This window comes from Lactuca virosa, chromosome 1 (genome assembly GCF_052849685.1).
Source record: "Lactuca virosa cultivar CGN04683 chromosome 1, Lactuca_virosa_CGN04683_v6, whole genome shotgun sequence".
Classification (NCBI taxonomy): Eukaryota; Viridiplantae; Streptophyta; class Magnoliopsida; order Asterales; family Asteraceae; genus Lactuca; species Lactuca virosa.
Window position 1 is genome coordinate 78,336,604 of NC_136426.1, and position 144,179 is coordinate 78,480,782.

General features: G+C 39.0%; 3 protein-coding genes, 2 long non-coding RNA genes, 3 other non-coding genes and 1 pseudogene across 12 annotated transcripts; 4 read left to right on the plus strand and 5 right to left on the minus strand.

Annotated features, from left to right (window-relative positions):
• Nucleotides 1–8,932: 8,932 nt before the first annotated feature.
• Nucleotides 8,933–17,042, minus strand: LOC145147897 (uncharacterized). Of its 4 annotated transcripts, none has more exons than XR_013728812.1 (5): nucleotides 16,822–17,039; nucleotides 16,028–16,585; nucleotides 10,375–10,464; nucleotides 9,450–9,514; nucleotides 8,933–9,055 (listed from the first exon to the last, which is right to left on the minus strand). It is a non-coding gene; the product is annotated as an uncharacterized LOC145147897 (long non-coding RNA). The 4 variants fall into 4 exon arrangements; XR_013728806.1 differs by having other exon boundaries at nucleotides 8,933–9,067; XR_013728818.1 differs by lacking the exons at nucleotides 8,933–9,055; nucleotides 9,450–9,514; nucleotides 10,375–10,464 and having other exon boundaries at nucleotides 15,856–16,099; nucleotides 16,300–16,585; nucleotides 16,822–17,026.
• A 6,997-nt stretch (nucleotides 17,043–24,039) lies between these two features.
• Nucleotides 24,040–25,341, plus strand: LOC145115594 (pentatricopeptide repeat-containing protein At3g18970-like). The gene is made up of 2 exons (XM_079051918.1): nucleotides 24,040–24,095; nucleotides 24,510–25,341. Exons 1-2 carry the CDS (start codon nucleotides 24,040–24,042, stop codon nucleotides 25,339–25,341), a joined length of 888 nt encoding a protein of 295 aa, XP_078908044.1.
• A 1,455-nt stretch (nucleotides 25,342–26,796) lies between these two features.
• On the plus strand, nucleotides 26,797–32,421 carry LOC145115603 (guanine nucleotide exchange factor SPIKE 1-like; annotated as a pseudogene). The gene is made up of 12 exons (XR_013711629.1): nucleotides 26,797–26,814; nucleotides 26,858–27,121; nucleotides 27,240–28,019; nucleotides 28,091–28,252; nucleotides 28,603–28,748; nucleotides 28,843–28,910; nucleotides 28,993–29,119; nucleotides 29,183–29,574; nucleotides 29,657–30,004; nucleotides 30,079–30,411; nucleotides 30,490–30,675; nucleotides 30,765–32,421. The product of XR_013711629.1 is annotated as a guanine nucleotide exchange factor SPIKE 1-like (transcript).
• Nucleotides 32,422–49,865: 17,444 nt separating this feature from the next.
• Nucleotides 49,866–51,913, minus strand: LOC145105308 (uncharacterized). The gene is made up of 3 exons (XR_013707268.1): nucleotides 51,826–51,913; nucleotides 50,542–50,978; nucleotides 49,866–50,118 (listed from the first exon to the last, which is right to left on the minus strand). It is a non-coding gene; the product is annotated as an uncharacterized LOC145105308 (long non-coding RNA).
• A 7,683-nt stretch (nucleotides 51,914–59,596) lies between these two features.
• Nucleotides 59,597–59,668, minus strand: TRNAQ-CUG (transfer RNA glutamine (anticodon CUG)). The gene has a single exon. It is a non-coding gene; the product is annotated as a tRNA-Gln (tRNA).
• Nucleotides 59,669–74,020: 14,352 nt separating this feature from the next.
• On the minus strand, nucleotides 74,021–74,500 carry LOC145115619 (uncharacterized). The gene has a single exon (XM_079051963.1). The coding sequence runs from the start codon at nucleotides 74,498–74,500 to the stop codon at nucleotides 74,021–74,023; it is 480 nt and encodes a 159-aa protein (XP_078908089.1).
• A 666-nt stretch (nucleotides 74,501–75,166) lies between these two features.
• On the minus strand, nucleotides 75,167–77,786 carry LOC145115630 (uncharacterized). Its single transcript, XM_079051974.1, has 3 exons — nucleotides 76,613–77,786; nucleotides 75,924–76,163; nucleotides 75,167–75,618 (listed from the first exon to the last, which is right to left on the minus strand). Exons 1-3 carry the CDS (start codon nucleotides 77,784–77,786, stop codon nucleotides 75,167–75,169), a joined length of 1,866 nt encoding a protein of 621 aa, XP_078908100.1.
• Nucleotides 77,787–84,426: 6,640 nt separating this feature from the next.
• LOC145151855 (small nucleolar RNA R11/Z151) lies at nucleotides 84,427–84,522 on the plus strand. Its single transcript, XR_013732406.1, has one exon. It is a non-coding gene; the product is annotated as a small nucleolar RNA R11/Z151 (small nucleolar RNA).
• Nucleotides 84,523–84,663: 141 nt separating this feature from the next.
• On the plus strand, nucleotides 84,664–84,731 carry LOC145151866 (small nucleolar RNA snoR80). The gene has a single exon (XR_013732416.1). It is a non-coding gene; the product is annotated as a small nucleolar RNA snoR80 (small nucleolar RNA).
• Nucleotides 84,732–144,179: the final 59,448 nt, after the last annotated feature.

Below are 144,179 nucleotides of genomic sequence, written 5' to 3' on the forward strand. Positions count from 1 at the left end.
CAATTACATTTAATTATAGAATCTTTAAAATCAATAATTATGTTATCGATTAAAACATATCATTATATTTATATATGAAATATCAGTTTCTCCATAAATCTGACCAAAAAACATGAATAGCCACCCCATCTTTCTCCTTTATTTTTCTTTCTTAAACCATAATTCCCTAATACTCTTTGTCCTCATGTTAATGGTTGTGCTTCGATTGATGCTTTGTGTGTTCATAACAGAATGTAGCACCATAAGGTGGTTCCTTTTTGCTCATGTATTCTAAGAATTTGCGTATTGCCTCTTCCTTGCATCTCCAATTATCACACCTTTGTTTTGGCTTCACACAAATCTCTACAAACTGAAACATGCATTTCCTTCAAGACATCTTTTGACGATCTATGTCATCATTAACCGTAATTAATATTGTTCATAATTTAACTCCCTTATTTATTAGCTTTTTGCTTCAAAATTCAAACCCGTTTAGTTTTTTTTTATTAAAGTTATTAAATAATCATATTAATAATTATGTTCTCTTTTGTATATATTAAAACAAAAATCTTATGACATCATATTAAACAATCTGGGCCCTTGATTGTATTTCAATCCTATGTTTTCCACTCTTAGATCAAATTGCTGACATCATCCTCCCAAAATGGAATGTATTTAATTCCAATAAGAGCTTTCCACAAAGTTAACTTAAATCCATTGAAATGGATTGTATTTAATTCTAATAAAAGATTCCCAAATTTTAAATCTAGAATTTTCCGTTATCAAGGTTTTAAAATGGTCAACTTTAAAAACATATTACTAAAAACCATTTCAATTAAGGCATTAAATATCAACCATTAATATAAATTCGTTTATATTAGTAAATCATTAATATAAAATTTATTTTTATTAGGAAACCATTAATACCAAAAACCATATTCAAATTATCACATACATATACGATTCATCTGTGAATCCGCGACCCACACTTATTTTCAATTGTTGCTTTTCTTCAAACCTTCTCCTACAACATCATTCTTACTGCTTATAAGTTTCATTATCATTCTCTGCTTCAAACATTCGTTGTTATGCACTAGAAGGTCAGTACCTTCTTTCGGTTTTTTATATATATTTTTTTCAATTATTTTTTTGTTTCTATATCAAATATATGTATTCATATATTTTGATTTTCTTTGTCACAAATTACATGAAATCGGCTAACTACTTTTTTGAAACTTTTCAAATAAATAGGAAAAGATATTACATACCTCTAGTCCAGAAAAAATAATAATGTACTTTGATGGAAACCAGTTAAAACACAATATAGCAAAGTACTTTGATGGAATGTCAAATACACCCCACCCACTTTCCTATTAATTGTAATCAATTTTTTTGTGTATTCGTTTAGCATGATACTTCCATTTTTTTATCCAAAGGGTAAATCATTAATTTAGTATGTACAATGTTCATCATAATGGTAAATCAGTAATTTAATTTAGACATTGATTAAATGATGAGCTGCTACTATTTCTGTTTGTTTGATTATCTCAACATGGTTACTGTTTTTGAATGTATATAATATCTTAAATTGTTGGCTGAATTACAGGGATTACAATCTTGATATAGAACTCAAATAATCTATTAAGATAAATATATGGTACTATCGAATGGAAAATGGAGGATAAGGATATAATAAGAATAAAGAGATATTTTTTTAGTGTTTGAATGTAAATTAATATCCTAATATGATGGTTGAATTACAACATTTCTAACATTAAATTGAAATCATAACTAAAGGTGTAACATCCCAAAAATACCGGCTAAAAATTTCATTTTTAAATTAGGTTAATACATAAAAACATTGTTATAAAACATTCATAATAATACTTCATGTCTGAAAACCAGTAATATCATAGTAAAATATTCAGAGTGCATCCCAGAAAATCCATAGTGCGGAAAAACAAGAGTGTGTATGATATGCCGCTACCGCGCCGGCTCCTTTCCCCTAGCTGAAGAGGTACCTGAAAACAAAACTATAAAACGTACGCACGAAGCTTAGTGAGTTCCCCCAACGAACCTCATACCATACAATCACATAGCATACATGTCTGCCGGGCATTTCTGGGTGCCCGACCTTCCCCTTCTGTCCTGTCGACCGGATACTGCCTAGCATATCTGGGTGCTGGCCTACCCCTTCGGTCCTGTCGACCGGATCGGGGACTGTTTCACCCCCTACTACTACTACCACATAATAACATATCACATAACCCATACATCATAATCTGCTAACACATAAAGCATATCAGGTAGTAGCAAACCTAGATGATTATCACACAGACAGTCATCTATCATACGACTCCTACTAGTGGGCCGGCATTGTGGCCTTAGACCCACTTCTACTGGAAGGTAACTCACCTCGAGAGTAACTGCTGAAAACCCGCTCAACCTACGCCTGGCTGCCGCACCGGTAATCTCTCCGGCTATAAATCCGTAAACATGGATTAGGCACTCATAAATACCCATTAGGTCAAATGACTGGTCAAAGTCAACTTCTTGGTCAAAGTCAACTCTCTGATTGACTGGACTCGCCGAGTCCATATAGCGACTCGCCGAGTCCTTCTACGTCTAGTCCGACTCCGACTCATCGGGTCCCTGTTCCAACTCACTGAGTCATCCTGACTCGCTAAACGGGGACAACTAGCAAACTCGCGACTGGACTCGCCGAGTCCAAAGGAGACTCGCCGAGTCCGACGAACAGATCTCACAATCGCTCCAATCTTCCATTAAAACATCAACATTGGAGATTTGGAGATCTGGGCCTATAGCTACACGTTAAATTGCTAATTCCGCGGGCGGCTACGAAGGGTTGGACCTCCTACACTTAAACCCTACTGAAACCGAGGAAAGTTCATACGACTCGCCAAGTTGGAAGAACAACTCGTCGAGTTCAAGGCTATATTCAAGGGACTCGCCGAGTTTGAAGAACAGCTCGCCGAGTACCAAGCAATCTTCATAGGACTCGCCGAGTTTGAAGAACAACTCGTCGAGTACCAGGCAATCGTCATAGGACTCGCCGAGTTGTTCATCCAACTCGTCGAGTCTAAGGCCATCTTCATGGAACTCGCCGAGTGCACTTTAGCACTCGCCGAGTCCCTTCGAACCTTCTTCCTGTACAGGCCAAATCTGAGACATGCAACATATCCAACTCATGGGTCTCAGTTCCTAGGGTCTGGCTATCACATATGCACACGAAATCTGGGGGTTTTAAGGCTTGCAAACCACATATTTGGGGACAAAAAGGGAATCTATTGACTAAAGATCAAGGTAGGAGGTTTCTTACCTGAATAGAAGCTTCTCCCAGGGTAGATTTCGGATCTACTGCCCCTCCTAGCACTCTTCCACCTCCTTCTTCTTCTCTTAAACTTCAAACTTCCTTCACAAGGCCAAAATCACTCACAAGGGCAAAAAGGGGCTAGGGTTTCGCTCTACAGCTCTTCTGGAAGTGTTAGGGACAAGGGAGGCCGAGTTAGAGTGACTAAATGGGGTGCAACACCCGGATTTGAGTTTTATGTCCAAACAGGGCCTACTCGCCGAGTCCATGACCCGACTCGGCGAGTCCACGACTTAGAATCCGCGTCTCGTCCCGCTCCTACTCGGCGAGTCGATCCCTTGACTCGCCGAGTCCAAGGCAAAACGCAAAATGCACAAGGAATTAAAATAAAAGAATACGTACCGAGAACCAGGTGTTACAATCTCCCCCACTTATTTTAGACTTCGTCCTCGAAGTCTGCTGCTCGATCCTGGAACAACTCTGGGTAATGCTCCATCATCTCATCCGTCGGCTCCCATGTCCATTCCGAGCCCTTCCTGTGCTGCCATTGCACCTTTACCAGCTCGACCTTCTTGTTCCTTAGATCCTTCGACTTCCGGTCGAGGATCGCTACAGGCCGCTCGATATAATTCAGGCCGTCATCAACCTGGATGTCCTCCAAAGGTACCACCGCTGAGTCGTCCACCAGGCACTTCCGCAGCTGGGAGACGTGGAAAGTGTTGTGGATCTGACTGAGTTCGGCTGGTAGATCCAGCCGGTATGCCACCTTGCCCACTCGGGCTGCAACCCTAAACGGTCCAATATACCTGGGACCCAACTTGCCCCGTTTCCTGAATCGGATGACACCCTTCCAAGGCGACACTTTCAGGAGAACCATATGCCCGACCTGGAACTCCAGGTCTGATCGGCGCTTATCGGCATAACTTTTCTGCCGACTCTAAGCAGTCTGAAGCCTGCTCCGGACCTGCTGAATCTTCTCTGTCGTCTTGAGCACTACTTCGGTGCTCCCCATGACCCTCTGGCCAACCTCGCCCCAGCATATCGGGGTCCTGCACCTCCTCCCGTACAACATCTCGAAGGGAGGACGGTCAATACTCGCGTGATAGCTGTTGTTGTATGGAAACTCGGCTAAAGTAAGATAGGTATCCCAGCTACCACCGAAGTCTAAAACACACGTCCGCAACATGTCCTCCAGAGTCTGGATGGTCCGCTCGCTCTGACCATCTGTCTGCGGGTGAAAGGCTGTACTAAAATGCAGACGAGTACCCAGCTCGTCATGAAACTTCTTCCAGAACCTGGAAGTGAACCGCACATCCCTATCCGAAATCACTGAAACTGGCACCCCGTGCCATGCCACCACCTCTCTGATGTAGATATCGGCCAATTTCTCGGCCGATATGCTCTCCTGAATCGGGATAAAGTGGGCGCTCTTGGTCAATCGATCGACGATGACCCATATCGAATCCACTCCCCGCGCGGTCCTGGGAAGCTTGGTGATGAAATCCATCGTGATGTCTTCCCATTTCCACAGCGGGATATCCAACGGCTGCATCTTTCCGTGCGGTCTCTGGTGTTCGGCCTTGACCTTCCGGCAGGTCAGGCACCGCTCCACATACCATGCTACGTCCCGCTTCATGCAGGGCCACCAATAATCGGGACGAATATCCCTATACATCTTCGTCGCTCCGGGATGGATGGAAAATCGAGATTTGTGCGCCTCCTCCATCAGGACCTGGCGCACGCCTCCATGATAAGGGACCCACACCCTACGGTGAAGGGTCAATAACCCTCGGCTATCATAATCGAAGGAGGAAACCTGTCCCACAATCCGCTCACTCTTCCGATGTTCCTCCTTCATAGCCTCCTGCTGAGCCTCCCGGATCCGCTCCAGAAGCGGAGTCACCACCGTCATCCTTAAACAGATATCCCTGCTCGGTGCTGCCTTGCGGCTAAGCGCATCGGCCACGACATTGGCCTTCCCTGGGTGGTAGAGGATCTCACAATCGTAATCCTTTACCACATCTAGCCACCGACGCTGCCTCATATTCAGATTTGGCTGGTCCATGAGGTACCTCAAACTCTTGTGGTCCGTGTAAATCGTACAGCGAACCCCATAGAGGTAATGACGCCAAATCTTGAGGGCGAACACAACAGCCCCCAATTCCAAATCATGCGTCGGGTAGTTCGCCTCGTGAGGCTTCAGCTGCCTCGACGCGTAGGCGATGACATGCCCTCTCTGCATCAATACCGCGCCCAAAGCCTGCGATGGATGCATCGCAATACACAACAAAGTCCTCCATTCCCTCTGGCAGGGCTAGGATCGGCGCCTCACACAATCTCTGTCTCAGCGTCTCGAATGCGGCCTGCTGCTCAGGCCCCCAGCGATACACCACCGACTTCTTAGTCAGTCGGGTGAGCGGAACTGCTATCTTGGAGAAGTCCTGAATAAATCTCCGATAGTAGCCTGCTAATCCTAGAAAGCTCCGAATCTCAGATGGAGACCTCGGAACCTCCCAACTCATCACAGCCTCCACTTTGGCCGGGTCTACCGAAATCTCGTTCTGGTTGACAAGGTGCCCAAGAAACTGTACCTCGCGCAACCAGAACTCACACTTGGAGAACTTAGCATACAAGTTCTCCCTTCTCAAAGTCTCTAAAACCTCCCGCAAATGCTCCTCATGCTGCTCTCGCGTCTTGGAGTAAACCAAGATATCATCAATAAATATTATCACCGATCGGTCTAACATCGGTCTACACACGCGGTTCATGAGGTCCATGAACGCGGCAGGAGCATTGGTGAGCCCGAATGGCATCACCACAAACTCATAATGGCCATAACGCGTCCGAAACGCAGTCTTCTGCACATCCTCCTCTCTGACCCTCATCTGGTGGTACCCTGAACGCAAATCAATCTTGGAGAACCAAGATGCTCCTTGTAGTTGGTCAAAGAGATCATCAATCCTCGGGAGTGGGTAGCGGTTCTTCACCGTTACCTTATTCAGCTCCCTATAATCGATACACATCCGATGCGACCGTCCTTCTTCTTCACAAATAGAATCGGGGCTCCCCAGGGTGAACTACTCGGTCTAATGAATCCCTTGTCTAACAGCTCTTGTAGCTGTGTAGACAACTCCTGCATCTCGGGAGGAGCCAACCGATATGGTGCCTTGGCTATCGGAGCCACACCAGGGACTAGGTTGATCCTGAACTCCACCTGTCGCTCCGGAGGTATCCCAGGCAACTCCTCGGGGAATACATCCGCAAATTCCCGAACCACGGGCACATCGCCCACTGTCGCCTTACCCGCCTCCCGGGTGTCCATGACATAAGCGACATATCCTGCGCAGCCCCGCTGAAGGTAACACCTTGCCCTCGCTGCCGAACAGAAGGCTGGCCCTCGCTGTGATCTCTCACCCTGAATTACCAACTCTCCCCCACTTGGGGCTCTGACTCGTACTAACTGCTGCGCGCAATCTATCACTGCCCCGTTGGGACTCAGCCAATCCATACCAATAATGACCTTGTTTCCCCACAATGGAATGAGAACTAGGTCAACCAAATACCGCTCTTCGAACAACCTCAATACACAATCTCGGAAGACCTCTGATGCTCGCACCGACCGGTCTTGCCGGAGTAGGAGCAGTACAATCCCTGCTAAAGTGCCCCGTCTTGCCGCACTTATAGCAGCCTGACGATCCTAACCTGCATGGTCCCTCATGCGACTTGTCGCATTTCCTGCAGCGGCTACGACTCGGTGGGCCTCTTGGGCCCGAATCTGATCCCTTGGGCTTCTTCCCCGAAGCCCCAGTCGTCTGTCCCTCCTCAGCCTTCCTCTTCAGAATGTGACTCAGATCAATCTCCATCTCCCTTGCCCTGGCAATCATGGACTCCAGGGTAGGGCAAGCTGAAAAACTGACATGCTCCTGGATGTCGGCTCGGAGCATGTCGTGGTAGCGGGTCCTCCTCATGTCCTCATCACCCGCGTACTGAGGTACCAGTAACGCCCTCTCCCGGAACTTGGCAGTGATCTCCGCCACTGTCTCTGTCGTCTGTCTCATATCCAAGAACTCCCGTGCCAACTGTTGGAGCTCCACCGCAGGCGCGAACTCCGTCCTGAATCGTGTCACAAAGTCCGGCCATGTCATAGCCTCAATGGCCGCGGCTCCCAAAGAGTCACAAACCGACTCCCACCAATCTCTAGCTCTGTCACGTAGACACCATGCTGCAAATCGTACCTTCGACCCCTCGGGGCAGAAGCTGATCAGCTGTGCAGACTCAATGTCTGCAATCCATCGTCTGGCAGCAATGGGGTCCTTCATCCCATGGAAATCCGGTGCACCACTGCCCCTAAAATCCTTAAAGGACAGTGTGCGTGGTCCTGACTGGCTAGCCGCCATATCACTCCTGAACGCCCTGAGACGATCCTCCATCAGCTCAACAATACCCTCCTTGATCGACCCGAAGATGATGGGAGTCGACTCAAGGATGCCCCTGGTAATCTCTGACGCGATGAACTCGCGTAGACCCTCATCAACTGGTTCGGACCCTGAACCCGAACCCGATCCCGATCCCGATCCCGATCCTGAGCCTCCCGCTCCATGTCGTGTGGTCACCATACTGCAAAACAAAGCATAACCACCATCAAACTATATTCCACTAACGAGGCTCACATACATACCACAAGTCCCCGGTTTCGTCTTGGCCCTTTTTGAATCGAGTACGGATCCTCCGCTTTCAGTAGTACGGGCCCATACTACCTTCCACGTCTATCCGTACTTTCCTCAAGAATTGCCTCAACTCAACCAAGTCCTTTATACTAATACTGCGGTTCTCGTGCTACTCTCGCCCTAGGCTTGCCCTAAGTAATCGCCATCCCACTCTCTGCCATCAGCTGCACAAGAAGTCCCTGCTTTCTTTCCCTAACTAGCTCGCAAATACTATTACATATTACTCAGACTAGATAGTTCTTCGAATGAGAGGTCCTACCCTACAACGGTTGGACTCAGACAAGAGCTGCGAAGTAGGGCTAGACCCAACCTTCTGAAATTATTTAATCCTTGCAATATGTAACGTAACATATTCGTTTACTAGTTAGTGAGAGGCAACTAGAACTCCTAAAAGCACATAGCAAGCAGCATTCGGGCATTGAGTACACATAATCAAGTATATACTACCCTGGCTATCTTACTGACTGATCTGTACTAGCATGCAATTCTCATAAAGCCGGAACACATAAAGCAGGCACATAAGGCATCATTCTTAGATCCTTAGTCCCATTCTAGCATGTTGTTCTACTGAAACTGAAACTGATAATCATAGCAATAACTTGTATGGGTACTTTGGGGAAAACTTACTTGAGCTCGGCCGGTCGCGCACATCACACACCTTGTTCTTTTTCGAAACCCTTTTACTTAGTCTTTAGAAAATCATTTCTTTATAAAAATCTTTTAATCCCTCGATTTGAGTCCAGACACCCCCGACGGTGTGTCCGAATCCCTCAAACCAGGGCTCTGATACCAACTTGTAACATCCCAAAAATACCGGCTAAAAATTTCATTTTTAAATTAGGTTAATACATAAAAACATCGTTATAAAACATTCATAATAATACTTCATGTCTGAAAACCAGTAATATCATAGTAAAATATTCAGAGTGCATCCCAGAAAATCCATAGTGCGGAAAAACAAGAGTGTGTATGATATGCCGCTACCGCGCCGGCTCCTTTCCCCTAGCTGAAGAGGTACCTGAAAACAAAACTATAAAACGTAAGCACGAAGCTTAGTGAGTTCCCCCAACGAACCTCATACCATACAATCACATAGCATACATGTCTGCCGGGCATTTCTGGGTGCCCGACCTTCCCCTTCGGTCCTGTCGACCGGATACTGCCTAGCATATCTGGGTGCTGGCCTACCCCTTCGGTCCTGTCGACCGGATCGGGGACTGTTTCACCCCCTACTACTACTACCACATAATAACATATCACATAACCCATACATCATAATCTGCTAACACATAAAGCATATCAGGTAGTAGCAAACCTAGATGATTAACACACAGACAGTCATCTATCATACGACTCCTACTAGTGGGCCGGCATTGTGGCCTTAGACCCACTTCTACTGGAAGGTAACTCACCTCGAGAGTAAATGCTGAAAACCCGCTCAACCTACGCCTGGCTGCCGCACCGGTAATTTCTCCGGCTATAAATCCGTAAACATGGATTAGGCACTCATAAATACCCCTTAGGTCAAATGACTGGTCAAAGTCAACTTCTTGGTCAAAGTCAACTCTCTGATTGATTGGACTCGCCGAGTCCATATAGCGACTCGCCGAGTCCTTCTACGTCTAGTCCGACTCCGACTCATCGGGTCCCTGTTCCCACTCACTGAGTCAGCCTGACTCGCTAAACGGGGACAACTAGCAAACTCGCGACTGGACTCGCCGAGTCCAAGGGAGACTCGCCGAGTCCGACGAACAGATCTCACAATCGCTCCAATCTTCCATTAAAACATCAACATTGGAGATTTGGAGATCTGGGCCTATAGCTACACGTTAAATTGCTAATTCCGCGTGCGGCTACGAAGGGTTGGACCTCCTACACTTAAACCCTACTGAAATCGGGGAAAGTTCATACGACTCGCCGAGTTGGAAGAACAACTCGTCGAGTTCAAGGCTATATTCAAGGGACTCGCCGAGTTTGAAGAACAGCTCGCCGAGTACCAAGCAATCTTCATAGGACTCGCCGAGTTTGAAGAACAACTCGTCGAGTACCAGGCAATCGTCATAGGACTCGCCGAGTTGTTCATCCAACTCGTCGAGTCTAAGGCCATCTTCATGGAACTCGCCGAGTGCACTTTAGCACTCGCCGAGTCCCTTCGAACCTTCTTCCTGTACAGGCCAAATCTGAGACATGCAACGGATCCAACTCATGGGTCTCAGTTCCTAGGGTCTGGCTATCACATATGCACACGAAATCTGGGGGTTTTAAGGCTTGCAAACCACATATTTGGGGACAAAAAGGGAATCTATTGACTAAAGATCAAGGTAGGAGCTTTCTTACCTGAATAGAAGCTTCTCCCAGGGTAGATTTCAGATCTACTGCCCCTCCTAGCACTCTTCCACCTCCTTCTTCTCTTAAACTTCAAACTTCCTTCACAAGGCCAAAATCACTCACAAGGGCAAAAAGGGGCTAGGGTTTCGCTCTACAACTCTTCTGGAAGTGTTGGGGACAAGGGAGGCCGAGTTAGAGTGACTAAATGGGGTGCAACACCCAGATTTGAGTTTTATGTCCAAACAGGGCCTACTCGCCGAGTCCATGACCCGACTCGGCGAGTCCACGACTTAGAATCCGCGTCTCGTCCCGCTCCTACTCGGCGAGTCGATCCCTTGACTCGCCGAGTCCAAGGCAAAACGCAAAATGCACAAGGAATTAAAATAAAAGAATACGTACCGAGAACCAGGTGTTACAAAAGGTTATTGATATTCTTGGATAGATTTAAAAAAAAATGCTAAGTATGATTTTAAGGTTTAAGGACATAAAGGTAATTTTATTTGGGATAGAATAAAGAAGAAAGATTCGAATTTACCTTTTGAATGTATCAATAAACTCCTAAATTTATGTGATTTATTTTAATTAATTGCAATTAATTGCAAATTAGATGCAGGAAACCTTTAAGTAAGGAAATATAAGGGCAAAAGGGTAATTCGACTTAGAAAACTAGAAAAGCATTGGGTTGAAAAAGCAATTCAAAAATAGATATTGAGATGACACGTGTGCTAAAATGATTCTTTTTGTATGATACTTCCATTTTTTATCTAAAGGCTAATTCATTAATTTAGTATGGACAATGTTCATCAGAAGGGTAAATCGGTAATTTAATTTAAAAATAGATCAAATCATATGTTGCTACTATTTATGTTTGTTTGATTATCTCAACTTGGTTCCTATTTCTATCTTAACTTGGTTACTATTTCTGACTTTATTGTCGAATATAATAACTTCATTGTATACCATTTTTAGGAATGTACTTTTAAAGTATAATGTTATACCATTTTTAATAGTAACCTGTTGTGATTTTTTCATGTTTTAAATGTCTCTTTTAATTTATCTTTTATTCACTATTAAGTGGATGAATTTTATAAACAATTTAATCTATAAAGGGTTAAACTATAATTATTCTAATTTGTATATATTTCTGTACAGTAAATACAACCATTTAAAGATTGATTTCTATGACTAACAAAATTATGTTTATATTTTTGAAATCTCATAAAACATTACATAAGGTTTTTTGGCTTAACATATTACATCATTCAGTCTAGATTAAGTCAAACAAAACAACAATGTATAACTTTTCATATTAAATGCTTAACCTATTAACTTGGACTCGATCATCAACAACCTCTACAAACTGCAATAGTTATGTGATTTCTTGTTACAAATTATAGCAACATACTTACCATAAAAATGTTTAATTTTAAAATAAAACTTAGTTTTTTACCGGTAACAACAATATACAACACTTAATATCAACATCTTTGCCTACCGGTTTCTCTAAATATTATTACATAAACCATATCAAAGTATGCTAAGAAGTTAGAATCTAAATTATGAATGATCTTATTTCCTTGAATATCATATTTACGGTATTATAGACAAATTTTTTATTTGATTCTTAAATTTTCTATGTGCTCGTATTTATATGGTAGAATCAAATTGTATAATTATAATTAAATTTTTTTATTAAACTTTGTATGTAGATATGAAACAATAATAAATATATTTTTGAAGGAACATTGTTCAAAATAATTTGCATAATCTAAATACATGTTAATTTAGTTCATTTCTTATACTTTCCTGTAGACCTATCAATTCGTGTATTCGTGTCATGAAAACGTGTCAGCCACAAATTTGACACGATAGGATTACACAATGTGAAATAAGCTTTATCTTAATTTTCAAAATGTATTCGTGTCGTGTCTCTCACAGATTCGTGTATTCGTGTCTGGAATTGCCAGGTCTACTTTCCTGTAACATTGGATTTTTTTGTCATGTTACATTAAAAATATGGGTTATTAGAACACAAGTTCTCTATGCTCACCTCACAACCTGGTATAACGAAATGTCTCAAAGAATCTGACACAAGTTCTCTATGCTCACCTCACAACCTGGTATAAATTTTAGGTTTTTTTTTCTAGATTTTTAGCATCATGTGTTTTTGTTGTATGCAACTTTGTAGTGTTACATGCTTCTTTTTTGTTTTGTCCTCAAGTTTTTTATCTTTAATAGAGCTTCATTTTTTATATTTATTGTAAACTATCGATTCAATCTATTGCACTTTGTAATGACTTTTATCAACATGATAAGATTCTAATAAATTGTTCATTTCTTGATCTTTTAGAAAAAGATGTTCTAACTGTATTACCATCTACACTGTGGTATTTTATTTTTTTGGTTAAGCAATCTATGATTTGGCTAGGATGGTTTTTACGGATTATGTTTGCCTGATAATTGTTCATGTCATCAAAAAATACATCTAATAAAAAGTGAAAGACGATTTTTTAAATTAATACCCCCATCTAACTATAAATGATCTTTTTTCAACTTTGATGGCATGTAACATAGTTTTGGCTGAAATTTTCAAATTTTTGGCATATAGCAGCTTATGACTTAAATAATGATATTAGATATTTGGGCAATCAAGGTTTCTTCGGTTATTAATTTATTTTGCAGAAATTTGTCCGATTTGGTATTATTGATCTCACAAAAGGTAAGTCTCATGTCTCTTTTAGCGTATCCATTAAGTTTAAAAATTTCTTGTCTATATTTGTTTTTAAAAAATGTTAAATCTTGATTTATTGAATGTAAGTCAGCAGATAGTAAAGATGCAAGAAGAGCAAAGTATTAAATATGAGATGATCGTGACTATGTCAAGCCAAAATAAAATTCTAAAGTTACAAATACTAAATTCAAAAGGTAAGCACATGTAATGTAGAATACATATTATGCTTCCCACATAAATAAACAAAAACTAACATCCTGCATAAATAAATTACATTTTAACTAACATCAATAAATTATGGTTACGTTGTCTTGATTTTTAATTATACATTATAGAAAGCCAGTTAATATAGAGTCAATATTTTTGTGTTCGTATCGGTTTTGAACTACAAAAACTATATTCAAATAATAAAAATGAAATGGAACATATACGATGATAATAATACGAAAATAACCTTCAAATTTGGTTTGATACAAAAAAATTGTCTAAAACTTATTTCTAAAAGCAACAAGAAATAACAACGAACTTTCAAAAAGAATTGAGAAATTGCAACGAACTTTTCAAACCTATCAAGAACGAATAATATAGGATGATAATAATGCTAAAAAACACCGAGTTTGGTCTGATACGCAAAAAATAATTTTATATGAAAGTAGGATTGCAGTTATACTAAAAGAACCTATATGTTTTTTATATGATGCAAAAATGGTCGAAACATACTTCTAAACTGGCAAGAAATAGAAATGAACTTTTAATTCATCTTGAATAACCATTTAATAGCTATATGTAAAAGTTATGTATACTTAACAGTTAAGACCCCAGACCTTACTCAAACGTCCGCAATTGTCTTGAAGTAAGCATTTTTTTTTCTATTATTTTATCATTATTGTAAAATTAAAAAAAAAAGACATCTTCATGTGTTTAAATTGTTTAATTCGTATCATAATAACAAGTAAGTTGTATGCCAATTATGTATTTTGACATTTTCAATGAGTCACGGGCAATATCTAAATCGAGCAAACATAACTATTTTTATATTTATTGGTTAGAGTTTCTTTATATTTAATATTGTGGGGGGTTTATGTGGTTCATTTCGAATGAACATAAGTAGGTTGCTATTTTTTGACATGAAAAATTAGATTTCGCAATATAACCATAAAATAACAATGTATTTTGAAAGTACATTGTCAAATGTTGGACTATATTTGCGAAGACCCGTTTTCGCGCATGGTCAGCTATATGTAATTGTTTTCTGTGTTACAAGTAAAAAAGGTTTGAAGTTACTTTGTAACGAGGAATGTCGTTCAACTAATAAAAAAAATTATTGTCTACAAAGAGGTACTCCAACGACTATATATATATATATATATATATATATATATATATATATATATATATATATATATATATTCCGCTTTCAGTGTATTTTCCATACATTTCAATAATACCAATAACCCTGTTTTTTGTTTTTGTTTTTTTTTATTATTATTCTGCAATATCTATATATATTTATATTTTATCTATGTGTTCACTGCGTTTAACGCGAGTCATAATCTAGTTTAAGAATAAACAAAAAAGGATCCTAAGTCCTAAGTCCTAACACCTAAAAATGATGAGGAAATAACTATGACCAAGAAAGCATATGAAAAATCCTGAGGAATGATGAAGGATTCCATTATTCTTGTTTAAAAGTAAATATATGGTGTTTTTTCAAATAAATTACTTCACTTAAAGATGCAATACAAAAGAAACATCCATCACATATATAATATATTCAGCTTACCATAAGAAGTTTATCATTCCAAGTCACTTTTAACTGTACAACGAAATATGTTAGCACACTTCGCGTTTCTAAATAAAATATTGGTAATTTCAGTTAGAAGATAGGTGTATTTATCGACATTCATCATTTTATGTAATTCATACTGAAGATGTGAAGTCAAACGTATTATTATTTAGAAAAAAAAAATACTCATCTGGTTTCTTTTTCCATCGGTTGGTTTTTTTTATCAATGTATTTTAAATACTAAAAGATCTTTAATTGTCACTTTTTAAGAACCTAACCAATTTTTTTCTCATTTACATGATTGAAATGACTAAAATGATAAAAATATACTTACATAGTAAAAATGACCAAATCGATCAAAATACATTCTTTTGTATGATAAAGCTGGCTTTAAAATGACCAAAATAGAAAGTGGATCTATTTTACCTTTATTGAAATGATAAGAACGATCAAAATAATCATTTTACAGAAAAGACAAAAATAGACTTAATTTGTTAAAATGACCAAAACGCTCCAAATGCGTTATTTTGTACTTGTAATAGAAGTTTAAAATGACAAAAACACAAATTTTCTTTTGTTTAATCTGATTGACATGACCAAATTGGCCAAAATGGTAAATTTGACCAAAATAACAAAAATTTACTTAAATGGTCAAAATGAGAAATACTAATTCTTTTAATGTTTTAGCTGCTTGTATTGAGAAAAATGACAAAAATAAACCTAAATGGTCAAAATATCGAAACGATTTAGACTACACTACATCCTTTTTCTAACCTGATAGAAATGACGAAATTGATCAAATCATCATTTGACCCAAATGACAAAATATGCTTTAATGGTCAAACTATATGGGAATCACCTGCACCGTTGACGACATGTTTTGTTTTGTTTTTTTGTTTTGTTTTTTGTTTTTTTGTTTTTTTTTTTTTTTCCAGTTGTAGCAAACAATAGAACATATTATTGCTCAAATATCTGCATGCAAATATCATTATAAAAATCACGTAAAAAGGAAATTACAGTAATCAATTTGTTCATCATTGTTACTGAAACCTTCTTCCTGGGACTCAATTAGGCAAAACAATAAAGAAATGATTCAATGAAAGATATGGTTATGAATGTGTGAATACAAAACTAATCACCTTTACCTTCTCTAAAGCCTTGGGGATTGTTCCAAGCCCTTTCCACCAATAGGTATTTTTGGCTTTTCTTATATGAACCTATTCAATTGAAACATCAAGAACTTAAATATGAAATTTACTTAAATTCCTGTGGCTGTTGCAAAGGTTCTGAATCTGATATTTTCTTCTTATTACATGAGATTAGATTCGTAGGTAGAACAAGAAACAAACTGAAACTCATCCAATTTAAGTCCTAATTTCAAGCAAAGACAAGTTACTGAACTGTATGTATATATTACCTTCACTGCACGGCGATGGCAGGGCCGACCAAAGTAGTTTTTTGAAACACAGTAGGAGAAGGACAAAATAATTTACAATTACAACTTTTGTGTCTTATCAACGGCTTTCGATTTCATGGGAGTTTGGCCTTGCTTCCTTCTCCCTCCGACGAAAACTTCCTGAAGAGCTTTGAGTGAACGAAGATGCTGCAGCAGTGGATGGATGTGACGGGTTCAAGAGTTGAAGAGTAGTAGGCAACCCAGAGGAACAACACCCTGGATCATCACATACGCGTGTTATGTATACCTACAGGCGTGAAGAAGTGGAATTAGCGACGGTGATTCGACTGATTCAACCATATGGTGAACAAACCGATTTCTAGGGTTCAGATTGACTGTTACCTGTTTCTTGAAACCAAATAAGTAAAAGTAGAGGTACAACGAAATTGGAAGAAATTGAAATAGCGAGAAGGAAAGAAGCAAAGAAGAAGGAAGAGTAAAGAACAAACGGGAAAGAAATAAAGAAAGAGAAACAAACCGTACCTAAAGAAGAAACACAGACGCCGAAGAACAGAAGAAGAGAGAAGCGCTTGCAAAACGTAAGTGCACAGAACCAAACAATAACGTATACAGAAAACGCAGACAAAGAGAAATAGATAAGTATGGCGGTGATCTAAGGCGGTTTGTGGTGCGCAAGTGAAAAGGGAAAATTGTTCCGTGGCAAAAATAAGAAAGCAAGAAAAGATATGTGGCAAAAATAATAAAGCAACAAAACACTGTACTAAGGTTTTTAACGATTAATAATAGTATATATAATTGGCCAAAACGATTCACAAGTTTTTTTTGTAATGCAAAGTTTAAAATTAGTTGTAATGCAGAGTTTAAAATGACTAAAATATTAATTTTAAACTGTTTTAAACGATTGTAATGAGAAAAACAACCAACATGGCATTTTTTGAAAAAAAATGACAAAAATAAACTTAAATTATCAAAATGATCAAAACAGTCCACCAATGTTCTTTTGTACTTGTAATGCCACGTTTAAAATTACCCAAAATGATCTTTTTGATTTCGAGAAACATGTAAGGAATTATTAACAATAAAATTATTTAATCATATCTAACATAAACATTATGATTTTCTAATAGGAAAAATGAAGGAAATGACACTATACTTTACTCTTACCATCGGAATTAGCTATTTACTTATTTTTTTTTATCGATAAACTCTCAAAACAACAACCATAATCAACATAAATGGTTAATTCTTAACATAAAAATATCAAAATCTAGATAATTAGACCATTTTTATGATCGTTGGATGGTTAATTCTTATCAAAATCAAAATGGTTAGTGGATGGATAATTCTTATAAAAATCTAAAATATCTAAGATAATATAAGTTTTCTAAGTGATATATAAAATGAGAAATAGACGTGTCAATTAACCGATCAAAATATGTTGGAGTGATATGATGTCCTATTTGTTTGTCAGCAAATAATGTGTTAATTATAATTAGAAACAATAAAATTATTACAAGAGTAATAACTTTTTAAATAGATTAATTAGATAGCTATACAGAGTAACAAGTAATACAGTAACTTACTTGATTTTTGTACAAAAAATAATAAACAAAGTTAGACTTTTTTTCGTTTTGAATCGGAAAAATGAAGACAGAGAAAGTACTTGAACCCGAAAATAGGTGTAACGATATTGACAAAGCGACGACGTTTGGCCATTGTGGGTGGGTTTAAAGATGCGTAAATTCAAATCGGGAAAAAAGAAAGAAATCGCAACGGCAAAGGTTTTAAGAAAAAACTCCCGCCTTTTTGTATTGTAACCCAATCCCACGCATTTCGAGAGTCGGAACGGAGAAGAGATAGGAGCAGTATTACAGCAAGAAGACATCAAACGGTAACTGAGAAACCCTAAACATTAATTCAATTCGATTTCTGATTTCTGTGCTCATGCTCCGTTAAACTCTAAGCGGTAATTTCTGACTCCGTGATTATTCTGAAATTCATTCGATGATGTATGCTAAATTTGATGTAGTTTATGTTAGATCTGGATTTAAGTGAGGCTAAAAATAGTATGAGTGCTACAATACCGGAATTTACCTGCTCCACCGTCTCTGATTTAAAATTTGAGTATCCGATCATGCATATCAACGATATAATAGTAGTTAGAAAAATCGGGATGAGTAATCGGTGCTTACAAGTTCTGGATGTTAAATCACTGATTCAGTACACTAAACCTGTGCTTTTGTGTATGGATTGACACTCCACACTTGCTGTTCTATAAGTGTAGATAAATGTATATGGCGTTGGTTTCATATTGAGTTGTTTTAATGGTTTTTAACATGATCAAATCAGTGATACTGTCTCATACAAACTTTTTCAATATCATTCCTAGAACAGGTTTATTCAATTTGTTACTAGTTTAGCAATCATACATGATACATACGTTGTATCTTTCATTAGAATACAAAAGTTGATTGACTGATCCAGGGTGAGTCTCTTTTGTTTCTGACAGAGCTGTGTTTTTGTGTGTCAACATGATCAAATCACATACAAACTTTTTCAATATCATTCCTAGAACACGTTTATTCAACTTGTTACCAGTTTAGCAATCATACATGATACATACGTTGTTTCTTTCATTAGAATACCACAGTAGATTGACTGATTGAGGTATAGTTCATGCATACTTGAAGGGAACAAAAGGAATTACTAGTTTTTTTTTTGTATGAACCTGCAGGTGTACATCAAAATCCAAGAGTATGAAGTTGATAAGACATCCTCTCTGTAAAAGAGAAGTGCAAAAAATACATGGACACTTGATCACTACAGGCACAAAGTTGGTGACAAAGTGGACATCCCTTTTGGAAAAATACTACAACATCAATGCACCCGAGGAGGGTATCAAGACGTACATTTACAACATGTATATGCTGAAACCGAAAAATGCCCATTTGTTTGAATTGTTGTTGCAGTCTTGTGCAAAAGTTAAGGAAACTCCATCCTTGGGTTATCAACTTCATGCATCAACAATTAAGATGGGATATCATCATGATGTTGTTGAGTGTGAATCCACGTCAAAGTGGTCCACAGAAAAGTTAGTAAAAAAGGTTGATTAAAAAGGAATGGTGATCCGGTTCTTACGGACCATGTTTTATGGCTTTCCTTTTTTCTCCATTCAATCCTATATAAGATTGTATTTGTATCTGTAGTTTCATAACACACAAAAAAGAAGAAGAAATAAAAACTCCTAGTTACCCTCGTGTGGACATAGGTCAGAAATAGACCGAACCACCTTAAATCTTTGTGTTCTCCTTTTTCTATAATTCGTGAGCTGAGAGAGAGAGAGTTTCGTGTTCGTGTCTCGATCCTAACAAGTGGTATCAGAGCGTTGGTTTAGCTCCAGAAGGTGATTTTCAGTTTTTTGGTCGAAATTTGTTTTCGTAAAAAAAAACGATTTTGGTGTATACCGTTGGAAAGGTCTCGTTCCGAAGATTCCGAAAATATTTTTTTCTGAATTTTTCGACCACCGGAAGACGTCCAAATCGCCGGTCAAAGGTTCGCCGGAATAGTGACCAGGAAAACCAGTTCGCCGGAGAAGACGACATTGTAGCGTCGGAGCCTTGCCGGAGAAGACGACACTGTACGCCGGAGACCTGCCGGAGAAGACAACACTGTAGCATCACTGTAGCGACACTGTAGCGTCACTGTATCAGAATTTGAAAAACTCAGATTTGGTCCCTAAAGTTCCAGAAAATTACAAAACAGGTCCCTGTTCTTTCAGAAAATTGCAAAAATGGCAGAAAATGGTAAAATCAAAATTGACAAGTTTGATGGAACCGATTATGGATTTTGGAAGATGCAAATTGAAGATATGTTGTATTAGAAAAGTTTGCATTTGCCTATGTTGGGCGAACAACCGGATGACATGTATGATGAAAAATGGAAGTTGTTGGATCGACAAGCTTTGGGTGTAGTTAGGCTTTCATTGGCAAAGAGTGTTGCGTATAACATTGTTAATGAAACAACTACTTATGGAGTATTTAAGGCTTTGTCCAACATGTACGAGAAGCCGTCCGCTTCCAACAAAGTGTTCCTCATCAAACAATTGGTTAACACCAAAATGAAGGAAGGCATGTCAGTTACCGCTCACATAAACGAGTTTAACTCGATTATCTCTCGTTTAGCCTCAGTTGCAATAAAGTTTGAAGATGAAGTACAAGCGCTCCTCCTTTTATCATCTTTTCCCGATAGTTGGTCAGGCACCGTCACAGCTGTTAGTAGTGCATCCGGCACTATTAAACTCACTTTCGAGAGTATTCGTGACTTGATTGTAAATGAAGATATCAGACGGAGAAGCAATGGTGAGACTTCTAGTTCTAGTTCTTTATTGCATACAGAAAGTAGAGGAAGAAGAAACGAAAGAGGACGTAGTCGAGGCAGATCAAAGTCTAGAAAAAGGGGGCAGTCCAAGAACCGAAAAGATATTGAATGTTGGAATTGCAAAGAAAAAGGTCACTTTAGAAACCAATGTCCAAAACCACAAGCTGAAAAGAAAGAAGTACACAATGTATCCTCTGAAGAATCGGGTGATTTTCTCATATGTTGTGTTGAGAATTCAGTGGAATCCTGGATTATGGATTCGGGTGCCTCTTTCCATGCTGTCTCATGCCCGGATATGGTCAAGAACCTACAAACATGTGACTTTGGCAAAGTTAGTTTGGCCGATGATCAAGTGCTTGATATTACGTGTATAGGAGACGTAGATTTGAAGACCTCCATGGGAACCACCTGGACATTGAAAGATGTCAGGGTTATCCCAAACTTAAGGAGAAAGTTGATTTCAGTTGGTAAGTTGGATGATGAAGGACTTAATGTTCACTTTGGGGGTGGACAATGGAAAGTGATCAAAGGCAACTTGGTGATTGCCAAAGGAAAGAAGAAAGGCACTTTATACATGGTAGAAATACCTGGTGATGGTGTTCATGCCGTAACCACCAATCCGAGTCCATCTAATTTATGGCACCAACGACTCGGACACATGAGCGATAAGGGATTGAAGATGTTGGCTCAGAAAGGGAAGTTTCCAGACTTGAAGAAAGTTGAAACTGAATTTTGTGAATCTTGTGTTCTCGGGAAACAAAAGCGGGTTACTTTTGTAAAGACGGGGAAGACACCGAAAGCTCAGAAGTTGGAGCTTGTTCACTCGGATGTATTTGGACCAACATCAGTTTCATCTCTAGGAGGCAAAAACTACTATGTAACCTTTATCGATGATTCAACACGTAAGGTATGGGTCTATTTTCTTAAAAATAAATCTGATGTATTTGATACTTTTAAGATATGGAAATCTGCTGTTGAAAATGAAACTGATTTGAAGGTAAAATGCCTGAAGTCGGATAATGGTGGTGAATACATAAGCAAGGAGTTTGTTGACTATTGTGCGAAAGAAGGGATAAAGATGATCAAGACGGTCCCAGGAACTCCTCAGCAGAATGGTGTAGCTGAGAGAATGAATAGAACTCTGAATGAAAAGGCTAGAAGCATGAGGTTGAATGCCGGTCTACCCAAGACATTCTGGGCCGATGCAGTTAATACTGCAGCCTACTTGATCAACCGTTCACCGTTTGTTCCCTTGGATTTTAAATTACCAGAAGAAATGTGGCAAGGGAAGGAAGTAAGTCTCAAACACCTGAAAGTCTTTGGTTTTACTGCTTACAGTTTGTTAAAAGATGGTGACGGGGATAAACTTGATTCAAAGACCAAGAAGTGCACATTCATTGGTTATGGGTCAGATGAAATGGGTTACAGGCTTTGGGATAGTGAAAGCAGAAAGATAATCTGAAGCAAGAATGTCACCTTTAACGAAGCCGAGTTATACAAAGACAGAAACAACAAAAGTCCAGAAGATCAGAAGGAATATGTTGAGTTTGAAGGTGTTGAAAAGAAGAAAGAAGCTCCAGTCGAAATCCCTGAATCTGGGGATGATTCAACTAACAGTGGGAGCTCAGTGGATAATTCCAATAATGATTCTGAAGATGAAGAAACCAGTCCTCTAACTCCAGAGTCCCCAGTCACACCTCAAGTTCAACTAAGAAGATCTTCCAGAGTCACCAGACCACCAAACAAATACTCACCATCTGTCAACTACATTCTTTTGACAGAAAACGGTGAACCCCAGTGTTACTCTGAAGCTATAGGGTTGAAAGATTCATTGCCGTGGGAGTTAGCAATGAAAGATGAAATGAAGTCGCTTGAGAAGAACAAGACCTGACACTTAACAAAGCTTCTAGTTGGGAAGAAGGCTCTTCAGAATAAATGGGTTTTCAGGGTCAAAGATGAACATGATGGTACCAACGGTACAAAGCAAGATTAGTAGTCAAGGGCTTTCAACAGAAAGAGGGAATCGATTTCAATGAAATATTCTCTCCAGTAGTGAAGATGACCACTATCAGACTTGTTCTCAGTATTGTAGCAGCAGAAGGTTTGCATCTAGAGCAGCTAGATGTCAAGACAGCTTTTCTACACGGTGACCTAGAAGAAGACATTTACATGACACAACCAGAGGATTTCCAGGTTAAAGGCAAAGGAAACTTGGTGTGTAAATTAAAGAAGAGTTTGTATGGTCTGAAACAAGCACCCAGACAATGGTATTTGAAGTTTGATAACTTCATGAGAAGAGTTGGTTACAAGAGATGTGACAATGATCATTGTTGTTACATCAAGAAGTTTAAGGGTTCTTATATCATTCTACTACTCTATGTAGATGATATGTTGATTGTCGGTTCAGACATGTCAGAGATCAAGAAGTTAAAGAAACAAATGTCTGAAGAATTCGAGATGAAAGACTTGGGAGCTGCAAACCAAATACTCGGGATGAGTATTTCCAGAAAAAAAGAAGATGGCTCTTTGACACTCTCTCAAGAGAAGTACATTGAGAAAGTGTTAGAGAAATTCAGCCTTAAAGAAGCCAAGATCAGAAGCACACCCTTGGGAAGTCACTTTAAGCTTTCTAAAAATCAATCACCCAAATCAGATGAAGACAAAGCAGAAATGGCTAAAGTTCCATATGCATCTACAGTTGGTAGCCTCATGTATGCAATGGTATGCACGAGACCAGATATTGCTCATGCAGTGGGAGTTGTTAGTTGGTTTATGTCCAATCCGGGGAGAGAAAATTGGGAAGCAGTTAAATGGCTGCTAAGATATTTGAAGGGGACTTCAAAAGTGGCATTACATTTTAAGGGGAAAGATGTTATTCTGAAGGGTTTTGCGGATGCAGACCTTGGTGGTTGCAAAGAATCATACAAAAGCACTACCGGGTATGTCTTTATAGTGGGAGACACTGCGGTAAGTTGGATGTCCAAATTACAGAAAAGTGTTGCCCTTTCAACCACAGAAGCAGAGTATATGGCAGTTGCTGAAGCAAACAAAGAACTTATATGGTTGAAGAATTTTCTCATCGAACTTGGCAAAGAACAAGATAATTGTGAACTATTCTGTGACAATCAAAGTGCAATTCATCTTGCAAAGAATCCCGTCTTCCATTCGAAGACAAAGCACATACAGCTGAGATATCACTTCATCAGAGAAAGAATTAATGATGGCACTCTGAAGTTGAATAAGATCAAAGGAACTGAAAATCCAGCTGATATGTTGACTAAGGTTGTCACCTTAGAGAAGTTGAAGCTTTGTATAGCTTCAACTGGCCTTCAGGATAATTGAAGAGAAGGCCGGGTAACTAGGATGGAGTCAAGATCAAAAGTGTTTTACAGAAATACAGATGCACAGTTGAAACACAGGTGAAGATTGTTCCGTGGCTTCAAGTGGGAGATTGTTGAGTGTGAATCCACGTCAAAGTGGTCCACAGAAAAGTTAGTAAAAAAGGTTGATTAAAAAGGAATGGTGATCCGGTTCTTACGGACCATGTTTTATGGCTTTCCTTTTTTCTCCATTCAATCCTATATAAGATTGTATTTGTATCTGTAGTTTCATAACACACAAAAAAGAAGAAGAAATAAAAACTCCTAGTTACCCTCGTGTGGACGTAGGTCAGAAATAGACCGAACCACCTTAAATCTTTGTGTTCTCCTTTTTCTATAATTCATGAGCTGAGAGAGAGAGTTTCGTGTTCGTGTCTCGATCCAAACAGATGTAAAGGTTCATAAATCAACCCTGAACTTTTATATTGCTCATGGCACACTCAAACAATGTAGCAACATCTTTGCTGAGATGCAAACAGAAGATCTTGATACATGGAACATCTATATGTATGTGAATGTACGAGAAATGGATTTTGCAGAGGTAGGGGATCTCTTTAAGAGATTCCTTGCACTTGGACATGCTTATTCAGATGAAAGGATCTTAGGAGCAGCTATTGGATCAGCTAAGCCCTGGGATGATGCAGAAGTTAATCCAATAAGTGAAATGACCTCGATATTTGGAAGGATTGTACAAGGTTATATTTACAAGACCGGTCTTCTCTATACAAGACCGATGAATGCACTAGTTTCGTATTATGGCAAAATTGGGCATCCACTGGATGCCAAAAAGGTTTTTTCTGAAATTCCAGTCTTTGATAGAAACATCTATACTTGGAACTCTCTTTTTAGTAGCTTCTGTAGAAACGGATCAGCATTGGAGGTTGATGAGACCTTAAAACAAATGGAGGAGTCAGGTGTCAAACCAAATGATCTCACTGTTGAAATGGCCATGAATACATATGCTGAGGCTGGTATGATTGAGAAGTGCTTAGAGTTGTATCATAACATGGCGAGGAAGTATCAAATAAAGCCCAATTCAAGGCATCATGCAATTATGATCAAGCTGTATGGGAGAGCTGGACGTGTAAATGATGCCATTAAGCTCTTTTGTGGTTTAGATGGAATTAATAGCAAAGATGCAAAAGTGATGTTGACTACAATTGCTGCGAGTTATCTCCATAATCATAACTTGGAGGCGTCGTCAAGTGTAACAAAAAGCTCAGAGGGGCCGGAGTTTATGAAGGGATTGGGTGGAGAAGAAAGTGGAAAACCCCCCGGGTCGTAGTACAACAGCTGCTTTGCATAAAATGGATTACCAAAGCTTACCACATTCTTAGCTCACTGTAAAAATACTATATTTCCAAAAAAATTGTACACTTTGCAAATTCTGTCGACTTCTATCATTGTAACTCTTTGCAAATATTATTAGAAAATACAAATAACAGTGAAATCTACATATACCTGTCATTTGCATCAGTAATTGAAGTATCTCTTCTGTCTTCCCTTTTTTGTTTGTCTAGTTTCCATTGCAGGTTTGTTCATAATGGCAACATTATTCTCGCATGAGCTGACTTACTACATATCTACATATAATCTTCAATAATGGCTTTTGTGGAGAATGTTATTTTGTAGGCCCAAGGCTACAGGGTGGGACCGGTATATGATGATGTGCTATCAGTGGCTTGTTTTTCCTAGAATTAGTTGTGAGGTCAATGGCATTACTGTTGTATCATAATCTATCTCTAGGTATCTTCTATTGAAACAGGTAACACATGCAAAAAATGTACTTTTAGGATCAGAATATCTTCTTTCTACTAACACAAATTATTCATTATGATGCTTCCTTTGAACACTGCAGAAATGCATCTTGCCAATGCTAGGCAAGATAAGATTGAAGACATTACTGATGATGATGTACCCAGTACCTCTGGTAGACAGCTTACAGAGGTTCGTTTCACCAAATCTTCTTTATATTTAAGTTGCATATGTGGAATCATTTTGCTTGCTTACTTTAATTCTTTATCCAGCACTATGGTGAATCCCCCTTGCCTGCTTATGAACCTGTATTTGACTGGGAAAAGGAGAGGTCAATCATATTTGGACAAAGAATTCTAGAATCTAATATGCCACAGTCTTCGAGGTTTAGACTTATATCATTTGGTTTAATGCATCCAAGTTTTGGCTTTACTTATACCCGTAAACACTTATAACTTATAATATTTTTGCCATGTATTTGGGTTGACGATTTCTGTAAAAGTTCTTTCCCTGTCATTTCAAGCAGGATTAGTTGGTGAGATCATAACCTTTAATTTCACTCATGTTTGTAAGATAACTTCATTTTTATGCTTTTAAATCTGATACCAATGGAATTTCTATTGTAGAGCCGTTTTATGGCACTATATCATCGTATAATAAAGAGAGAAGAGAAAAGCTCTCAGAGGACTTCATTTTTCGTGTTCTGCCTTCTGAAATGCAAGATGTAAGCACCACTAAAATTTCTTTCTCTTTCTAATATAAGTTTAATTAGCAAGAGCTGATATATTTGCTTGTTTTTTATTAACCTCATCAGGCTAGCAGTTCTTCTGAATCACGTGGACTTTGCTATTTAGACCCCCCGCGTCATCATCAATCTGCCTGCTTATACGATTAGAAAAGTTTGCTACTGAAGAAGGCGGAGTCACTCCATCTGTTTATTCACGAAAGGAACCAGTATGTAAAAAGACATTAATGGTCATGATATATGCATCACTTGCTTTTTGTATCATTCTGTTTATCTTCTAACTATGAGTTACCTTTAATAGGTCCATCTTACTGAAAGAGAGAAGCAAAAACTACAAGTTTGGTCTCGAGAGGCCTTTTCATGGGCAATCATCCCACTATTTGATAGCAACACTGGTTCAACATCTAATGGAGACCTGCTTCTCCAAGTAGCCCACTTGCTCATAGTCTTTCAGGAGTTAATTTGCAGGAGGGCTGTCAAGTCGGCTACTCAAGTGGAATTTCTGTTGTGGTTGAAGTTTAACCTAAATAAAGTTAAAGAGAGCTACACTGAAGATTCTCTCCAGGTAAACCAAAACCAACATGCTTTATCTAAATACACATGAATCAACATCCACCTGTCTTCACAATCTACTATTGAGACAAATTGTTCAGACTTATAGATTGGTAACTAATTATTTTCAGGATCCCAAAAGGAAGGTTCATAAGCCTGTGAAAGGTGTCTTAAGGTTGGAAATAGAAAAACTTCAAGCTGCTTATAACACCGAATATGACAACGCTTCAGAGAGTGGCAGTATAGCCAATGAAGTTGACCATGGGGGTCAACTAACTGATTCCACAGTCAACGAATGGCGCAACATACATTCAAATAGACATAAAGAACAAACCTTAAACGGATCAAATTCAACAGGACTTGTGGATTTGACTGTTAATGATGTTCAAGCTTTTGACTTCCATACAACAATAAGATACGAGCCTTTCTTACAGCTTTTCCATTGTCTTTATGTCTACCCATTGACTGTCAGTTTAAGTCGAAGGAACTTGTTCATACGAATTGAACTTCGAAAAGATGATGCGGATGCTCGAAAACAGTCACTAGAGGTTCGTGAAGATATAATTTAGCCTACTGTAACACATACTTTTGAAAATAAAAACTTAATGTATGCAAGGGGGCTGGGGTCAACCCTAAAAAAATGGGCCCACACACAAGTCGACCCTGGAAGTAGGATGGCTTGCTGCCATGATGAAATTAAAGTTTCACTACCCTCGATGTGGACCCCACAACATCACCTTCTGTTCACTTTCTTTCATATTGACCTTCAGACAAAGTTAGAGAGGCTCCAAAGGCACTAATACTTGGATATGCGGCTCTTCCTTTTATCAACACATGCTCAGTTAAGATCCGAGATCTCTCTACCAATTACGAAAGAGTGGGTCCCACACTATCTTCAAGATACTGGCCAGGTATGTGATATTTTACTTATATACTCTTTTATATCATTATTGTTGTTATTTACTTATTTACCCTCGTATAGGAGAGGCTGGATTACCTGGAAGATGGGAAAAATGTGTTCGGATTACGGTTACGCCTTTGTTCATCATTGTACCCTATTAGTGAACGTATTCGCGATTTTTTCCTTGAATATGATAGACATACTCTTCGTACAAGCCCACCTTGGGGTTCTAAACTCCTTGAGGTACTATTCATTTTTCTTTCTAGAGTAAATTACATTTTTGGTCCCTGAATGTAGCAGATTTTTGCAACTTTGGTCCTTGTATGAGGTTGTTAAAACGTTTTTGGTCCCTGTTCCAAAGTAAAATGACTATTTTTGCTCCCCGAGTATAGCTGGTTTATGCAATTTTGGTCCCAAAAGTAGTCATTTTACTTGAAACATGTACCAAAAGCATTACAAAAACCATAATAAGGACCAAATTTGCAAGAGGAAACTTTTGGGGGACAAAGGGACCACAAATGTAATTTGCTCTTCTTTCTAAGTGAATCTACATTATGAAATTGCAATCTAATGTGCATTGAACTCCTTTTCAGGCAATCAACAGTTTGAAAAATGTTGACTCAACTGCTCTGCTACAATTTCTTCATCCAATATTGAATATGCTTCTACATTTTATTGGCAATGGTGGAGAAACCCTCCAGGTTGCTTCTTTCAGAGCTATGGTTAATATTTTGACAAGGTATGTATGTACTTCTGAAAAGTTTCGCACAATAGTGGTATATCATTTTTGTTTATCAACATAAAAAAACTGTCTACCATTGTTAATTCTGTAGAGCGCAGCAAGAGTCTGTTGATGAAGCTGAAAGAAATGTATATCTGGTGAAGTTTGGCTCGTAGCAAGGTAAATGTCCCTTTCATTAGTTTCATATCACTGAAATACATAACCTTCAATAAAGGCTTTCATGGAGAATATTATGTTGTAGGCCAAAGGCTACCGGGTGGGACCAGTGTATGATGATGTGCTATCCATGGCTTGGTTTTTCCTTGAATTGATTGTGAAGTCAATGACACTAGAGCAGACTCGACTGTTGTACCACAATCTGTCACTAGGTATCTTCTATCGAGTAATCATATATAATCAGTTGAAACCCTAATCTCATTGATTTTGAACAGGTGAAGATATCCCACCGATACAGTTGAAAGAAGGTGTGTTTAGATGCATCATGCAATTATATGATTGTCTTCTGACTGAGGTGCATGAACGTTGTAAAAGGGGGTTAAGTTTAGCAAAATCAACCATTGAGCCTCGACAAGTTTTTGAATTGGTGTCCTTATACCTGGATAAGTTCTCTGGGGTATGTCAATCAGTTTTGCATGAGTGCAAGCTTACGTTTCTACAAATCATTTGTGATCATGACCTGGTTGTTGAAATGCCTGGGAGGGATCCTTCTGATAGTTAACCGTTGTCCTTGAGAGAAGCTTTGGCTCAAGCACCATCTTCTAGAATTGGAGCTTCAACACAAGCACTGAGAGAATCTCTGCATCCAGTTTTGAGGCAAAAACTTGTATGTATTCTGAAATACATGTAGTACTTAGAAAAATTGTAGATTTCATTAATTGAAATTGAAGTATTGATTTCTTATTCAGGAACTTTGGGAAGAAAACCTTAGTGCTGCCATTAGTCTCCAAATACTGGAAATAACAGAGAAATTCTCCAAAGCTGCTGCATCACATAGTATTGCAACTGATTATGGAAAGTTGGATTGCATGACATCCATATTCACCAGTATCTTCTCCCGAAGTCAACCACTAGCATTCTGGAAATCCCTATTCCCAGTATTCAACAATGTGTTTCAGCTTCATGGGGAAACACTAATGGCAAGGGAAAACAATCGTTTCTTAAAGCAAATTGCTTTCCATCTTCTCAGGCTTGCTGTTTTCTGCAATGAAAATATCAGAAAAAGAGCTGTCATAGGGTTACAGATCCTTGTGAGGGTACGTGTCATTTACACACTTTTAGCCTAATACTTCTCACACTTTGTCCTAATTGTCTGTTTTCAATTTGGCAGAGCTCTTTCTCACACTTTACACAGACAGCAAGATTGAGGGCCATGCTTACAATCACATTACCAGAACTCACGTCTGATGTCCAAGTGACTCAAATGAAGTCTGATGGGACCCTTGAAGAAAGTGGTGAAGCATGCCGTCTTCGAAAATCACTAGAGGAAATGGCAGATGAAAGCAAGAGTGGAAACTTACTAACCGAATGCGGGCTTCCGGGAACTTCACTTGTTGACATCCCAGAAAAGTCAACAGAAAGTAAATGGTCATGGTCAGAGGTGAAGTTTTTATCTAACAGCCTCCTTCTGGCTCTCAATGCTAGTCTGGAACATGCACTTCTGGTAAGCCTGATCTTTTTTTACCAATATAAGGAAAAAAAAACTTTTTACTAACATTAAAACCTGGTTTTTGTACTATAGGGATCACTTATGAACACAGATAGATATGCTGCTGCTGAAAGCTTTTATAAGCTTGCAATGGCATTTGCTCCAGTGCCAGATCTTCATATAATGTGGTTATTACATCTTTGTGATGCACATCAGGAGATGCAATCATGGGCTGAAGCTGCTCAATGTGCAGTTGCTGTTGCTGGTGTTGTTATGCAGGTAAATCCCTGTTTTTCCCCTTTATGTCTGTCTGAATAAATGAGGGCAAATTTGTAAAAAGTTATATGATATATCATGTTTCCTTGTAGGCTCTTGTGAGCAGAAATGATGGAGTCTGGAGCAACAACCATGTGACTACACTCCGCAAAATCTATCCTTTGGTGAGCACAGAGATCACATCAGAAACCTCAGCAGCAGAAGTGGAAGGATATGGTGCATCAAAACTAACAGTGGATTCAGCTGTGAAATACTTACAGCTGGCAAACAAACTTTTCTCACAAGCCGAACTCTATCACTTCTGTGGAAGCATTCTGGAACTTGTGATTCCAGTTACGGACAGCTGGCAAAATGCCACAGTATGCTCACAAACATCTACGAATCAATCCTTGAACAAGAATCAAGCCCAATCCCATTCACAGACGCCACATATTACCGAGTTGGATTTTACGGGGATAAATTTGGAAAACTTGATAAAAAAGAATATGTCTACAGAGAGCCTCGTGATGTTCGGTTAGGTGACATAATGGAAAAACTTAGTCATATATACGAGTTACGTATGGATGGTAATCACACTCTGCATATAATCCCGGATTCTAGACAAGTAAAAGCAGAGGAGTTACAGCCTGGCATATGTTATCTCCAAATCACAGCTGTTGATCTGATCATGGAAGATGAAGATATAGGAAGCAGAAGGCCAAGGGAGAGGATTTTTTCACTTTCCACTGGTTCTGTACGTGCACGTGTTTTTGACAGGTTTCTGTTTGATACTCCGTTTACTAAAAATGGTAAGACACAAGGTGGATTGGAAGATCAGTGGAAAAGGAGGACAGTGGTTCAAACGCAGGGTTCTCTTCCTGCTTTAGTGAATCGGCTTTTGGTTACGAAATCAGAGTCTCTTGAGTTTCCACCAGTGGAGAATGCGATTGGTATGATTGAAACACAAACTGCTGCTTTGAGAAATGAACCGGAAGAGCCCAGAAGCTCTGATGGTGATCAGCTTCCACGTCTCCAGAGTTTACAGAGAATACTTCAAGGATCCGTTGCAGTTCAAGTGAGCATCCTATCTTCATCATGCAACCTACTTTCATTTCTCTATTGAAACTAGTCAATGAATGTAAGTGTGTTGCTATTATGAGTGAAAATACAAGTCCATTGTCATTATGTGTAAAAAAATAAGTGATAATAGCAGCTTACTTACATTTATTAACCCATAATAGCAGTTTACTTTAATTTCATTACCGATGATATCAATATGTAACCTGAAACTTGTAACAAATGTTATTCTTGGTAAATTAAAGTATGTTGCTATGATAGGTAAAGAAATGCAAGTACAATTGGGTAAGAAAAAAGTATCAATAAATGAATGCAAGTACGTTGCTATTATGAGTAAAAAGTATAAGTACTTAGTCATTATGGGTAGCACGCAAAGTACGTTGCCTGATAGGGTATACCATGATTTATTTCCTGCAATTTTCCTGATTAGCTAAAGATTAGTGTGTAGGTGAAAGGTTAAATTACATCTTGCTATAATTAATAAACAGTCTGTACATTGCTAGTATGGGTAAAAAAATGTAAGTATGTCTCTATCATGGGTAAATAAATACAAGTATCTTTGCTATCACGGATAAGAAATAAAGTGAATGCAAGTACGTTGCTATTCTGAGTAAAAAGTATAAGTGGCTAATGGGTAAAAAGTAAAGTACTTTTTGCCTGATATACTTTTTACCTGATAGAGAGTAAAAAGTAGTGTGTAGGTGAAATGTCAAATTACATATTAACTTTATCAATACCAAAGTAAACGAAATTTAAGTATGTTGCTATTGTGGGTAAAAAAATTCAAGTACATTGCTTTTATGAGTAAGAAATAATGTGCATTTTATTAGCTTCATGTTGCATATTGTTATTACCAGTAGTAAATGAATGTAAGTATGATGCTATTATGGGTATGGGTAAAAATCAAGTACATTGCTACAGGGATAGAGAGAGCTATACGTGTGCATTTTAGTCTTAATTGGGGATGAAGATCAAGATTTCCACACACAATTGGTTAATGGCTTTCACGGCCGAGTTGTCAAATTACATCCCTGCAGCTCTTCGGAGCTCTGATTGATTGTGTATCCATCGTGTTGGTGTTGGTGTTTGTGTTTGGTTTTGTGGTTTGTATGTTTATGTTTTCACTCATTTGTTCAATGGAGTATGGCCGTTGAATGTTGATAATGTTTGAATTGGATTGGGTTCATACGTTTTGATTTTGTTGAACATAATTTCTTGTATTTGTATATTTTTTGCTTAAAAAATCTCCATATTTGGCTTTGAGTTTATTTCTTTTGGAATTCTGAATCATTAGCATGGTGGTACGGCTTTTGTAAGACCATGTTTGTCATTAAAATATTTTTTTTTCATTCCTACACCTACCCAAACGCCGGTACCATTCAATATCAATATTTTTACCATTTATCAACAACCCAACAAAAATATAAAATCTTATTTTCTTTTTCCATTTCAACTTATATATATATATATATATATATATATATATATATATATATATATATATATATATATATAAATTGATCTTTAAAAGTAACAAAATTATGTTTTATATGCATGTTTTTTTGAAAAAGTAATGTTGGACTATAAGAAGGTTATGATATCAAAAATGAAGATTTCAGGATGTGTATGAAAAATGTCGATATTGGACTGTGTGTAGCACCTGGTTCCTGATATGTATGATTTATCTAAGTATTTCACATTTTTAGCCTTGGACTCGGCGAGTTGTAGGCCTGACTCGCCGAGTAGGGATGGGATATTGAGCACGTTTAAGTTGGAGACTCGGCGAGTCCATATTCTGGACTCGGCGAGTCCGCCAGTCTGGAAGAAACCCTAATTTCAAGGGTTTGCACCCTATTTAAACCCCCCTTATGCGCCCCAAGCCAGTCTCCTTCACCCCCAAAGCATCCTATATCAAACCCTAACCCTCTCCTTGTGTTTTGAAGTGTTTATGTGCTTGTTCCTTGAAGATTGAAGAAGAGGAGGAAGGAAAGACCAAAAGAGAAGGTGATGAGCAAGGATCTAAGACCTAGTCCAGAGTTCATTGAGGTACAATTCGGATCTATTCCGTTTATATGCTTGAATCCCCATTAAAGCTATTCTTGAACCATTTCCAAGCTTGATAGTAGTGTAGGGATCATAATGGGTTGAATAGCCACTAGATCTAGCTATGTTTGAGTTCCAGAAGCCTGAATCTAATACCTTTATGGGGCCATATTGCATGAAAGCCCTAGGGCTACCCCTTTTAGTGTGTTTTGAGCCTTAAAACCTCCATTGATGATTATTTACACGTAAAGTTGGAAACTTTACGTGTTAATCAAGCCCTAAGAACCCAGATCTATAAATAGGATGCACTGGATTCAAGCAGAATCGAGTGTATAGAGATTGCATGTATGCGACTCAGCGAGTCGTTCATCGGACTCGGCGAGTCGAGTCGCGAGTCCCCGATTACCCCCTTTCGAGTTATGCCGAGTGGAATCAGTGAGCCATAGGTGGACTCAGTGAGTCGGAGGCCAGACCCAATAATGGAGGGACTCGGCGAGTTAATGCCCTGACTCGGCGAGTCCAAGGCAATCTTCTTGCCTCAAGAACAGACTCGACGAGTTGTTCATACAACTCGGCGAGTCACAGTCTAGAGTGTTCATCAGATGAAGATGAACTCGACGAGTTGTTCATACAACTCGGCGAGTCGGATGAAGGATCATTGGACATCAGTTTAGAAGGAGAACTCGTCGAGTCATCGCCTAACTCGACGAGTAGAGTCGGGTATGAGGACAAATGGGAAGGATAGGGACTCGGCGAGTCAGGTAGTTGACTTTGACTTTGACTTGGTCAGGGGTAAAATGGTCATTTTACCCCAAGGGCAGTTAGCAGTGTTTGATTGAGTGTTTTGTGGGAAATTACATCCGGAGGATTTCCGGAGCAGCAGCAGCAGCAGACAGACAGTTCCCGCGCAGATCAGCAGCTACTACGAGGTGAGTTACCTTCCAGTAGCGGTGGGTCTACGGCCACAATGCCGGCCCATCCGTAGGAGTTGTATGATTAGATGATTGTCTCCGTGATATTCATCTAGGTTTGCTACTACCTGATATGTTTATGTGCTAGTATGATATGATGCTATGTGCTAGTGACAGTAAGGGAGATAGTCCCTAGATTACCGATCGATAGGGCCGAAGGGGTAGCCATGCCCAACCATGCTAGATAGATTATGTGATATGTGTTATGTGGTAGTAGTAGAGGGTGAAATAGTCCCCAGTATCCGGTCGAGAGGACCGAAGGGGAGACCAGCACCCAGATATGCTAGTCAGTATCCAGTCGAGAGGACCGAAGGGGAGGCCAGCACCCAGATATGCTAGCCATTATCCGGTCGAGAGGACCGAAGGGGTAGGTCGGGCACCCAGATATGCCTGACAATATATGTACATTATGTGATTATATGGTATGTGGTATAGTGGGGGAACTCACTTAGCTTCGTGCTTACAGTTTACAGTTTTGGTTTCAGGTACCTCCTCGTCGAAGGGGAAGGAGCTGGCGCGGTAGCGACACATCATACACACACTGTTTTCCGCATTTATGGGATTTACACTCTGACATTTTGATTGATTACATGTTTTGGTTTTCAGATATGGTTTACGTTTATGAAATGTTTTTATTAGACAATGTTTATTTACAAATGATTTTACTAAGTATTGTTTGAAAAATGAAATTTTTGGACGTGAAAAATGGGTCGTTACAAGTTGGTATCAGAGCCCTGGTTTGAGGGATTCGGACACACCTCCGGGAGTGTCTGAACTCAAATCGAGGGATTAAAAGATTTCGAAAAAGAAAAGTTTTCTAAAATTTAAATGAAGAGTCTTAAGAAAGGACGAAGTGTGTGATGTGCGCGACTGGCCGAGCTCAAGTAAGTATTCCCCAAAGTACACATACGAGTTTATGTTATGTTTAACAGTTTCAGTAGAACAACATGCTAGAATAGGACTAAGGTCTAGGAGTGATGCCTTATGTGCCTGCTTTATGTGTTTCAGCTTATGAGAATTGCATGCTAGTATTGAGTAGACAGCGGTAGGATAGCCTGTTTAGGTTATGCCTGATAGTATGAGTTTAGCATTGTATGCTAGTACGGTTTCTCTCCATAAGAACGGATTTGCTTGAGATTGTTCCCTTTTGTCTGAATGTTGCTTGCTTTGTGCGTTGTGGGTTTTTGAGTGATGGGAGTTAGCTTTTAGGTGAATACGTTAAAGTCACATGTGGCCAGGGTTGGATAATCTTAGAGGATTGGATTTGACCCTATTGCGTAGCTCTTGTCTGAGTCCTAACCGTTGTAGGGATGAGTCCCTTACTCGAAGGATTATCCGAGCCTCATTGCATGTGATTGTATTCAGGTAATGGCTAATTGGCATTACAAAGAGACCTTCAGCAGTTGAGGACTGGGTTGGATAGAGTCGGAGGTTCCCTAGGGTAAGCCTAGGATGAGGATGACAGTGATTAGCAGTAGTGAAAGGGATCTGGTGGAGTCGAGGCAGTCCTTGAAGAAAGTACGAATAGATGTGGAAGGTAGTATGGGCCCGTACTACTGAAAGCAGAGGATCCGTACCCGAACTGAGGAAGGCCGAGACAAGACAGGGGAACTTGTTGTGGGTGTGATCCCTCAAGGGGTATCAGTATCACTAACAGTTATTGTTATGTATTGCAGAATGGTGGTACTACGTCCGAGGCCGACAGTTGGCAGTTCAGGAGAGGGATCGGGTTCGGGATCAGGTTCCGAGCCAGTAGATGAGGGGCTACGCGAGTTCATCGCTTCAGAGATCACCAGAGGCATCCTTGAGTCGACTCTCATCATCTTCGGGTCGATCAAGGAAGGGATAGTTGGCTTGATGGAGGATCGCCTCAGGGCGTTCAGGAGCGACATGACATCTGTCCAGTCGGGATCTCGCACACTGTCCTTTAAGGACTTCAGGGGCAGTGGTGTGCCGGATTTTCACGGGGCGAAGGACCCCATAGCTGCCAGACGATGGATTGCAGACATCGAGTCTGCACAGTTGACTAGCTTCTGCCCCGAGGGGTCGAAGGTGAGGTTTGCAGCAGGGTGTTTGAGAGACAGAGCTAGAGACTGGTGGGAGTCGGTTGGTGACTCATTGGGAGCCTCGACTGTTGAGGCTATGACATGGTCAGACTTCGTGACCAGGTTCCGAGCAGAGTTTGCGCCAGCGGTAGAGCTTCAGCAGCTGGCCAGGGAGTTTTTGGATATGAGGCAGACCACGGAGACTGTGGCGGAGATCACCGCCAAGTTCCGGGAGAGGGCGTTGTTGGTGCCCCAGTACGCGGGTGATGAGGATATGAGGAGGACCCGCTATCATGACATGCTACGAGCTGATATTCGGGAGCATGTCAGTTTTATACGTAAAGCTACGAACTTGATGTCCATGCATGGGGTTTTTTACTCAAAAGGCTATTAAATGGGGTTTATAAGATGCATGGGCTTCCCATGGCCATAAAGTTGGCACCTTTATGCCATGGGAACCCTCAATGGTTCCAGATCTGAAGCTAACACTCCACAAAATGATCCAAACCCAAAGGTGGCTTAGAAATGTCCCAAAAATGGCAAGATCCATGTATTAAAGAAGATCTATCAAATGATAAGTCAAGGTTCAAGCTTTTTACCTTGAATAAGCTGGAAATGGGACGAAATCTCTGGATGTACTTGCTTCTTCAAGAACCCCCAAGCTTCCTTCTCCTTCACCAACTTCAATTACACACAAAAAGGCACCACAAAGCTCAAGAACACTCAATAAATGGCTAGGGTTTCGAGTTAGGGTCTTCTGGAAATTAGAGGGATGATGGAGACCGGTTTGAGGCAGAATAAGACGTTTAAATAGGGTGAAAACCCTAAATATTAGGGTTTCATCCAGACAGCTTCTACTCGTCGAGTCGGTCCCCCGACTCGTCGAGTAGATCACTAAAGTTTTCGCGCAAGGTCGAGTCTACTCGACGAGTTGGGCCTCCAACTCGCCGAGTCCCAGAGCAAAACATGAAATTACTAGGATTTAAATATGTACCAGGAACCGGGTGCTACATGTGTCTTATCTTAAATTCCCCAGGAATTTTCGTCCCCACCATTCTATTGAGGGTTCTGGAATATTCCAATTAATCTCAAATAATTAATTAGTATTCTATCATTTTAATTAATTAAAACTATTTGATTAATTCCAATTAATTTATTAATTAATAATAAATTAACAACTTATTTGTCTCCAATTTCCTTATTGCTTATTGTGTCCTCAGATCAACCCAATAGGACCATGTTATTATTAGAAATATCACCAATAGTTAATGACCTTCGACATTACTTCCAACAATAACCTAAATCTAAAACTCGATTTTCAAAAAAAAAAAAGATCAAGAGAGATGATTTCAAAAAATCGATACACCATCAACACCACATAGATAACAAACCTTTAAAGGTTTTGCATCATGAATCTCATTTTTTCGGCAATTAGGTTTTTTGCATCTGGGATTTCAGGTTTATAGTAGCAGAGTGAAAGTTTCAACGTCTCTGATAGAAGTAAAGGAGGTCGGAAGTAGTGTCTCCATGATAGATTTTTTTATTTACTTCTTTTATATAGTTTATTTTAGCATTTTTAGCTTTTTTGTTGTTAATGCATTGCATATTCTATCCCTTTTTTTTATCTTGGGTCGTATCGGGTACTTTCTCTTTTGCATAAGGTGTTTTGTAAGTTTTTGGAGTCTCGTTGCGGTTTCATATTAGCTTGTTGTTGGGCTTGGTGGGCTTACGAGGAGTTTTTGGGCTCTGCAGATCCAATTTTGGAAGAATTGGACTTAATGCATTGAAGACTTGGATGAGTTGGACTTTTGAAGATGGATCATGGACTCTTAAAGATGGGATTGGACTATCTATTTTGAAGCTTGAAGATGATTAGTCCATTTTGAATCATAAGAGGTGTGAAGGGGACCAAAGGAATCTAAGGTAGTGGGGTGGAGTAGTGGAAGAAGGACCCAATAGCATTTCAACATTATTTGCGAGGGTGGTGTACCCACCCGCGCAACCATGCGCGAGTACCAGCTCAACTGCACATTTATGGGTATTTTTGTCATTTGGCTCATCATTTACCTTGGGGGGTTAGGTCTTGCAGCCAATACTTCGAATTTTCCACCATTGGAGCATCTTAGAGGTGATTTTAGAGAGCTAGAGCTATCATCCTCTTATTCTTCTAGTAATTGCTAATTTCTTTATGTTCAAACACTTTTATGATTATTGTCGTGTTGTCATGAGTGGCTAATTTCTTTATTTTGGTTAACTTGGACTAAAACCCTTTAATATTTGTGAGTTTTGAAGGATTCATGTTTGGTTATAATTTATCTCATGTTTATGATTCTTAGTTCATAATTCTTATGCATGTTTAATACTTTGATCATGAGGTTTGTACTTGATAAGCGATTGTTTGTCTCGTTCTTCGATTTAGCAATGAATCATTGAATTTTCTATTTATGATGGTAGAAATCATCCCTAGCTTATGGATCGTGACTCTTTTATGGATGTGTAAGCATTGACATCCTCTAGGAACTGGGAATTCCTTCATTCTTAAGGTTAATCAATTTTCTTGGGTTCATTTGCTTCAATTGAATCCTTGATTTTGATTAAGAAAGTGTGTTGTGGGCTTCCCCAACCTCCATACTACCTTTGAGGAATTTTGGCATATAATGCTTCATGATTGCTATAACCAATTTGGATTGAATGATAATCTTACATATTGAATCCTAATGACAGACAAACTGATATGCATTGTTGCCTTAGTTGACCAATTCTCTCCAATACTTGAGCATCTCACCATCTTGCTTAATTACAAGCATTTTAATTCTTCAAGTCTTTTAGTTTTCAAACAATTCTCAACCACCCCCCCCCCCTTCCATTTTAGTTTAATTGTAGTTAGTTAGCTTTATTTCACTTGTTTAGTTGGATTGTATTGGTGATTGAATACAACCATTTTCCCATGGATCGATCCCCTTTTTACTACTATATAATGTTTTATTTGCAAGCAAAAGGGTGTCACAAAGATTATAGTTTTACATTATTGTTTTTTGTATCTCATTTAATGCAAAATGAGATACGTGAAACAAAAGCTCTCTAAAAATAGGCATGTCACTGCGACACACTTATGAAGAACTTGGATTCTCTTACTTGCAAGTTTCACTTTAATCTTGTTGAATTCATGTTTGATGCAAGACTAAACTTTAATTTACTTCTTTAAAGCCATATGTACTTGTAGATACAGTTTCAGTTTGGCATGGGCACGTTCACCCCTTGAAGATGAATGATTACTAAAATGCAAATAATTTGTTGTTCAAGCACTAACAAACTTTTTTTTCCTAGGCAACCATGTGTTTTTTATATACTCAATCGTAACTTTCTTCGTCTGATAAAATACTCAAATTCACCCCGATTATGCTAAAAGATACTTGTTGTTGAATATGTTACATTATTCCAACTTAGACATAAATATATCAAACTCTTCTCCATGTGCAAAATGCTTCTTTCAATTTACAAACACATTCTTTTCGATATGTCAAATACACAAAAGATTTGTCATGTTCAGAAATACCATTTTTATGACATTCATTAATGCTAACTCTCTATCAGATGTAATCACAGACGGTTCACAGTTTTTAAGTGTTTTTCTTAAACGCATTTAATGCCCAAATATAACTATCTTCATCCTCTTTCTCCATAAAAACAAACCCAACATAAAGAGATGTATTAAAGCATGAAACCCCGATGATATCAAGGAGGTACATGTATATTTGTTTGTTTTGTATGTGGAGTCCATTACAAAGATATTTGAGAAGACTTTAGCCAATTTAATTGACAAAGGATGTGCAATGAAGAAGCGAGTTATATGTCATGTTGTATTATGTAAAATATCATAAGCAAACCCCTCTTTTTCAAACTCTTCAAATAAGAAACTAACCATTGATCGATTTCCAAGTCTTCCTTAGGTTGTATATAGTTCGAGAGACTGCTGGTGAAGGTTTTGGTTTCTTTGATGCAAAAAAGAAAGAATATACCTTTGGGGTATGCTAGAATGTGTCATGTTTTTGACACTTTGTACTTCATCTAGTGCTAATCGCCATTGTTGATCTTTAGCGACGACTAATTAAAGAGCTTTAGTGGTGACACCATAAGTTGAAGGGAAGGAAAACTTTCATGGGCCTTGTTTAGGTGGGTATTAGTGGCAAAAACGTGTAGCCGCAATTGTCGGCACCACTATTGGTTTTGACCGAAACATGTCTTGGCCGTTTGATCACTCTATATCCATATCATGGATGGCTACGATTGACACCTAAAGAATCACATAGATCGCTGAAGAGACCAATAGCGTCGACGCCTTTAGCGGCAACATCAAGAGCGTGAGACTATATGGTCTTATTTATTGTAGTGTTATATATAACAATGAAAAATACATACCAAAAATATGAAAGTGAGTTTATATAATGCTTTGTAGCTCCAATAGGTATCAAGATAAGCATTGGTTATATTTATCAAATATTCCAGAAATAAAGTATAAACTTAAAATTAATTAAAATATTTATATAAGAATATGGAACAAAACATGAAGCATTTATAGCCGAATACATTCATAGTTACCAACACCATCTATATACATGTAAAGATTATGTGAGTGAAAATAGGTTTATTAGCTGGCATGGAGATTTCTTTCCTAAAATAGTCTATATATAATATATTTTTCTTTTTTCTTTTTACGTGTTCTATCCATTTTTGGCACAAGTTCAGCTTCAGCCCATTAAAAGACAATGCCCTGTACGTCCACCATTATCACCTCCTCTGCTTTAAGCTGCTTTTACCCTTCTTTTCCTGTATTTCATTCTCTCGAATTAAATCCCTTTTACATCAGGGAAGCCAACAAGAAGAACCAATTTGGGGAAGATCATCCATCACACAACCAACAATGGTCAACACTCGATCCTCTAAAGAAGTTTCAAAATCGTCTTGTCAGCTGCAAAGAAAGTTGGACCTTGTTAAAACCAAAGAACCAGAACCAATTGATCCCATAAAAATTTCAAGTAAAAGGAGAAGCACAGCTTCATTGTCTCTTGATGGTTTACTAACACCCAAGAACGAAGATACTGATCATACATTGATGATGCAAACGGACATTCACATACCTGAGAAGAGGACACTTGTAGATGATCCGTTGTGGAGAGGGAATGCTGTGGGGAAGGAGGTGAAAGAGCTACTGGAGGCTGTTGAGCACCACTACCCCAACACATTTCAACGGGTCCAAATTCGGGTGAAACCATTTTGGTCGGCCATTTTGGAAGGTTTTCATGCCACCATCAAAAGATTTATGGGAACATCTGTGGATGCACTAACGGTGGATCAGATAGCAAGCCTTCAGGAAGATCTTAATGAATTGGAGGGGTTTAAATTCGATCTCTCGTGGGCCCTCAAGAGACTAGACATTGTTGATAGGCTCAAGTTTGGAAATGAGCCTTTGCAGAAAGAGTTGATGGCCTTAGAAGATTCGTTAGATCCTTTGAAAGCAACTGTTGATATGAGATGGAAACAGTTGATGGAAGCTCGTGATATGTACAAGAGGGAAGTTTTAGAGTATGAAAATGCTATAGATGCTCGAAACAAGAAAACACAGGAGATGGAACAGATGTTTGGAGCTGATTTTGATCGCGTATTAAAGAGTCATCTTGGTTTTGGTTTGCTTCCAGGGTACTAACTCATATTATTCACTATGGTTGTAGTGATTCTTATGCTTGGTTGGTTTTCTGGTAACGTAGGCTAAACCCATATTTGATTCAATAACTTCATGAGTGTTCTTGATCACACCATAGAAGTTTGACTAGTTTGTTGTCCTGATTTGTAACTTTTTGACCATGTATCATTGTATATATTCTCTTTGGGTCAAATAATATTTTGCCCTAATGTTCATCTAATCGACCAATTATTATTATCGATTGTTTTGGTTAAATTTAATATTGTTAATGGTTAGAGCACATTGTTATTTGAAAAAGTTTTCCGTTATTGGAGTAAAAAAAAAAGTAAGAGAGCAAGCTGTGATTAATGAATGCTTGGTTGACATGCATCACTCGGTGATCCTGTTATACATATTGATCATAAATTAACAAGAAGAAACTGGTACACGGTGTTTGTCAAAATGGCAAGCCACATAATTATGGAATTCATCATAACACCACTTGAGATGTTTCAAAATTTTCACTTTCCCAAAGGAAAGTGTGAATGAATTCATGTACACCTTCATATATAAGAACTCTCTCCCTACCACGTGATGCCTACTTTCTCACCATCTGGACTCCAATCCACAGCAAAAGCCTGTGCACAAAGAAAATGATTACTTTTTGTTCAAGTTTGTGGGCTAACATCTTTTTTTCTCCCACAAATCCCATTTAGTTATGTTAACAATTATCTTCAAGCAAAATAAAAATAGTACACAAACTTATCTCCATGACCTGGAAGATCTTCCTTCAACTTGTGTGTCAGCAAATCCCAAGCCTTATTAACATATGGTTTTGTATTATGCAAAGACCCAAGAGTCTTATCATAAGGCTATAGAGAGTGGGAGGTGTTAAGGGAGGTGCTAAGGATGATGTTACACCACTCCCTACCTTGTGCTAAGGAGGAGGGTGCTAAGAAGGAGTTGCTATGGGTGTGGTGAGAGGAGAGAGAAAATATGAAGGGGTGTTGTGATTGGTTGGTTTGTATTTCTTTATATATTTTAATTTTTTTTCTTCAAAATTAAACCTATTAAATTGTCATACTTTCACTCCCTACCTTTTTTATGCTACACATGCTAAACTTATGTGGCATCAAAAAAACTAAAAAATCTTATGTGGCAATGTGCTAAAAGTGTTATCACTCCCTCCAGCCTAACAACAAATGCAAGAGCATGAGGAGTAAACGGACTAAATGACTACTTTTGTATATCTTTCAAAAATAATAATGGACGGTTGTTATAATAAATTTTATTTTATTTATCTTTCTTTTTTGTTGTTTGTATGATTCTTTTTGAATCGTCTATTTCTCTTTATTTGTTGGTGTCTGGTTCGTTCAAACGAATCACATATGATGGCAATGGTCAATTTCATTATTATTATAGGAAAGAGGCAGAATCAAACTTAGATGTAGTACTCCATAAAAGGCTACAAGTTGACAATTTATGTTCTTCAGGTTGTATACTTTCTTTTCACTAATCACATCATTTTATCGGTATTATTAAATATCTCATTTTCTGTTTACTCTTCTCGACGTTGGAAGCTATCACAAATGTTAATGACGCTTTAAAAATACGGTTAAAGTCAAAATTATTCCAACTCTAATAATAAAGAGGGTGAACATATTCTTACATTGTTGTATTATGTTGTCGGTTTGCCATCACTTAAAGTTCTCTTCCTTCTTGGTCTTAGATTTATTATCGGCATGTTATTGTTACGGTGCCATTATTTATTTAAGTGTATATGACCGTTCATACCAAAATATACAAGTCATTGATCAAATGGTTTAGATAGAATGTTGAATCTTACCTTTGTGCTTCACCAGTGAACGAAGAGTTCATCATGAAAATCTCAAATAATAGTAGCTAGACTATTATTTTTTCAAGTTTTGGACAAGTAATATGGAAGGAACATAACTAAAAGTTGGATTAGACTGTGTTTGTTTGTCAATTCTACTATTTCCTAACCAACTTCTGTTAGTATTATTTTCTACCCAACTTCTGAGAACTATAACAAAGCAATTGATAAAGTCAAGTGGGTTGATGATCTCATTAATAGTGTTTGATCCTTGGATTAACTATATAACATGTTTTCATTAATAGTGTTTGATCCTTGGATTTGTTGAGTGTGAAGCCATTGGGCTAGTCAAAAGAAGTGGCAGGAAACAAGGAAAGCCAGAAAGAGAAAGAAAAAGGGGACATCCATGTTTTGAGGTAGTGGATGAAGACCCGGATGTTTTTTTTGTTTAATATACTTTCTCAATTTCAATCTCTATAAATGAGATTGCTCTGTATTTGTAAGTAAGGATCCATCACAAACTTCACAGAAGAAATATATACACTCCTAGTTACCCTCGTGTGGACGTAGGTCAGAAATAGACCGAACCACCTTAAATCTTTGTGTTCTTGTTTTTCTATAATTCGTGAGCTGAGAGAGAGAGTTTCGTGTTCGTGTCTCGATCCTAACAAGTGGTATCAGAGCGTTGGTTTAGCTCCAGAAGGTGATTTTCAGTTTTTTGGTCGAAATTTGTTTTTGTCAAAAACGATTTTGGTGTATACCGTTGGAAATGTCTCGTTCCGAAGATTCCGAAAATATTTTTTTCTGAATTTTTCGACCACCGGAAGACGACACTGTAGCGCCGGAGCCTTGCCGGAGAAGAAGACACTGTACGCCGGAGCCTTGCCGGAGAAGACGACACTGTACGCCGGAGACCTGCCGGAGAAGACGACACTGTAGCGACACTGTAACGACTCTGTAGCATCACTGTAGCAGAATTTTAAAAACTCAGATTTGGTCCCTTAAGTTCCAGAAAATTGCAAGACAGGTCCCTGAAGTTTCAGAAAATTGCAAGACTGGTCCCTGTTCTTTCAGAAAATTGCAAAAATGGCAGAAGATGGTAAAATCAAAATTGACAAGTTTGATGGAACCGATTATGGATTTTGGAAGATGCAAATTGAAGATATGTTGTATCAGAAAAGTTTGCATTTGCCTATGTTGGGCGAACAACCGGATGACATGTATGATGAAGAATGGAAGTTGTTGGATCGACAAGCCTTGGGTGTAGTTAGGCTTTCATTGGCAAAGAGTGTTGCGTATAACATTGTTAATGAAACAACTACTTATGGAGTATTTAAGGCTTTGTCCAACATGTACGAGAAGCCGTCCGCTTCCAACAAAGTGTTCCTCATCAAACAATTGGTTAACACCAAAATGAAGGAAGGCATGTCAGTTACCGCTCACATAAACGAGTTTAACTCGATTATCTCTCGTTTAGCCTCAGTTACAATAAAGTTTGAAGATGAAGTACAAGCGCTCCTCCTTTTATCATCTTTGCCCGATAGTTGGTCAGGCACCGTCACAGCTGTTAGTAGTGCATCCGGCACTATTAAACTCACTTTCGAGAGTATTCGTGACTTGATTGTAAATGAAGATATCAGACGGAGAAGCAATGGTGAGACTTCTAGTTCTAGTTCTTTATTGCATACAGAAAGTAGAGGAAGAAGAAACGAAAGAGGACGTAGTCGAGGCAGATCAAAGTCTAGAAAAAGGGGCAGTCCAAGAACCGAAAAGATATTGAATGTTGGAATTGCAAAGAAAAAGGTCACTTTAGAAACCAATGTCCAAAACCACAAGCTGAAAAGAAAGAAGTACACAATGTATCCTCTGAAGAATCGGGAGATTTTCTCATATGTTGTGTTGAGAATTCAATGGATTCAGGTGCTTCTTTCCATGCCGTCTCATGCCCAGATATGGTCAAGAACCTACAAACAGGTGATCTTGGCAAAGTTCGTTTGGCCGATGATCAAGTGCTTGATATTACGGGTATTGGAGACGTAGATTTGAAGACCTCTTTAGGAACCACCTGGACATTGAAAGATGTCAGGGTTATCCCAAACTTAAGGAGAAAGTTGATTTCAGTTGGTAAGTTGGATGATGAAGGGTTTAATGTTCACTTTGGCGGTGGACAATGGAAAGTGATCAAAGGCAACTTGGTGATTGCCAAAGGAAAGAAGAAAGGCACTTTATACATGGTAGAAATACCTGGTGATGGTGTTCATGCCGTAACCACCAATCCGAGTCCATCTAATTTATGGCACCAACGACTTGGACACATGAGCGATAAGGGATTGAAGATGTTGGCTCAGAAAGGGAAGTTTCCAGACTTGAAGAAAGTTGAAACTGAATTTTGTGAATCTTGTGTTCTCGGGAAACAAAAGCGGGTTACTTTTGTAAAGACGGGGAAGACACCGAAAGCTCAGAAGTTGGAGCTTGTTCACTCGGATGTATTTGGACCAACATCAGTTTCATCTCTAGGAGGCAAAAACTACTATGTAACCTTTATCGATGATTCAACACGTAAGGTATGGGTCTATTTTCTTAAAAATAAATCTGATGTATTTGATACTTTTAAGATATGGAAATCTGCTGTTGAAAATGAAACTGATTTGAAGGTAAAATGCCTGAAGTCGGATAATGGTGGTGAATACATAAGCAAGGAGTTTGTTGACTATTGTGCGAAAGAAGGGATAAAGATGATCAAGACGGTCCCAGGAACTCCTCAGCAGAATGGTGTAGCTGAGAGAATGAATAGAACTCTGAATGAAAAGGCTAGAAGCATGAGGTTGAATGCCGGTCTACCCAAGACATTCTGGGCCGATGCAGTTAATACTGCAGCCTACTTGATCAACCGTTCACCGTTTGTTCCCTTGGATTTTAAATTACCAGAAGAAATGTGGCAAGGGAAGGAAGTAAGTCTCAAACACCTGAAAGTCTTTGGTTTTACTGCTTACAGTTTGTTAAAAGATGGTGACGGGGATAAACTTGATTCAAAGACCAAGAAGTGCACATTCATTGGTTATGGGTCAGATGAAATGGGTTACAGGCTTTGGGATAGTGAAAGCAGAAAGATAATCTGAAGCAAGAATGTCACCTTTAACGAAGCCGAGTTATACAAAGACAGAAACAACAAAAGTCCAGAAGATCAGAAGGAATATGTTGAGTTTGAAGGTGTTGAAAAGAAGAAAGAAGCTCCAGTCGAAATCCCTGAATCTGGGGATGATTCAACTAACAGTGGGAGCTCAGTGGATAATTCCAATAATGATTCTGAAGATGAAGAAACCAGTCCTCTAACTCCAGAGTCCCCAGTCACACCTCAAGTTCAACTAAGAAGATCTTCCAGAGTCACCAGACCACCAAACAAATACTCACCATCTGTCAACTACATTCTTTTGACAGAAAACGGTGAACCCCAGTGTTACTCTGAAGCTATAGGGTTGAAAGATTCATTGCCGTGGGAGTTAGCAATGAAAGATGAAATGAAGTCGCTTGAGAAGAACAAGACCTGACACTTAACAAAGCTTCTAGTTGGGAAGAAGGCTCTTCAGAATAAATGGGTTTTCAGGGTCAAAGATGAACATGATGGTACCAACGGTACAAAGCAAGATTAGTAGTCAAGGGCTTTCAACAGAAAGAGGGAATCGATTTCAATGAAATATTCTCTCCAGTAGTGAATATGACCACTATCAGACTTGTTCTCAGTATTGTAGCAGCAGAAGGTTTGCATCTAGAGCAGCTAGATGTCAAGACAGCTTTTCTACACGGTGACCTAGAAGAAGACATTTACATGACACAACCAGAGGATTTCCAGGTTAAAGGCAAAGGAAACTTGGTGTGTAAATTAAAGAAGAGTTTGTATGGTCTGAAACAAGCACCCAGACAATGGTATTTGAAGTTTGATAACTTCAAGAGAAGAGTTGGTTACAAGAGATGTGACAATGATCATTGTTGTTACATCAAGAAGTTTAAGGGTTCTTATATCAGTCTACTACTCTATGTAGATGATATGTTGATTGCCGGTTCAGACATGTCAGAGATCAAGAAGTTAAAGAAGCAAATGGCTGAAGAATTCGAGATGAAAGACTTGGGAGCTGCAAACCAAATACTCGGGATGAGTATTTCCAGAAACAAAGAAAATGGCTCTTTGACACTCTCTCAAGAGAAGTACATTGAGAAAGTGTTAGAGAAATTCAGTCTTAAAGAAGCCAAGATCAGAAGCACACCTTTGGGAAGTCACTTTAAGCTTTCTAAAGATCAATCACCCAAATCAGATGAAGACAAAGCAGAAATGGCTAAACTTCCATATGCATCTGCAGTTGGTAGCCTCATGTATGCAATGGTATGCACAAGACCAGATATTGCTCATGCAGTGAGAGTTGTTAGTCGATTTATGTCCAATCCGGGGAGAGAACATTGGGAAGCAGTTAAATGGCTGCTAAGATATTTGAAGGGGACTTCAAAGATGGCATTGCATTTTAAGGGAAATGATGTCATTCTAAGGGGTTATGCAGATGCAGACCTTGGAGGTTGTAAAGATTCATACAAAAGCACCACAGGGTATGTTTTTACAATGGGAGGCACTGCAGTAAGTTGGATGTCCAAACTACAGAAAAGTGTTGCCCTTTCAACCACAGAAGCAGAGTATATGGCAGTTGCTGAAGCAAGCAAAGAGCTTATATGGTTGAAGAACTTTCTCGAAGAACTTGGCAATGAACAAGTTGAGTGTGCACTATTTTGTGATAATCAAAGTGCAATACACCTTGCAAAAAATCCTGTCTTTCATTCGAAGACAAAGCACATACAGCTGAGATATCACTTCATCAGAGAAAGAATTAATAATGGTACTCTGAAATTGAAGAAGATCAAAGGAACTGAAAATCCAGCTGATATGTTGACTAAGGTTGTTACCTTAGAGAAGTTGAAGCTTTGCATAGCTTCAACTGGCCTTCAGGTCAATTGAAGAGAAGGCCAGGGTAACTAGGAAGGAGTTAAGATCAATTTTTTTTTTGGAAATACAGATGCACAGTTGAAGCACAGGTGAAGATTGTTCCGTGGCTTCAAGCGGGAGATTGTTGAGTGTGAAGCCATTGGGCTAGTCAAAAGAAGTGGCAAGAAACAAGGAAAGCCAGAAAACATGGAGAAAGAAAAAGGGGACATCCATGTTTTGAGGTAGTGGATGAAGACCCGAATGTTTTTTTTGTTTAATATATTTTCTCAATTTCAATCTCTATAAATGAGATTGCTCTGTATTTGTAAGTAAGGATCCATCACAAACTTCACAGAAGAAATATATACACTCCTAGTTACCCTCGTATGGACGTAGGTCAGAAATAGACCGAACCACCTTAAATCTTTGTGTTCTTGTTTTTCTATAATTCGTGAGCTGAGAGAGAGAGTTTCTTGTTCGTGTCTCGATCCTAACAGGATTAACTATACAACATGTTTTCTCTAAAAATTTCAAAGAAACCATGATATATCATTTATTCAATGGTCATATAGAATTAACCAAACCAACAACAGCCCACTTGACATCATCAATTGTTTCGATATGGTTATGAGAACGTGGGTAGAAAAAAGTGGAAGGACTCACAAAGAGTCCTACTTTTATTTCTGCTCCCTTGATATGACTCGTCCAAAACTTAACAAAATGAGAGAGACCAATTACTATAAGTTGAGATTGTCGTGATGAACTCTTTAATAACAAATGAAACACAAAGAGCATGATTTGTGAATCGCCGGAACATTGTACAGCATATGTGCCAAGATTCATTCTTCCACCTAAACCATTCTATCAAATATCAATGTCTTAAATATCTTAGTATGCATGCACATATAGTCATGTAATAAGATCAAGTAATAAACAATGAGTCACCGTAACGATAATATGCAAATAAAAATCGCCAACTAAAAAAGAACCTTAAGTAACAGCAGATTGACAACATAGTACAAGGTAAGAATGTGATCAACCTCTTTATCATCATATTTGAAATAGTTTTCATGCGAGAATATATTTTAAGTGTTATCAACATCAATGATGACTTCTTACAAAACAAAAAAAAAAAAAAAAAAACATTGATGATGGCTTTATGTTTGAACCGAAAACGGCAAATAAAAAATAGAATATTTAATAATATTGATAAAAATATGTGATCAATGAATAGAAAATTTAAAACCTAACAAACATAAACTATTAAATTGTACCTTCTATGGAGTATTACGGCTAAGTTTTATTCTGTCTCTTGCCTACATAATGCATGTAAGCAATAAGGCTTGAGTAATTGATAACGAAATTGACCACTGCCATCCTCTCTATGATTTGTCTAGAAGAACCAAACACGAACAAAGAGGGAGAAATAGACGGTGCAAAAGAATAGACAAACAATAATGATAAAAATAAAATAAAATAAAATTAGAAGTTAAATTTAACAATCGACCATTATTGATATTGTTGTTGAAAGATATGCAAGGCAGTCATACCATACATCTACTCCACACGCTCTTGCTTTCATTGCTATTGTGATAAACTCTTGGGTCCTTGCATAATCTACGTCATATCATCATGATCGTAGACAATCACATAAGAGATTGATTATAGACTTTTTCATTGTTTTACACAGTTCTGTACTACAAGCTAGCTCCTGAACAAAAAAAAACAATGGATATTCATTAATAGTTATATCTATTCAATAGGAGTTTATAAAAACTACAATCTATAACATAATAGAACATAATATTAAAGATTATATATATTAACCGTTGTGAATCATTTTTAACACTCTCAATATCATGTAATCATTACAAATAGATAAAGAGCTGATTTTGGAACAAAAGTCTGGGACCAGAAAAAAGGGTTGTATAAACTACAGGTACCACTCGAGCACTAACCCCTAAAATTGTGAGGCAAAAGGGTTGTCAAACTAAAGTAGAAAACTTAAGAGTTATAACACATTGTTACATATAAATCTATAGCAACAATGTTACTAAGACCCTCATTATCATCAGCGTTAAGTCTAACAATCTTGATTTTAAACAGAATATATATACAAACACCAACCCCACAGATTTACAAAAGTGTCTGTGATTCCTTTTCATAGTAGCCAAAGAACTCTGGACGAAATCACAAATAAGAAAGATCTGGACACCAGGTTCATCTTTAGATAAATTATAGCTACCATCTCCACAATAACCGAAGGAGAGATCAGAGATCTACAAAACAAAATAAACACCAAAGGCGTCCACTAGCTAGGGCAAAACAAAACTTTAAATGCTCAAACAACGAACTGCATAAAAACAAAATTAACAATATGACAAACATTGACACGTTTTCCTGGAAACAAACACACTACAACAAATCTAACACAAGATATAAACTAATCGATCAGAAAAGCATCTATGTCCAACGATTAAGAAACCTATCGACTGAAATACAACCAGGTAAACAACAGAGAACGAATAATACTGAACAAGAGAACGACAAATCGGTACCTTCAAAGTGTTATCGTTGTAGAGGCCGTGTATAACGTATAAACCCTACAGTAACGGTGATCATCCTAGCTGAAATAACCAGTCAAAACCGCGCTTAAGGTAAAAAGTTTTTTTTTTTATTTTATTTTTTGAAAAGCAAAAAGCTAAAAGTTAATTTATATTTCCCAAACATCTTTTATATTTTTTAGCTTTTTGAAAAAGATAGAAATCAAAAATCATTTTAAAAGTAATCCCACATTTTCAAAGAAAATAATATTTTTTATTTTAGTTTTTCAAAAATAATTATTTTCTTTGGAATCAAAATTATCAAGATCGGGATTCTACGTATGATCGTTTTATGATCGTAAGATCAAGATCGGGATCCTAAGATCCTACGAAAAAAATATAATTTTAATTTGTAATTTTAAAACATGAAAAATATCTCAAACATTCAATTTTCCATTCAATATTTATAAAAACTTCAAACATTAGTCACGATTCACAGCACAAAATAATAAATGCAGGGTCGGCCGCGAGATTCCGGAGGCTCTGTGCAATTTAACAAAAAAATAGGCTTTCAAACTTAAAAAGCAAAAAATTTATGCAAAATAATTGTCGCTTAAATATACTTATTTTCTGCAGCATTTGACTTTTACAACATTTTACTTTTATTTTTATTTTTAGATTAAGCCATTAAATTTTTTGAAAAATAAATGATAAATTACGAAAAAAATCACATGAAAATCCATATTAAAGAGCTCAGATTCTTTGGCTAACTTCCATTCTAAAAGGAATCATGTAACATATCACAAACTTTGTGATAGACATGCAATAAGTTGAAATTAGCAATTCTTGAACTAAAAATCTTTCATTTACAAAGCAAACATTAAGTATTAACAACAAAATATTTTCACTTTCATTTGTCTCAGGCCAAAAAAACAAAGAACCCATTCCAATCCTTTACCTCACCGGAAACCACCAACATAAACAAACACCATACCTAACCAATACACCAACATAAAGATTGATTTTTTAAGCTATTTACTTTCTACAATACGACATCAATTTCATGTTTGTAATTATCTGAAAATGTAAAATATTGACACCACAAAATGAACGAGCAAAAACATTTATCAAAAGTACAAATAAAAAAAGAACCAGAAAGGTAAACATAGATTTATATTTGTTTGTCCCTTCACAAAAATCAGAAATTGATTTCCTTGTAACCTTGTTCCTTCTGATTTTCGAAAGTGATTTACGTGTCCCTTCAAAAATCCAAAAGTCAAAAATTAAAAACAAAAAACAATCTAGAAAAAATCAAGAATTAGAAACTCCCTATACATTCTGATTTCGAAACCTCTAGCCGGATTGAATTTTGAGCTTCTAAAATCTGATTTTCGAGGAGCAAGAAGAACGACCGAAAGATTGTAAGAACTCAAAACTGTTTTTCGAGAAATCGATTTCCTCAATGCCTTGTTCGTTCGTTCCGATTTCTGACTTTTGAAACTAATGTTCTCATTTGCTTAGTTCTTGTTCCTCTGAATCTGATTTTCAGAACTCAGTTCTTAATCTTGTTCTTTTTAAAATTAGAAATAAAAAAAATTAAGCAGAAGAAAAAGAAGTAAGGAACAAGAAAAAATAAAAATAAAAAAATCGGAAATACCTTTATCTCTACCTTCTTCTCATTTCGAAACTACAAGTTCACAACACGAAATCTGAAGCTTCTAAGATCTGATTTTCGAGAAGAAAGAAGCGAAGAATGCGTTTTCTGATTTTTGAGAAAGATTGTAGGATGTTTGTAACTTTGTTTCAGAATTTTGAGAAAGATGAAAGAAGTGAAGAACCGTTGCAGATTTAATTCCCGCTTCGGCCCCATACGTAAGAAGAAATCTGTAACATACACATTCAGTTATCGTGTTATTTAATTTTAAAAGTGAATAATATAATGAAATATTATAAGAATTTGAGCGTTGAGTTCTAACAGATAGTTTTTACTATAAATGAAGTAAAACTATGTTTAGCATCACTCGGAAAATATTGGAAGTCTTATGAGATTCCAATCAAAAGTCAAATATTGAAATTTAACGAAAATATAAAATTTGAAAATAAGTAAAATTATATTAATGAAAGTTGTAAAGAATCTCGTTGGAAACATTTAGGCGAAAACCTCATCGAAATCTGAGTTATAACGAAGAAGTTATGACTTATTGAAGTTTCGCGACAAAACCGGCACGACGCCATATGACGTAAAAAGTGAGTTTTCGATAAACTACTTTTTAGCTTTAGTAATCTAAACGAATGTCGTAGTATTCATTAAACCGAGAATTTTTATAGAAAGAACGTCCAAATCTGACTTCGTATGAGGAAGTTATGATTTTTCTAAGTTTCGGAATAGCAGTAGACAGCTAAAAACTCGAAATAAAGATCGAGTGATTTTTAGCCGACACAACCTAAACGAGAATTGAAGATCTCGTCGATTGTAGTTCAACGGTAAAAAGACAGAAGAAAACGGACGTCAGATGAAGAAGTTATGAATTTTTAACGGACTTTTCCTGTCCCGGCCCGTTAAAAATATAATATTAAAAATGAAATCAAAATTAGCCGACGGAGTCTAAACAAAAATTGTAGAGCATAATCTTACCTACGCGTGGATATAAAGAGCGTAAAAAACGGAGCTCGTACGCAAAAGATATAAATTTTCGAAGTTTTTAATAAAAATAAATGAAAATTCGAAGCCTTATCTGAAGGGTACGCCCAGCGTACTTAGTTTCGTACACCCAACGTACTTCGCACTTGCAGGGCCTCGGATCAGCCACGTCGCCGGTCTTCGCTCGGATGCCACGTATCTCGCACAGTTGACACGTCCGAAGCCACTAAGCTTCTACGCCCCGCGTACGAGGGGTACGCTCAACGTAGTGGACCGCCTCGCAATACGCCCAGCGTACCGAGGACTTACGCCCAGCGTAGTCAGCAGCTTCGGACTACTATAAATAGGATGCGAAGGCTGCCGTATTTTTATTTAGAATTCTCTCATTTTACACCCTCTAATCTCTCTAAATTTACACTAACACCCCCTGAAGTCCCAGTATCATTCCCGACACCCAAAGCAAGTCCCGACACTCCGAAGTTCCCGAGAAAATTATATTTTCGAGTCGAAACTCTGCCCGAGTAAGGCCCAGTTTTCAACTAAAATCCCCCGTTTCGACACAGAAAGTCATATTTAGAGCCAAAGTGCTGCCCAAATTAAAATTTTAACCCCCGGTTATTTCAAGGTGAGTTCAATATATAGGAACAATTGTATGTTATGTGTTATATGTATTATGTGCTTTCCTGTGTTATCTTGATTTTTATATCACTGATCATGTAGAGCATGTCTCGTATCACTTCTGGTATTGGCTTTGAGCCTTTGGCCATGTAGAGCATGTCTCGTATTATTCTGGTATCAGATTTATGTCTTTGACCAGGTAGAGCATGTCTCGTATCACTTCTGGTATAGGCTTTGTGCCTTTATCCATGTAGAGCATGACTCGTATCACTTCTGGTATTGACATAGGGCTATCTAGGGCTGAAAGCCCGTATATTCTAGCAAAATGATAATCTGAAATTGTATGTCTTCTGTGCTATTTGGGCCGAAGTGTTATTGATGTATATCAAGTAGTTGAAATTGTTATGTCTCATTGATTATATATTATTGAATCAAATCATCGATTGATATGGAAAGCCTATCATATGATACACATATGCCTTTGTTGTTCCTTGTTCCTCTTTGCTTCTGCCATATTGAAGTATATATATGGCATAACGCTATATTGTATCTATTACTGAACTCACTAAGCGTCACCGCTTACCCCTCTCAGTGTTTAACAATTGCAGGTAATGAGAATCCAGTATAGTCATATACTATTGGAAGAATTAGAATAGTTTATACTATTACTTTTGTACTTGGGTTTACGTATGTATAAAACTATAATATCCTGGGTAGTTATGTAATAAATATAACACTTTGTAATATACTAAAACTTAGTCGGTTTGTATCCAGTCTTTTGTAATCACACTATCAATGTAAAATATTATTTATAAATATGCATGTAGCATGTTTTGAAGTAATTTGGAGTAACAATATTGTGAAGTATGAAAGTTTGGGCCTTTCAGAAATACAAAAGTTAGGGTATTTCAAAATCAAAGCGTTTTTTTCTCTTTTCCCGTAATTTCATCTTCTTCCTGCTCGTCTTGCCTTATATGTGCGACTTGCCATGAATTAACCTAATGTGTTTTGCAAGTTTTGGGCTCACTGAACACAAGCTAACAAAAATGCAATAAAAATTATGCACCCTCTGATTTTTGGGGCCTGTTTAGATGCACCTTCTGAATATGCCTTGGGCCGGCCTTGAATAAATGGTAAATTGGTAAAGGTAAAAGACATAAAATGGTAAATTTATATTATTTTTTCATTTTCAAGAAAAAAAAATCAAGGGAAGGTAGTATCGGATCGGATCCCGATCCTACGATTCTACATACGATCCTACAATCTTTTCTGTGATCCTACCCTAAATACGATTTGTATACGATCTGGCTCGTTTTGCATGCCTAGGATGTAATGTCCCAAAATTTATAACCGAAATTTTCATTTTTATATTAATAAAAACATCAACCAACATGTTTATAAAAACCATAAAGGAAATCAAAGTATGTTAACAATCATCCAAAAATACATCAGAGTCAAATAAAACAGAAAATCATGGTGTGTGCGATGCGCTCATCCCGAGCTCTTCCCCTTCAGACCGGAAGTACCTGAAACATAAATTGAAAACCGTAAGCACAAAGCTTAGTGAGTTTCCCCCAAATTACCATATACCATACATACAATAGGCCCCGTCCGGTACAGATCTGTCAGTAACATGCGATGGGCTCCGTCCAACACACTCATCAGGCCCCGTCTGGCATCGAGCCCCGCCCGGCATACATACTAAAACATATAATACATGTAATAGTCACACAGACAGCTAGTATTCTAGTAGCAATAATTTATGTGCCGGCATTGGTACCTTCAACCCGCTAAAACACTGTGAGAAGACTCACCTCAATCAACTGATAAACAAATAACACTCGAGGTGTTGAACCGGAAAAATGCTCGTACTAAATCACAAATAGCAAAACCCTAATTAACAATTAGTCTATAAATCATAACTGAGAGTCTAAATCCTTAATCCCGACTCCTAGGGTAAAACACCATTTTACCCTTCCCTTAATGGGCCCCTCAACCCACGACCCAAGCCCAGAAGACCTAAGGCCCAAGAGACCTAGAGCCCACCATGGCCCAAAAAGGCATAAGGTCCAATAATGGCCCAAACCACCTAAAACCCAAAAAGGATTCCTAGTGAGTACGCTTAGCATACCACAAGTACGCCCTGCGTAATAAACTGTGCCGTAAGAATCGGGAACCCATACGTGTATGCTCAGTGTGTGCTTGCGTACGCCCGACGTACGTTCCAGTTAGCCAAAAACGCCATTAAGCACTTAATGATTTAAGTCTAGACGTCCATTTTGCAGATCTAGCTCTTGGGGAATGTCTTAAACGATAAAGTCACCAACATGATGCCTTTGTATGGCTCAAAGAGACTAAATCCAAGATTTTGCATTCTACTTCCATCAAATGATCATTAACTCATGCATGGTTGATCTACAACCACTAAGATGCAAACTTTATGAACTAGGAACCTCAGAAACATCAAAATAGGCAACTTAAATCTTCTAGAGTAACATTTACTCACAAGAACTCACTCATGGGACCAAAATATGCTCAAAACTCAACTAGCCCTAGATCTAAGCATAGAATAGCCAAGGTCAAGACTTTATACCTCTATGAAGCTGAAAATGATGGATGGACCCTGGATCTACAAGCTCCCACTTGATCAATGCTCCTTCATCAAGCTTATTCTTCTTCTTCAAGATACACCAAAACACACATAAGGATCAATTCTCTCTAGAAATGAGTTAGGGTTTCGAGATATAACATAAAAGGGGGCAATGGAGGCTGCTAATGAGAGAACCTTCGAGCATAAGGTTGCTTAAATAGGGTCCAAATCCTAAAAATTAGGGTTTGACCCCTAACCACGTACGCCCAGCGTACTCACACAACCCCCACTTTTCATTTTAATGCCAATTCTGACCAATTTTGCAAACAATTCTCATACCAATGGTCAAAATGTAAAATACCTGGAAATCTAGTGCTACATAGGATCGTACGATCCTACAATCAAGATCACGATTTTGACAATTTTGTTTAGAATACTCATTTCAGATTATTGTTTATATTTCCGGGGTTCTCTTCATTACTTTATAGTTTTTTTTTCAAAAAATGTTTCATTCAGAACATTCTATTTCAGGTTTGATCTTCAAATTTCGAAGTTGTTTTATGGGTTTTTTCAAAAAAAAAAATTCAAATATTCTTATTTATGTTTGAAATGTTCATTTCAAAGTGTTTAATGTCACCATTTTTAATCAAATGTATGATTTTATGCATTAATACCGTATATTGATCACATTTGTTATGTTTATTGAACTTTTTGTAGATAACTAAAAATCGATTTTTATTCTCGAAATTCCGGAATTGCTAATCGGATTTCGGATTTGTTCTTGAAATTCCGGAGTTTTTTTTTTTTCTAAAATCCATAATCCCAGTCCGAAATCCGGAATGTCAGTCCGAAATGTATTTTTTTTTCAAAAAAAAAATGTATTTTATTCTTGTTAAAAACTATTGTTTTTGGTTATTTTTTTCAAATATATATTAAATTGTGATTAGATTACTTAATTTCCCTTTATTTTTTTATTTTAATTTGTTATGTTTGAAAAGTTTTTTTTTTTTAGCTAACTTGTTATTTACATATTTTAAATGTTTCATTAAGCCCTCTCATATAACTCCATAAATGATAACCATATAACTCCATAAATGATAATATAGTGTTAGGCCCCGATAGATATTTTTTCAGGTCCAAACAGATCTTTCTGGCTGAATGGACCGGAAAAACCGTTTGATATGCACAAAAAATGGGTCTTTCCTGGTAAGATATGTCTTTCCCTAAACTCTGCATCTTTCTTTCTTGCATTATTAATTTATTTTAAATAATTTTTAATTTCTTTTTTATTTAACTATTATATATTAATAAATATTATTTTTAGTATATAATATTTATGTATTAAAAAATATTATTTATAAATATATAATATTTATATATTAATAAATATTTCTTTATTAGACAATTTTATTAAACGGAGCCTTAGTTTGACAATTTGATTTTTTTTTTGAAACAGCAAATCTAACTTATTCTTAAACTAAACCTGAAATCCACCTATGTCCACGACGGGACTTGAACCCTCAACCTCAAGGAGGAAGGGCAACACCGGATATCGCTGGACCAGAAGCCCTTTGGTGTTTGACAATTTGATATGGATCCAAAAAATCACTTTTTCCACTCGAGTGGATTTAGAAGATTGCTAATGAAACCTTTTACGGGATTTGTATCGAAGGGGGAGGTTCATTTCACACTTAAATCTTTGGTCTGATTGGATTTAGTGGTCTATTAAATAAAGGAAGGTTCTGATGTGCTAGATCTTTCGCATATAATATGTGATCTACAAATATTTTTCAAGACTTGCAATTAAAAATATATAATTAACTTTGAAATCATTCTGTTTATTTAACCGATAAGATATGACGTACAAAATATATACCTTTTTTCGTTAAGTTCAAGAAAGAGGAATAATTCCACCCATTCAGAAAATATACAAAAATAGGTCCTACCGAGATTTGAACTCGGGTTACTGGATTCAGAGTCCAATGTCCTAACCACTAGACCATAGGACCACTTTTGTCATAATTTACACTATTTAATTTAAATATTCAAACATCTATCCTACAAAGTCAACAACTTTGCGTATTTAAGATGTTAGCGAACGAACAAAAGTCAATTTATTTATTTAAGGGTAATGTCATCAAGTAATTTTATATATAAGCATAGTTTATACAATTTTAATCTCAGATAAATATAAAAGGGTGTTTGGGATTGTTTATTTGACGTGTTTATTATGCCTTGACACCAATATTAAAATGTTTTAAATGTTTAGATAAAAAATTTACATAAGCCTTTATTGATTTAAGTGGTTTTTTGATAAGTTACTTCCTTTTTACTTTATTGATTTAAATTTAAGCAGTTTTTGATAAATTATTTCATAATTATATATACAAGCATCATTTGTCAAACATTAAAAAACAACTTATCGGCTTATTTAGTTTTGTTACTGAATAAGTTAAACCAAATATTTTTCAAAAACTATGTTTTGACACTGGATAAAGTAATAAACACTTTTACACAAAAAAAAAAAAAAAAAAAAAAAAAAAAAAAAAAAACTGTTGTAAAAAAGCAAACCCAAACACCTCTTAAATGAACAAGTTATGTCACACTTGACTACATGTAAGATTAATGTCAGTTTATCCGGTAAAAACACAATAACGACGTCATGAGAACTTAAAAAAATTAATGGCATGTTAAATACAAATAAAATATAAGTGACCTAAATAACAAATTGTGTATGTTAATTTCCATTTTATGATATTAACCTTTTATTTAAATGTTGATTTGTTTATTTTGCCACTAGTCGATTAATTAGATAAAATGTAAATCTTAATTAAAATAAGATGGGTCGATTGGGTTATACAACATCAAAGGTCATAATTCCAAAGAATTTGGATAAAAATGAGATAGATTTAGGTAATTATGTTGAACGGTTGATTCTAAATATAACATTTGACATATTAAAAACACAAGCACCCGCCTAATCCACATAGTTCCGTCCATCTGATAAGATGCACAAAACACTTGCCATGATTTTTGTCAACTAGTAGCACCTAAGCGTATAGATGATAAGAAACCGCAATTATTAGTCATTTATAGACAATGTTACATTGTTTTCGCTTATTTTAACGTTGTTTGGTAAAAAAAAATGAATGAAATAACGTTGAATGACTAAGAGGCTTGAATGGATAAGAGTATGGATGAGCATTTGGAGCTTTTGACTGGATTTTTAGAGTATGGTTGGTTATCGGTTCATTGAATCATGTAAAATCAAACCGCATAGGTTCGGCCGGTTCCAAGTACAAAATTGACTTGGACCGGAATTTTAAAAGTCAAAATCTTTTTCAAATCTTTTCTACTTATCCAAATATGTTTCCGTAACCCGGTTACCCTTTTCCCTATGTTTCTCATTGTCTCGCTCGCATGCCGCGTTAATAAGGAAAAAATCGATTATTGCATGCATATAAACAATCAATCACCAAAATTCGATTATCTTCAAATAATCATACACGTATTATCAGAAGAAACATATTAGATGACGAATGAATGGGAAAGAGGTCAATAAAAGACTTGATTATGATGTTCGTTGGTTGGATTATTTTAACGTTTAAACTATGATTTTTTATGTTATAGTAATGAATTTGGTAATTAATTTTATATGTTTGTGTTAAAATTATTAATTTTTGTTGGTAGACTACCATACTTGATTTATATCTTAGTTGACTTTGTTTGGAAAATTAATTTTGTATAAGTAATGCATAATAAATGATATTTTTTTATGAATAAATGATAATGTCATTAATTAATTTGATTTAAATTTCAAACAAATGGTAAAAGTAATCATATTTTTTTTTATCTAAAACGAACAATCAAACAAAAAAAATATTTTTAATCTAAAATGAATAATCAAACCCAAACATATCTCTAAATATTATTAAAAGAGAAACCTTATGACATCATATTAAATAATCTGGGCTTTTGATTATATTTTAATCCTATGTTTTCTACCCTTAGATCAAATTGCTGACATCATATTCCCCAAATTGAATGTATTTAATTAATTCCAATTAAAGCTTTCCAATTGTCAAACAAAATTAACTTACATCCGGTTAAATGAATGTTTATAATTCCAATAAAAATTTATCATATTTTAAATCTTGAATTTTTGGTTATAAAGGTTTTAATATGGTCAACTTTAAAAATATATTAGTAACAAACCATTTGAATTAAGACATTAGTATCAACCATTAATATAAAGTTGTTTATATTAGTAAACCATTAATATAAAATCCATTTTTATTAGGAAACCATTAATACCAAAAAATCAGATTCAAATTATCACATACATATATGATTCATCATTGAATCCGCGACTCACATTTATTTTCAATTGTTGCTTTTCTTCAAACTTTCTCCTACAACATTATTTTTATTGTTTATAACTTTCATCATCATTCTCTGCTTAAAACCTTCTCTGTTGTGCAGTAGAAGGTGAGTACCTTCTTTCGCTTTGTATATTTTTTTCGATTATTTTTTTGTTCCTATGTCAAATATATGTATTCATATATTTCGATTTTCTTTGTCACAAATTACATGAAATCGGTTAACTACTTTTCTGAAACTTTTCAAATAAACATGAAAAGATATTACGTACCTTTAACAAAACAGAAATTAACTATCTTTGGAATTGACACTAATTAGGAAAATGTTATTTTTATATATTAGAGATGATTATGATTTTTTTAATTATTATGTCATAAGAATCCGATTAATTTTGGTATGATTTTAAAATACTTTGGTATGATCCTATTACACTTTTAGGTTGATTTAATAGGAAATAATATATAATATATTTATGCATCCTTTGATTAAGTATGGAAATAACTTTGTTGACAACTATAATAGCTTTCATACCTCTTTATATATCATACATCTTTATAGATATACATTGTATACGTCCCTTTTATTTCATATAAAAGTTATTTCTAATTCTAATTGTTTTCTCTTTCATTTTACACCCATGACACAAAACAATCGCGACGAGATCGTCTTTGATAAGGTTGCTGGCATTGATGCATCCAAGGAAATCTGAAACATTCGTGTTCAAGTACTCTTGCTTTGGAAGCAAACTTAAAAAACAACTCAAACATGTTCAATAGCTTATACATGATTTTAAATGAAGAGTAGTTACAATTTTTTATTTTTATCAAATGATTTTGCTGTTTTGTGACTTTCCAGGATTTGATAGCCAAGAATCTCGACACTCGTGTTGCATTTGGTAAGATTTAATTTTAACATTCTACCTTATCTACACGTAAATATTTATTGTATTACACATCTATAATACAACAACCGTTAATTTTTTTTTGTTCCAGATTGTGTTGGTCACGTTGTGTCGACTAATCTCATGAAAGTGATTACCAAAAATTCAAGGGAGAAACGGTTGATAAACCTGGTTGATCAAGATCTAAGTTAAGTATATGTGTTTAAAACATTTTATTTTCTAAAGTATTTTTCTACATGATACTATCAAACATGTCGTTTGCATGAAAATCACATGTTCATCTACACTTCGATATACATGTTTATTTTAGCATTATTTAAAACATTTTGAATCCACTAATTATAGAATTCAGCTTTTGTTATACAGGAAATGATTCGTTCATCATTATCAGAGGGGTCCAGTTATGATCTTCTCACTAACAAATTGGTCAAATGTAGTTAGAGCTCTTTCACACATTTTTTTATCACATGTCTTCTTACTTTTAAGTTTTAAAATTTCATCTTCAAATTCCATTTTTTAGTTACATACGTTCATTGAAATTATTTTTTTTGTTTAACATATCAACACACTTTGTTTTATCTGTATATAGTAACAATAAAACTCATAAATTTACACAACAATATACATATTTCGAATTTTGTCATAGTATTATACTTTACAAAAGACAATTCCCACCAAAATAATTTTCGTCTGTAACTTTATCCATAATTTCACCCAATTTAAATTTGTATTTTTTTTTATATAAATTTTTTTAATGATCCCGATTTTTTCCGTCCAAAAATATATCAAACATATGTCTTAGATAATGTTGCCCCATTATAATTATTACTTTCTAAAAATATATACGTTTAGTGAGGAATTTAATTTAGTGAAGGAAGTAAATGTTAATTCAAACAAGATACATATTCTATAATTATTACACGAGTTTATTAAAAAAATATCAAGATGTAAACATTAAGCATTTTTAAAATGATTTCAAAAAACATACAAGCGATGATGTTGTACAATGAAATATAAAATTGAATAGACTGCAAAAACAAACTATTAAGACAGTCAATCTTGAAAATAGTATAGTTATGAAAAATTATAAAGTAAGTTAAAAATGATAGAATATTAGGAGATTTGTAAGTACAATTAGTAAAAGTGTTACGGTATTAGAAAAAAAAGATTGTTATGATTAGTAAAAATGAAATATATAAACTAAATTATCACAATAGTAATGAAATGTCATTATTTGATATTTCATATAATTGAAAGATATACCAAATTACATTGATGATATACTAAAATTATTTAAAGTTGTGACAAGACTAATGTAAAGTTCTTGCGAACACCAAATAAATAAGAACAAACATAAAAGCTAACACTTATATTCATAATCAATTTAAAATAAACTAATCATGATTTAGAAAAGAATTTCCATTGGTGATATACTAAAATTAAATCCATATAACATTTAACATTCCATAAATTATACTATGTGACTTTATTTGAATAAATGAAATAGTTGTCACTATTTAATGCAGTGAAAAAAACGGTATATTAGTTGTCAATATAGACTTAAATTAAGTAACCTTATTATGGAAGAAATGTCTAATTAGAATCCTTATGCTTATATAACAATATCATAACCATATGTGACGAGGAAAGTCATTCAACTAATAAAACAAAAAATGTTGTATACAAAGAGGTCCTTCAACGATTATAGATATTTATCGATTTCAATGTATCTTCTACACATTTCAATAATACCAATAACCATAATTTTTTTTATATAATTATTATGCAATATCTGTAGACATTTGTATGTTTTTTATGCGTTCCCCGCGTTTAACGCGGGTTATAATACAAACTAATTTTGGTAGGACTTCAACGGGTTGTACCATATACACTTAAAGTTATATCATTCCAATGAGTACAAGAACCGAAAACTCATACATGGACCAGCCCCTGGATATATGGACCCGATAAGCCTCAACAGGTCCAGTCCATGGTCCATCAATTTCTAAAAAAACGGTTCCAGTTGGTCCAGTCCAAATGCTCACCCCCTAGCTAAGAGACCTCAAATGATTCATGTTGTTTGATAAGGTTGTTGAATGAGAAAAAAAATATTTTTTATCATTGTTATCCATTTTTTGCAAAGTGAATTACTTATGTTTGATAAAAAAAATGAATTACAACATCAATAAACATGATTTAAAATAAATTTTTAGAGTTTACAACAATAAACATATTTCAGTCAATCAAATTAAGCTTTAGATTTCAACATGAAATAATCAAGAACACAAAAGACAAAATTAAATTTCAGCATACATACACAAACTTTTAGATGTCAACCAATTAAAGCTTTAGATTTCAAATTCCAGCACAACAAGATCAAAAACACAATTTCAAATTTCAGCATAACCTTTTCATATTTCAACCAAATCAAGAACATATATTTATATTTCAGACCAGGAACACACGATTCCATTTCAGTACAACATATCATCCTCATACCGATGAACAGAGTAAGAGGACGATTCAAACTCTTAAGGATATGGCGAGGGCATGTATTATCGATTATAGTTGGAGCTAGGATTCTTATCTTTTGTTGGAAGAATTTTCCTACAACAATAGTTTCCACTCTAACATTAGTATGCATCACTTCGAGATGCTTTATGAGATGATGTGGCAGACCCCGATTTGTTAGGGAGAGGTTGGTCAGAAGGTTATGGGGAGCACCAATGTCGTGCTCAAGAATACCTAATTGATTCAATAGGTTTGTGAGAGACTGTAGACAATGCAGATTAGACAAAAGAGTTATGTAGATAAATGTCATTCTAGGTTTGGAAAGAAGTCATCCCATTTAAGAAGATGGGCAAGTTGGGCCCCATGTTTATTAGATCGTTCATGATCATTGCTCATGTGGGCAAGGCCCCCCTACCTTTTGGATATGCCCGAGGAGCTTCTTCAGATCCATAGCACTTTTCATGTCTCTCAGTTGAGGAAGTGCATTGTTGATAAGATTTCACTAGTACATTTGGATGACATTCAGATCGATGAACTTAAAGAAAGATGAAGACCTTGCGCAACAAGGTTAAAAGTGTTAGTGAAGGTGAAATGACATCACCATAAGGGTTCATAATGGACTTGAGAGCCCGAGCTGGAGATGCATGAGCACTATCTCGAGTTGTTTGTTGAGGCATATTTGATGACGAAATTTGAGTGAAGTAAAGGGAGTCGTAACAACTGGATTCATGTATGTGGTTTATGTAACATCCCGAAAATCATAGGGTAAAATTTTGATTTTTATTATAATCAAACATTCATTTAACCATTACTCAAATATTTAATATTGTTAATGGTTAGAGCACATTGTTATTTGAAAAAGTTTTCTGTTATTGTAGTAAAAAAAGCAAGAGAGCAAGCTGTGATTAATGAATGCTTGGTTGACATGCATTACTCGGTGATCCTGTTATACATATTGATCATAAATTAACAAGAAGAAACTGGTACATAGTGTTTTTCAAAATGGAAAGCCACATAATTATGGAATTCATCATAACACCACTTGAGATGTTTCAAATTTTTCACTTTCCCAAAGGAAAGTGTGAATGAATTCATGTACAAGAAGCTTTCTCTCTTTATGACCATTATTAGCTCATCCATAACTTCAGAACTTTATCCCTGCCACGTGATGCTACTTTCTCACCATCTGGACTCCAATCCACAACAAAAACCTATGCACAAAGAAAATTATTACTTCTTGTTCAAGTTTATGGGCTAACATCTTTTTTTCTCCCACAAATCCTATTTAGTTATGTTAACAATTATCTTCAAGTAAAATAAAAACAGTACATAAACTTCATCTCCATCACCTGGAAGATCTTGCTTCAACTTATGTGTCATAAAATCCCAAAGCCTTATTAACATATGGTGTTGTATTATGCAAAGAACCAAGACTCTTATCATAACAAAGAATGCAAGAGCATGAGGAGTAAATGGACTAAATGATTACTTTGTATATCTTTTAATTTATGTTCTTCGGGTTGTCAAACTATGAGTAAAAAACTTATAAGTTATAACACATTGTTACATATAAATCTGGCAACAATGTTACCAAGACCTTCATTATCATTTGCGTTAAGTCTATAACAATCTTGATTTTAAACAGAATATACAAACACCAACCCCACAGATTTACAAAAATGTTTTGTGATTCTGTTAGGCGTGTCAAACCCAACAAATAAAGGGGTACGATATACTCCAAAAGAATCCCACTATATTGTACTAAAAGGTAGTACAAGGCAAGTAGGGGCGATCCACAGAGAAACAAGATAATTAGTCTATACCTCTTTGCGCAAGGTACTATGGTCACCAAGAGTAAAAAGGGGGGTTTAGAATGCAATGATTAAAACAAACATTTAAAAATGCAAGTAATCAGCTAAATGAGTGAATTAAATTCAGAATTTGTAAGGACTCCAACTCTATGTATGACAACTTAGCAATGCGATTCCAAGATAACATGATATTTGCTCAATTTCATCTAAGTTGGTACTTGGAAGTGTTAACAAACTCTAACACTTCCCATTCACTACATTAATTAACCAAAACAAGCTCTTTGATTAACCCTAACCCTACTAACCTAATCTAAACAAGCTCTTAGAATTAGATTTAAAGATTGCATTAAGCTTTATGTGAATGTTCCCAACAACACCCAATACTCCTCACAAGCTCGGGAGTGTAAAAGTGTGTGAAATGATTACACTAAATTCATTCAATGGGAATCAATTTAATGCTTGTTACTTAGTCCAATTCACAAAACAATTACGGATTTTGCAAAATGAATAACTTGAATGACCTAACCCTAATTCAAATGGCCAATAAGAATCACAATTAGAATCAAACATTCAATTGAAGTAAAATCAATTTCAGTAGATAGAAATTAAAAGCAAACATCAAGTCATATGATTGAAATCAAAACCAAAATGTCAAAACATGAAGTTGGAGAAACTAGGATTCTAGCCACACATGGCTAGAACAAAATCACAAGCTGTAAAGATGGAAATGATGTGCAATTACAACTTACAAATAAGAGAAATAATGTTTCCAAATGCTAAACGATAAAATCCTTGCCAAAACCTTCGAAATTCCCTCACCAATAGTGCTCTGATATGTTGTGTGTCTGTAAAAATGACCCTAATCCCATCATATGAAAAATAGGAAAAACTGCCAAAAGGTAGTTTTTGGGTCGAACACGGCCTGTGTCAAAATAGAGTAAATCAACACGGGTCGTGTTGAGTGAAAAAATGGTCTTCAATCCTCAATTCCAACTCCAAAGTTCGATGCTCAAAACTGCTCAGCTGGGCCAACACGGCCCGTATCAAAATAGGCTAAAATGACACGGGTCGTGTTTAGCAGGATCAAACTCTTCTTTTATGGTCAAACACGGCCCGTGCCCATTTTGCAGTGTAAAACCAACACGCCCCGTGTACCCCTCTGACTCCAATTCCAAACTTTATTATTTCAACTTTTCCGCTTTGCGTCCGATCAACCTGAAATCTTCACCAATGCTTCCCGGCACCTCCAAAATCACAATCCAACCTCCATTTTACCTGAAAAAGACATGAAAGTGTGCAAATAAGGTTGTTCTAGATACTAAAATGAATATGATAAAATGCAAGAGGAATGAAGTATAACTAAGCTAAATAAATGCATAAAAAGGGACTAAAAGGTATGCAAAAAGGTGCAAAAAATGCACCTAACAAATCTCCCCAAGCTTAGACCTTTCTTGTCCCCAAGAAAGAACAAGAATCAGACGAAACAGGACGATTTCTAGATGGCAAAAAGAAACATAGAGCAAAAGGGGATGAAAAGATCCTAAAGGCTAGGAATGAATACATGCAATGAATGAAGTATAACTAAGCTAAAAATCGAAACAAAATGAACAAAAGAAAAATTTAAGAACAAAAGCAATTTATTTACTTTTATAAATAAATATAAATACGATCAGACTTCAATGGGGCTCCAATCATTAATACCTAGGCGACCATCCTGCTACCTTCCACATATCACAGACTCCCAAAGTGAGGAAGACCACTAAACGGTGTAATCCAATAATCCAATCATAGTTTTATTTAAACTTTATACCTTAATTAGCTTTGGCGAGCGAAAATAACACAGTTTGGGATCTCATGTCCTTAAGACTAGATGGTCATGAATCAGAATCGACGCATCCTTAAGAACCCGTCACGGCGAATCAGCTTTCGCTGAAATAGTGAGCCCACCCGAAGGGGCCCAACTCCTATGCTTTCACTTTTTTCGAGAGCCACAAGTATCATATCACACAGTTCTTCATTCGCCAAATTTGACTTTGAGATGGCTTCTGATTTTATTGAACTTGGATTTGAATCTTCGTTTTGAGTTTTGAATTCTTCAATCAACTTTTGAATTTCTGAAAGTTTCTTCGATTACGTGCTTGAAATTTTTGATTTGGGTACTGGATATAACAGTTGTACCCATTCTTCCTTCTTTACTGTGTGGATCTGATACTTAAGCTCTCTGTTACCGCGAGGGTTACACGTGTCAACAAATAGGTCCGTGTTATGTGGGTCCAGAGTTGCCGATAAAGATTCTTTTTAAACATTCAGAAGCAAATCACCCTAAAGCTGTTATTACCGCCCACAAAAACATTTCGGTATGCCATTTTTTTTATTATCTAAGGTCGGGGTCTCGAATTACGGTGTTTGGGTCCCCTAGTTATGACAGCTGATTCTACACTTCCGGTAACTATCCGGTCGCCTTGGGTATTTTGTTTTTCATTTGATTTCTCGTTTTCCCCCTTCATGGAGCTATCGTATGTAAAGAGTGTCATCATCTCGTATAAATTTTTTTTATGCATGAATAAACCTAGTGTACAACTCTACCCCTCCTCAAGCTGAAAGATAAGCATCGTCCCCGATGCTCGGAGAGGACGGAACAACCTATTACAGAGGAGGAGGAGGAGGAGGATAGTAGTTGGGATTTCGGGTCCAAGCCCAAACGTCCTCCTCATGCTTGCGCTGACCCTCTTGATCCCGAGCTTATTGGGTAGTGAAGGAGGAAAAACTTTGGGTTAGGCTCGTGAGATCTTGATGGTAAGTGTCGAGGCGGGTATGGATCGATTGGAATTGATCCATATATTGCTGGTGATATGATGGGTGCCCAGCATGATGGGATGAGCTAGCTCCACCCATGGGAGGAGAATTTTGTGGTGCCGCCCCGCCACTCTCATCAGCCTCGTCACTTTCTCCACCGTCCTCATCTTCCTCCTCGGAGAAGGAGACGAGAAAAAGATAAGGCGTGATTTGCCAGTCGGTGAAGTTAGTAGGTCGCCTGAGGTCAAGGATGTTCCAGTTTTCGGGAGTGATGAGGAGCCGTGGGTCGTGGTTATGGCCCACAGTCTAGTTGTGGTTCCCGTCCTCCGTCCGAAACATCCTCATGTTCTCGCGTACTGCTGTGGTAAGGTATGGGTCACCGGGCAAGGGTTGGTGAATTCCGGGAAATGGGGCCCGGACTGGAGCACTTTTAGCAAACAAACTGACAATACCGCCACAATAAATTTTTCCGAACTGGGATGTGCTGAGGCAGATGAGCTTGATGCAAAGGAATGAGCCATAGTGAGGAATGAGGTTATCGTCCAGGTGGGCCATCGCATAGAGTATTTTCAGCTCAAGAGCGCTAATGGTGCTTCTTTCTTCTCTAGGGACGACAAGTGAAGCAATAATCCTGTGGGCCACTTTCATCACAGGGTGGATGAGAGATAAGGCCTTAGCAGAACTTGAGACGTAGGGATGTTGATACGTAAGGTCAGTCCACCACGTAAGGTCACTGTATCGTGGGATTGGGTCATTGGGGCCAAAGGTGTTTTCTGTGGGGGCCCCAACTATGGCATTGATTTGGTCTAGGGACAAGGCATGATATTGGTTCATAAACTGGAAATGTAGGACACCGTGGTCCAAATAGGGTGAAGATAAGAACTCGGCTGTCGGGACTTTGTAACTGAGCTCGTGAACCTGCAACAACCTTTGTCATCCAATGTTCCGGAACAAGGTGTGGACTTGATTATAGATGTGCAACTCACGGAGAGATGGCACATGTGCAAATTTCCGAATGGTATGAGTGCGCTGGAGAAAGGCCTCAAGTTTGGCAACTTGAATTGGCCCGGAACAAACCACACCACCATGAGTCGGATTGGGTGGAGGTGATGGGGACCTAGGCGGAGGCGATGGGGACCTACGATGGCGGGCCGACGACTTGGTGTGTCTAGGTCTTTTAGAATGTCTGCCTTCCATATGCAAAATTGTTGTTGGGACAAAGAGTTAACCGGTCAACGGGTCAAAAAGTTAACTGTTGACGGGTCCAATCAACTTGAGTTTGGCCACCACAAATTCACGGGAAACTCAGGTTGAATGATTTCCAAGTTATTGTCAAGTCCAAAATGACCACAAATACATGCAATTTGACCTTAAGAACACAAAATCCACAAGTGAAGAATTGGAAAGATTGTACCGGATTATGAGTGGATATGCATTGTTGTTGGTGAGAAAGTTCTTCTTCAACCTCCCCAAGCTTGCCTACATGAAGATTTAAACACAAAAACACCAAAATCTTTAAAAATTCCAGACCTAGGGTTTGTCAAAACCCCCAAATCCACCATGAAAGTATAAGAAAATGGTGTGTGAGATGTAGGAGATGAAGTGAAGAAGATGAAAATCAAACCTTTTTGAAGATTCAAGCCAAAATCGTGGAAAAATCAAGGGATGCAAGTAAAAATCGGACCTTGGGGTTTTCTTGGGAGAAAGGGCTATTTTGGGAGTGTTTGTGGGTAAATGAGGTGAAAACCCCGATTTTAAACTTAAAAACCCACATGGTCTGCTGCGCGAACACGACCCGTGTCAATATAGTGTAAATCAACACGGGTCGTGTTGGGTGAAATATTTGTTGTGAATGGATGAACACGACCCGTGTTCGGTATAAGGCAAAATGAACATGTGTCGTGTACCTCTCTGACTCCGAAAATATTAGCCTCACATGAACACGACCCGTGTTCATTATAAGGCCAAGTGGACACTGGCCGTGTACGTCTCTGACTCCAAAAAATTTTAACTTCTCATGAACACGACCCGTGTTCATTATAAGGCAAACTGGACACGGGCCGTGTACGACTGTGTTTGCCACTTCCCACTTTTTGAACCCAAAAATCCCCTCCCATTCAAACGAAATGGTTTTGCATCCTGAGGTCCGTTTGGTGATTTAAAAACATGTTTAAATGCATTTGGAACATAAAATGTAACACCCAAATTTTCAAAACAATTTTTCACATTTTATAAAACACATTTTCATTCATAATCGTTATAAAAACACCATTGGATCACATAGTCAATCATAACATCATATCCCAAGATCATAATAAAAATCTCCCCGTGTGTGTACTGATCAAGCCGGCGCCTTCCCGCGATCCTCGCTGGTACCTGAGACACATAACACAACACAGTAAGCATAAATGCTTAGTGAGTTCCCCAAAATACCACACACAACACATATTAGCCACTCGAGGCTATAACTCTGATGACCCTCTGGTCAAGGTGTCTCTGTGGGACCCTCCAGTCCCATAACTCTGTGGGCCCTCTGGCCCTAACTCTGTGGACCTTCCGGTCCTAACTCTGAAAACTCTGTAACATACATAGCATATAACACATAGAAATCACATCATGCAAAAGCATACAACATACTTTGTCTCATAGCTCTAATTATCACTCTAGGTAAAGTATAGTGAGAAGACTCACCTCGGGTAACTCGGTAAAGCTCGAACTCTGTAAAATCAGGTCTAGCCTCCGCCTAATCATGTAAAATAAATACTCTCAATCAATACATCTCTCAAGGCTAGACTATTCCTCCTCTTAGTACTCTCAGAAGGGTAAAAGACCATTTTACCCCTCTCATAGCTCAAAGGCACCACTATAGACCAAACCCTAAAAGTCAACCAAAAGTCAACCCTCCGGGTTACGCTGCGCGTACCAGATGTGTACGCTGGGCGTACCCGGCAGTCTCAGAATCGGGGAACGCCTCCCCGTACGCCGCGTGTACTGGGATTACGCCCGGCGTAAATCCCAGTTTCAGTCCCTTAGCTCTTGAGGTCTTAAACAGTTAAGACTCACGTCCAACTTTTAGATCTAACCATTTTTAAGCCTCTTAATCCATAAAGTCGATGACTTTAAGCCTTTGCATGGCTGAACAAGTCACTAACACCCAAAATATACCATTTCCTAACACTAGAAAGCCCAATACTCAAGCATGATCTCATATCCACGACCAAGATGGGAACTTTATGGATGTACAACACAAATACCACTGAAATGGGACAGATCTAGGTCCATGGAGCACATTACACTCATAAAGTCTCCACCTTTGGGACTTTTAACCCTAAAATGGTCCATGAAGCAACAAACCAAATGAAAAGGAAAGTTTTGAACTTTATACCTCCAAATGCAGCTCCTTCCTCTTTAGATCTCAGATCCAAACTTGCACTTCAAACTCTAGTCTCCACAAACTCCTCTCCTTCTTCTTCACTAGCACACCAAGGCACTTTTAGCTCCAAAATCACACACACTCACTAAGAACGATGAAAAGTTCTCTCTTAGGGTTTTACTCACTGCTATGGAGGCTGAGAAATAAGCCTTAGCATCCAATATATAGGGCACAAGTCAGAAATTAGGGTTTGCACCTGGACACATTACGCCCAGCGTAACCCTGAGTACGCCCAGCGTACTCAGACGAGTCCGCGTCCAAAATAAGCGCATGAGTACGCGCAGCGTACTCTTGAGTACGCCCAACGTACTCATTTGCTACCAATTCCTCTTAAGGGCTTAACTTGACACTTTGAATAAAAGAAGGGCTAAATAGTTGTACCTGAATTTCGGGATGTTACATAAAAAGCAAAAAAAATTCAAAGAAATGGAAATGTTTTTAAAGAAAAAGACAAAAATACCCCCGGGTTGCCTCCCGGTTAGCCGCCCTTGTTTTAAGTCGTTGGCTCGACATGGCCCCTGAATATGCTTCAGTCTTGGTACTTGGGGTTCCCAACCACTTCTGTCTCTTCATCCTTTACCTCGAATCCTTCGTAAAATGGCTTTAATCTATGTCCATTGACTTTGAATGTTTTCCCGGTTTGTTGGCTTGTGATTTCCACCGCACCATGGTCGAATACCTTTGTGACCACGAAAGGACCAACCCATCTTGATCTTAACTTCCCTGAAATCAACTTGAACCTCGAGTGGTAAAGAAGCACTTTTTGTCCTTGTGCAAAAGTCTTCCGAGAGATCATTTTGTCATGATACGCCTTTGTCCTCTCTTTATAAATCTTGTCACTTTCGTATGCATCATTTCTGATCTCCTCTAACTCTTGAATGTCTAGCTTCCTTTTGTTTCCCGCCTTGTCTTCATTCAAGTTGAATTTTTTTACAGCCCAAAAAGCTTTGTGCTCGAGCTCAACAGGAAGGCGACACGGTTTTCCAAACACAAGCCGGTATGGGGACATACCAATGGGGGTTTTGAAAGCAGTGCGGTATGCCCATAAGGCATCATACAACCTTATACTCCAGTCCTTCCGGTTTGGATTGAATGTTTTCTCCAAAATACTTTTGATTTGCCTATTTGAAATCTCTGCTTGCCCATTGGTTTGGGGGTGATAGGCTGTTGAGACTTTATGAGTCACCCCATACTTCTTCAGAACGACTTCAAGCATCCGGTTGCAAAAATGAGTCCCACGGTCACTTATGAGAGCCTTTGCAGTACCAAACCGGGAGAAAATCTACGCCTTAAGAAAATCCACCACAACTTTGGAATCATTAGTATGGGTGGCTTTGGCCTCCACCCATTTGGACACATAGTCCACCGCCAACAAGATATATGAACAACCAAAAGAGGGCATAAATGGTCCCATAAAGTCAATACCCCATACATCAAAGATCTCACATACTAAAATGGGAGTAAGGGGCATTTGATTCCTAGAGCTTAAGGACCCGGATCTTTGGCATTTATCACAATGTGCACATAATACATAAGAATCGTGAAAAATGGCAGGCCAATAGAATCCGCTATCTAAGACTTTTCTAGCTGTCCTTTGGGGTCCAAAATGACCTCCACAAGCATAGGAATGACAAAAGTTAAGGATGGATTGTACCTTTTTTTGCTCAACACACCTTCAGATCATTTGGTCTGTACAATACTTCCAAAGGTAAGGATCATCCCATACATACCGTTTGGCCTCCTTCTTGATTTTGTCCTTTTGCCAACGTGTGGACTCCGGGGGAAACTGATTTGCGACCAAATAGTTGACAATATCCGCATACCATGGGGCTTCCTTGATAACGAACAAATGCTCATCTAGGAAAGTGTCACGGATTGGTGTGGTGTCTGCGGGTGGCACAATACGACTAAGATGATCCGCAACCAAATTCTCTTTCCTACCTTTATCTTTGATTTCTATATCGAACTCTTGCAAAAGCAACATCCACCTTATTAACCTCGGCTTCGAATATTTCTTGAGTAGTAAATGCTTTATAGCTGCATGGTCCGAATAGATAATCACTTTGGTTCCGAGGAGGTACTGTCGGAATTTCTCCAATGCAAAGACAATAGCTAACAACTCCTTCTCTGTTGTGGTATAGTTGTTCTATGCACTATCAAGAGTCTTTGATTCATAGTAGATAAGATGATGTGCTCGATCCACCTTTTGACCCAATACCGCCCCACAGCCGTGTTGCTCGCGTCACACATGATCTCAAACGGGAGATCCTAATTAGATGGTTGGATGATTGGAGCGGAGGTGAGTAAATCCTTCAAACGATCAAAAGCCTCCTTGCATGGTTGGGTAAACTCAAATTCAGCATCTTTTTGGAGTAGTTGACACATCGGCACCGTAATCTTTGAAAAATCTTTGATGAACCGCCGATAGAAACCTGCATGACCAAGAAACGAATGAACTTCCCGAACATTTGTCGGGTAAGGAAGACTCTTCATAAGATCTATCTTGGCTTTGTCAACTTCCAAGCCTTTTAGGGACACAATATGACCTAGGATCAATCCTTTGTCCACCATGAAATGGCATTTTTCATAGTTAAGCACAAGATCTGTGTCAATGCACCTTTGCAAAAATTTTGTTAGATTGCTCATGCATTCATCAAAGGAGTTTCCATAGACTGTGAAATCATCCATGAAGACTTCAATGATGTTTCAACATATTCAGAAAAAATGCTCACCATGCATCTCTGAAATGTTGCGGGTGCATTGCATAGACCAAAAGGCATACGCCTATAAGAAAATGTGCCAAAGGGACAAGTGAAGGTGGTTTTCTCTTGATCTTTCGGGGCTACCGGAATTTGGTGAAAGCCCGAGAAACCATCTAAACAACAATAGTGGGATTTGCTCGCCAATCTCTCTAACATTTGGTCAATAAATGGTAAGGGGAAATGGTCCTTTCTTGTTAAAGCATTCAACTTCCTATAGTCAATACAAACTCGACACCCGTTTTGCACACGAGTTGGCACCAATTCTCCCTCATCATTTTTGACAACTATGACCCCAACCTTTTTCGGGACTACCTGAACGGGGCTCACCCATTTGCTATCAGAGATAGGGTAGATCATACCTGCATCCAAAAGCTTCATGATTTCTTTCTTTACTACCTCCATCATCGGGGGATTCAATCTTCTTTGTGCCTCTCGGGTTGGTTTGAAGTCTTCCTCCATGAGAATCTTATGCATGCATAAAGAGGGACTCAACCCCTTTATGTCAGTAATCGTCCACCCAATAGCCTTTTTATACTCTTTCAGCAAATTCACCAACTTATTTTCTTCTTCTTTGGACAACTTATTGGAGATAATGACATGCAATGTCTCCTCTTCTCCAAGATATGCATAATTCAAATGCTCAGGAAGAGTCTTCAATTCTAGCTTTGGTGCCTGCACAACAGAAGGAAGAAGTTTTGTGTTAGAAATGGGCAGTTTCAACTTTGTATTATCATACCTCATTTTCTTCCTCTCTTCCATGAACTCCATAATTTCTAGTAATTCCTCATCAAGCTTGAAATTTGATACAATTTCTTTGACCAAATTGTTATTAAAATTCCTGCTCAAAACTAACTCCAAAGAATCATGGTTAGTCAACTCAAAACACTTTTCGGTCAAAGGTTGGATCACATCAACAAAATTTATACAATGAACATCACTTGGATACCTCACTGCTTCATAGATATTGAAGTTAACGACTTCTACATCAAATTCCATAGACAATGTACCATTGTAGACATCAATTTTTGTTCTTGCTGTTTTTAAAAATGGTCTACCTAAAAGTATGGAACTTGAGGTTTGGTCATCATCTCCCATATCAACCACATAAAAATTAGCGGGAAACACAAGTTCATTGACTTGCACTAATACGTCCTCTAATACACCTTTTGGGTGTACCAAAGATCGATCGACAAGTTGAATTATGACTCTGGTTTCAGCTAGAGGTCCAATTCCCATTGTTTTATAGCTTGAGTAGGGTAAAACATTAATTGATGCTCCAAGATCAAGCATCGCACGTGGCACAAAAAGGTTACCCATTTTACAAATAACCGTGAATACACCCGGATCCTTGCATTTCTTCGGTAACCGTTTTTGTAACACGTCTGAAACATTTTCCCCAACTTTCACAGTTTGATTTCCTTTAAGCTTTTTCTTAGATGTGCAAAGTTCCTTAAGGAACTTAGCATACCTAGGAATATGTGTAATAGCATCTAAAAGGGGAATGTTGATTTCAACCTTCCGAAACATGGCCATGGTCTCATCATCTTCGCGTTCTCTCTTTGTGCTTGTTAATCTTGAAGGAAATGGTGTTGGAGTTACTTTCACTTCGGTATCTATTGGCTTCTTTGACCTTGAAGTATTTTTCCTTTCCTATTCTTTGACAGCTTCTTCCACCTCAATCTCCTTTTCTTCCTCTTCTTCATTCGGAATCCTTGGGCCTTCATAGATTTTTCATCCTCTCAAAGTAATGGCACATGCATTATGTTTCGGGTTCTTCTCGTTTGGGAAGGTAGCTTGCCTTGTGATTCCATCCTACTCATGGATTGAGCAAGTTGTGACACCTGTTGCTCTAAGCTTTTTATGCTAGCCTTGGTTTCTTGTTTGAAACTTTGAGTGCTAGTAGCAAGGCTTTTTACAATATCCTCCAATGACATACTTGATTAACCCGCTTGTGGAGGTTGTTGTGGTGGTGGCCTAGGCTGGAAATTTTGAGGTTGAAAGGGCGGCCTTTGTTGATGTTGAGGAAATGGTGGTCTTTGTTGATAACCTCCATGTTGATTTCCTCCCCATCTTTTATTATTGTTCCATCTCTGATCACCCTGTGGCTGCTCATATCCTCTCTGATTTGACCCACAATACCCTCCCAAAGCATTTGCTTCTTCATAATCTTCATCTTGAAGTTGAGGGCACATGTCAGTTGGGTGCCCCACTTGAGTACAAATACCACAAGGGCGGGGTGTGGGATGCACACCCTTGTCTTTAGCCAACATCATTACCACTTTTGTAAGCTCGGACAATTGAGCTTCAATTTGAGGAGTTTGTACTTCTTTTACACCTCGGGGTGCATCTGTGTACCATTCTTCATCATGACTTGAATGCTTAGAATCTTCAGCCATGTTCTTGATTAAGTTGCGGATTTCGGTTGGAGTCTTGTCGGGTAAAGACCCGCCACTTGAAGCATTGATAAGCCGTCTTTCCATTGGAGTCATTCCTTCAATGAAATATTGAAGAAGTTGGTATTCGGTGATTCCGTGCTTTGGACAACGGGCGCAAAGTTTCTTGAATCTCTCCCAATATGTGTGAAAAGCCTCTCTCTTATGTTGCTTGATTCCAATGATTTCTCTCCGTAGGGCTGAAGCTTTCATCTCGGGAAAGTATTTATCCAAAAATAATCGTGCAAGATCTACCCAAGTAGTAACCATCCCCGGTGGGAGGTCATAAAGCCAATCTTTTGTTGCATCTTGCACCGCAAAAGGGGAATGCCCTAAGCTTGATTTGATCCTCCGTAACATTGTGTGGCTTCATTCCCACACATATGACATGGAATTCAGTTAGAAACTTGTGAGGATCTTCATTTTCCAAGCCTCTAAAGGTAGGGAGTAAGTGGATGAGTCCGGATTTTAGTTCTAAGTTGGTGGTTGCTGGATATGTGATGCAAAGAGGTTGTTGAGTAACCTCTTGCCTCGAACATTGACGGAGAGTTTGTTCAGGTGGTGGGTTTGGAGGTGGATTCCCTCCATGGTTATCTCCCATGGTGTGAGTAGTGGTTGAAGTTTCTGTGGGTGTAGTGTTTGGGATATTATAAGTAGGTGAAGATGGTGGAGTGGTATTTTTGGGTGAGGATGGTTGAGATGAGAGTGATAGGCTTTCTGTTTCGGATGTGGACACACTTGAGAGGGGTATGTCCTCCCAAATGTTGATTACTGGAGGGTTAGATGATGAAGAAGTCACGGAGCCCGGTTGCTTCTTACGAAGCTTGGCTTGCTTCCTTAACTTGTTTGCAGTTTTCTCTATCTCCAAATCAATTGGCAGTGGTGTACCTGTACGGAAAGATCTATGCATAAACAATTAGTAACACCATGTCCCCGACAACGGCGCCAATTTGTTAGGTGTGTCAAACCCAACAAATAAAGGGGTATAATATACTCCAAAAGAATCCCACTATATTGCACTAAAAGGTAGTACAAGGCAAGTAGGGTCGATCCACAGAGAAACGAGATAATTAGTCTATACCTCTTTGCGCAAGGTACTATGGTCACCAAGAGTAAAAAGGGGGGTTTAGAATGCAATGATTAAAACAAACATTTAAAAATGCAAGTAATCAGCTAAATGAGTGAATTAAATTCAGAATTTGTAAGGACTCCAACTCTATGTATGACAACTTAGCAATGTGATTCCAAGATAACATGATATTTGCTCAATTTCATATAAGTTGGTACTTGGAAGTGTTAACAAGCTCTAACACTTCTCATTCACTACATTAATTAACCAAAACAAGCTCTTTGATTAACCCTAACCCTACTAACCTAATCTAAACAAGCTCTTAGAATTAGATTAAAAGATTGCATTAAGCTTTATGTGAATGTTCCCAACAACACCCAATACTCCTCACAAGCTCGAGAGTGTAAAAGTGTGTGAAATGATTACACTAAATTCATTCAATGGGAATCAATTTAATGCTTGTTACTTAGTCCAATTCACAAAACAATTACGGATTTTGCAAAATGAATAACTTGAATGACCTAACCCTAATTCAAATGGCCAATAAGAATCACAATTAGAATCAAACATTCAATTGAAGTAAAATCAATTTCACTAGATAGAAATTAAAAGCAAACATCAAGCCATATGATTGAAATCACAATCAAAATGTCAAAACATGAAGTTGGAGAAACTAGGGTTCTAGCCACACATGGCTAGAAAAAAATCACAAGGTGTAAAGATGGAAATGATGTGCAATTACAACTTACAAATAAGAGAAATAATGTTTCCAAATGCTAAACGATCAAATCCTTGCCAAAACCTTCGAAATTCCCTCACCAATAGTGCTCTGATATGTTGTGTGTCTGTAAAAATGACCCTAATCCCGTCATATGAAAAATAGGAAAAACTGCCAAAAGGTAGTTTTTGTGTCGAACACGGCCCGTGTCAAAATAGAGTAAATCAACACGGGTCGTGTTGAGTGAAAAAATGGTCTTCAATCCTCAATTCGAACTCCAAAGTTCGATGCTCAAAACTGCTCAGCTGGGCCAACACGGCCCGTGTCAAAATAGGCTAAAATGACACGGGTCGTGTTCAGTAGGGTCAAACTCTTCTTTTATGGTCAAACACGGCCTGTGCCCATTCTGCAGTGTAAAACCAACACGCCCCGTGTACCCCTCTGACTCCAATTCCAAACTTCATTTTTTTCAACTTTTCCGCTTTGCGTCCGATCAACCCGAAATCTTCACCAATGCTTCCCGGCACCTCCAAAATCACAATTCAATCTCCGTTTTACCTGAAAAAGACATGAAAGTGTGCAAATAAGGTTGTTCTAGATACTAAAATGAATATGATAAAATGCAAGAGGAATGAAGTATAACTAAGCTAAATAAATGCATAAAAAGAGACTAAAAGGTGTGCAAAAAGGTGCACAAAATGCACCTAATAAATTCCTTTTCATAGTAGCCAAAGAACTCTGGACGAAATCACAAATAAGAAAGATCTGGACACCATAAACCAACTTTGTAGGTTCATCTTTAGATAAATTATAGCTACCCTCGCCACAATAACTGAAGGAGAGATCTACAAAACAAAATAAACACCAAAGGCGTCCACTAGCTAGAGCAAAACAAAACATCAAATGCTCAAACAACGAACTGCACAAAAACAAAATTAACAATATGACAAACATTGACACGTTTTCCTGGAAACAAACACACTAGAACAAATCTAACACAAGGTATAAACTAATCGATCAGAAAAGCATCTATGTCCAACGATTAAGAAACCTATCGATTGAAATACAACCAGGTAAACAACAGAGAACAAATCATACTAAAGAAGAGAACGACAAATCAGTACCTTCAAATTGTTATCGTTGTAAAGGCTGTGTATAACGTGGCGGTGAACATCTTAGCTGAAATAACCAGTCAAAACCGCGCTGCTAGGTTGGGGAAATTAAGTAATTTTTCAAAAGAAAATAATCAATTTTTGAAAAAGATAGAAGGATATTTGATTTCTCTTATTTTTTTTTATATTCTCACGTTTTTCTTCTGTATTTTATAGGTTTTTTCAAAAAAATGTTCCATTTAAAATATTCTATTTTGGATTTGATCTTTAAATTTTGAAGTTGTTCTATGGGTTTTTTTTTTTATTTTATTAAAGAATGTTTAATATCACCAATATTTAATAAAATGTCTGATTTTAGACATTAATATCGTATATTGTTCATATTTATTATGTTTGTTTTATTTTTTTTAGATTTAAGTAAAAATCGACTTTTTTATCGAAATTCCAGAATTGTTAATCGGATTTCGGACTTGTTCTTGAAATGTCAGAGTTTTTTTTTTTTCTGAAATCCGAAATTCCGGTCCAGAATCTGGAATGTCAGTCCAAAATATATACTTTTTTAGAAAAAGTATTTTTTTTTTATTTTTGCTAAAAACAAATTTTTTTGGTTAATTTTTTCAAAAATACGTTGAATTATGGTTAAATTACTTAATTTCCCTTTATTTTTTGAGTTTTAATTTGTTATGTTCGGAAAGTTAAAAAATAGTTTACAACATCTTTAATGGTTAACCGCTTAATAATATTATATTTTGTCACATTATTTTTCATTAACTTTTATTTGACAAAAGACTTTTACAAAATAGTTTCTTTAAGGATTAAACTTTTCAAAAGTTTTTTTTGTTTAATTTTAACTAACTTATTATTTATCTATATTAAATGTTTTATTAAACTCTCTCATATATCTTATCATTTTATTAAAACATGACATTATAAAAAAAAATTACAATATGAATATAAAAATATTACTTGACATTAAAATTAAAATAAATAAATATGTTATAGTAATGATATTTTGAAAAATGTTCTAAAATTATAGTCAATAATTTTCTTTTATTTCATCATAGCATGTAGCGTCTCTTTTGTAGACACTAAATTTTAAATATTAAAACAAAAGAATAACTTTTTCAGATTTTTTTTCCGAAACTATTAAGGATGATAACATTTTTAATGTGTAGTTAAAAATACAATAAAAATGATAAAATATTATGTAACCGTAATGTTTTATAATATTGGATATTTTTAAATTTTGAAAATTGATAACTTTTTTAAACTGTATTTTATTAAAATATATTAAGTTTTTATGCATATTAAATCAACTAATTAACTAAATATAAAACCTGAAAAAAATCTAATATATAAATAGAACTATGGTGTAAAATAAAGTGTTTGTAAATGTAAGGCTCAAATTTGATCAGAGTCTAAAAAAATTAAAAAGCTAGTAGATAATAAATATTTGGAGTGACCCATCAAATTAGTCTTAATTTCGAATAAAAATTTTCCAAAAACTTTTCAAATAATACAAAACTTTATAATAAAAAAAACATTATTAGAGATACTCTTACAATAAGCTAGCTTTTTAAAAAGTTATTTCAATTATTTTTTAATAAGATTTTATAAAATTTCTTAAATACACCTTTAATTAGTTATAAAAATATATATGTTTTAAATGTAAGTTTATTTCTTTCATCTAGCTTATCAGTTAGTTTTTTTATTAACATTATTTTTATCATCTAACCTTTTAACTAATATGTTAAACATAACCTAATAGGTTAAACAAATAAAAACAAGATATTTAAGAAATCAACTTTTTCATTTTAAATGTCAAAAGTTATTTTGGCGACAAGGGTTTCATATATAGAAGACTGATAAGTAATAATGTCTTATGTTTCCTTTTATATATATTGATAGTTCAAGTAAAATCTTTTATACAAGCATTGATATGAGATCAAGAAAACGAGTGAAAGTCACATTTTAGTTTTAGAATTGTTCCAAACTTTTAATTGGTTCCCACAAAAAAAAATTCTTATCTTCTATCATAATAAATGAGTACTCAATTGTCACGTGGCAATAACTGAGCTACCCCCATCTTATTTTCCCGCCTAAAATGTCTAAGTGATTTTCCGTAAGTGCCCTTCTATGTGTCTGGAATATAATTTTCAATCCCTGATTTCTCGCCCCATAAATCTCATCTCCTTCTACAAATCTTTGATATTCAATTCAATTCTAAAATTTTGAATTCTTCTGATACATAAAATCTCATCTACAATCGATTGTAACCGTCGATGCTTCTATAATTCCATCTTCTTCACAGATTCCGCTACCGATTGTGTCTTTTTCATATTCACTCAGCTTTTGTAATCCCGCTCAAATTCTAGCTTCCATTTTTCACTAATTTCTTACTCTATTATCGTCATGTTTCACCGAATAACCTAACAAGGATTAGTTGATTAGTGCAACTATAGCCCACATATGGTTTTGCAGAAAAGCCCAATAAAATCATAGACGTTCATCACCGTCGTTCAACCCTATATATATTTCAAGCCCTTGCATCTCTATTACTACCATCGTATGTGTCAATCGCTTCAGGTATCTAATAGGTTTTGTCTACTTTCACCAATTAATTATGAAAATTTTGAATTTATATGATTTCTGTGCGATAATGAAACAATTTGTGGACTAGAGTTTCTAATCATTGGCTCTTCTTCCCATTATGTTTGATAACAAACCCTTGGCTGTCTGAATAGAAATCATTCGGTTTTATCTAAATCTTTATTGATATCTTCACCTTTTTTCCACTGAATCCAGTTATTTGCAGTTGATTTTATCTATATACACTGACTTGAGGCTTATGATGATATGCTTTTAATATCTTAGCGGATTTACGTGATATTAAACTATATTTTAATCTATGATCTTATTGTTACACACATTGAACCCTCAACATTTGTCAACTATGTTGAAAGTTTTGGAATTTTTGTTCTCAATTCACAGCTTATTTCATTGAGCTTCATTTCGTTGTTCTAAATTTTACTACCATTAGGATTTCAATTTGATTGAAATTGATGATATGCATCCATTTACCAATTCTGGGGGATAAACCAGTTCCTCTCGGTGTAATGGCTTGGATGCAAAACACCTCATACAGTCGACTTTCGTAATTTTTTTTCACAAACTTCGATCAAACAATTTCTCTGTCCAATGTCGGTTTTTTCTAACATATTTTTTTTTATAATTTTTTTAAACACCTGACAACTAAATTGCAGGTTAGTGTTGGTTAACTTATTTTGCTTTTAGTATGGTATGTGCGATGATGAAACAATTTGTGGACTAAAGTTTCTTATCATGCATTCTTCTTTGAATTCAATCATCATTTGTAATTATGATTTCTTGTGTTATTATTTAGCTTCATTTTTTATTCCTGGACCAAGATGTATCAAAAGTCATTCAAAAGGGCTCTGGTGCATACAATTGTAAAATAGTTGAAGGCGTTCTTAGTTATCAACTAAAACAATTTGTGGTTGATGGGAACAAAGTCGCATCGGGTGTTTAAAATCCTAAAACAAGTGTGTATGATGCAAAGTTTCAGGTGAGCAAAGTTTATTCATTCAATTGATATACTCACAAGTACAAAAGATGACAAGATTATTTTAGTCATTTTTACCAATTTTGAGTTTTGAAAAGTGTTCTTTTGGTCATATGATTGCTAATGGTTTCTTGAATTGTTTTGCAACCGAAATTGTTGGATCAAAAACATATAACAATTTATAAAAAAAAATAGTTTATTATTATACTACCTTTAGAAGCTTGCCTTGTATTTTTTTTTTGTTAGACAATTACAAATGTAGTCTTTTGAATTAGTTTTTCTTGGGATTTTTTTTGTTTCATTCTATTAAATGGATCCTCACTCTAATTTTTTGTGTTTTAAAATTTGAATTGCTTATGTAAATTAGTATTGTACTATTAAATTTGTTAGCCTCAATTTATATTAGTATTGTACTATTGAATTTGTTGACTCAATTTATATTAAGAGGATTATAATTACTTTCTTTTTTCTTTGTTATTTACATTAAATTATTTTGATGAATGGACTATTTGAAAAAAAAAATAATAACTCCAAACCAATTCATGCTTCTTTTATTAGTCTCTACGATTTGAAATTAACAATAGTATTTTTCTTTTTAACTGTGATTTCCATGGGTTTACACCTAGTTAAATATAAAAATGATCTTAAATAACATTAACTTATTCTACCCCTCACCATTCTATTTGTTTTGGAAAGTTTAACTTCAAATATTATAATTGTTTCCCTAATCTTTGTCTAATGGTTGATACATCACAATATTTGATATGTATATACTAAATAATTGTCGCAAACACACACACACACACACACACACACACACATATATATATATATATATATATATATATATAATCTTGTTTTTTATAATTGGTCGGATCAATTGAACCATCAAAAATGTAAGATGGTTGATACAGTGTCCAGTTAAACCATCTTACATTTTGAAATCGCTTAATGTTAGTCTTTAGGTAATTGGTTGTTAATTGGTTGTAATATCAAACGTGTCTTGAGTATATTATTCTAATTAACTAATTATGTGAAAGGAAAACATAAATGGTAAAAAGCTTGGATTTTGCGAACATGATGTCTCCATCTCCTTCGGGTAAAACACAAGGTTTTTCACAAAGAAAATTGAAATTCGAAGGATACTGCAGAAAATCAAGTTAGTTTGTGACATTGTTTCTTATAATTATCTTCTAATATTCAGTTACGTGGGATAGTTAGTTGTCTTTAAGTTATTTATTATTTCTAAGTATGTTATAACATACAGGTATGTCCTTAACTTCAAATGTTCAAATTGAAGTTGATATGGAAGGTGTAACGACCCGAAATTTCTAACATCTAATCTATGGGAATTATCAGAGTTTTAATATGCATAAATGCATAATTCAACTCTAATTGAAACCTTTACATCCGAGGTTAAATCACGGGTTTACAATAAAATCCATTACATAAAATGAAAAACAAGGAATTACAACTAAATATTCTAGTCAGGTCATTGTGCTCCTGTCTTCTCCTCTCGTACCACGACCTGTAACATCCATAAAATTTAAACTTTTCAAAACAAACATTTTTCTATAGAAGTGTTTACAAAAACCGTTGTTTCCAAAACATTATTTAAAAATCAGAATCTCTTTCAACATAGTTTTCAAAACATTCACATGATCAGAGCTTCCCAGAAATCATATGTCCAAAACACGAGGATGTGTACGGTCAAGCCTTCACCTTTGCCACGATCCACTGAAGTACCTGAAACCATAAACCAAAACTGTAAGCACGAAGCTTAGTGAGAGCCCCCAAAGTACCAACACCCAAACAGATAACATATACAAATAACAACATACTATGGGTCCTATCAACCATCGGGTTGGAATACCCCAGGCCCTCAACCATCGGGTTGGAATGCCAACACACTATGGGTCCAGTCAGCCATCGGGTTAGAATACCCCAGACCCTCAACCATCGGGTTGGAATGCCAACACACTATGGGTCCAATCATCCTCGGGATGGAATACCCTCGGGCCCATTCAACCATCGGGTTGGAATGTCCTGGCCTGTTGGCTTACGCACAAAGCAGTGAAGCTCAGCCACCGACCAAACATGTGCACATATAACAAACAATCATATGACAGTCTGTAGCCAGACAAACATATCTACAAATCACTAAGCATAACAACATCTTATCTACCAGGATACCGATCTAACAAATCATAACAACATAGCAACATCCTATATACTAGGATACTGATCTAACATATCATAACAACATAGCAACATCCTATCTACCACGATTCCGATCTAACAGATCATAACCATACAATAGCACGCATAACATGATATCAATCCAATTGGCCGACATTGGTGCCTTCGACCAGCAAATACAGTGAGGACAACTCACCTCGAATGCAGAAGCTCCCCGAAAGAAAATCCTTAGCTATTGCCCTGTCGGCTTCCCGAGCTATCAATACCAACAACACCCCCAATTAGCAATTGGGTTCCATGCTATAATCCAAAATCCATACTTCGGGTAAAACGACCATTTTACCCCTGACCCAACACGAACGAAAACTAAGGCCCAAAACCAAAAGATCCATAAAGGCCCACTAATGGCCCAATTTTCCAAATTGGGCCCAACCCCATATGGGCCTTATCCTAAGCCTTTAATTTTCCTTATTACAATTCAGATTACTTCAAGCACCCCTTGGGACAAACTTGGTCAAAGACATAAATCGAAGGTCAAAGACATAAATCGAAAGTCAAAGTCAACGGTCCAAGTTGACCCAACCCATCGAGTTGTCCTTCAACTCGTCGAGTTTCTCCATCAACTGCACAAATCGGGAAAAACCAAGTCAACTTGCTGAGTTAACCAACCAACTCGTCGAGTTCCTCTATTAATCTGAAAATGTCGGGGAAAACCGAGCCAATTTGCCGAGTTTATCCAACAAACTCGCCTAGTTCGCCAACAAACTCTAAAACATAGATCTTACTTACTTGAGATGGAAAACCACGTAAAGTTTCCAACTTTACGTTCATGCATATCTAAATAAAGCTCTTAAGCTTGGAATGGACTTAATAGTTGACTTAATGCATACATGACACCAAAATCCTCATAAAGTTTGCACCTTTAAGCTCAAGGGTACCAAAACCAACTCAGATCTGAATGAACAACCCCTAAAATGACTTTACTCCATCATCATCCCAAAAAGAGGTAAAAACACAACAAAACCCAAAATAAGGAGATCTAATCATCCATAAGTCAAGGTATGAACTTGATACCTTAACGTAACTACAAGAAATGGAGTGATTCTAGATCCAAGACTTCCTTCTCCAAGCTAGAAACTTCAACATCTTCTAATTCCTTCACAATGCACAAAAAAGAACACCAAACTTCCTTCCAAGGCTCCAAAAACTTGATAATGGAGGCTACGACTCGATTTAGGGTTTGGACAACAATGGAGGTTGATAAGGAGGCCAGAAAAAGGACTTATGGACCTTAAATAGGGTGCAAGACCCTAAAAATTAGGGTTTCCTTCCCAGCTGCCAACTCGTCGAGTTGGTTCATTAAACCCTCGCGATCCATCCATCTTCAACATGACGAGTTGGTCCCTCCAACTCACGGAGTTGACCTAGAAATAGGGTTTTTCTCAATAACTCTTCTTCAAGATTCTGGATGTTACAACTCTCCCCCACTTAATTTTGATTTTGTCCTCGAAATCGCTCCTTACTAACACTCATAACCAAAACAAACACTTGAGGAACGCACCTAAAAATTCTGCACATAAACAACCTTCCCAAATCAATCAATCCCAAATAGAAACTTCCAACCTGAAGAAGAACAACCCATAATCCCATGCAAAGACCCAACCTTATATATCCAAACTTGGGTATCAAATTGGTCTGACTCCTTGAAAGATTTCCCCAAACGGAACCGATTGCTAAAACCATGACACTTATCCATCGAACAATCTATTCAAGTTTTGATGATAATAATTCCATAAACACACAAGAGATACAGAATACAGACTTCCTCGACTGTCGGGCCGATACGTTGCTGCTAAGAACCTGAAACCTCATCACTTGCCCTTCATTCACAAGATGAAGCCATCCCGGAGTGCAGACACATAAGCTAAATCCTAAATCCTCCAATTGATGCCTTTGATATACAGATTTCTTAACCCCCTCCGCTCTGGATACGGACCTTGCACGGACCCACTCGCGATTCCTAACACGAGTTTCCACCAAAAGCCTGCCCGAAAATGGCTACCCATGTTACCTCCTCACGGAACCTTCCCTTAAACTGATGAATATCCAATTGAATCTACCCCCAGTCCCTAACTGGGGCATTACCAGAACCATGAAGAATGATCCTCGAAACATACCGACCGCGAACTTAACCCAAAACCAAAACATATGATGAACCCAAAATCTTAAAATAACCCTTGACTCTCTGTCATGCCATTACCAACCTCTGAACCGACGAAAGAAGATGATCAAACCCATAACTTCCGCATTTCATCCAACCTATAACAACAACTTGTGAACAACCGGAAACACAATGCACACCTTCCACAAATACTTTCTGATACCTGACTGTTACCCCCAACAATCCTTGATCGCTCCCTATCCAAACCAACTGATTTATGGGTCTTCCGATCCCCATCAACGCGTCCACGCCGAAAGCACTACAAGCAGAAGAAATGAACCATTAAGATCACTAGGCCCACGACCTATGGCTGGAATGCTCCTGATAACCAACCGACATTGTCGTCATCGCATCATTGGCCCAACACTTCGGGCCTGAATATACCCACCTCATTCCATTACCTTGAAGGGACCTAAAAAACTCCCTTACAATGCCAACTAAGCACCACAAGACAGCTACCAAGCAAAACCTTACAAAAACAAAGTCGCACACGATCCGCGGATAGGATAACGGTTGCACTCTTGATCCAAATCGGAAGCTGAAACCCAAGAGAACCATGCACTTAATTCGAACCAAGATCCCCAAAGCCCTCTTTCCCAACTCACAAAGAGCATCCCCACGCATACTTAAGAAACCCATAATCTCATCCGAAAAGAAAAGAAACACCAGAGATAATTAAAAAAGGCTACCTTACTCAAAGCAGGAAATATCCTCATGATCGGTCAAACAAGACCCCATACTTATGAGACCGAACGAATTCCATCACTACACCACTAGCTCGAGAAGACCTCCAATATGACCCTACAAGGTACCAAAACCTGAGTCCGCTACGAATCAGAACTCCACTTCTACCCAGGGACCAAGGGAACATAAACACACTGCACAGGAGGGTAGGTGACGCATTCCTTGCTCTAACTATCACCACTTGAATCCTTCGGAGGATTCCCTCTGAAAGACGAACTCAACAACCACTGGTCTAGGACACCTTATCACCTAACCCAGAGAAACCACAACCCACCTGGAGCTGAACTACCCGCTTCTAAAAAGGGGTCACCGACCAATATCTGCCCAAAAAATCTAAAAGCAGCAAACCAAACAACAAATTGACAGAACCCTCAATGACTGACGCATAACCTGAGAATCCCAATTCTCCCCCATTTAGAACTCGAACCACCGCCCACTGGTGGTGAAACCAAAATATAACCCAAACAGCCCAACCAGGTACAATCATACTTGACCATGAAATGAATATCATCCGCAGAATGGTCCTCCAGATACGGATCAAACGAACCCTAAGAAAACCTGAATTTCAGCTGAAAACCTATGAATTCCCCATAATGACCACTTACAAAGCATAGGCAACTACCGATTTACAATCCAAACATACACACCTTGCTTGCAACTCACACGACAATCTGACACCTGGCTTTCCCATCTCCCAAGGATACGATCCTTTCTCACTTCGCTAAGGTACTCGTGCCACATCAAACCACTTGTGCCCACCGGCACTGACATACTGTCGCCAACCACCGCGACCAATAGTCCTCAGGCTGAGAATCTAATCTAACTTGGGAGGTCACAAGCCTGCCCACTCCTTCTAACTCGAAAAAAGAACATAAGAGCAAGATCCTTTCCACAGATAACGACAACCCAATCCGACAATCCGCCACTTAAATTCCAGATGCAATTTCCAAATCGATCATATCAACAGCTTCATCCCCGTGTCTCGAGGCCCGAGGCCCGACCTCTAACAAAACCCTCGAGACTTCCAATCAACATACTCATTTGGGTCTGAACCACTCAACCCACATCAATTTCGCCACAGGGCCTGAACAAACACAAAACCCATCATCGCCTGAATAGCCCACACCAAAAGATCGACAGATACGGAACCACTGCCTCGAACCATGGTATCCAACCATGCTATCTTCCCTGACCAGCCCTTAGATTCCCTAAAATCTTCCTTGATTCGAGTAGTGATCCAGTGCTTTCAGTAGTACAGGCCCAATAATACCTTCCACACCTATCCATACTTTCCTCAAGAATTACCTCGGGTCCTCTATGACCTAGTCACAAATAGTCCTGAAACCTGATCAATAGCGAAACAACCGCACTAAAGGACTCCCTTGGCTATCCTAGGGTTCCACACTTCTCTGCCATCAGCTGCTGAAGAACTCCTCACAATGTCAATTAGCCATTCCATGAATACAATCACATGCAACAAAGCTAAGATAATCCTTCAAGTAACAGACTCATCCCTACAACCGTTGGACTCAGACAAGAGTTGTGTAGCAGGGTCAAATCCGTCACTCTGAGATTATCCAACCTTTTTCACATGTGACTTGACATATTCACTTAATGGCTAACTCATATAACTTATGAGTTCCACAAAGCACAAAGCAAGCAGCATTCATGAAGAGGACCCGACTGACACTAAAATGCAATAAGATCTGAAAGATCCTCCTATGAAATCCTCGATCTCAGATTCCCATCATCTCACGCGCATCTTCGTCCTGCCCTCACTCTCTCAAGAGTGGTTAATCCTTCCTCATGTCGACTCGCTATGAACCGCACCCAAACCTGGGAAACCACTGCTACCACATCCAATAACACGACTGGCCGGCTGGCCCCATACGACTCACCATACCACAATTGCCACACGACTCTTCATTGGTGTCAGACGAATATCGCATGAATACAGTCACATGCCCCACAATTTAGACAATCTTAGACTAAAATATTCAATCCCACAATGATTGGACTCAGACAAGAGCTGCGAAGCAGGACCAAACCCCTCAACCTAAGATCCTTTAAACCATGTAGCATGTGACTTAGTGTATCCACTCAATAGCCAGTTCACACGCGAAAGAGTCACACAACAGCCAAACAAGGGAACTCTATAGGAATGAAGGAATCACATAATCAGGCAATTCTATCATGCAATTCCTGAAGATCTCTAGCCTATCACTAGCATGTTGTTCTAATAAATCACAATATCAAAAAACAGTATAGTATTTTGGGGTCTACTTACTGGCTCCGGTTGATCGTACACATCACAACCTCCTTAAGTATTTTGAAAACCATTTTAAGAAAATCATTTTGAAAACCGTTTACCTTAGTTTGAGACTGGATTCACACGACTGTTCCTCCAATTCACTCAAACCAAGGCTTTGATACAAACTTGTAACATCCATAAAATTTAAACTTTTGAAAACAAACCTTTTTCTATAGAAGTGTTTACAAAAACCATTGTTTCCAAAACATTATTTAAAAATCAGAATCTCTTTCAACATAGTTTTCAAAACATTCACATTATCAGAGCTTCCCAGAAATCATAAGTCCAAAATGCGAGGATGTGTATGGTCAAGCCTTCACCTTGCCACGATCCACTGATGTACCTGAAACCATAAACCAAAACCTGTAAGCACGAAGCTTAGTGAGTTCCCCCAAAGTACCAACACTCAAAACAGATAACATATACAAATAACAACATACTATGGGTCCAATCAACCATCGGGTTGGAATGCCAACACACTATGGGTCCAGTCAACCATCGGGTTGGAATACCCCAGGCCCTCAACCATCGGGTTGGAATGTCAACACACTATGGGTCCAATCATCCTCGGGATGGAATACCCTCGGGCCCGTTCAACCATCGGGTTGGAATGTCCTGGCATGTTGTCTAGAAGTGAAGCCTTAGCCACTGACCAAACATGTGCACATATAACAGATAATCATATGACAGTCTATAGCCAGAAAAATAGATCTAGAAATAACTAAGCATAGCAACATCCTATCTACTAGGATACCGATCTAACAGATCATAACAACATAGCAACATCCTATCTACTAGGATACCGATCTAACATATCATAACAACATAACAACATCCTATCTACCAGGATTCTGATCTAACAGATCATAACCATACAATAGCATGCATAACATGATATCAATCCAATGGGCCGACATTGGTGCCTTCAACCTGCAAATACAGTGAGGACAACTCACCTCGAATGCAGAAGCTCCCCGAAAGAAAATCCTTAGTTGCTGCCCCGCCGGCTTCCCGAGCTATCAATACCAACAACACCCCAATTAGCAATTGGGTTCCATGCTATAATATATAATCCATACTTGGGGTAAAATGACATTTTTACCCCTGACCCAACACGAACCAAAACTGAGGCCCAAAACCAAAAAATTCACAAAGGCCCACTAATGGCTAAATTTTCCAAATTGGGCCCAATCCCATATGGGATTTATCCTAAGCCCATAATTTTCCTTATTAAAATTCATATTACTTCACGCACCCTTTGGGACAAACTTGTTCAAATACATAAATCGAAAGTCAAAGTCAACGGTTCAAGTTTACCCAACTCGTCGAGTTTCTCCATCAACTGCACGGATCGGGAAAAACCAAGTCAACTCGCCGAGTTGACCAACCAACTCGTCAAGTTCCTCTATCAATCTCAAAATGTCAGGAAAAACCGAGCCAACTCGCCGAGTTCGCTAGAAACCCACCTTTTGAAAAATTAAGCACATAATCCATGAGGACATGACTCCAAAACATAGATCTGACTTCCTTGAGCTGGAAAACCACATAAAGTTGCCAAATTTACATTCATACATGTCTAAATGAAGCTCTTAAGCTTAGAATGGACTTAATAGTTGACTTAATGCATGCATGACACCAAAATCCTCATAAAGTTTGCACCTTTAAGCTCAAGGGTACCAAAACCAACTCAGATCTGAAGGAACAACCCCTAAATTGACTTTACTCCATCATCATCCCAAAAAGAGGGCAAAACACAACAAAACCCAAAATAAGGAGATCTAATCATCCATAAGTCAAGGTATGAACTTGATACCTTAACGTGACTGCAAGAAATGGAGTGATTATGGATCCAAGACTTCCGTCTCCAAGCTAAAAACTTCAAGATCTTCTAATTCCTTCACAATGCACAAAAGAGAACACCGAACTTCCTTCCACGGCTCCAAAAACTTGATAATGGAGGCTATAACTCATCGAGTTGGTTCATTAAACCCTCGTGAGCCATCCATCTTTAACACAAAGAGTTGGTCCCTCCAACTCGTCGAGTTGACCTAGAAATAGGTTTTTCTCAACACTTCCTCTTCAAGATTCTGGATGTTACACGACTGCTGCTACCTGAACCTGTAAAACATAAAATCTTTTTTAATATCATACCCAATGTGTCTGGTGAGTTGTTCTTCTATCTTTTCTTATTGTTCTTCTTTCTTCTCTACTTTCTCATACTCTATCATCTAACTCTTTCTTTCATAGCATATACTGATATCATTCATCTTCTTATCCATCTCTTCTCCTCTAATCCCAACTTCTCCTTTTTTACTCTTTCTTATCTCATCTATCTCTTTCCTTCTGTTACTCTTTCTTATCATATTCTCAGGTTCTTCTCATACTTTGCACATACTCTATCTTTTTCTCTGTTCAATCTCTTCTCTATTTTGTCTCCTCTCTATTTTATCTCTTCTCTACTCTATCTATTCTATACTTTTTTTGTAACATCCCAAAAATCATGACCAAAAATTTTGTTTTTAATTAAGTAACTTATAAAATTGTTTACTAAAAAACGTCATCGAATCATATCATTTCATAAAACCATAGTCACATGTCTCAAACCATATCATAAAATAGTAACAATGTCATAGCACATCCTATGAATCTCATAATGCGGAAATCCTGTGTGTGGGTGATGCGCTGCTACCGTGCCAGTTCCTTCCCCTTCGATGAAGAGGTACCTGAAAACAAAACTGAAAACTGTAAGCACAAAGCTTAGTAAGTTCCCCCATCATACCACATACCATACAATAACATATTGTCAGGCATATCTGGGTGCCCGACCTACCCCTTCGGTCTCTTTCAACCGGTAACTGCCTAGCATATATGGGTGATGGCCTACCCTTTCGGTCTCTTTCAACCAGATACTGCCTAGGATATCTGGGTGCTGGCCTATCCCTTCGGTCTCTTTCAACCGGCTACGGGGACTAGTCATCTCAGCTCTCGCCATTTCAACCCATATCTAATGTAGCCCACAGCTCACCCCAAACCCTACAAGCTTTCCAGGTTTCACCCCTACCACTACCACATAATCACATAACATACTAGCACATAAAGCATAAAATATAGTGGCATACCAGACAATTATCACAAAGACAATCATCTCAACTACAATCACCTACTAGTGGGCCGATATTGGTGCCTTGGACCCACTTCTACTGGAAGGTAACTCACCTCGATTTCGTGCAGTAACTGACGGTCCTTGGTGCCGGAATCGACTCCACTCAAACTCCTACACATAAAAACCTTCCTTAATTACCATTTCATACTCATAACCCTTCCAAGGGTTAACCCATGTCAAAGTCAAAGTCAAGGTCAACGCCCTGATCAATGTCAACTTTTGGTCAAAGTCAACATCTGGTTGACTCAACTCGCCGAGTTGGTCCACCAACTCGTCGAGTTCCATAATCCACAAAATACTGGAACTTCGATCCTACTCGTCGAGTCTTTCAAGAACTCGTCGAGTTCTCCTTCATATAGAATCGAGACCTTTTTGTTCTTGACTCGTCGAGCTCGTCCATGAACTCGTCGAGTCCTTCTTCATACAATTTGAAGTGTTTAGCCCTTGACTCGTCGAGTTCTTCCTTGAACTCGTCGATTTCTTCATATAAGTTGGGACATTGCCTTGAACTCGCCGAGTTCATCCTTTAACTCGTCGAGTTCTTTGATCTTCAAGTCCATATTCACGTCCATCTTATTGAGTCCTCTTCTAGACTCAACCAGATCGATCAGAAATAGAAAATATTGGGGAACCATGACCGACTCGCCAAGTCCTATGAGCGACCCGCCGAGTCCCCCAAAGTCCAAGTCTACCAAGTCGATTTCAGTCGGGCTTAATGTATCCAGAACATAGATCTGACCTCCTAGGATCGATATAGCACGTAAAGTTACAAACTTTACGTGTATGCATGGGTTAACTAGCTCATAAGGACCCAAAATGAAGTCTACGTGGTGCATGGGACTCTCATGGCCATAAAGTTAGCACCTTTAGGCCATGGGAACCCTTAAAGGTTCAAGATCTGAAGTACAACCCCATTGATACTCACAATCCCGAATATGGCTTCACTAAGACTTAGAAAAGGTAGAAAATAGCCCTAAATGGAGATCTAAGAAATGAATAGTCAAGATATCAGCTTTATACCTCAACTGAGCTGGAGATGTGCCAAAACCTCTGGATCTACTTGCTTTCTCTTGATCTCCCAAGCCTCTTCCTTCTTCGCAAGCTTCAAAGACATACAAATGGCTCAAGAACACTCAATATTCGATTAGGGTTTCATGAAGAGAGTCTGAGGGCGATGGAGGCTGGAGTGGAGACCCTATAAGTTGTTTAAATAGGGTGCACACCCTCAAATTTAGGGTTTCATCCAGACAGGTCTACTCATAGAGTCGGGGCTTCCGACTCGGCGAGTAGACAATTCCACCCGCGTCCAAAATTCGCATCTACTCGACGAGTTGGGCCTCCAACTCATCGAGTCCCTGTGTAAAAATGTAACATCCTGTTTCGGATCATCCGTGATTTAGGGTTCGTGGGCTGCAACCCGGGCATGAGGAATCCTTAGGGCTGCAACGATTTGCTAGAAGCGTAGGGCTTCTCGCCACCTTTCCGTGGATATGAGGTTCATTGGAAACGGACTTATAACAAGGAAGCTATGATAGTTTGAATTTTTGTCAAGTTGGGTCCCTTATTTGAGAAAGGTGGCAGCTGAGTACGCGGGGCGTACGTGTGTGTACGCTTGGCGTACTCATTTGCGTGATTTTGAAGTGGAGCCACCTAGTACGTTGGGCGTACCAAAGGGTACGCTGGGTGTACTAGGCACAGGGTGGAAACCCTAAATGAGGGATGTGTCCCAATTTAAAGAACATGATGGCCTCATTTCTGGCCACCATTTCCAGCCTCCAACCCTCTCAAAACCCTAATATCGGTTATTCTAGCTTGAGTGTCCATTTGTGAGCTTCTAAGTGTTCTTTTGGTATCCTTGAAGTGAAGAAGGAGCATTGAGGAGAATGGAGTTGGAGTCCAAGCCTTGGATCTGAGCTTTCCGGTGGTTGGAGCATCATTTGAAGGTATAAAGCTCAGAGCTTTCTCATCCTTTTTGATTTGAGCATATTATGGTCCATTTTAGGGTTTTTGGTCCCAAAGCTTGAAGCTTTATAATTGTTGAACTCCAGAGCATAATATATGTCCTTTTAAGTGTTTCTAGTGGAGAGGATTCATAAAAATGAGGTCTTGAACATTAAAGCCGCCTCATGCATGAGATATGAGCATTTTCGGGAGTAAAGAGTGAGTGTATTTGGGTTTGGGACTTTATCAGCCATGCAAAGGCTTAAAGTCATGAACTTTATGGAGTATGAGCCTTTAGGAAGTCTAGATCTGAGAGTATAGCTATGGTCTTAACGGGTTAAGACCAAGAGGGTGGGAAAAAGCTAGTCTGGACGTACGCCGAGCGTAAATCCAGTACGCCCCGTGTACTGGTCAAGTGTCCTCGATCAGGGTTCGTGCGTACGATGAGCGTACCAAGGGAGGTACGCCCCGCGTAACCTTGTTGTGGGCTTTTTGGGCTAAAATTCACATTGGGCCTGGATTTTTGGGCTTGTTGTACTGGAGATTTTGATCAGATAAATGTTTTGTATGTCTTGGGCCTTTGTGTTGGACTTGCCATTTGGACTTAAGTTTAAGAGTTGGGCCTTGGGAGAGCCCATTTAGTATTGGGCCTTGGTGGGCCCAATGAGCTTGAGTTAAATATGGGTCGGGTAGTGAGCTATTTTTAGACCTAATAAGTGAGGTTTGGTCTTAGATCTTAATTGGGTAATTGTGGGTTTTGGTTCAGTGCTAGAGGCCGATGTGCAGCAGCAGCATCTATAGGAGCTGTTCATCATCCGAGGTGAGTCTTATCACTATACTTACCTTGAGTGGTAATTTGTGTGACCGGAAGGTCTTATGTGCTTATATTGAGTATTGAGATATCCTGCATTATGTCTTTGTGATTTATGCTATTTACTATTCTGAGCTTACTGAGTTAGGATCGGAGGGTCCACCCGAGTTGTGGGACCGGAGGGTTCCACTGAGACACATTCACCGGAGGGTCTTATTTGGGTATAGCCATGAGAGGCTAATAAGTTATGTGTGGTATTTTGGGGAACTCACTAAGCTTTGTGCTTACCGTGTTATGTGATATGTTTTTCAGGTACTTCTCAGAATCGCGGGAAGGCGCCTGCTTGATTGTACATACGAGATGGAGTTATGTTTGAGGATCCTGGATTTCTATAATGGATATGTGTTTTTAATAATTTGATACTTTGGGATTTTTTGTGAAATGTGTTAATGAGAATTATGTGATTTTAAAATGAAAAATTTGTTTGAAAATTTACGGTGTTACAAGTTGGTATTAGAGTCTTGGCTTGAGGGATTCGGATGTACCTTCGGGTGTGTCTGGACTCAAACTGAGGATTCAAGAAAAATTTTCAAAAGATATGATTTTTTTTTTCAAAATGAGAAAGAGTTTTAAGAGAAAAGCGAGTTGGAGCAGTGTGTACAATCAGCCAGAGCCCGAACGGTGATTTCCCAAAATACCCTTACTTATTTGTGTTATGAGATATTCTTGAGATATTAGGGATGCATGCTAGAGGATAGGCTAGGTATTTCATATCTTAGGGCTAAAGTTGCCTGATTTGTGATGCCTTAGCCTAGGAAATGTTATTGATTGATATTATCTGCTATTTGCTCTGTGTATGTGTTGAGTAAGAGTACCTAGCAAGAATCTTTTAGAGAGAGCTTTGATTAGAGGAGTAATCTAGGAGAGATACCTAGATGTGCATTTGAGGAACCTACTGAGAGAGTAGTGAGATACCCACGAGGGGTAGGGTTGCCTGAGTTTGGTAATGCCTTTTAGAGTTGCGGATAGAGCGAGTGGAGCTGTATGCTAGAGTGGTTTTATGGGTTGGTGGAGGTGATCCGATGCCCGAATGTTGCTTGCTTTGTGCTTTGTGGAACTCTTGATGATGGGAGACAGCTACTAAGTGAATATGACAATATTAAGGAGGTAGATGGCTGGCATCATGAGGAGTTCTTCAGCAGCTGATGGCAGAGAAGTGTAAGAACCTAGGAAGAGCCTAGGGAGATACCTTAGTCAGATGAGTACGCTGATAGAGGAGAGTATTCGCTGGAGAGCGACCATGTGTAACGAGATTGGTGATCGAGAAGGTTGAGCAACTACTTAGGAAATCTAGGACGATCCGTGTGGAAAGTATGGGTAGATGTGGCAGGTAGTATGGTCCCGTACTACTGAAAGCAGAGGACCCATACTCGAACCAGGGAAAATCCCAAAGGTTCTAAATAGCAGGTTAAGGGGGAGATAACATGGTTCAAGTACCATGATTCGTAGCAGAGTGTATTTTCATCTTTACCAGTTATCTGACGATGGGTGTTCAGATTGAGAAAGGATATGGTAAACTGTGGGGCAAGAGGGCCATGTCGATTGAGCTTCGATAGAGTGTACCTTGTGAGGGAATTGAGTTTAGATCCTGAGGAGTTGACTGGTGGGCAGCCAGTTGGAGTCGCGTGACTGGAGGAAAAGTGGAGGTGATACGCGAAGGAGGATTGCGGTCTGGGTTGAGTGATCGACCGAAGGTTGAAAATGTCACATCCTGTGACGAGAATTACGCTATTTCCGCTTCTCGTGTGGAGCGAACGAGATAACAAGCTTCCAGTTCCAGAGTTTGTAGGTAACCCCGAGGGGTAGCACATTTGGTTGCGATACTTTCACCAGAGTAATTGTGGTATGTTTGCTACGAGGTATTTCTTATACCGTGAAAGAGTCATTAGTGGGGACTGAGATGGATGAGGACAAGGAGACGCCTTAGTCGAGTCAGGCATACTTTATAGCAGCAGTTTCAGGTGATCAAGAGGAGTATACCGGGGCGGCAGCCCTCGTTGTCTACGATGTGTATCGACTGTGAGAGTGAGGTCTCTTGTTTTTATGATGATCCACGCGATGAAATGTTGGTTGAGGGGTCGGAGACGCGGTGTGTGATAGTGCATTACTTCCAGATTAAGAGTCGTGACTAGTTCAGGACAGTTGGGGTATACGACGGTGTGGCGGTATGGTATTTCGGGATGACCAGAGGCAGCCACAAATCCACTCCCCGTGCGGTCCTGGGAAGCTTCGTGATGAAATCCATAGTAATATCTTCCTCTTTCCACATAGGGATATCCAACGGTTGTGTCTTTCTGTGAGGCCTCTGGTACTCGGCCTTGACCTTCCCGTAGGTCAGGCATTTCTCGACGTACCAGGCTACATCTCGCTTCATGCAGGGCCACCAGTAATCAGGACGAAGATCTCTGTACATCTTCGTTGCCCCGGTATGAATAGAAAATCTGGACTTGTGTGCCTCCTCCATCAAGACCTGGCGCACACCTCCATGATATGGAACCCACACTCTGTGGTGTAGTGTCAACAACCCACGACTATCATAATCGAAGGAGGAAACTTGAATCACAATACGCTCACTCTTTCGATGTTCCTCCTTCATAGCCTCCTACTAGGCCTCTCAGATCTGCTCCAAAAGCGTAGTCACAACTGTCATCCGCAAGCAAATGTCTCTGATCGGGGCTGCCTTGCGGCTAAGAGCATTGGCCACAACATTGGCCTTCCCCGGGTGGTAGAGGATCTCACAGTCGTACTCCTTCATCACATCTAGCCACTGACGCTGCCTCATGTTCAGATTCGGCTGATCCATGAGGTACCTCAGACTCTTGTGATCCGTGTAAATGGTACAACGGACCCCATAGAGGTAATGTCGCCAAATCTTGAGGGCGAAGATGACCGCCCCCAACTCCATATCATGCGGCGGGTAGTTCGCCTCGTAAGGCTTCAGCTGCCTCGAGGCGTAGGCGATGACGTGCCCTCTCTGCATCAGTACTGCGCCCAAACCCGATATGGACACATCACAGTATACTACAATATCCTCCACGCCCTCTGGCAGGGATAGGATCGGCACCTCATAAAGTCTCTGTCTCAATGTCTCAAACGATGGCTGTTGCTCAGGCCCCCAGTGAAAAACCACGACCTTCTTTGTCAACCGGGTCAAGGGTACGACTATCTTGGAGAAGTCCTGATTGAATCTCCGGTAATAGCCTGCCAATCCCAGTAAACTCCGAATCTCAGATGGAGACTTCGGAACCTCCCATCTCATCACAGCCACCACTTTGGCCGGGTCAACCAAAATCCCATTCTGGTTGACAAGGTGCCCAAGAAACTGCAACTCGTGCAACCATAACTCGCACTTGGAGAACTTGGCGTACAAGCTCTCCCTCCACAAGGTATCCAGCACTTCTCGCAAATGCTCCTGGTGCTGCTCCTGTGTATTGGAATAGACCAATATGTCATCAATGAAAACTATCACAGACCGATCCAGCATCGGTCTGCATACACGGTTCATGAGATCCATGAACGCGGCAGGAGCATTGGTGAGCCCTAAGGGCATCACCACGAACTCGTAGTGGCCATAGTGAGTCCAGAACGCAGTCTTCTATACATCCTCGTCTATGACCCTCATCTAATGGTAGCCTGAACGTAAATCTATCTTGGAAAACCAAGATACCCCCTGTAGCTGGTCGAAGAGATCATCAATCCTCGGGAGTGGGTAACGGTTCTTCACTGTTACCTTGTTCAGCTCCCGGTAATCTATACACATCCGATGCGACCCGTCCTTCTTCTTCACAAACAGGATCGGGGCTCCCCAGGGTGCACTGATCGGCCTAATGAATCCCTTGTCTAACAGCTCATGCAGATATGTAGACAACTCCTGCATCTCAGGAGGAGCCAACCGATATGGTGCCTTGGCTATCGGAACCGCACCGGGGACCAGGTCGATCCGGAACTCCACCTGCCTCTCCGGAGGTATCCCAAGCAGCTCCTCTGGGAATAAGTCTGGGTACTCTCGCACCACTGGCACATCACTCACCGTCACCTTATCCGCTTCCCAGGTATCCATAACATAGGCGACGTACCCTGCGCAACCCTGCTGAAGGTAGCGCCTAGCCCTCACTGCTGAGCACAAAGTTGTTCCTCGTTGTGGACTCTCGCCCTGAATCACCAGCTCTCCCCCACTTGGGGTCCTAATACACACCAACTGCTATGCACAGTCGATCACCGCCCCATTAGGGCTCAACCAATCCATGCCTATGATAACCTTGTTCCCACGTAACGGAATGGGAACCAAGTCTACGAGGTAACACTCGTCATATAACCTCAATACACAGTCTCTGAAAACCTCTGATGCTCGGACAGATTAGTCGTCAGCAATCTCAACCTCTAAAGGATAGTCTAACATGCCTGAAGACTCAGAAAACCTCTTGCTAAGAGCAAGAGAGACAAATGATCGGGTAGCCCCTGAGTCGAATAACACCTATACTGGGATGTCGTTCACATGGAACGATCCTAAATATAACACATAAACACAACACATAAATATCATAATCGACATGAAATAAGAGTTAGGGAGAAGAAAACGTACCTGTCACCACATCAGGTGCGGCACGCGCCTCCTCGGCGGTCAGCTGGAAGGCTCGACTCCTCACCACCGGAGCATCTGTCTTGCCCTGTCGGCCATCCGTAATCCGCAGGGTCGCTGGAGCTGGCGCCGCCAGTGGCGCTGCTGCTGCTGTCAATCTCGGGCAGTTGGCCTTTTTACGGCCCTTCTGATTGCAATGAAAGCAAATCAGTTCTGATGTCTGGAAGGTGGGCTAAGGGGCAGTACAATACCTACCAAAGTGCCCAGTCTTGCCGCACTTATAGCAGCCCGATGTCCGTGACCTGCAAACTCCCTGATGTGACTTGCCGTATTTCCCACAGCGGCCCATCCCTACGGGCCCTTTGACCTAGAGTCGGATCCCTTGGGTTTCTTCCCTGAAACCCTAGTAACCTGCTCAGTCTCCGCTTTCCTCTTCTGGATGTGCTCAATGTCAATCTCCCTCTCCCTCGCCCTCGTAATCATGTCATTGAATGTCGGGCATGCTGAGTAGCTGTCATGTTTCTGAATGTCAACTCTCAACATGTCATGGTAGCGGGTCTTTCGCATCTCCTCATCCCCTGCATACTGAGGTACCAGTAAGGCCTTCTCCCTGAACTTGGCGGTAATCTCCGCCACCGAATCCGTCGTCTGCCTCATATCCATAAACTCCCTGGCCAGCTGCTGAAGCTCCACAGCCGGTGCAAACTCAGCCCTAAACCATGTCACAAAGTTTGACCAAGTCATAGCCTCAATGGCTGGGGCTCCCAAAGAATCACTGACCGCCTCCCACCAATCTCGAGCTCGGTCCCTCAAACAACCTACAACATACCGGACCTTCGACCCCTCAGGGCAAAACCTCGTCAACTGAGCAGACTCCATGTCTGCAATCCATCTTCGGGCAACAATGGGGTCCTTCACCTAGTGGAAGTCTGGCGCACCACTTCCCCTGAAGTCCTTAAAGGAGAGTGTGCATGTCCCTGACTGAATGGCAGCCATGTCACTCCGAAATTCCCTAAGGCGATCCTCCATCAGCTCGATAATCCCTTCCTTGATCGACCTGAAAATCATCGGGGTCGACTCAAGGATGCCTCTCATGATCTCATAAGCAATGAACTCACGTAGTCCATCATCAACTGGCTTGGCACCCGATCCCGAACCTGATCCTGAACCTGATCCTGACCCTGAATCTCCCCCTCCGTGTCGCATAATCATCACCATTCTGAAACAAAGCACATAATCGTCAGGGTCATACTTAACCTTGAGAGGTCTCACATACTACAAGTTTCCTGGTTCTATCTCAGCCCTCCTTGACTCGAGTACGGATCCTCTGCTTTTAGTAGTACGGGCCCAAACTACCTTCCACATCTATCCGTACTTTCCTCAAGGATTGCCTTGACTTCACCAAGTCCCTTCTACCACTATTGCTCTCTTCACTAATCTAATCCTAGGCTTACCCTAGGGTAACTCTCCGACCTACTCTCCATCATCAGCTGCATAGGAATTCATGGTAACTATCTTGCGACTACCATTACATATCACTAAGACCAAATAATTCTTCAAATGAAATATCCTACCCTACAACGGTTGGACTCAAACAAGAGATGCGCAATAGGGATAGGCCTAACCTTCTGAAATTATTTAGTCCTCGCAATATGTAACTTAACGTATTCATTTACTAGTTAGCTAAAGATAACTAGAACTCCTAAAAGCACAAAGCAAGCAGCATTCGATCATTGAGTAACCATACCAAGCATATCCTATTTAGGCCATCATATTACTGACTAATCAGTTCTAGCATGTAATTCAGTAAGCACATATAACAGGAACATAAGGCATCTTCCTAGATCCATAGCCCTAATCTAACATGCAGTTCTCATAAGCATAGCATAACATAACATGTATGGGTATCTTAGGGAAAACTTACTTGAACTCGGCCGGTTGCACACATCACACACTTTGTTCTTTCTCAAAACTCCTTATTTTAAATTTTATAAAAACTATTTTCTTGTAAAAATCTTTCAAACCCTGGATTTGAGTCCAGACACCCATGAAGGTGCGTCCGAATCCTCAAACCAAGGCTCTGATACCAACATGTAACATCCCAAAAATCATGACCAGAAATTTTGTTTCTAATTAAGTAACTTATAAAATTGTTTACTGAAAAACATCATCGAATCATATCATTTCATAAAACCATAGTCACATGTCTCAAACCATATCATAAAATAGTAACAATGTCAGAGTACAATCCCATTAATCTCATAATGCGGAAATCATGTGTGTGTGTGATGCGCTGCTACCGTGTCGGCTCCTTCCCCTTCGATGAAGAGGTACCTGAAAACAAAACTGAAAACTGTAAGCACAAAGCTCAGTGGGTTCCCCCATCATACCACATACCATACAATAACATACTATAAGGCATATCTGGGTGCCCGACCTACCCCTTCAGTCTCTTTCAACCGGTAACTGCCTAGCATATCTGGGTGCTGGCCTACCCCTTCGGTCTCTTTCAACCGGATACAGGGACTATTTCACCCCTACCACTACCACATAATCATATGGCATACTAGCACATAAAGCATAAAATATAGTGGCATACCAGACAATTATCACAAAGACAATCATCGCAACTACAATCACCTACTAGTGGGTCGGCATTGGTGCCTTAGACCCACTTCTACTGGAAGGTAACTCACCTCGATGTCGTGTAGTAACTGACGGTCCTCAGCGTCGGAATCGACTCCACTCAAACTCCTACACATAATAACCTTCCTTGATTACCATTTCATACTCATAACCCTTCCAAGGGTCAACCCAGGTCAAAGTCAAAGTCAATGTCAACGCCCTGATCAAAGTCAACTTTTGGTCAAAGTCAACATCTGGTTGACTCAACTCGCCGAGTTGGTCCACCAACTCGTCGAGTTCCATAATCCACAAAATACTGGTACTTTGATCCTACTCGTCGAGTCTTTCAAGAACTCGTCGAGTTCTCCTTCATATAAAATCGAGACCTTTTTGCTCTTAACTCTCCGCTCGTCCATGAACTCGTCGAGTACTTCTTCATACAAGTTGAAGTGTTTAGCCCTTGACTCGCCGAGTTCTTCTTTGAACTCGTCGAGTTCTTTTTCATATAAGTTTGGACATTACCTTGAACTCGCCGAGTTCATCCTTGAACTCGTCGAGTTCTTTGAGCTTCAAGTCCATATTCACGTCCATCTTGTTAAGTCCTCTTCTAGAGACTCAACCAGATCGATCAAAAACAGAAAAGGTTGAGGAACCATGACCCGACTCGCCGAGTCCTCCAAAGTCCAAGACTACCAAGTCGATTTCAGTCGGGCTTAGTGCATCCAGAACATAGATCTGACCTCCTAGGATCGATATAGCACGTAAAGTTACAAACTTTACGTGCATGCATGGGTTAACTGTAAGTCCCCTAATGCTTGTGTATCAATCAGATCCGTTTGATGGTGCGGAATCCCAATCAAACGGATGATGCCAGATCAAAATAGAAGAGAAGGAGAAGAAGAATAACTTGAATCTAATGTATTGATGATATGATTGATGCTCCTTACAATAGATTCTCTCACACACACTCTTCTTCTCTCTTGTTTCTCTCTTTCTTTCTCTTCTAACCGTACACTCACATGCACTCCTCACCCTATATATATGACCACCAGCCGTACACCCGTGTACGGCCGTACACGGGTGTGCGGCCATACACACAAGATAACGGCCGTACATAGCCACAAAATTACAGAAAAATATATTTTCCTAGAAAAGCAAAGTATAAACCATAATTTTGACCCAACAATCTCCCCCTTGGTTTATATCTTTCTTTTCTAATTGACCCAACAAACTCCTCCAAAAATGTAGATGGCTCTTCTTGTCAATCTTCAATGGGAGCTTGGCTTCAACTTTAATCTTCAATGACTTCATCTTGAGCAGTTGGGATTTTCTTCAGAATTTGGCATTGAACGCACGTTGGGTGAGGAGGCTTCTTGAAAAGATTCTTGAAAGATAGCTCTTTCAGCTTGAGAATCTTCAGAGAGAACATCAGAGAGAAATAATCTTCTGGATCACTTCAGCAGGTACAAGATAGCAGCAGACTGATTGAGGAGGCTTCAATGCAATCCGTCACATAATCTTCAAGAACAGCTTCACCTTGCTTCTGAGGTTGAAAGATTGAATGATGGAAGAATAGTCTTCATTTCTTGCTCCTTCGAATGCGAATTCTTCGATGATCACGGATGAAGCCTTGGCTCAGAAAATCTCGATACAGTCTCCATGAGTCTTATCTATACCTGAAATCACTTTTCAAGACAAAACAAAACTAAAAGAAAACTTAGCACACAAAAAATAATTTTGGATTTTCAATTTTCTGATTTTTGTTTGATTTTTGAATTTTTTGATTTTTGTTTGATTTTTTAATTTTCTGATTTTTGTTTGATTTTTAATTAATTAATTTTTAATTTTTTTTTAAATCCCCCCTAAAGTTGTGCATAGAGGAAAACTATGAACAAATTTACCAGAAACAAAAATATTTGGGATCAAAGTTGTGAGACAGTCTGAACTCGTTTATCGGTACCTTCACCTTCATGAATAGATTTGGTCAATTGCCGGTATTGTGGTCCACTTAAACACGAATGATATCGACAAATTTTTCTAAATAAATCATTTAGCTGACGACAACCACGGGTATTGTTGTCCACTTAAATTAAGCAGCGAGATCTACAGACAACCTCTAAATGGTTCAATTTTAGTTGCACTAGAACGTGTTCCCCACTTCCCGATATACCCTGGTTATCAAGAACTTCCTAAAGACTCCTTACTTTAGGTGAGTAAACAATTATTAAGGAGGAAGTCAGATTTAGAGATAGATACATATGTTGTGTCCCGGGTCGGATTTATTTCAATCACGCAGAGGGGACAACATATGGCTAACTAGAATAGAGGGATTGAGAAGTAGAATGTTGCATATGCTGTGTTCCAGGTCGGATATGTTTCAATCACGCAGAGGAGACAGCATATGGATAACAGATAGGAAGAATTTCATAGATAAGGAGATACATAGAAATAGAGTTGCATATGTTGCATTCCAGGTCGGATCTCTTCCAATCACGCAGAGGAAGCAACATATGACTGACAGATAGAAAGCAAGAAAATAATTTCCTACAGACCTACTTTATCAGAATCCCCCAGTCGCCCTATCAGAACCAGAATTAAGGACATAAGACCGTACATCAAGGAAAAGTTAAGTCACAGTTCTAGATGCGTATTAATTTAGTGTATCCCGTGGGTTCCCGTGTTTATCTCACTGCTCAATCTACCCGAGCGTCGTATGGTCAGTCCAAACAATCCTATCTAAATCCACACTGTCAAATCCTTCGTGCCTACCAGCACATTGAACACAGAGTCTAGACAATTCAGATTCAGTCCCTTACACTGGTTTAAACTGCCCGTTATCACTGTAACTTCATATCACTTCCCAAACAATACTAATGAAAAACTATAAGGAAATAAAAAAAATTGACTTTAAAATGAATCAGATTAAGATAAACTCAGGAATATAGAGAAGAAAACTCAAACCGTAATTCACCGATTCAATTCGCATCCAGAAGGTCTGAGAACAGCACGCATAATATCAGATGAGATCCGAAAATTATTCACTTCGTTAAGCACAAACCCCATGTGATCCTCTCCTTCTTTCCTTTCTCCCGCAAAGGACACATACTCTCAAACAAAGTTCTGAGTGTTGTACAGTTGAGAGATGTCCTCTATCATGTGCCAGAAGCATCCATTATCAACAAACCGAAGTCTGATGATATGCCTCCATAGCTGCTCCGACACAGAGCGGGATCAGTTGGTCAAGAAAATCTGATATTTTCTTTAAGTGAAAACGTAGCGTTATCCGTTCCATATAAACCATGAATGTTTGTTACTGAAAACTGTGGTAATATGTGAAAATACTACTTCATGTGACTAGCTAAGGCTAATCATGAAGTATAAGTATATTGTATATGAAATCCTTGCATAAACGATTTTGGTTGAAAACCCTGGCTTCAGCCTTCATAAGTAGTGTGTTAGTTCTATTTAGTATAAATAAAACTGTTGAAGGGTGACAGTTTGTAAACTAAAGGGTGATTTATACATATGTGAGTCGTATAACCATACTTGATATGACTAGAGACCTTTCCAACGTTCTTCAGGCGTCGAGTTAAATGACATTTGTCACCCTGGGCATGCCTGCCCAACTATAGCTAGCAGTTCGGGTGTGGGATTGTCAGTCACGAATAGATCTATTCACAAATCTCACGCTCTCCCTCCAGGAGACTCTGGTTATACAATGATAGGATTTATCCCTGTACACCTAAGGGTACAGTACTGAAGTAGCGCCTCACAGTATCGTACAATCTAGTTTACATATAGTGTAGTAACGTTCTATCGTAGTGAAAATCCGAATGTATACCGTTTGTAGTGATAATTACAGTTATGAAAACGCGATAAAGTAGTGATGCAAACTGTAAACTATTTCTGTCTTAGTGCATATGTTTAGTAGTGAAAGTTTCTATACTTGTTATGTTTTAGAAAATCCCAAACTATACCGATTATAGTTTGCATGTAAAACGTAGTGAATAGCGTGTCCGGAAAACCATGCAAGTTTAGTGAAAACGTCCCTTACGCTCAACACAGTACAAAAGGGTTAAAGTAAGAGAATTTCATGAGTTTTGAAAACATTTATGTTTAGCTTGTATTCCCCCCTGAAAACATTAAAAATACAGAAAATGTAGGGGTATGAACTCACCTCGGGTGATTTGAATGAAAGATCGATACGGAATGCGGGATGTTCAAGTGAAGCCTTGAACACGATTTGATCCTAATCAACAAGTAATGACACATAAAGGAGTCAAATGATGGTATTTCACCACTAGTTGTGATGAAGATCCACTCTAAGAACTTGGGACTACTTGCACTAAGTGCTAGGACCTCAAAGGATTACATGAGGGAGGTGTATGGCCACCTTAAAGGTGTGTACGGCTATGGGTGTGCGGCCGTACACTCCTGATGGAAGGTGCCTATGAGTTATTTTCAAGGTCCATACTTGCATCCATGAAGTGTCCTAGGCCCATACTTGGTTGTAGTACAAGTTTAGGGTCTTAGAAATGGGTTTGTGGTCCTATGGTGTGTGTGTATGGTCGCACAAATGTGTGTGCTTCTGCACACAGGAGTGTGCTACCGCACACATGTGTGTGCGGCAGCACACATGTGTATGCTGCCGCACACATGAGTGTGCTGCCGCACACGTTCAAAGAGATGAAGAACATGACAGGACTTTCATGATTCAAGGCCTAGATCAAGAGGTTCTTCATGCACAACAAGTTAAGGGATAGATTTACTCACTTTTTTTGAAGCTTTGGAAGGTTCAAAGTTGGAGAAACTTGACAGGAAATGACGTTGTGTGCTGCCAAGGTGCTAAAGGAATGAAGGGAGGGGGGCTATCCTTTATATAGGGGTAAGGGTGCTGCCCAAAAGAGTGTGTGCTACCAGGAGGTGTGTGTGCGGCCGCACACCCATGTGTACGGCTGTACACTCCCTCCAACGGTGTGTATGGCCTTGTTTTCTCACTATTCAACACTCTGACTCATTCATAAACTCAACCTTGGTTATGTACAAGCTTAGAACACTAAAATGAACCCTTAAATAACGTCAGAAATCAACAAAACAAGTTGAATATTGATTAAATTGTCTAAAAATCAAGTCCAACACTCAAAAACCAAGCACATCGACATCAAAGTTCATTTTATCAGAGATTGTCTGATTCAAAACCAAAAACAAACAAAAATTAGAAAATCAGAAAATCCAAAACCATTAGAATATTAGAAAAATCAAACAAAAATTAGAAAAATCAGAAAAATCAAAAATATTATTGTGAAGTGATGTGTTGGGAAGTGATATCAACAAGTGAAAGGTTGGTGTGTACGGTCAGAGTGTGTTGTTGCGTGTACGGTCAGAGTGTGCTGTTGCGTGTACGGTCAGAGTGTGCTGTTACGTGTACGACTCGGTGTGCGGCTAGGCGTGTGCGGCTCGGTGTGCAGCTGTGCGTGTGCGACCGCATACACTGTGTGGGGCTGACTGTGTGCGGCTGGCTGTGTTCGGCTGGTCCCATGTGCGGTTGCCCCGTGTGCGGTTGGACCCGTGTGCGGTTGGAGTCATTGTGTAACAGTACACCATGTGTGGCTGCACACCTTGTGTGTGTGGCTAAATTTAGGTGTATGGTTGCATATCTAAAATTGATTTTAATTTTTTTAATCTTTCTAAATGATTTAAATTTATTTTCTCAGGAAAAATCATGGGAGACTCTGAGTTCGCAAAGGTGCACAACTTGGCCATTTTTCTAGAAGATCCTCCTGTGGCCCACAATGATCTCAAATTTATTGTGGATGGTCTGAGAAAATGCTGCTTGGTCTCCGCTTTCACATTCAGTCCAGTAATTTATCAAAATCTGATTAAGGAATTCTGGAGAAGTGCTTCTGTGAAAAGGGACAATGATGTTGAAAAGCATCTTGAGGCATATGTTCAAGGAAAGAAAGTTTTAGTCTCGGAAGACATCATTCGAGAAGTCCTACAAATTGGTGATAAGCCTGAATATCCAAAGGAAATTGATGTCAACCAGATTCAAAATGTCCTTGGACAAATGGGCTATGAACGAACCTTTCCTCCTACCCACAAGAAGTTATTGCCACCTTGTTGGAAATATATGGCTCATGTCTTTGTGAGTTGTATTTCAGGACGCAGATCTGGTGCTAACGAGATATCCCTGGCAAATACTGGTGCCATCACTGCTTTGGCCTCTGGAGTGAACTTTAATTTTTCAAAATTCATCTTGGATGAGATGATTCTGAATATTGAAGGAAATAAAAGGGACAAATTTTTGATGTATCCAAGATTTATCCAATTGATACTTAACATCATGCATCCTGAAATAGAAAGAAAAGGAGAGACCCTGGATATCAAATCAATCGGCCCAAATGCTTTTGGTTTAATGAAGCAGAAGAGATCAGGAAAACTCAACTTTAAAGGAAAACATCCTTTAATCAGATTTGGTATCTTTGCCGAGGAAAGTGATCAGTCAGAACCAAATGAATCCTCTTGCCCTACGGAGACTGACGATGTGGTCATCTCCACTTATGAACACGATACTGAAGAAGGCTTAAACTCTCCTGTGGCCAGAGTTGCATCAGAACATGAAATGATACAGAATGTGGAGGATGAGAGTGATTTTGATGGAGATAGAGGAGAACATGAAGGATGTGATGAATTTCTACATGAAATGGACTTCTCAGGGCTTGATAATATTGCCATTCCTCTCAACTTCGATTTTGAATATGAAGTTGAACATGACACAGTTCTGGATCTCTCCGATAGATTCTTCGAAAAGGTCGATGAAGTTGCTCAAACTGCAACAGAGACTAGGGCTGCAAAGAAGACTCTCAAAACTATGCCTCCCTCGTCTACCCAAATGGAAGAAAATTTAAGTCAAAAGGGTACAGATTCTAGGATTCCTCCTCTAGATTCTGCTATTCCAACGACAATTCCTCTTTCAAGTATCTCGACACAGACGCATACCTCTCTGCCTCCTGTACAGGAAAGTCATCAAAGTTTGAGGAAGAAAGTGTTCTCTCAAAGCCATTCACCGCCTGTTTCAGCCACTGTTATCACCACAACTGTTGCTACACCACCGCTCCAATCCAATGAAGGTCCAAGTACATTGCTTGAGACAGGAGGACCATCTAATGTTCCAGCATATTCCCCATCAAGACCGTCTCTAGATGATGCTTCAATCAGACTCGTTATGCACTTGTCTCAACACCCAGAATCTTCCTCCCGTGGAAAAGGAATATCTTTCGAGGAAGGGCGCTCAGGGGTTGATAATCCTCAAATGACCAAACTTCAAGAAGAAATTGGCATTCTGAAGCAGCAAAACATTGAAAAGGACATTTTGCTGGAACAACATGTCAACCTTATTGCTGAGCTTCAGGCAGAAGTTGCCTCAAAGTCAAAACAGATTACTGACCTGCAAACCAATCTTGGGTCAGTAACTGCCTTTTACTTTGACTTGAAGAACAAGCTTTTTAATGCTTTTGGGGATAAGCTCAAATCTCTGTTTCAACAGCCCCATGGTATTAAAGATCCTCCCACTGCTTCCTCTCAACCTTCAGAAAGCGACCTTCCTGCTAATCCACCTCCTCCAAGAACAACAACCGTCGTTAATCGATTTGAAAAGGAACCTGAAGGTGCCAGACCTCGGATCACAATCAAACATGGAAAAAGGACCGTCACTGCCAATAGAAATGAAGGATTACTTTTTATGAAAAATTCAAACGAAAATCGCAAGTCAAAGGATCCTGAATTGACAGTGACGGATCTTAAAAAACGAAAATTTGGTGACGAGTTTGGAGATCGCTCCGGGATCAGAATGTGGGGTTATGATCCTGAGTCTAATCTATGGGTGGTTAAGAGGAATTCGGGTCATTCAGAGTACTACAAGAACACCCATGATTTTAACTCATGGACAAAGGTCGATCTCTCTGAGCTCTCAAGAGCTCCATTCCACAATCCTTCTAACGCTCCTAGTGCTACGAGCTTCAAGCAGTTTCTAGACAAACAGGTCAGGGATAACTTCCCTTCAATGAAGACGACAAAAGCGCTGGTTATGAAGGATAAGGATATTATTGATCCTGAGACTAACCGACCAATGAAGATCATGATGTGGCCTGCTACAAATCAAGTCAAGGAGATTCCCATTCCACAACATTTTCAGGATGGATATCTTGACGATATGGAGTTTTGGGCTTTTGATGACGAAACGGCAACTGCGGCAATAAAGTTCAAAAACAGCGACACTGTTCTGAGGCTCGTCTGCGCAAAGGATCTTCTGAGATTCAGGGATAGAGACATTCATACCCTAGCTCGTTACCAAATTATATGCAGGAAAGAGGTCATGGAGGTTGCAACCAAGGAGTTCACAGGGATGGTCGCCACTATCATAAATGGAAAACTTTGGTTGGGATCCATGGGAAAGTCTGATCTGAAGCTATTTGACAAATCTGTAGAATGAAGACCATTTCTATGCTAGCCACAAACCAAGGGGGAGATTGTTAGGTCATTATTATGTGGTTTGGGCTAGGCATCTTATTGTATAAGTCTTGATAGAGTGGTAGAGTATGATTGTGGTGTTTGTAACTTGTTTGTGGTGTGTGCTGCCGTGCATGTGTGTGCGGCCGCACACAGTGTGTGCGGCCGCACACGTGTGTTTTTCATTCCCCGAAACCGATGGCGGAAACGTTCCGGGGCGGAGGACGTCATGTATAGCATCACAACCAATGTATAATAACAACCATAGCAACACAACCATCGCAGTGTACACATGTATGAAAATGTTTACATCAATTTGAAAACTTGTTCGAATTACATCAGAGAGTATATAAAATATAAACATAAGACTCTTATCGCTCCAGCTTCTCAAAAATCCAGCAGGTACCTGTCTACTGATTTCCTGAGAATACAAGCAGTTTGAAAATATCAGCATAAAGCTGGTGAGTTCATAGGCGGTAATTTTGTAATGAAAACTTGTTGATGAGCTCGTGAAAAGTATTTTGTATAACGTCAAGAAAATCCGATATTTTCTTTAAGTGAAAACGTAGCGTTATCCGTTCCATATAAACCATGAATGTTTGTTACTGAAAACTGTGGTAATATGTGAAAATACTACTTCATGTGACTAGCTAAGGCTAATCATGAAGTATAAGTATATTGTATATGAAATCCTTACATAAACGATTTTGGTTGAAAACCCTGGCTTCAGCCTTCATAAGTAGTGTGTTAGTTCTATTTAGTATAAATAAAACTGTTGAAGGGTGACAGTTTATAAACTAAAGGGTGATTTATACATATGTGAGTCGTATAACCATACTTGATATGACTAGAGACCTTTCCAACGTTCTTCAGGCGTCAAGTTAAATGACATTTGTCACCCTGGGCATGCATGCCCAACTCTAGCTAGCAGTTCGGGTGTGGGATTGTTAGTCCCGAATAGATCTATTCACAAATCTCACGCTCTCCCTCCAGGAGACTCTGGTTATACTATGATAGGATTTATCCCTGTACACCTAAGGGTACAGTAGTGAAGTAGCGCCTCACAGTATCGTACAATCTAGTTTACATATAGTGTAGTAGCGTTCTATCATAGTGAAAATCCGTATGTATACCGTTTGTAGTGATAATTACAGTTATGAAAACGCGATAAAGTAGTGATGCAAACTGTAAACTATTTCTGTCTTAGTGCATACGTTTAGTAGTGAAAGTTTCTATACTTATTATGTTTTAGAAAATCCTAAACTATACCGATTATAGTTTGCATGTAAAACGTAGTGAATAGCGTGTCCGGAAAACCATGCAAGTTTAGTGAAAACGTCCCTTATGCTCAACACAGTACAAAAGGGTTAAAGTATGAGAATTTCATGAGTTTTGAAAACATTTATGTTTAGCTTGTATTCCCCCTGAAAACATTAAAAATACAGAAAATGTAGGGGTATGAACTCACCTCGGGTGATTTGAATGAAAGATCGATACGGAATGCGGGATGTTCAAGTGAAGCCTTGAACACGATTTGATATTCTTTTGAAGCTTTGGAAGGTTCAAAGTTGGAGAAACTTGAGAGGAAATGACGTTGTGTGCTTCCAAGGTGCTAAAGGAATGAGGGGGGGGGGCTACCCTTTATATAGGGGTAAGGGTGATGCCCAAAAGAGTGTGTGCTGCCAGTAGGTGTGTGTGCGGCCGCACACCCATGTGAAAATAAACCTATTACTTTTGATTGTGATCTTTTCACATAGCCTTTAAGGTATAAATTATGTTTTAGTAATGATAGTACCTTTAAGGGAAAATGTTTCTTAAACATAAAACAATTGGGTCTTGGTAGAAGACTACTTTTATTAGAAAATATAGGATTTTCTAGAAGAGTTCTAATACTCTGTAAATTCTAATCACCATCACCGCGTGGGATTATTTTGAAGTAAAACATGTATTTACATCAATGCCATTAAATACTTATGAACTCACCAGCATTTAAAAATGCTGATACTCGCTTTCAAAATAACTTGTATTCTCAGGTCATCGATAGACAGGTACACTCCGGGAGCTTTTGTGAAGTCAGCCTAGTACCAAGCTGCAGCTTATGTTATTCTCTGTATTTACTTTTGATGTTGTTGCTAAATGTAACCTATGTAAAATTATTACTATTAATGCAATGGTTGTTGTACTTTGATTACTATACTGCATATGTTGTGATAATTGACATGACGTCCTCCACCCCAAAACGTTTCCGCCATTCCGGTTTTGGGGTGTGACAGATTGGTATCAGAGCAATCAAAAACACACCCCGAAACCGATGGCGGAAACGTTCTGGGGCGGAGGACGTCATGTATAGCATCACAACCAATGTATAATAGCAACCATAGCAACACAACCATCGCAGTGTATACATGTATGAAAATGTTTACATCAATTTGAAAACTTGTTCGAATTACATCAGAGAGTATATAAAATATAAACATAAGACTCCTATCGCTCCAGCTTCTCAAAAATCCAGCAGGTACCTGTCTACTAATTTCCTGAGAATACAAGCAGTTTGAAAATATTAGCATGAAGCTGGTGAGTTCATAAGCGGTAGTTTGTAATGAAAACTTGTTGATGAGCTCGTAAAAAGTATTTTGTATAACGTCAAGAAAATCCGATATTTTCTTTAAGTGAAAACGTAGCGTTATCCGTTCCATATAAACCATGAATGTTTGTTACTGAAAATTGTAGTGATATGTGAAAATACTACTTCATGTGACTAGCTAAGGCTAATCATGAAGTATAAGTATATTGTATATGAAATCCTTGCATAAACGATTTTGGTTGAAAACCCTGGCTTCAGCCTTCATACGTAGTGTGTTAGTTCTATTTAGTATAAATAAAACTATTGAAGGGTGACAGGTTGTAAACTAAAGGGTGAATTATACATATGTGAGTCGTATAACCATGCTTGATATGACAAGAGACCTTTCCAACGTTCTTCAGGCGTCGAATTAAATGACATTTGTCACCCTGGGCATGCCTGCCCAACTATAGCTAGCAGTTCGGGTGTGGGATTGTCATTCCCAAATAGATCTCTTCACAAATCTCACGCTCTCCCTCCAGGAGACTCTGGTTATACTATGATAGGATTTATCCCTGTACACCTAAGGGTACAGTAGTGAAGTAGCGCCTCACAGTATCGTACAATCTAGTTTACATATAGTGTAGTAGCGTTCTATCGTAGTGAAAATCCGAATGTATACCGTTTGTAGTGATAATTACAGTTATGAAAACGCGATAAAGTAGTGATGCAAACTGTAAACTATTTCTGTCTTAGTGCATACGTTTAGTAGTGAAAGTTTCTATACTTGTTATGTTTTAGAAAATCCCAAACTATACCGATTATAGTTTGCATGTAAAACGTAGTGAATAGCGTGTCCGGAAAACCATGCAAGTTTAGTGAAAACGTCCCTTATGCTCAACACAGTACAAAAGGGTTAAAGTATGAGAATTTTATGAGTTTTGAAAACTTTTATGTTTAGCTTGTATTCCCCCCTGAAAACATTAAAAAGACGGAAAATGTAGGGGTATGAACTCACGTCGGGTGATTTGAATGAAAGATCGATATAGAGTGCGGGATGTTCAAGTGAAGCCTTGAACACGTTTGATCCTAATCAACAAGTAATGACACATAAAGGAGTCAAATGATGGTATTTCACCACTAGTTGTGATGAAGATCCACTCTAAGAACTTGGGACTACTTGCACTAAGTGCTAGGACCTCAAAGGATTTCATGAGGGAGGTGTATGGCCACCTTAAAGGTGTGTACGGCCATGGGTGTGCGGCCCAATGGGTGTGCGGCCGTACACTCCTGATGGAAGGTGCCTCTGAGATGTTTTCAAGGTCCATACTTGCATCCATGAAGTGTCCTAGGCCCATACTTGGTTGTAGTACAAGTTTAGGGTCTTAGAAATGGGTTTGTGGTCCTATAGTGTGTGTGTATGGTCGCACACATGAGTGTGCTGCCGCACACATGAGTGTGCTGCCGCACACATGAGTGTGCTGCTGTACATAGGAGTGTGCTACCGCACACACACCTCCTGATAGCACACACTCTTTTGGGCAGCACCCTTACCCCTATATAAAGGGTAGCCCCCTCCCTTCATTCCTTTAGCACCTTGGCAGCACACAACGTCATTTCCTCACAAGTTTCTCCAACTTTCAACCTTCCAAAGCTTCAAAAAAGTGAGTAAATCCATCCCTTTACTTGTTGTGCATGAAGAACCTCTTGATCTATCATTTTAAAGCTCTGATACCAATCTGTCACACCCCGAAACCGATGGCGGAAACGTTTCGGGGCGGAGGACGTCATGTATAGCATCACAACCAATGTATAATAGCAACCATAGCCACACAACCATCGTAGTGTATACATGTATGAAAATGTTTACATCAATTTGAAAACTTGTTCGAATTACATCAGAGAGTATATAAAATATAAACATAAGACTCTTATCGCCCCAGCTTCTCAAAAATCCAGCAGGTACCTGTCTACTGATTTCCTGAGAATACAAGCAGTTTGAAAATATCAGCATAAAGCTGGTGAGTTCATAGGCGGTAGTTTTGTAATGAAAACTTGTTGATGAGCTCGTGAAAAGTATTTTGTATAACGTCAAGAAAATCGGATATTTTCTTTAAGTGAAAACGTAGCGTTATCCGTTCCATATAAACCATGAATGTTTGTTACTAAAAGTTGTGGTAATATGTGAAAATACTACTTCATGTGACTAGCTAAGGCTAATCATGAAGTATAAGTATATTGTATATGAAATCCATGCATAAACGATTTTGGTTGAAAACCCTGGCTTCAGCCTTCATAAGTAGTGTGTTAGTTCTATTTAGTATAAATAAAACTGTTGAAGGGTGACAGTTTGTAAACTAAAGGGTGATTTATACATATGTGAGTCGTATAACCATACTTGATATGACTAGAGACCTTTCCAACGTTCTTCAGGCGTCGAGTTAAATGACATTTGTCACCCTGGGCATGCCTGCCCAACTGTAGCGAGCAGTTCGGGTGTGGGATTGTTAGTCCCGAATAGATCTATTCACAAATCTCACACTCTCCCTCCAGGAGACTCTGGTTATACTATGATAGGATTTATCCATGTACACCTAAGGGTACAGTAGTGAAGTAGAACCTCACAGTATCGTACAATCTAGTTTACATATAGTGTAGTAGCGTTCTATCGTAGTGAAAATCCGAATGTATACCGTTTGTAGTGATAATTACAGTTATGAAAACGCGATAAAGTAGTGATGCAAACTGTAAACTATTTCTGTCTTAGTGCATACGTTTAGTAGTGAAAGTTTCTATACTTGTTATGTTTTAGAAAATCCCAAACTATACCGATTATAGTTTGCATGTAAAACGTAGTGAATAGCGTGTCCGGAAAACCATGCAAGTTTAGTGAAAACGTCCCTTATGCTCAACACAGTACAAAAGGGTTAAAGTATGAGAATTTTATGAGTTTTGAAAACATTTATGTTTAGCTTGTATTCCCCCCTGAAAACATTAAAAATACAGAAAATGTAGGGGTATGAACTCACCTCGGGTGATTTGAATGAAAGATCGATACGGAATGCGGGATGTTCAAGTGAAGCCTTAAACACGATTTGATCCTAATCAACAAGTAATGACACATAAAGGAGTCAAATGATGGTATTTCACCACTATTTGTGATGAAGATCCACTCTAAGAACTTGGGACTACTTGCACTAAGTTCTAGGACCTCAAAGGGTTACATGAGGGAGGTGTATGGCCACCTTAAAGTTGTGTACGGCCATGGGTGTGCGGCCGTACACTCCTAATGGAAGGTGGCTCTGAGATGTTTTCAAGGTCCATACTTGCATCCATGAAGTGTCCTAGGCCCATACTTGGTTGTAGTACAAGTTTAGGGTCTTAGAAATGGGTTTGTGGTCCTATGGTGTGTGTGTATGGTCGCACAAATGTGTGTGCTACCGCACACATGAGTGTGCTGCCATACACAGGAGTGTGCTGCCGCACACATGAGTGTGCTGCCGTACACATGTGTGTGCTGCTGCACACATGAGTGTGTTGCCGCACACAGGAGTGTGCTGCCGCACACATGTGTGTGTTGCCGCACACATGAGTGTGCTGCCGCACACGTTCAAAGAGATGAAGAAGATGACGGGACTTTCATGATTCAAGGCCTAGATCAAGAGGTTCTTCATGCACAACAAGTTAAGGGATGAATTTACTCACTTTATTGAAGCTTTGGAAGGTTCAAAGTTGGAGAAACTTGAGAGGAAATGACGTTGTGTGCTGCCAAGGTGCTAAAGGAATGAAGGGAGGGGGCTACCCTTTATATAGGGGTAAGGGTGCTGCCCAAAAGAGTGTGTGCTGCCAGGAGGTGTGTGTGCGGCCGCACACCCATGTGTACGACTGTACACTCCCTCCAACGGTGTGTATGGCCTTGTTTTCTCACTATTCAACACTCTGACTCATTCCTAAACTCAACCTTGGTTATGTACAAGCTTAGAACACTAAAATGAACCCTTAAATAGCGTCAGAAATCAACAAAACAAGTTGAATATTGATTAAATTGACTAAGTGTACAAGATTGAAGTTTCCGGGTTGTCACATCATTCCCCCGATAGAGGGAATTTCGTCCCGAAATTCAAGAATAAAGAACATTCATGAACTTGGAAAGAGATAAGGATACTTCTGTTTCATTGAATCCTCGCGCTCCCAAGTGAATTCAGGACCCCGCTTGGCATTCCAGCGAACCTTCACTATCGGAATGCGACTTTGCTTGGTATGTCTGACTTCACGGTCCATGATTTCAACAGGCTCTTCCACAAAACGTAGACTTTCGTCCAGATCGATCTCGTCGAGAGGAATCACAAGTGTCTCATCGGACAGACACTTCTTTAGGTTCGACACGTGGAAGACAGGATGGATGTCATGGACCGTACGTTCCCATTCCCATTCATATCATCATATCAGTTTCCCTGTGTGTGTATGGGGCAGAAACTGCCCCAAGGCAACTACGGGTGGCAATACGGGAAGAGTTTTGGCTATGGGCCAGAATGAAGCGGTCGCTGATCCTACCGTTGTTACGGGTACGTTCCTCCTTGACAACTCTTATGCATGCATTCTTTTCGATTCTGGTGCAGAGAGGAGTTTTGTTAGTCATGCATTCAAACATCTAATCAAATGTCAACCCCAACCTTTAACCGTAACATTCACCGTCGAGATGGCTAATGGAGAGAGAGAGAGCACGAACGACATATTCATAGGCTGTACTCTTACCCTAGACAATCACTCCTTTCCCATCGATCTTATGCTGGTATCCATCAAGAGTTTCGATGTCATTATCGGTATGGATTGGTTAAGCCCCAATCGTGCTGATATTCTTTGTGTCGAAAAAGCTATTCGCCTCAACCTTCCCTCTGGCGAAGCCCTCATGATTTATGGTGACAAACTCAGTTCGAACCTTCGTATCATCTCGTGCATCAAAGCTCAGAAGTACCTACAGAAGGAATGCTATGTGTTTCTAGCTCATGTTGTTGATGAGACACAAAAAGTTAAAGACCTCGAGAGTCTTCCCGAAGTCTGCAACTTCCCTGATGTCTTCCCTGAAGACCTACCAGGAATTCCTCCCGAGCGTCAAGTCGAGTTTCATTTGTGAAAAAGAAGGATGGATCCTTTCGGATGTGCATTGACTACCGAGAGTTGAACAAGCTCACTGTCAAAAACCGTTACCTTCTTCCTCGAATCGATGATCTCTTTGACCAACTTCAGGGAGCCAGTTATTTCTCAAAGATAGATCTAAGATTAGGCTACCATCAGTTGCGAGTTCACGAGAATGATGTGCCCAAGACAGCATTCCGAAATCGCTATGGACACTACGAATTCATAGTAATGCCCTTTGGCCTGAACAACGCACCGACATTATTCATGGACCTGATGAATCGGGTGTGCCGCCCTTTCCTAGACAAGTTCGTGATCATGTTCATCGACGATATACTTGTCTATTCGAGGAGTGAGAACGATCATAAACAGCATTTGAGGCAGGTGCTGGAAACCTTAAGGGCAGAGAAGCTATATGCAAAATTTTCGAAATGTGAGTTCTGGATCAGGAAGGTGAATTTCCTTGGTCACGTGATTAGCAAAGAAGGCATACACATGGACCCTTCCAAGATCAAAGCAATAGAGAATTGGTCTGCACCAAAGACACCCACAGAAATCCGACAATTCTTGGGTCTCGCTGGCTATTATCGCAGATTTATCCCGAATTTCTATAGAATTGCCAAACCCTTAACCACTCTGACTCAGAAAGGCGTACCCTTTTGTTGGAGTGAGAAGCAAGACACTGCGTTCCAAACGTTGAAGCAGGCCCTATGCAGCGCACCTATCCTGTCCCTGCCCGAAGGGACGGAAGACTTCGTAGTCTATTATGATGCATCCAATCAGGGCCTAGGCTATGTGCTCATGCAACGAGGAAAGGTCATCGCCTATGCCTTGAGGCAGTTAAAAACACACGAAGTCAATTATACAACTCACGATTTAGAGTTGGGAGCAGTGGTCTTTGCGTTAAAGATCTGGAGACATTATCTCTACGGAACCAAGTGCACTATCTTCACCGACCATAAGAGCTTGCAACATATCTTTTATCAGAAGGAGTTAAACATGAGACAACGACGTTGGGTAGAGCTACTCAGTGACTATGAGTGTGAAATTCGTTACCACCCCGACAAGGCCAATATGGTGGCCGATGCCCTCAGCCGAAAAGAGTACTCAGGTCGTAGAGTGAAGGTACTGACCATGACTATCCATTCCCATTTATCCGCGCAAATCAAGGAGGCTCAGCTGGAAGCCTTGAAACCAGAGAAAGTGGCAGATGAAGCATTGCGGGGAATGGACAAGAACTTAGAGATTAAGGGAGACGGAGTGTACTATTTCATGAACCGGATATGGATCCCAAAGTTCGGCGGGTACAGAGAGGTTGTCATGGATGAGGCTCACAAGACAAAATACTCTGTTCAACCCGGTTCAGATAAGATGTATCTGGATCTCAAACAGCTCTATTGGTGGCCAAACATGAAAGCGGAGATTGCAACCTTCGTGGGCAAGTGCTTAACTTGCTCCAAGGTGAAGGTGGAATATCAGAAGCCCTCAGGTTTACTTCAGCAGCCAGAAATACCTGAGTGGAAGTGGGAAAGGATAACCATGGATTTTATCACCAAATTACCCAGATCTCCGAGCGGGCACGACGCCATCTGGGTGATTGTCGATCGGTTGACTAAATCCGCCCACTTCCTGCCTATCAAAGAAAACTTCAAAATGGAGAGACTCACACGGATCTACATTAAAGAGATAGTTCGCCTTCATGGGGTGCCTGTATCCATTATCTCCGACCGAGATAGCAGGTTTACCTCAAGATTCTGGCAATCACTACAAAAGGCTCTTGGAACTAAATTGGATATGAGCACGGCTTATCATCCACAGACTGATGGACAGAGTGAGAGAACAATTCAGACATTGGAAGATATGTTGAGAGTCTGCGTCATCGACTTCGGCGTGACATGGGACACTCATCTTCCATTGGTTGAATTTTCCTACAACAACAGCTACCATACCAGCATCAAGGTTGCGCCGTTTGAAGCCCTCTATGGCTGCAAGTGCAGATCCCCTCTGTGCTGGGCTGAAGTGGGTGACACGCAGTTAGTCAAGGGTCAAGTCCTCGAAAGCACTCTCATTGGTCCTGAAATTATCCGAGAGACAACTAAAAGGATTGTGCAAATCCATGAACGACTGAAAGCCTCACGAGATAGACAAAAGAGCTACGCCGATAAGCGACGAAAACCCTTGGAATTCCAGGTCGGTGACCGCGTCCTTCTGAAGGTCTCGCCCTGGAAAGGCATGATACGTTTCGGAAAACGTGGAAAGCTAAACCCAAGGTACATTGGACCATTTGAGATCCTTGCTAGGATCGGTCCCGTAGCATACATACTCCAGTTACCTCGAGAGCTCAACAACATCCATCCTGTCTTCCACGTGTCGAACCTAAAGAAGTATCTGTCCGACGAGACACTTGTGATTCCTCTCGACGAGATCGATCTGGACGAAAGTCTACATTTTGTGGAAGAACATGTTAAAATCATGGACCGTGAAGTCAGACATACCAAGCAAAGTCGCATTCCGATAGTGAAGGTTCGTTGGAATGCCAAGCGGGGTCCTGAATTCACTTGGGAGCGCGAGGATTCAATGAAACAGAAGTATCCTTATCTCTTTCCAAGTTCATGAATGTGCTTTATTCTTGAATTTCAGGACGAAATTCCCTCTATCGGGGGGATGATGTGACAACCCGGAAACTTCAATCTTGTACACTTAGTCAATTTAATCAATATTCAACTTGTTTTGTTGATTTCTGACGCTATTTAAGGGTTCATTTTAGTGTTCTAAGCTTGTACATAACCAAGGTTGAGTTTAGGAATGAGTCAGAGTGTTGAATAGTGAGAAAACAAGGCCATACACACCGTTGGAGGGAGTGTACGGCCGTACATATGGGTGTGCGGCCGCACACACACCTCCTAGCAGCACACACTCTTTTGGGCAGCACCCTTACCCCTATATAAAGGGTAGCCCCCTCCCTTCATTCCTTTAGCACCTTGGCAGCACACAACGTCATTTCCTCTCAAGTTTCTCCAACTTTGAACCTTCCAAAGCTTCAAAAAAAAGTGAGTAAATCCATCCCTTAACTTGTTGTGCATGAAGAACCTCTTGATCTAGGCCTTGAATCATGAAAGTCCCGTCATGTTCTTCATCTCTTTGAACGTGTGCGGCAGCACACTCATGTGTACGGTAGCACACTCCTGTGTATGGCAGCACACTCATGTGTGCGGAAGCACACACATTTGTGCGACCATACACACACACCATAGGACCACAAACCCATTTCTAAGACCCTAAACTTGTACTACAACCAAGTATGGGCCTAGGACACTTCATGGATGCATGTATGGACCTTGAAAACATCTCAGAGGCACCTTCCATCAAGAGTGTACGGCCGCACACCCATGGCCGTACACACCTTTAAGGTGGCCATACACCTCCCTCATGCAATCCTTTGAGGTCCTAGCACTTAGTGCAAGTAGTCCCAAGTTCTTAGAGTGGATCATCATCACAACTAGTGGTGAAATACCATCATTTGACTCCTTTATGTGTCATTACTTGTTGATTAGGATCAAATCGTGTTCAAGGCTTCACTTGAACATCCCGCATTATGTATCGATCTTTCATTCAAATCACCCGAGGTGAGTTCATACCCCTACATTTTCCGTATTTTTAAAGTTTTCAGGGGGGGAATACAAGCTAAACATAAATGTTTTCAAAACTCATGAAATTCTCATACTTTAACCCTTTTGTACTGTGTTGAGCATAAGGGACGTTTTCACTAAACTTGCATGGTTTTCCGGACACGCTATTCACTATGTTTTACATGCAAACTATAATCAGTATAGTTTGGGATTTTCTAAAACATAACAAGTATAGAAACTTTCACTACTAAACGTATGCACTAAGACAGAAATAGTTTACAGTTTGGATCACTAATTTATCGCGTTTTCATAACTGTAATTATCACTACAAACGGTATACATTCGGATTTTCACTACGATAGAACGCTACTACACTATATGTAAACTAGATTGTACGATACTGTGAGGCGCTACTTCACTACTGTACCCTTAGGTGTACATGGATAGATCCTATCATAGTATAACCAGAGTCTCCTGGAGGGAGAGCGTGAGATTTGTGAATAGATCTATTCGGGACTGACAATCCCACACTCGAACTGCTAGCTACAGTTGGGCAGGCATGCCCAGGGTGACAAATGTCATTTAACTCGACGCTTGAAGAACGTTGGAAAGGTCTCCAGTCATATCAAGCATGATTATACGACTCACATATGTATAAATCACCCTTTAGTTTACAAACTGTCACCCTTCAACAGTTTTATTTATACTAAATAGAACTAACACACTACTTATGAAGGCTGAATCCAGGGTTTTCAACAAAAATCAATCATTGGTTTTAGGTGTACAATATCATAGTATAACCAGAGTCTCCTGGAGGGAGAGCGTCAGATTTGTGAATAGATCTATTCGGGACTTACAATCCCACACCCGAACTGCTAGCTACAGTTGGGCAGGCATGCCCAGGGTGACAAATGTCATTTAACTCGACGCCTGAAGAACGTTGGAAAGGTCTCTAGTCATATCAAGTATGATTTATACATATGTGAGTCGTATAATCAATACTTGATATGTGAGTCGTATAATCAATACTAAAGGGTGATTTATACATATGTGAGTCGTATAACCATACTTGATATGACTAGAGACCTTTCCAACGTTCTTCAGGCATCGAGTTAAATGACATTTGTCACCCTGGGCATGCCTGCCCAACTGTAGCTAGCAGTTCGGGTGTGGGATTGTCAGTCCCGAATAGATCTATTCACAAATCTCACACTCTCCCTCCAGGAGACTCTGGTTATACTATGATAGGATTTATCCCTGTACACCTAAAACCAATGATTGATTTTGGTTGAAAACCCTGGCTTCAGCCTTCATAAGTAGTGTGTTAGTTCTATTTAGTATAAATAAAACTGTTGAAGGGTGACAATTTGTAAACTAAAGGGTGATTTATACATATATGAGTGGTATAACCATACTTGATATGACTAGAGACCTTTCCAACGTTCTTCAGGCGTCTAGTTAAATGACATTTGTTACCCTGGGCATGCCTGCCCAACTGTAGCTAGCAGTTCGGGTGTGGGATTGTCAGTCCCGAATAGATCTATTCACAAATCTCATGCTCTCCCTCCAGGAGACTCTGGTTATACTATGATAGGATCTATCCATGTACACCTAAGGGTACAGTAGTGAAGTAGCGCCTCACAGTATCGTACAATCTAGTTTACATATAGTGTAGTAGCGTTCTATCGTAGTGAAAATCCGAATGTATACCGTTTGTAGTGATAATTACAGTTATGAAAACGCGATAAATTAGTGATCCAAACTGTAAACTATTTCTGTCTTAGTGCATACGTTTAGTAGTGAAAGTTTCTATACTTGTTATGTTTTAGAAAATCCCAAACTATACTGATTATAGTTTGCATGTAAAACATAGTGAATAGCGTGTCCGGAAAACCATGCAAGTTTAGTGAAAACGTCCCTTATGCTCAACACAGTACAAAAGGGTTAAAGTATGAGAATTTCATGAGTTTTGAAAACATTTATGTTTAGCTTGTATTCCCCCCCTGAAAACTTTAAAAATACGGAAAATGTAGGGGTATGAACTCACCTCGGGTGATTTGAATGAAAGATCGATACATAATGCGGGATGTTCAAGTGAAGCCTTGAACACGATTTGATCCTAATCAACAAGTAATGACACATAAAGGAGTCAAATGATGGTATTTCACCACTAGTTGTGATGATGATCCACTCTAAGAACTTGGGACTACTTGCACTAAGTGCTAGGAACTCAAAGGATTGCATGAGGGAGGTGTATGGCCACCTTAAAGGTGTGTACGGCCATGGGTGTGCGGCCGTACACTCCTGATGGAAGGTGCCTCTGAGATGTTTTCAAGGTCCATACTTGCATCCATGAAGTGTCCTAGGCCCATACTTGGTTGTAGTACAAGTTTAGGGTCTTAAAAATGGGTTTGTGGTCCTATGGTGTGTGTGTGTATGGTCGCAAAAATGTGTGTGCTGCCGTACACAGGAGTGTGCTACCGCACACATGAGTGTGCTGCCGCACACATGTGTGTGCTGCCACACACGTTTAAAGAGATGAAGAACATGACGGGACTTTCATGATTCAAGGCCTAGATCAAGAGGTTCTTCATGCACAACAAGTTAAGGGATGGATTTACTCACTTTTTTTGAAGCTTTGGAAGGTTCAAAGTTGGAGAAACTTGAGAGGAAATGATGTTATGTGCTGCCAAGGTGCTAAAGGAATGAAGGGAGGGGGCTACCCTTTATATAGGGGTAAGGGTGCTGCCCAAAAGAGTGTGTGTTGCCAGGAGGTGTGTGTGCAGCCGCACACCCATGTGTACGGCCGTACACTCCCTCCAACGGTGTGTATGGCCCTGTTTTCTCACTATTCAACACTCTGACTCATTCCTAAACTCAACCTTGGTTATGTACAAGCTTAGAACACTAAAATGAACCCTTAAATAGCGACAGAAATCAACAAAACAAGTTGAATATTGATTAAATTGACTAAAAATCAAGTCCAGCACTCAAAAACCAAGCACATCGACATCAAAGTTCATTTTATCAGAGATTGTTTGATTCAAAACCAAAAACAAACAAAAATTAGAAAATCAGAAAATCCAAAAACATTAGAAAAATTGAAAAATCAAACAATAATTAGAAAAATCAGAAAAATCAAAAATATTATTGTGAAGAGATGTGTTGGGAAGTGATATCAACAAGTGAAAGGTTGGTGTTTATGGTGAGAGTGTGTTGTTGCGTGTACGGTCAGAGTGTGATGTTGCGTGTACGGTCAGAGTGTGCTGTTACGTGTACGGCTAGGCGTGTGCGGCTCGGTGTGCAGCTGTGCGTGTGCGGCCGCATACACTGTGTGCGGCTAGCTGTGTGCGGCTGGCTGTGTGCTGCTGGATGTGTGCGGCTGGCTGTGTGCGGCTGGTCCCATGTGCGGTTGCCCCGTGTGCGGTTGGACCCGTGTGCGGTTGGAGTCATTGTGTAACAGTACACCATGTGCGGCTGCACACCTTGTGTGTGTGGCTAAATTTAGGTGTATGGTTGCATATCTAAAATTGATTTTAATTTTTTTAATCTTTCTAAATGCTTTAAATTTATTTTCTCAGGAAAAATCATGGGAGACTCTGAGTTCGCAAAGGTGCATAACTTGGCCATTTTTCTAGAAGATCCTCCTGTGGCCCACAATGATCTCAAATTTATTGTGGATGGTCTGAGAAAATGCTGCTTGGTCTCCGCTTTCACATTCAGTCCAGTAATTTATCAAAATCTGATTAAGGAATTCTGGAGAAGTGCTTCTGTGAAAAGGGACAATGATGTTGAAAAGCATCTTGAGGCATATGTTCAAGGAAAGAAAGTTTTAGTCTCGGAAGACATCATTCGAGAAGTCCTTCAAATTGGTGATAAGCCTGAATATCCAAAGGAAATTGATGTCAACCTGATTCAAAATGTCCTTGGACAAATGGGCTATGAAGGAACCTTTCCTCCTACCCACAAGAAGTTATTGCCACCTTGTTGGAAATATCTGGCTCATGTCTTTGTGAGTTGTATTTCAGGACGCAGATCTGGTGCTAACGAGATATCCCTGGCAAATACTGGTGCCATCACTGCTTTGGCCTCTGGAGTGAACTTTAATTTTTCAAAATTCACCTTGCATGAGATGATTCTGAATATTGAAGGAAATAAAAGGGACAAATTTTTGATGTATCCAAGATTTATCCAATTGATACTTAACATCATGCATCCTGAAATAGAAAGAAAAGGAGAGACCCTGGATATCAAATCAATCGGCCCAAATGCTTTTGGTTTAATGAAGCAGAAGAGATCAGGAAAACTCAACTTTAAAGGAAAACATCCTTTAATCAGATTTGGTATCTTTGCCGAGGAAAGTGATCAGTCAGAACCAAATGAATCCTCTTGCCCTACGGAGACTGACGATGTGGTCATCTCCACTTCTGAACACGATACTGAAGAAGGCTTAAACTCTCATGTGGCCAGAGTTGCATCAGAACATGAAATGATACAGAATGTGGAAGATGAGAGTGATTTTGATGGAGATAGAGGAGAACGTGAAGGAAGTGATGAATTTCTACATGAAATGGACTTCTCAGGGCTTGATAATGTTGCCATTCCTCTCAACTTCGATTTTGAATATGAAGTTGAACATGACACAGTTCTGGATCTCTTCGATAGATTCTTCGAAAAGGTCGATGAAGTTGCTCAAACTGCAATAGAGACTAGGGCTGCAAAGAAGACTCTCAAAACTATGCCTCCCTCGTCTACCCAAATGGAAGAAAATTTAAGTCAAAAGGGTACAGATTCTAGGATTCCTCCTCTAGATTCTGCTATTCCAACGACAGTTCCTCTTTCAAGTATCTCGACACAGACGCATACCTCTCTGCCTCCTGTACAGGAAAGTCATCAAAGTTTGAGGAAGAAAGTGTTCTCTCAAAGCCATTCACCACCTGTTTCAGCCACTGTTATCACCACAACTGTTGCTACACCACCGCTCCAATCCAATGAAGGTCCAAGTACATTGCTTGAGATAGGAGGACCATCTAATGTTCCAGCATATTCCCCATCAAGACCGTCTCTAGATGATGCTTCAATCAGACTCGCTATGTACTTGTCTCAACACCCAGAATCTTCCTCCCGTGGAAAAGGAATATCTTTCGAGGAAGGGCGCTCAGGGGTTGATAATCCTCAAATGACCAAACTTCAAGAAGAAATTGGCATTCTGAAGCAGCAAAACATTGAAAAGGACATTTTGCTGGAACAACATGGCAACCTTATTGCTGAGCTTCAGGCAGAAGTTGCCTCAAAGTCAAAACAGATTATTGACCTGCAAACCAATCTTGGGTCAGTAACTGCCTTTTACTTTGACTTGAAGAACACACTTTTTGATGCTTTTGGGGATAAGCTCAAATCTCTGTTTCAACAGCCCCATGGTATTAAAGATCCTCCCACTTCTTCCTCTCAACCTTCAGAAAGCGACCTTCCTGCTAATCCACCTCCTCCAAGAACAACAACCGTCGTTAATCGATTTGAAAAGGAACCTGAAGGTGCCAGACCTCGGATCACAATCAAACATGGAAAAAGGACCGTCACTGCCAATAGAAATGAAGGATTACTTTTTATGAAAAATTCAAACGAAAATCGCAAGTCAAAGGATCCTGAATTGACAGTGACGGATCTTAAAAAACGAAAATTTGGCGACGAGTTTGGAGATCGCTCCGGGATCAGAATGTGGGGTTATGATCCTGAGTCTAATCTACGGGTGGTTAAGAGGAATTCGGGTCATTCAGAGTACTACAAGAACACCCATGATTTTAACTCATGGACAAAGGTCGATCTCTTTGAGCTCTCAAGAGCTCCATTCCACAATCCTTCTAACGCTCCTAGTGCTATGAGCTTCAAGCAGTTTCTGGACAGACAGGTCAGGGATAACTTCCCTTCAATGAAGACGACAAAAGCACTGGTTATGAAGGATAAGGATATTATTGATCCTGAGACTAACCGATCAATGAAGATCATGCTGTGGCCTGCTACAAATCAAGTCAAGGAGATTCCCATTCCACAACATTTTCAGGATGGATATCTTGACGATATGGAGTTTTGGGCTTTTGATGACGAAACGACAACTGCGGCAATAAAGTTCAAAAACAGCCAATGTATAATATACAACCATACACCCCGAAACTACTCAATCTATAGAAGTGATTAATGATGAGGAGCATGTTCTAGACAGAGAAAGTTAGAGAGAAGAATAGTGTGTGTGAGAGAATCTATTGTAAGGAGCATGATTCATATTATTGAATACATCATTAGATTCATCTTAATTCTTCTTCTTCTTCTCTTCTATTTGCACTATTTATTAACCTTTTAAATGATTTTATGGGGGGGGGGGGGAATACAAGTTGATCTAGTAAGTTATTATATCAATCACATGTGATTAATAACTGTCTAGCAAATAGATTTTTGCATGTTAAAACTGTTTTATCCAGCTAAAGGTTTCCTATCGTGTTTTAAAATCTCTTTTTAAAAGTACCAAAATCTCTTTTAAATTACCAAGCTTTTATCAAAGTCTTTTAAACTTATTTCCTTGTTAGATTCATGTCTATATAGATATAGTTATATAAGTAGGGCTTGAAGGACTTACAACTGATAGCCCGCCCAACGGTCACATCTCATGCCGTACTCTAAGGGAACAACATCACACTATCATTACCGGACACGCTCATTACTCCTCTCTCTTATGATCCCTCACGGATCCTTAATATTTATTCTTCTCTTGAATTCCTCACAGATTCATTGTTCTTAATCCCTTACGTATTATCTCTAACTTCTTACAAAGAACTCCCTTATCTTGTTCCTCTCAAGGAACCTTTCTCTGTCTTCTCTAATCACATATAATCTTGATTTCCAAAGGAATCGTCTATCTACAATCCCAAAGGGAATCATCATCTATTTCCCTGCAGTGACATAATCTCATTCCCAAAGGAATCATACTCTTTTTCCCCAAAAGAACCATATTCTTATTCCCAAGGGATTCATACTCTTAACCCGAAAGGAATCTCTATCTGTTACGGATTCCTTACTCTTAATCCCTTACGTATTATCTCTAACTTCGTATAAAGAACTCCCTTATCTTGTTCCTCTCAAGGAACCTTTCTCTGTCTTCTCTAATCATATACAATCTTGATTCCCAAAGGAATCGTCTATCTACAATCCCAAAGGGAATCATCGTCTATTTCTTTGCAGTGACATAATTTTATTCCCGAAGGAATCATACTCTTTTTCCCTGAAGGAACCATATTCTTATTCTCGAAGGAATCATACTCTTATCCCCAAAGGAATCTCTATCTCTTATCCCCGAAGGAATCATACTCTTATTCCAGAAGGAATCTCTATCTCTTGTCCCCGAAGGAACCATACTCTTTCTCTACATCTATATCTTTGTTATGTGACTCATCACATAACACTTGTCGCATGGATAATCTATCTCCTTATCTCATAAAAATATCATCTAGTCTTTGTTTTCTAGTATTTAACTCATTAGGTACTTAATATTTATATATGTCTAGCAACATATAGGTATTATACACAATGTCATTAATGTCTAGATATACATACATACTCTTATGATTATATTGTATATAATCATCTCCTGTCTCTATCTACAATCTCTTAGGTATCCACAGACACCATTCTCATCATCTATATATAAATATGATTATATTAAATATAATCTTATTCTTTCATTATCTATTCCTATGGATATTACTCATAATACCCATATCCTTTCCTTGTATATATATACACATATTGTGGTTATACATATATGCTCATGTACATGGTCTTACGTGTATAACCACAAGAACTTACTCTTACATGGGATTATAATCAATATAATCCTATCTTTTCTTCCTCTATGTCAAGCTCAGATATATGACTCTAACATACATACATATATAAATAAATTGTATAAAATAACTTAAAGAGAAAGAGTGTAACGTCCCAAAAATTATAAGGTAAAATTTTCATTTTTAATTCAACCATAAACACCATTTATCCTTTTCAATAATTCAAAAGTATATCACAGTAAAAAATAGTTATCTGAGTATAATCCCAAAATCATAAAGTTGCGGAAACATGCTGCGATCAAGCCAGACACTTCACTTTCAAACCGGAAGTACCTGAAACCATAACCATAAAATTGTAAGCATAAAGCTTAGTGAGTTCCTCAAAATACCACATACCATACATATCCTTGGTCCTAGCCCTCACATTGGGCCCATCCCACAATAATGGGCCTCGCCCTTCATAACCAATGGGCTTAGCCCAACATACAATACAAGAGTCATGGAGACAGTTGGCATCCTACATAACATACATTGGGCCTAACCCTTCCTATTCCATGGGCCGAACCCAGCATACAAATGGGCCTAGCCCATCATATAATGAGCCTAGCCCATCATAAAATGGGCCTAACCCGACATACAATAGGCCTAGCTCAACATATCATGCACAAGTAACAAAGACAACTAGCATGTACAGATCCTAGTGGGTTGGCATTGGTGCCTTCGACCCACGGGTACAGTGAGGAGACTCACCTTAATCCGAGATAACCAAAACACACGCGCTGCTATTATCGAGTTCGTCGTACTGAACACCACCAATATATCCGTAATCAATAATTAAGATAATTCCCCATAATCCAAGGTCCAATTCATTTTTTATCATTATAATTGGTAAAAGACCATTTTACCCTTCCCATATCTGACTCAACTCCCAAAACACCCAAGGCCCAAAAAGAGAACCTTGCGAGTACGCCCCGTATACTAGACTTGTATGCCCCACATATTGCTCGTTGATGCTTAAGGTACAACTCGCCACAACATGAAATCGGGAAGACATGCATTACGCTATGCATACGCATATGTATGCCCAACGTAACCCCTTGGTGACCAATTCTCATTTTTAGGACTTAATGCTAAAGACCAAAATGTTCAAACTCAGACCTAACCTCTAAGGGATGTATTAAGTCATAAAGTTCCTGACTTCATGACTTTACATGGCTAAATGGGGTCCAAACCATAGCCCTAAGTCTCAAACTTCATCAAAAGACCACCAATTCATGCATGGAATGATTATACTTATCAAAATCCGATTTTTATGACTTAATGACCTCAAAAAAGACCAAATATGAGGCTGAAAGATTTTGGAGTAACTTCTACTCACAAGAACCACAACCATGGGACCAAAACATGACAAATCACAACCCCAAACAAGATCTACAAGAGAAAGCCATCAAGATTAAAACTTTATACCTCCAGAAGCTAGATAAAGATGAACAAGGCATGGATCTACAAGATCCAAGACAACCAACACCTCTCCAAGGAGTTCTTCTTCTTCCAAGTGCACCAAAAATCCACCAAATCACTCCAAGGCTCAAAATCCTTCCAAATGGGGCTAGGGTTTTGAATTTAGGGTTAGACGGGATAGATGTTGAAGATAAGGACGGTTGGAAATGAGTTAAGGCCTTTAAATGGGGTCCAAGACCCTAAATTAGGGTTTGTATTTGAGTCGCGTACGCCTAACATACTCTTGGTACGCCCATCATACTAGGCTTCCCTTCACGATCATCCCAGCCAAGTAAGCTCAACATACGCCCTATACGCCCAGTGTACTCGGCTTAGCCCCAAACCCTCATAACTTCAAATGTTCATAACTTCCCCGTCCCTAATCCTTTTTTCGGCGTTCTTTATATGCTCAGAAAGGTAATGAGAAGCCATACACTCCTATCAACTCTCATTCGCCTTAAAACCTTCCGAACTTAAATCCTAAATTCATGAAATGCCTGAACCATCGCCTTTTACCATTATACCCTTGGTTCTAAAACACAAACTGAACTCTTGAATTACATAATCTACAATACCCACATCCAAATAGGTCTAAACCTCACTTTCCCCAAAGCCCGAAGCCTTATAATAATTGATCTTCGGGTCACGACCCCGAATTATGAACGACTCAAAACAGGGTGTTACAACTCTCCCCCACTTAAATTAGATTTCGTCCATAAAATCACTTCTTGCTACTTTCCAGGAAATCAGACGATCCGTCTAATTCCTCTTGAACCCCATTTCGGTGAAAAGGTGGACTCATACTCATGACGACCTTCCAACGCTACCACTAAAACACATTCATACCAGGACCCACACGCCCTGGTGGAGATCGAATTATTGATCCACTAACTTAAATCATACTGGAAACAAGCACTCCTCTGTTATAAGTCCAGAACCCAAAAATTTACCTGACCTCCTCACAGACTGAACCATTCTGAAACACAATCAATAGGAACTCTTTCAGCAATCTAAACCAAAAGACATCCTTCCGATCCTAAATTATCCAACTGATTCCCTTGGCAGGCAGAATCCTTGACCATACGTTGCTCAAGAAAAGATCGTTCATATAAACAGAGGCGACTCCCAACGCGATTCACGTCCCTTTTTGTCAACCCGGAACATAACTCACATCTCAAAATCCAAAGTATCACACTTCCATCTATCTGAAAACTTCAGATTCCATGGTGACCTTCCACTGAACTGAGATCTAAAATCCCTATTTGACCGTTGAGACTGATAGTCTCACACCTGGCCCCACCACAAGGCTCTGACTAAAAGTCGAACTGATAAGGGCTACCCTAGTTTAACCATCGCACAGATGCCAACCACTAACCACAAATTCATCCTACTCTAAACGTGATCCAATACTTTACTCCAGCTAATGTCCATCGGGTTCACCCACACTATCATAACCAAACGAGCCTCGCCTACGGGTCTCACCTTGTCTTCACAATCGAACGGGCCTCACCCACGGTCTCACCCAATCGAGTGTTGCACAGGCCTAACATCACCTCAGATCCAACGATCCTCACATCACACAAGGAGTAATCCTCCGACAATATTGCCCGCCTCGACCCAAGCATGAGCTGATCCTCCTTCATCCCAACGACCACTCCTACAATAACCTACCTCGTTTTGGTGAATGATACGACTACATCGCAGACTTAAAACACTTCCCCGATAGCCTATCATACTTATGCAACCGTATCTAGTGTAACAAATCGTTATTTCAAACCTATGTAATAGTATAGGTCAATGTGTATTTCTATAATAATAAAGAGAAATTTTAGCATAATGTGCATATTTACATAATTGACCCTCAAAAATAAATTATTTAGCAATCTCGATTGGGATGAACCAAGTGATAGAGATTGTAACAAGGTTTCCAAAAAACATAAAGAACACTAAAATCCGAGTTATAACGAAGAAGTTATGACCAATCGAAAATTCGCGACAAAACCGGCAAAACACTATTCAGTGTAAAAACTGAATTTTCAATAGAAGGCTTTTTAGCCTTAACAATCTAAATGAAAGTTGTAGTTTATGTTAAACCGAGAACATTCATAAAAAGAACGGAAAAATCTGACTTCGTATGAGGAAGTTATGATTTTTCTAAGTTTCAGTATAACAATGTACACCTAAAAACTCGAAAATAAGATCGAGCGATTTTTAGCCGACACAACCTAAACGAGAATTGAAGGTCTCGTCGGTAGTAGTACAACGGTAAAAAGACAGACAAAAACAGACGTCGGATGAAGAAGTTATGAATTTTTAACGGATTCCCGTCCCGGTCTGTTTAAAATAATAATATTAAAAATAAAGTCAAAATTAGCCGACGAAGTCTAAACGAAAGTCGTAGGGTATGATTTTACTTACGCGTACATATAAACAATGCCAAAAACGGAGCTCGTATACGAAATTTATGATTTTCGCAAGTTTTGGCACAAAAATAAAGAAAAATAGGAAAACCGGGCAATTTCGCATGTGACACGTCACCTTCGCACGTGGCAGCTGCTGAGTGGACCGAAGCCATACGTGGCACCTCCTGATTCGACCAACTCCGCGGTCCAATCCTACTCGGACAGCCTCGCATGAGATACCCCGGAGATACCCCTCGGACACCCCCCTTCGCACGTGTCAGTCTTCTATTGGACCGAAGTCCAGTCCAATCCGAGCCAGCCAGCAGCGAGCCTGCGGTCCGAAGAAGTCCCCTCCCTTCACCACCTGTCCGATGCGTGGCAGCCTCGCATAGCCTCGGATCCGAGGCTTCGGCCTATATAAGGCATGCGAGGGTTCTGAACTAATTTACACTTTTCACCCTAATTTTCATTCTCTTTTACATTTTCCACTTCCACAAACTCATATACAACCCCTAAAGCCTCGGTATCAAGTCTCGAACCCTAAGCAAGCCTCGAAGCCCCGAGATTCCCGAGAAGTAACCTCTCTCCTATCGAAACTCTGCCCGATTTGAGCCGGTTTCTCGACAAATAAACTCCTTTTCGTGAAACAAAACTCTGTCTGATTCACCATCTATCAAGTGAGTACATACCCCCGTATTTTCATAATTTCTACTGTTTTAAGGGGGGGAATACAAGCATAACGCAAGAACTTTGTGTTATAAAATCATGATTTCAAATCATGATAAAACAACATTAAATCATTAAAAATACTCAAAACATAAACTCTTTATCATCTTATATTTTTCCCCAAAATTCATATTTGTATATATATATATATATATATATATATATATATATATATATATATATATATATATATATATATATATATATATATATATATATAACTAAGATTTAAAAGGCTTAGGACTGATAACTCATTCCGGGTCATTTTCCTTGTTTGGATGTGGGCTTATAGTACTGGTTATTTGTCCGAGTGTCGTTTAAATTTTACTTATATATAAAATTGTATATGTATATAAATATAATAGTTATACCATCAGTTTAACTACCTTTGTATCGTGTTGAGCAAGGGATTACATGCAAACATGGTTATATACACATTCAGAAAGTACATATAAATTATAATAGGTATAATTTATACATAGAACAATAACTCATGATACAAGAATACACAATCTTACAAGAAACTAGGGTTTTGATACAGAACAAATCAAGGTTTACACTTATCAAATACATGTTTGAAATACTAAATCAAGAACATACTGTCAATCATTTATTTCAGAATGATTGGGTTTTGATTCAAGAACATACGTGTTTGGAATACTAAATCAAGAACATACTGTCAATCATTTATTTCAGAATGATTGGGTTTTCATAACTAATATCCATGTAAGGTTTATATGCTTTTTATGATACATTCAATTCAGGTTGTTTAATTCATTTTAGACAATCAAGGTAAAGCCCTGACATTATAACCAGAATCTCCAGCCGGGGATCAAAACAAGTTGTGTGTAGATCTATATCGGGATTGACAACCCCGCACTCAGGCTGCTAGCTACAGTCAGGCATACACGCCGATGAGTGGCAATTGTTATCAACAGTTTAAACGCCCACAAAGCGTTTGTTTCAGGCCATCCGTCATAGTATGGTTATAATAACTCATTAAAAAGATATTAACAATACGTTAGTGTATAAACAATTAAATGGAAGTACACCTTCAAAGTACCAGTTTACAGAATACAAAATACAATGGTTCAATACAGTTTTCAATAACAGCTGGTGGAGCTAGGTACACTCTCAATACAATTATTTCATAAAGTAATACAAATACAACACATTGATACAAAGTGATCGGTTTTAATGGGAATAAAACTACTTTTCATATACAACATAAAATATAGGATTTTCTGGAACAAGTTACATATACAAGATACAGAGACATCCTTTAAACATAAACACTTATGCACTCACTCAACTTTATGTTGATATTCTCTTTTCAAATTACTTGTATCTCAGGGAAATAATACACAGGTACTCCCGAGCTTTTGAGAAGATGGAGCTATGTTGAGTCATATCTTCTTTTGTATAACTATATTTTGGTTCAATATACAATGATTGAACACATGTAAATACTTATACCTTTTAAATACAATGGTTGTTTGTACTTTGATTACTATGATGCATGTGTTGTGATACTACAATTCAAGTCCTCCACCCCCAGACGTTTCCGCCGTCTGGTTTGGGGGTGTGACAGATTGGTATCAGAGCATTGTTTATAGTGAACTCAGTATATCAATCCATAAAAGATATACAAACTATAAATACATCGGGGCAAGGAGCTCTGACTACAAGTATACTTTTAAAGATTTAAGTATTTTTATAAGAAGTATACTAACATTCATACCTACAAGTACAATATCACAGTCATAAGAACACACTCATACTTACAAGTACATTATCACAATCATAAGAACTTAAAAGTATTTGGATGTTGAACACTATAGTCAAACCTGAGCAGTTATGTAATCATATCTGGAATTAATATAGCCTGATCAACTATATTGACTTAAGATATGAACAACATGTGTTTGGGAGTGATAGTGGTGTTGCGACATGTCTAAAACTTACCATACATATACAGAAGAACTATAGAACAGAAAACACAGACTAAAATACTACGGAGAGTATTTTACTAACCTTACTTCTAATACAGAACCTATGGTTGAACCCAATTTACCGGGAGACCCCTACAATCCACAGAATGCAGACTGGATCACAGACTCAGACGAAGAACCCTTTGAGGACAGCGAGTCAAGTGGTACTGATACAGAGCCACAAGTCTGCAACCCTGGGGAACGTCCCCTGAGGCAAGAGGAAGCAGAACCCATACCCGAGTGGGGCCAATACATAAACCATTGGAGTCGACAAGATGGCCAACGCCCCCTGTACGGAATGGCACGGGGTTTCTATAACGTATCTAGAGGAGGAACCGCTGACAGAGCTCTTCCAGTTATAGTAAACCGAATAGCCCGGCAGTTCGATCAATCAAGGATGTCGATTAATCGAATCCTAGAAGTGAATGCGGCTACGCAGGCTAACACTGCAGATATCCTTCGTCTTGACGAGATGCAAGATGACACCCAACACCATACTGAAGCCCTTCAAAGCAACTTAGTGCTGCTGAATCAGAGATCAGAGAACTGAGGGAGCATCAAGCTGCCCAAGAAAGGCGCTGGAAAGCGCAAGACGAAGCGGAACCTAGCAATCGTCGTAGAAATCATCGCAAGTAGTGCTCACACTACTTCTACTTTCTACTTTCTATATCGAATGTATATATACTACTTTTCACGATATGTATAAAACCGAGTATCAATAAAACAATAAGCACTTTACTTCAACAAGAGTTAGTACAATTCTCATAAACATCTTATTCCAAAGTTTTGGATCACATAAATGTTCCAGTGTTATTTTTCATGCTTTCAATATGACCACGGAAATGTTATTTTCGATAGGTCAGTTTGGTGTCGACACTTTCTCCGTATTGGGGTATATTATAATCTTGCTGTAAGGTCAAGTTTTTTTGACCTTATACACTTAATATACCAATACAGTCGACATGTACATTCATATTTTTTGAAAAATAACCATTCAATTTCATATTATCATGTTGCAAGTTGTACTTGCAGTGGATTTCTATTTCCAATTCTTTGTGAAATTCATGTTGAATTAAGTGTTTAGTTCAGAGATATCAAATTCATATTCATTCTTGATATCTCACTATCTTTTTATCTATTGACTTATATAGCAAGAGATGCCTCCTCGTAGAAATCCAAGACGTATCAACACCAATGAAGCACCGACGCCACCCCACCACCACCTCCTCAATTCGACCCCGCTATGTTTCAAGCGGTGGTCGCGGCGGCGGTAGCGGCTGCCTTGTCTCATATCCATACTCCTGAGGTTAGTGGGTCGAGAGTCGGTGCACATCCTTCTAACCATGGCGAAAGTCATGGGCATTCGCGAGAATGCACTTATAAGGATTTCTCTAATGCCAAACCCAAGACCTTTAATGGGACTGGGGGAGTTATGGCACTAAGGCAGTGGATAGAAAAGATGGAAGCAATCTTTGAAATTTGCTCCTGTCCTGAGGGTAGCAAAGTTAAATTTGCTGCCTGTACTTTTTCTGATAGGGCTCTAACGTGGTGGAATGGCCACATTAAGTCACTTACTCTAGTTGTGGCTAACTCCATCAGCTGGGAGAGCCTAAAAGCCATGTTAATGCGGGAATACTGTCCGCGAGGGGAGATACAGAAACTGGAGCAAGAACTATGGGCTCTTACAATGGTTGGTTCTGATATATCAACCTATACCAGTAGGTTCTGTGATCTGGCAATACTTTGTCCAGATATGGTTCCTATGGAGAGCAAGAAGATTGAGAGATATATTTGGGGTATGTCGCCCCAAATTCATTCATGTGTTTTAGCTTCAAAGCCTATTACTTTTGACAGTGCCAAGGAACTGGCACAATCTCTTATCGACCACGGAGCCCGTCAAAACTCTATGGTCTCCGCTCCAGAACAACCCAAGGAGAACAACAACAACAACAGCAAGAAGAAGGGTTGGAATAAGAGGAAGGGGAAATCTCCTCTGGAACTAGCAAAGAAGCAACAAGTGGTGGCAGTCCATGCTACTACTGTACCTACTACCATACCTACTGCCATACCTGCTGCTGTCCCCAATAACTTTGCACCAACAAAGCCGTATGCTGGTACCCTCCCTAAATGCAACAAGTGCAATTTTCACCACAACGGAAATTGCCAGGAAATGCAGTGCCAAAACTGCAACAGGAAAGGGCATACTGCCCGATTCTGTAGAATACCACCCCAACCCCTTAACCAAGTACCTGCCGCTGGAGTAGGCCGAGCATGCTACCAATGTGGTGATGTTGGGCATTTCAAGAAAGATTGTCCAAAGGCTGGAAATGTCGGTGGAGTTGGGAGGATTTTAGCACTGGGTCATGAAGAAGCGGTGGCAGACCCTGCTGTGGTCACGGGTACGTTCCTTCTCAATAATACTTATGCATGCATTCTATTTGATTGTGGTGCTGAGAGGAGCTTCGTGAGCCATAATTTTAAACATCTACTAAATCAAAACTCCCAACCATTGAACGAAACTTTCACAGTAGAAATGGCTAACGGGAAATCTGAATCAACCAACGATATATACATAGGATGTATCCTTACCTTGAATGACTTATCTTTCCCAATAGACCTTATGCCGGTCTCTATCAAAAGTTTTGACATCATAATAGGTATGGATTGGTTGTGCCCCAATCATGCCGACATCCTATGTTATGAAAGAGCTATTCGTTTGAACTTACCAACTAACGAAACTCTTATTATCTATGGCGACAAACCCGGAACGAACCTTCGGGTCATTTCTTGCATCAAGGCACAGAAGTACCTTCGCAAAGAGTACTGTGCTTTCCTAGCTCACGTCGTAGACAAAAAGCAAGAAGTAAAAGATATCGCGAGCATTCCAGAGGTTTGCAACTTTCCCGATATCTTTCCCGATGATCTTCCAGGAGTACCTCCCGAACGACAAGTCGAATTCCGAATCGACATAATCCCTGGAGCTACCCCTGTAGCCAAATCCCCCTATCGTCTTGCACCTTCTGAAATGCAAGAATTGTCCAGCCAACTTAACGAACTCCTTAGTAAAGGTTTCATAAGACCAAGCTTCTCACCATGGGGAGCACCGGTTTTGTTCGTAAAGAAGAAGGATGGATCATTCCGCATGTGCATAGACTACCGCAAGCTAAAAAAACTTACCATTAAAAATCGATATCCTTTACCTCGCATTGACGATCTGTTCGACCAACTTCAAGGTGCGAACTACTTCTCGAAAATAGACTTAAGATCCGGGTATCACCAGTTACGGATTTTGGAGGAAGACATTCCCAAGACCGCGTTTAGAACTCGTTATGGTCATTACGAGTTTATAGTGATGCCATTCGGATTGACGAATGCACCTGTTGTGTTCATGGATCTAATGAACAGAGTGTGTCGTCCATTCCTGGACAAATTCGTCATAGTCTTGATCGACAACATCCTTTTATACTCAAGGAGCAAGGAGGAACATGGCTAACATCTTCGTCTAGTATTAAAAATACGTAGGACAGAAAAACTCTATGCGAAGTTTTCAAAGTGCGAGTTTTGGATTAGGAAAGTTGAATTCCTAGGTCACGTGGTCAGTTCATAAGGAATACACGTGGACCCTTCCAAAATCAAAGCAATTGAAAACTGGCCAGCACCCAAAACCCCTACATAAATCCGTCAATTCTTAGGTCTTGCTGGCTACTATCGCAGATTCATTCAAAATTTCTCCCGAATCGCTAAACCGCTTACCACCCTGACTCAAAAAGGTGTAACTTTCAGTTGGGAAGAGAAGCAAGAAGCAGCATTTCAAACGCTCAAACTAGCCTTGTGCAGTGCACCGATCTTGTCCCTACCCGAAGGGACAGAAGACTTTGTAGTGTACTGCGATGCTTCAAATCAAGGGCTTGGATGTGTACTTATGTAAAGAGGAAAGGTTATCTCCTACGCCTCACGACAACTTAAGACGCATGAAGTCAACTATACAACACACGACCTTGAACTAGGAGCGGTGGTATTTGCTCTGAAGATCTGGAGACATTACCTATATGGCACGAAATGCACAAT

Bases quoted from the DNA above. Each gene is read 5' to 3' on its own strand.
- LOC145115630 (XM_079051974.1), bottom strand. From the start codon at position 77,786: ATGGCCATGTTTCGGAAGGTTGAAATCAACATTCCCCTTTTAGATGCT. The intron at 76,164-76,612 runs GTATGATCTACC...ATGATTTCACAG, and splicing joins CATGAAGCTTTTGGATGCAG to TCTATGGAAACTCCTTTGAT. The intron at 75,619-75,923 runs GTTTCTATCGGC...ATACCACAACAG, and splicing joins TTCGTTTCTTGGTCATGCAG to AGAAGGAGTTGTTAGCTATT.
- LOC145115619 (XM_079051963.1), bottom strand. From the start codon at position 74,500: ATGTCCCCATACCGGCTTGTGTTTGGAAAACCGTGTCGCCTTCCTGTT.
- LOC145115594 (XM_079051918.1), top strand. From the start codon at position 24,040: ATGGAGTCAAGATCAAAAGTGTTTTACAGAAATACAGATGCACAGTTG. The intron at 24,096-24,509 runs GTGAAGATTGTT...CAAACAATGTAG, and splicing joins GATGCACAGTTGAAACACAG to CAACATCTTTGCTGAGATGC.